Below are 139,667 nucleotides of genomic sequence, written 5' to 3' on the forward strand. Positions count from 1 at the left end.
CGTCCTCCTCGTAATCTTCGTCTTCTTCATATTGCAAATTTTCTGGCTCTTCAGTCAATTCATTCTCTCCAAATATTTTAAAAGCCTTCAGGAAGTTTGACCCACTGTCAGTTATCATAACATTTACCTTCCCTTGAATCTTGAATTCTTTGTGGATTTCGTTGATTGTACTCGCAATTACATCGAAAGTATGTCGGCCTTTCACTCGACGGACTGCTAGGCAAGCACTGCTTCTCTTCAAATCTTCTCCTTTCCAGTGGGCTGTCATTCCTAAGTAGCTTCTTTTATGCGCTGTCCACATGTCGGCCGTAGTACAGATATGAGTTGCCTTTTCAAGGGCCAAACACAGAGCAGTTTTTGAGTTAGAATACTCTTTCTTCAGTTTTTCAGTAAAGAAAGTCCTTTTCTTAACCTTTAACTTTCCGACAACGCCCTGCATGAGCCCCAAAAAACCTTCCTTTTCAACAACTCTTAAAGCGTTCATGTCCTTTACAATAAATTTCTAAGGAAATAAATACTAATTAGTTTACTTCTTACTCTTAGAGACTAATTTTGAACCATGATTATTACCATTATTCTGTCATCTAGCTCGTCTTGAGTTAAAATTTGCTTTGAGGTTGGAGGATCTTTTGTACTGACCAAATGTTTGTCAATCGGAGCCTGATCATTCTTAACTTCATTATGTGTCTTGTCCTGAAGTCTTTGGTCTCCAAATGAAGAATTGAACTCGACTAATCTTGGTTTGTGGAAAGTCTGTAAAATCAATATTATGAGTTAAAATTAGCAGCGTGTAAAAAACAGATTAAATTTTACAAAGCACCAATGAAGTACAACAGACCCACCTCAATATGTCTGCGAGCATTATAAAGACTTGTGTGGTTTACATTAATGGTCTTATTCACACAACCCATTATGCATTTGTACACATTGGATCTCTCTCCACTGCTAACCTTCGAAAAGAATTTTTCTGGGACGGTGACAACATATTTCCTTTTCGTTCCTGACTTCCCTGAAGAGTTTGAGTTTTTATCTTGACTTTCAGTTTCAGTTCTAGTAAATTAGTAATGGAGATAATTCAAAAAAGAAACGAAAGTGAAACTTGGTATCATAGATATGGCAATAAAATAACTTACAAATCAATAACAGGGTCATCTTTTGATGTGGAAGGCGTGGGATCCATCTCATAATAGTTCGTTTGCTAGAAAAACTGTCAATTAAAGAGAAAAGTGTAGCAATTTTCTAAATGTTCTCGTGGCGTCTTCAATGGCAGACCACTTCTTACAACGGAAAAAGGCAACCGTTCAACGTTTTTACAGATCTTTTAATTGCGACCGCTAGATGGCGCTGAAGTTTTTACAGAACTTATAATTGCGACCGCTAGATGGCGCTGAAGTAACGATCGATATTGCTCAACACCATTCGCTCTTGATCTCGCTCTCGATAAATTGGTGCGATCAATCGCTCGCTCTCGCTCGCAAAAAAACGAGCGATCGCTCAATCGCTCTCGATCAATCAATCGCTCGCGGCAACTCTGAGTTTCCTTTATTATAGTGAGAATATCAAAAGACATTTTAACTGAATTGTGAGTGCGAAAAAATACTTGGTATTTTCGTGTTCAGTTTCACTCGGTGCTTTGTCATCACATGAATGAACTGACAATGAAAAAGTAATTGATTTAAGAGGGGAACGAATTGGCACATATGGCGGCGTCAATCAAAGATCCTTTAAGAGCGGAATATGGAAGCGCCTTGTCCTTTGATGATGGGTTGCTTTGGGTTCAAACGCCGAGAAGAATAGAGCAAGAAGTTGAAATGTTTATCAAGAAACATCACCCTGAATTGATATGTTTATAAATTCTACTTTATTCCTGTTTATTTGCAATTTGAATCTAAGGTACTGATTCAATGGTGGACTCTCCGACTCTAGCTAAGTTAACAATACTAACTAAGTCCCATCTTTTATACTGGCTAATGGCTATTTGTGTTTATTAATGAAATTCAAATATATTTGATTGTTATAAATATATTGCAAATTTATTTCTTACCCTTAATTGAATTTTTAATGAATTCAAAACCAGTCAAAACACAGAATCAGTCGTTATTTGCCATTCGTCGCCATATTTCCTTTCCGGAGTGCAATAGCCACTTTTGACGCTAGAGGACTCCGGACTCCGGAGTGCAATAGCCACTTTTGACACTAGAGCGCTCCGGACTCCGGAGTGCAATAGGCGTGACCATTTACCATATATCATTCAAAACACAATAATAGCTGATTGAAGCTGGTGAAGCATTCAATATTCATAGCCTTCGTCTCGATAAACAACTTAACTCAACAAGAATTATCTTCCAATGCTCCATGACTAACGCAAAGGCTTTGACTGCTGACCGTATGCTGCTGAGTGCTGACTGACTGCCGACATTTTTTTTTGGGAGGAAGGAGGAAGAAGGAGGAGCCATAGGGGCCACAGGCTATGTTGGCAATGCTGTCATGTTGCCAAACCGAATTAAATACCAAAGCGAAATCAAGCGGCAAAGACGAAATTTTTAAAAATCTGGAAGAAATAAACAATAAAAATACAATTTTGAAATGATAATATTAATATCGCTACAACGTCAACTCATATGATATGACGGGGTTTGTTTGAGCTGAACAGCAGCGGCTTACGTCGTTACACACTTGCATGGGCTAGGCAACACGCAGACGATAAAATTAACGACTTCACGGGGTCCATGTGACGTAATTTATCATTTCGTTATCGGTTTCAGGGCAACAGCCTCGTCAACTTTTGAAACATTTGAAACGTTCCAACGACTGAATTCTTACCCGCACCAAAAGACGCCAACTATCAACAAACATTACGCTTAATATAAACATGTCAGTCTGCAATTTTCCTCTTTTTTCTCAAAAATCACATCAAGATCAAATTACTAAAAAGAAATGTTATTGCGCCAATCGACACTTGTTGCCTTTCTCTTTCAAAGTTGATCGACCCCCAAACATTAATTCACTTAAGCCTATAAGGATCAGTCTTTATTCTTTATTTGAAGAATGCAATTAAGGGTTATTCCCATCAAAAGAAAAGTCCTCGATCCCAAGTAACTGGTCTGTCAACTCCACTTGTAAGAAAAATGTATTAAGAATTTGATTTTGAAAAGATAACTGGAATAGTTTACTGCTGTCACATACACATGCTTGCTTGGTGTTGGCAGTTGATGGGCAGACTGCTGACGGACCGCGCCTCTCTCTGCAGAGTAGCTCAGCTTCGTCGAGGGAATCTCCTTCCGATTCCTTGACGAGTTTAGGAGCCTCGGCCAGTTTTTCCGTTGTCACTTGTACCGGTCTTTCCTCGTTGGGAACCTGGGCAACAATTTCAAACAATCTAAAAAGAAATTCCAGAGAAAGTCTCCTCTCGACTCACTCGTCAACTGCCTGCTGCGAGCGGCCGATCTGGCCGACCAAGGGTGTGTACGCTGGCCAGCAGAGAGTCACTGTTGATGGACCAGAGGTGGAGCAAAGTGCCGGAGCAGGGGCTGGCGATGTCGCCCGTCAGGTCGTTGATGACGATGGCCGCCAGCGGCGCGTTGTGCCCCGTCAACTGGCGGATGAAAGTCAAACGTGAAATCCAGACGATCCGGTCCCTCCCGTCGCCCGACACCAGGAATCCTGTCACTAGGCACTTCGCCAGGAAACCAAATGCTGGGCCCCTCTCAACCTGCTCTTGAGACAAATAAAATCGAATAAAAGAGCAATTAAAACTGAAAACAATCATAATAATAATTAAAACAAAAACGAACCCCAATAAACGAACTCCACACAAAAACATTGGAAAAACCACGAGCCAAAAAGGAAATTGAACTTGGATAATGTTATACCTGTAGGCGTATCACGTGTAGTTGGAGGTAGGAGGCACTTGTTTTCTTCGACGGCCACCCGAGGCCGCTTCAGCTCCTTGACGGCCTACAGCGACGGGTTGTGGTGATTGAAGTGGTGGGAAAAGGACTCGGCCACCGCGCCCGCTCCACCGCTCGCTCCGTCGGAATGGAAGCCAGCCCAGAAATAATAAAGGGGACGGCCTTGAATGGTCACCTATAGCTGACCAGGGTTTTTGATTCACTCGTGATATGCTACAGCAGCTGCTGCGAGACGTGGTTGCTCTCCAGGACAGGTCCGGTGTAGCCACGTTAGGAAATGGCGAGAAGTCGTTCTTATTTTAGCTGGACCAGGGCGGCGCAGCGCCACGCCGCTCTGATTCTTGCAGTCGAGGTCAAAACCGCGAATAAAAACGGTGCAGCCGGGAACTGGTGAAAAAATAAAACAAGTGAAACAAATAGATGGCGTTACTGTAATAATGATTGACACTTTTAGAATTGCGGTTGAAACTTGATCAGATCAGATCAGTTTTCTCATAACTTAATCGAAACGTTCGCAACGCCCAGTAAACAAACTTTGAACGCAACTGCGTACGCCTTTTGGCTGACCAGCAATTGAATCTTAAATCTTAAGCAATACTTTCGTGATAGCTTTGAAAAGGTCCAATGACCAAGATAATATATATTTCAACTACCTGAGAAATTGAAGTAGGCCTATTCCGTACCTATAGGCCAGATCGCCTGGACGCCCTATACTTTCCCCTCTGTGAAAGGACTTTGCGCTTGACACGTAGGACGAAACATGAATTAAATCAACAAATACAAACATCTTTTTTTCCCAACTCCTATTTGCCCACAACAAACAAAGAAACACGATGCAGGAGATAACCGCTGTCTGCTGATAAGACGGGCGCCTGACATTACTCTTCTGTGTAGTGTGTAGGCTGCGTTTAAATACTGACGACACCATGTTCAAAGATTAATCAAACCCATTTAAAAAATTCACCATATTAAAAACAGCAACTACAACAGCAACTACAGGGTACTTTGCTGTTGGACATTCGGAGGATAAATTCAAATAAACTAATACAATCGAGAAATTTAATTTTTAACGAGCAAATATGTGAACATTGAAGACGAATTCAACCAAATTAGTTATTTACGTTACATCAAAGCATAAAAACGTTGGAGTCGTTATCATTTAGCGTTGCGTAAACCATAGCCGAAAAGTCAAATTGCCCAGTTGCATTGGATATATGGCGCAAATGGACTTGAAAACTCTTTTGATTAGTCCGCTAGTCTGCTGCTGTGGGAGCCGATCCAACGTTGCAGATACAAATGGAATCACTCCGCTTCCCAAGCGATACTATTGAAATAGGAGGAAAACATCGAAAACGGTCTCAAAAAGGTCAAGCAAATTGCTGTTACATTGGAAATCCTCGCAGTTTTCCGATAAAGAGATGGGCGGATTGAAGCATGCGGAAACGCAATTGAAATCAGTCCATCTGCTGCAGACATTGAAATTCAAATTTCCCGAGCAATACAATAAATGGCGGGTTAAGGCTTTCGAAAAATGGTGAAATGGTAGGCCTATACGAGAATTGCATTACTTGTTCATTGAAAATGGGCAATGAATGCCAGGAACACTTCATTACTGTAACAAAGAGAGAAACGGGAGGAAAGGGTTTGAAAGAGTCCATCTTGAAATTTTCCCCTCTCTTCGTCCACCACAACCCGAGATTATATCTCTAATCAAAACTGAAAGATGAGGGAATAAACATGTGTGCAAATGTGGCAATGTTATACAAAAGCAACTACGGTATTTCGGTAAATATACACAGAGACGAGAAAAACAGGAAAATGCTGGAACGACTTGTGGTGTTCAACGGGACAATACAAAACAAAAACAAAAAACGAGTGAACGTTGTTCGATATTGAAATTCGCTCGCTTCGTCCCTACCCCACGATGCAGCAGCAAAAGACGGCCATATAGACGGCCATATATAATATATCGAATCATCCAAATGGCGGTAACTAGTTACATTCAAAAGGTTATTCACGTTCCATCTGTCTATGAGGTTTCTCATAATTTAGTAAACTGTAAAGCTCAGAAATAGTCTAATCGCCCACGTAGAAATAAATCGTCATCCTGCTGACACAAACACAGTGATTAGTAAGCCCTAGTAAAAGAACCTTTTCAAATAAGTCGCTTTTTAAATTTCGATGATCACATTTCCGATTTAGATCATCAGGTTACTTGGCAGTCGCGAGTATATACTTGATTATTCTCTAATCGGCATGCTCTTCAAAAAAAAGATGTCAGAACTAAGATTCTGATGCCTGCTGCAGCCTAAGGCTAAATATTATTGACACACATACGTAATATGCTGGCACTGGCTATTTCGGTGAAATGCTGTTTCCGTATCATCAAATGGATCTTTAAACTGCACACGAAACCCATGAATTTAAAAGAGATTATATTGGGGGATAATAGGTGGCTGACGCCGAGCATGACGGAATCAACTGACGAACAAAAACAAGAAATCAAAAATGAGCTATCAGATGGAATAATATGGGAGGATCTCCCTTATCCTGCCCTTGGAGGGGGCCCTTCGTGATAAAATTGACAAAATTCATTGGCATCTAATCAGTTCATTTCGTTGATTTAACACTAACGGATACATCGCACAAGTGCTGGAACAACCTTCTACAAGGGGTAAGCAAAGTAATTTTTAATGAGGGTGATTCCATAAGAAAACGACCAAAACCAGTAGCGACCATCTCACGGATTAGATCGCCACTAGGCTTTTTCGATTCATATCAATAAAAAAAAAATTTCCCTTACGGAAAAATCTCATCAAACTATATGAGAAATCATATGTTTATTAATGACCTCAATGATTTTTTAATAATTTTTGATGATCTCATATATTTCTCATTAAATTGATGAGAATTTTCACCCTCATATTTATCATTAAAAGTGTTTAAAATATTTTTGTCTCATTTTATATGAGATATAACCCAATCCGTAGTAAGAAATCAGAAAGAAATCATATAAATTTCATGATTTTACCACAGACTTTTCGCATGAGAAATATGCAAGAAACTGGTGATAATTAACCATAAATATCATGATATTTTCTTAAAATAAATCAGTAATATATCATGTATTCTTAGTTTTTAATCATTAATTTCTATTGGTATTTTGTAATGAGATACTTGTATAAAATCATGTGGAAATCAATAAAATGTCATGATTTTCCCGCAGTTTTTTCGCATAAAAGATCTGCAAAAAATCAGTGATTTTTAAGCAGGAATATCATGATATTTTCTTATAATCAATAAGTAATTTGTCATAAATTCTGAGTTATTAATCATTAATTTCTATTGATGTTTTGTTAAGAGATTCTTGTATAAATTCATGTGAAAATCAATAAAATCTCATGATTTTTCCGAAGTTTTTTCGCATGAAAAATCTGCAAAAAAACAGTGATTATTAAGCGGGAATATCATGATATATTCTTATAATAAATCAATATTTTATCATATATTCTGAGTTATCAATCATTAATTTCTATTGATGTTTTGTATTGAGATACTTGTATGAAATCATGTGAAAATCAATTTTACCTATGACATTATAAGATTTTTTTTTGGTTTTCTTTTATACAGTTTTTTGGCTTAAAAATCATGAAATTTATTATTAAATGTCTATCAGAAATCAGGTAGATTTAGGTGTGAGATCATGATATTTAATTATAATTATTTTATATATTATCATTTATTAAAAACTATTTATCAATCATTTCTCTAATGCTTCATAGTGAGATTTTTCATTAAAATCATGTGAAAATCAGTTCCTACTAAGGAATCAAAAGATTTTTTGGTATTATTTTTACCCAATTTTGGGCTTTAAAATCTTCAAATTCATAACAAAAAGTCAGTAACAATCAGCTACAATTCAACAGATCACATGTGAAATTATAACTATTTAATCGTCAATATTTTCTTATGTTTTGTAATGATGTTTGGTGAAAAATCAAGGGAAAGTTATTTCTACATATATGACATCAAAATATTGTCTTGTATTCTTTTAATACAATCCTAAAAATATCAGTTAAAATCAGCAAATAAGTATATAGGCCTACCTGGAAAAAAATATTCTGACTTTAAATTCTTTTTGAACTTTAACATTTTTTATTTATACCTTTCGTAAATATATGGTAGCTATCTAATTCTCACAAAAATTACACGATGTTTTTATAATCACAAGATAGGCTGGGATAACTATTTTTTTTTAACGCGCTAAGTAAATTTGAGTGAAAGTTCTATTTTACTCTGGTTGTATTTTTTTTGTGTGAATTATTCTAAGTCCCGAAATCTGGCTTTTATCTAACTAAACAAACCAATTGATTATATGGTATGTCAAAACGCATCATAGAAATTTTTACTAAGTTTTTTCACGCGCTAAGTAAATTTGAGTGCAATTTCTATTTGACTCTGGTATGTGTTTTTTGTGTAAATTATTCTAAGTCCCATAACCCCGTTGTTATCTAACTAAAGTAACCAATTTATTAATTTCTACGTTAAAAAGCTTCAAACATAACATCAATTGGTGGTGTAGTGGTTAGCAGATTGGCAAGCCACCCAGGAAGTCGAGGTTCGATTCCTGGTCAGGGCAATTCTTTTTTTCAATTTATATGATTAAAATCTCATTTAAAAGCGCTCAAATTCTCATTCAAATTTTAGTGAGAAAATCATGAACATTTTAGTGGTGAAAAGAGAAATTAAGCGAGATTACAGTTAAACCTCAGTCAGAAATCATTATATTTACGCGACTAATCATTTATATTTAGATGAGAAATAACATAATTCTCACTTTGTTCACATGAAATTAATGATTAACGGCTGATTTTAAACTTGAAAATGTCCCAAATTCTAATCAAAAGTCATTAAATAAATGTTAAATAAATGATATTTTGCTGTTAATCTCACCAAAATATCACGACAAAATGAATTTCCCGTAGGGATTCTGTACAGGTTTTTTGGCATACGGGAGGATTAGTTCAAATTTCGCCAATAGATGGATTTTTGGAATTTTGAACTGCGCGCGTAGAAAATGGAAAACGGTTTGAACTGCGCGCCTAGAAAATGAAAAACAGTTTGAACTGCGCGCGTAGAAACTGGCATCTAGGCTCTAGCGACCAAAATTAAAAGTTAACTGGCATCTATCTAGGCTCTAGGCGGCCTAGAGGCTCCGCCACCCACACCTATGTCGCACCCCAATGTTTGACATAACTTTTGAATGTTTCGATATGTTTTAATTGATTTCGATATGTATTATTTTTAATAAGTATAGCCTACGATTTCAAGTAAAAATATCAAAATAACTTAAACGAAGCGTAAGAGGGGGTGGGGGTTGGTGGGTGTTGTGGTTTTGTTTTGTTCTAACTGTTTATAGATTTATCTGTAACTATAACTAATTATTTCTTATTCATATTGCTTATGATAATAATAAATTTTGCTGTAACTTAAGCTAAAAAGAGAGTGCGACGTGGGGTGGCGGGGCGAAGCCTCCGCCACACCTAAGTCGCACCCCTTATGATTCACAGATATTTTTTTATGTTCCGATAGGCCTATGTTTGATTGATACTATTTAATGTAAAAGTATAACGGTAATTTAAGCGATTAACGAAGCGCGAAGGGGGGGGGGGGGGCGGGGGTTGGCGGGCGAAGCCCGCCAACCCCCGCCCCCCCCCCCTCCTGATTCACCATACCGATAGATTCATGTAATTAATTTTGAGTTTCATGTTTACTTTTTACTTTTGCTTTTTTAAATTTTAAATTGATATTATTGCCTACGGGAACCTCGCAAACCGGAACGGGATGCCAGCATGAGAATTAAGGTTATTCTCATGTATTTCTTTATGAGTTTTAATGAGATTTTTCCGTAAGGGTTTCCTCGAAAGATTTTGACAAAAATGGCGCGTTCGCCTGGCGCGAACGTTTGAATTTTTAAAAGTCCGCTTGACCATATAATCATAAAAATTTTTGTTTGCATATTGAAATGCGTTTATTGGCTCATTTATCAGAACATGTTGTCATAAGGATAACATAATAGACATAAGGTTCAAATTTCAAACTCGTAGCTTAAGTTAAAGGTTTTTTTTTCATTTTAAAAGTACAAAAAATGTGTTTTTTCTCAAAATTGACGTTTTTCAACTTTAAAAACGGGAATGACAGACCATAGGAATTTCTTTGATTTTTTCAGGGTAGAAAGCTTGTTGTATTTAGTACATTTAAAAAAAATAATTAGGTGTATTTAATTTTTTGTTTAGGAAATATTTCACATTTTATACTAGCGATTTTTTTACTCAATAACTATTAAATTTGGACCACACATTGACAGGGTTCTCTTTCACATTTTCACTAATTTTTATGAACCCACGTCAGTTTTAACTTAACCTTTTATCACATTAAATTTGTTCATTTTTAAAATTTTTGAATTTCACGCCACCTGGTGGTGCAACCTTTGACTTTGTCGGCCTTGGTCTTAAAAAATTGTTTATCCTTATGACAACATGTTCTGATAGATAAATGATCCAATAAACGCATTACAATATGCTAAAAAACATTTTTATGATTATATGGACTTTTTAAAAATTCAAACGTTCGCGCCAGGCGAACGCGCAATTTTTTCAAAATCCTTCGAGGAAAATTTTTTTTAATTGATATGAATCGAAAAAGCCTAGTGGCGATCAAATCCGTGAGATGGTCGCCACAGGTTTTGGTCGTTTTCATATGGAATCACCCATGAGAAAAAAAAACTCATTTTAGTTTTGAAAACATTAGTGCATCAATTAGCATGGCGACACTGGAGAGCTTAGCTAAGTGGATCCCATTTTCACAATACTTTGGTGGCGAGTCCCAGCAAAAGTTGCTCTTTGTGCCCGATGCTGATAAACCTGACGTGGATCACGAAATATCGGAACCTGCTCTCTTTCGATTTTTATTGAATGAAGAAACTTTGAAAAATTTCGATGAAGCTGAAGTTGAAATACCTGAAATGCTGGCCGTTTTAAAAACCATCGACAAAGAATCAAAAATAATTGAATTCGAAACCCACCAAAGCAGCATAGATATCATGAAGGATTTTAAAGGAGCTTTCCACGTCTTCATCGTCTTCAAATCGACAAGTGAAAAAGTTGGAGACTATTGGTGGTCACTAGAAAAAGGCATGGACTTCATCACTTTACAACGATCCAGCAACAAAAACGGCGTCAAGGACAAGTTATACGGCGAATCGCGAACTAAAGTTGAGCCGATTGAAGAAGGATTAATTGGGAAAGGTACGATTCAAGATCTTTTTGCATTACTTTGGGCCCAACAGATTATTCCAGAAAAGTATCACATCTTGAACTCCAACTGCCAGTCCTTTGTCACTTTCATCAGTCAACAAATTACCGAAAAAGGATACAAATACCAGGGTTTTTTCAAGTACTCTCCCGCCCCTGAAAGTGGGCGGGACAAAAAAATGTTGGATTTAATTGTAATCCTAAGGGGGAGTTCTGATTGGCACCCTTTATTCACTCTAATTCAAATGGGAAATATCGATCTTTTCGATAAAATAGTAGCGAGTGGCAAGTACGACATCAACGCCTTCTACAACGGACTTACTCCGCTCGACTCGGCGATTTTGTTTTCGAAAACCGAAATGGTCAAACATCTTCTAAAACATCCACTGAATGCCAATCCCACAATAACACGCGGCAATTTCGGGATGAACGCCCTCCATTGGGCGGCCACGTCCACAATGAAGACGGAGATCTTCGATTTGCTACTAGCACACGACAAAATCAACGTTGACGATGTAGACGGAGACGGAAGAACGGCTCTCCATTGGGCCGCTTATCTATTCAACGTCATCGCCGTTAAACACTTGATAGATAAAGGAGCCAATCCCAACATTATTGACGAAGAAGGTATATCTCCACTTCACGTGGCTGTTTGCAATGCAACGGACATGAAAATCATCGACTTGTTATTGGAGAACATTAAACAAGGAGACATCATGAGCTTGTATAATAACAATGAAAAACTTTTCTCTTTGGCCGGTCATAACAAGCACGAAATAGAAGAGGAAATAGTTGATCGGTTATTGAAAAAAGGCATAATAAAACCTCGGAATACCAACACACGTTTGCTGAAAAGAGGAGCCGATCCCACCGTACGGAACAAAAAAAGCTACACTCCATTTTATTTATTCAATAAAGAACCCGATATTGTCAATTCACTTCTGGAAAGCGGAAAGGTTGACATCAATGAAACTATAGGTGCACATAGATTGACTGTTCTCCATCTGGCAATTATAACATCAAACCTGACTGACGCTCACTTCCTATTGTCAAAAGGAGCTAACCCCAACGTCGGTGATGTAGAAGGACGCACTCCACTTCAATGGGCGGCATGGTTTGCAAAAGACATGACCATCATCGAGTTACTCCTCAATCATCCAGACGTGGATGTCAACTGCTTGAGCAATAACGGACGGAGTGCGCTAGATTTCGCAAAGTACAACGAGCAAGGGCTAAGCGAAGAAATTGCCAATCTGTTGAGAGAGAAAGGTGCCTTGGAAATAGAAAAAAAAACTGTAGGGGCCTACCAAGAAAGCCAGGAATATCACTTAACACTTTTGCGTGATTACAGCAGCAATCGAAAGCCGGACGAAAAGGAAAACTTTTTAAGCGACGCTACAGTACCAATTGAGGACAAAATCGTTAAAATTTCGTATGAATATCTGCTTTCAGCTATCCATAATTCGAACGTAGAAAGCGTTCGTCTCCTATTGAAGAATGGAGCAGATACCAAGACATGGGGAGAAAAAGGAGCGAATGATGCCCTTCATTTTGCATCGTGTTTTGCAAAGACGACGGATGTCATCGACGTCATTCTTGAAACGGGCAAATTCGACATCAACGGAGTTGATAGCCGTGAATGGACACCTCTCCATTATGCAATGGGGGGAACCAACTTTGAAATAAAGATTCGTCACCTGATTGGAAAAGGAGCTGATCCCAATATTGCCGACAAAGAAGGCAACACTCCACTTCACTTCGTGACCTCTCAGCATGCAAAAGAAATTGAGAACATCAATCTAATGCTGGAAAAAGTCGATATCAATCACCGTGACAAAGAAGGCATGACTGCTCCTCACAGCGGAATAATTTTCAAACCCGTGGAGATTGTTCGATGCTTGATGGAAAACGGAGCCGATCCCACCATACGCAACAAAGAAAGCTACACTCCATTTCATTTGGCAGCAATGTTTCTGACAGACACCGATGTTCTCAACCTCATGTTAGAAAACGAAAAACAGATTGATATTGACGAAAGCGACAAAAGTGGATTGACAGCCCTCCATCTGGCAATTATGAAATCCAACGTGATTTCCGTTCGCTTCCTGTTAGCAAGAGGAGCCAACCCCAACGTTGTTGATAAATGTGGGCACACTCCACTTCATGTGGCGGTAGCTCTAGCCAAAAACATGGACATTGTAAAACTACTCCTCAATCAAAACGACGCGAATGTCAATTATTTAGATAATAATGGATTCGATGCGCTACGGTTCACAAAGTACAACAAGTATGGACTTACGGAAATTAGGGAAATTGGTGATTTCGACATCAACTGCCGTGAAGAAAATGGATGGACACCTCTTCATTTCGCAATGATCCCCATAAACGTGGAGACTGCTCGCTACTTGCTAGAAAAGGGAGCCGATCCCACCATAGGAGACAACGAAGGCACCACTCCATTTCATCTGGCAGCGGCATTAAGTCGAGAAACCGACATTCTCGGCTTATTTCTGGCGAATAACAAACAGTTTGATATTGACCACCGAGACAAAACTGAAACGACTGCCCTGCACATGGCAGTCAAGCAATCCAACACAGCTTCAGCAGAATATCTTTTATCAAAAGGAGCCAACCCAAACGCTGCTGTTCAACATGGATACACAACACTTCACATAGCGGCCAAATATGCCAAAGACATGGACATGGTCAAACTACTACTCAATCACAAAGGCACCAATGTCAACTATTTAGACAACAAAGGAAGAAATGCGCTTCATTACGCAATGGACAACATGCACGGACACGGCAAAGTAATTGCCAATCTGTTGAGGGAAAAAATGGCCACGACGTCAGAAGGAGACAATTACGAACCGAAGAACATTGCGGCATTGGTACCAAGTCTCACCGAAGAAGATTCCGACATAGAAACAATTCGTTTGCTGATAGAAGATGGACAAGATGTTAGCGCGATGACATGGGGAGAAAACGGAGCGAACGCACTTCACCTGGCGGCAGCTAATGAAGAGACGACCGATCTCATCGACGCCTTTCTGGAAACGGGAAAATTCGACATCGATGGAGTCGACAACAACGGAAGGACACCTCTCCATTACGCAATCAAAAGACCCAACCCGGTTACAATCAACGCTCTAGCAATTCATACCGAAGCGGTGGACGTGAATTGTGTCGACAAACAAGGAAGGACTCCTCTCGCTTGTGCTAGGGACAACAAACACGGACTAAGTGAAAGAATTGCCAATCGATTGAAAGAAAATGGCGCCGTGAGGGTCGAAGAAGAAATATGCCAAGATAATTTGCTTGACGAATGCACATCAGGGGGAGAGGCCACTGGAAATTCCTTAGTCAACGACGAAGACGAAAATGAGAGCGAAACTGAGAATCCTAAGAAAGCACCTACGTTTAAAATCGTCGTGGATTCGAGCGGGGAAAAGATTCGTATTCAGATCAAGGAGGGAACAAAACTGGGCAAAGGGAATTGGGGAGAACACGTCATGAATGCACTTCGTTCGGCATTACGTAAAGCGAAAGCAACGGAAATCATCGATATCTCTTTGGATACAGAAAGTCGTGACCCGCATGTGACAACACCTCCCGAATGCACATCAGATGATGACAACGAGAATATGGTGAAGAAAGTTCTAACAGAGGCAATCGCACATTCAGACGCTGAAAAGGTTCGCAACCTGATAGAAATGGGAGCCGATATCAGTAAAGTGACGTGGAGAGGATTGAATGCCCTGCATGCTGCATCGGTTTGTGCAAAGACAACCGAAATACTTGATGTCATTTTGGCAAGTGGCGAGATCGACATCAATGCTGGTCGTAACGAAGATGGCGAAACTGCACTTCATTTCGCATTGCGCGCCAACAAAATGACTACTGCTCGCTACTTGCTGGAAAAGGGAGCCGATACCACCAAACGAAACAATGCCGGAAACACTCCATTTCACGAGGCAGCGACATTTAGTCGAGAAACCGACATTCTCGATTTCATTATGGCCAACAACAAAAAATTTGATATTGACCACCGAAACCAATCTGGACTGACTGCCCTCCACATGGCAATCAAGGTATCCAACACAGCTACAGCAGAATATCTTTTATCAAAAGGAGCCAACCCAAACGCTGCTGATCGAAATGGACGCACTCCACTTCACGTGGCGGCCTATTATGCCAAAGACATGGAAATTGTCAAACTACTCCTCAACCGCAAAAACGTGAATGTTAATCATTTAGACAATAGCGGACATAGTGCGCTGTTTTACGCAACGAGCAACGAGCACGGACTTGGCGAGGCAATTGCCAATCTGCTGAGGGAAAAAATGGCCACAAAGGCAGAAGAAATCAATCACGAACCGGAGAACATGGCGGCACCGGTTCCAGCATGTCGCATCAAACAAGATTCGGACATGGAAACGATTCGCTTCTTGATAGAAAATGGACAAGATATTAGCGCAATGACATGGGGAGAAAATGGAGCGAAGGCACTTCACGTGGCGGTAGCTAACGAAAAGACGATGGCGGATCTCATCAACGCCATTCTGGAAACTGGAAAATTTGACGTCAACGGAGTCGACAGCGACGGAAGGACACCTCTCCATTACGCAATCATGGGAACCAACTATGAAAGAAATGTTCCTCACCTGATTGGAAAAGGAGCCGATCCCAATATTGCTGACAACAACGGAATCACCCCTCTTCACATGGCAGTGATACATGCAGAATCGTTGGATCTCATCGATATTCTCCTCAAAACTAAAAAACTAGACGTCAATGACTACGACGACAACGGACTCGCTGCTCGCGATTGCGCTCGATACAACAAACACGGACTAGGCGACACGATTATCGCTCGTCTGACGGAATATATCGAAATGGAATCCCCTACGGAACTTTCAGCTTCACGTACGATCATTTTAGCTTGTATTTGTTTCTGTTTGCTAGCTTTTGTGGTATCAGCCTTACAAAACATATAATGTTTTAATGCTGCAACAACCCCAATAATTTTCTTTTTGAAATAATTCCAATTGTTTCACAATTATACTAATAAGAAATGTTGGAAATTGGTGGCTGTACAATTTAAACAAATAAAAATATTTAATAGCTAATTGTTTTTATCTTCATTCATATTGCCAGTCCTTACGCTTACGATTATACGATTTGAGTATCTAGAGAAGCAAGTCAAACGGGACGCCTGTTCTAAACGTTACAAGAACCGCATCGTTGGCTGCTCTGCTGTATCAACGTAATTCTTTCATTCAATTGTCCTTTCATTCAGAATTAGATTCAGAAATGGTCAATTGTCAATAAACTTAAGACGCGTTAGTTGCGTCGTGAAGTGAAAGACAGGAGAAACAACGACGTACTAAGAGTTTGATATCATGCTGAAGCCGGCTGGAACTAAACCGCTTGGCGGCGCTGAGTGGTGGTAGGGCAGTTTTACTTTTTGTGTTTACAACATTAGTAGAAGTTAGCTACTGTAGCAAAGTTTTATTGAATTTTCAACATAGCTTAAGTTAATTTGTTTTATGAAGAAGTGAATTTATGTTCTCGAAATGACTATTTGAATCTTTTTTTCCCTTCCCAGTTCCCACTGCTTTGCAAAACTGCCCTACCACCGCACAGCGCCGCCAAGCGGTTTAGTTCCAGCCAGGCTTCAGCATGATATCAGATTTTGGTCTGTTAGCCTATTCCGTTGTTTCTCCTGTCATTCTTCTTCATGGTTGCGTTAAACAATTTTTCCTATTGTAGCATAGGTTAAGAAACTGCTCGAGGAACTGACCTGAACAAAAGTTAAGGTGTAGGCCTACTGTGTCAGGATCCATCTCAGATTTTCCTTTCCTTCCGCATATCGACATCGTCCGACAGCAGGAGCACTGGCCATCATCCGGAAGTGGGCGAAATAATATTTCCTAGATTGAATAGCGGTTGACTTTGTTAGTAGCGGAATGGGACAGGTGATGTGATTTTCTCGAATAGTCTAGGTTGAGTATGAAAAAATTTATACATGCTGGCAAAAAAAAAATGAAAAATTCAAACGAGGTCAGACCACGCCCCACGGATAATAACGCCAATCGATGAAGGGAAGGTGGCCTTTAATTCGATTTGGTCACTCTTCCCTCACTCACATCACACAAGACGGACGGAAGGATATCTATAAAACAAACATAATGCGGAAACATCTGGCCAAATGTTTAAAATTGCACAGTGTCGACGTGGATGAGATTCGAACTCATGCGTGCAGAACACAACAGATTAGCAGTCTGTCGCCTTAACCACTCGGCCACCACGTCTGCAGCTTCATCCACTACCATGATATGATTATCACATTTGATAGCACACATCTTGATGGTCGAATTTTGTTCTGGATTGAAATTTCGTATGATTTCCAATAGCCGAATCACCAGGTTAAACGAACAGCAAAAGTCGGTCGTTTATTGGTGAATACTTGGCGAAATAAGTAGTGCAAACTTCCCTCTGCTTCCCTAATAAAAGTCGGTCAATAACTACGAACTTTCTGCTGACAAAGAACAGCATAAAGACAGAAACCATGTGTATCCTGGAGAGACACTCTCTCCTGCAGAAACTCTTTTTAATCTGTGCAGACATCAAAATGTGCAGACTCCAAACATGGCCAATGGCCACAATGAAAAGCTAAACAAAAGTACAATACCCCAAATGCAAAATTAATTAAACTGAGAATATACTAGGCCTAGGCCTAGCCTACTAGACAGAAAATTTATAACCGCCAAAAAATAAAAAGAAAGAAAAAACCTTGCCTCCTCTCCACCCTAACAACACATCGATTTGGCCTAAGGGCATCAAACATGGCTGCCGTCTCAACATGCCGTCTGCTGACCTTGACACTGTGCAATCGTCTGTGTTAACGTCTGAGGTATGACGCGTTAATGTCTCTTCAATTTTTGGTAAGTTCAACAATAGATAACAAACTTCGGTAAAAAACGGTCATCACTCTGGCACAGATTCGTATAGGATAGGTATACCAGGAACATGGCCACCTTATTTCGCAAGTGCTCATGTGAAATTCCATAAATTTGTTTCGTGCATTTTTAGTTACTTGTAAACTTTATTTTGCTAACCTGATAAAATCATTTACTATGTTACAAGTAGATATTCACTGTTAAGTGGCATGAGCATGACCATTCGAATGTTGGGGAATTTAAGGTGAAGTGTCAAGTGAGGTTTCCATGATAACATGGCGGGTCTTCGGGCTCATCTTGTCGTCGAACGTCGACCAGTGACTTAAAAATGTAGTCTCTAGTTTGGCCAGGTTTGGCATTGTAATTATGAAAATGATTTTTGCCTTATCGATCTGCTTCAATCTTTCAAAACCGTCGCCATCCAAAGTCTAAGTGTGTGCTCAACAATATCTTTTGACATTTCAGATTTTAAATTAAAATGGGAAACGAAAGAAAACCAACAAGGATTTACGACGACGTAGCATCGACTTCATCTACAAACGCGCGAATGAATGAAGGTCAGTGACATTGATTCTTATTAATTGTTTTACAATTAGACTTGTTTCTGTTGTTAATATGTGTTATGTAATTTTCCTAGGATCAAGAAAGCGCAAAGCACCTTCCAGTCCAATACCAGATGATTATGCACATTCACCTCTAGGTACTATTTGCATATTTTTTTTGTGTGTGTAACATTTTACTATTGATATTAGTAATAATCAGTTAAATTTTTTAACTATGTAATAAATTTTAAATTATTTTTATTCCAGGATTACTTTTGGAAATTTTATGTGTACTGCAAACATGATGTTGTAAAATTATTATTTTTTATTTGTTTTACAGTTGAGGCCAAAGACGAAGATGATGAAGGGAGAGAAGATGAGGAGGAAGAGAAAGAAGATAGTAACGATGAAATAGATGACGATTTAGAAGGTAACGATGTCGAGGAAGAGGACGAAGAAGAAAATGGGATCGCTTCAGGTATAAGAAAACTCAACGTGTTGTTATGTTGATCAATGTATGTCTATTCTCTAATTACAGCATGGCCCAAGAGTGACGATTGCGAGCTCTTTAAGCGTATCCGAAAAGCATGTCCAAAAGATGATGCCATGAAGTACGAATTGCGTGTCAACCATTTGAACTGGGAATCTGTAAGTTAAATTTTAAGTTTGTAAAAACTAATCCGATTGAACTTCAACAAATGCCTTTTAATTCCAGATTAAATTTCAAGATTATTCTGCAGAAGAGTGTAAAAATCGGTGGTTACATGTTCAAGTACGTAAACATTATAACATTTTTGGCTCGAAAGAAGTCACTTCTATGAACTGATCCAATTATACGATATTAGACTCATTTGAGGAATTATCGGATCCTTGCCGAAGTGTTAGAAGATGCTGAATCGTGGGTAGATGGACCATGTTATAATAACTTAAACAAAAGAAGAATGGTATTAGTTTTTATTTGCTACATTTATCTTTGCATTGCTTCAAATTTTTTTTTTATGGTTTTCATTTTCCAGAATACCCAGAAGCATCCTGATGTTCAGCCCAAAAAGCCAAGAACTTCCTACATGTTGCCCTCCATGGAACAAAACGATGCTGTTTTGGAGAAGCAATCTGGTCTGGAAGTGGTATGAAAAGTAGATAGTAAATCTTCTGCCTGTTTTTTGACATATTTTTATCACCAGAAAAATGAATTGGCTTCAACAACAGAGAAATCCCCTGCTTTGGCGGCTAGTAATCAAATGTTATTCAAAGCAGAGAAGATAACTGAACCTCTTAAACCACCAGCGTAATTAAAGTTTCTATTGTATTGTAGAGTGATGGTATACCATTTAATTGTTTTTCATTATTAGGAGTGCTGCTGCTTATTACGTTATGACGCATCATTCCAAATTTGGTAATCTTACTCCTGCTGAAATTGATGTTGTTTGGGGAATGGTGTCTGAGAAACAAAAGAAAAAGCGCGTTAAAGAACACAAAAAGGTGCAGAAAGACTACGTTCGGGAATTTGAAAAATTCATCAGGGTAAATTGAATTTTTCCATTTTTGTGCTTATTTTTATCTTAGCGAATTTTGTGTTTAGTCATTGAATCCAGCCGAACTTAAATCTTACCGCATAGTTATGAAGAATCGAGCTCGAGATCAGGAAGATGGAGATAAAGAAAATAAATCCACTTCCGCATCTTTAAAATCCCCAGAGGGTTCCAGTGATTCGCCGTCCAAAGAATCCGTGGCAAGTGCTGATTCGAAATCTGTCAAGTCATCTTCGAATGTCAATGTGAAGTCATCAACAGAAAAAATGGATTCAAAAACACTGACATCCCGTCCTTTGGCGCCTAGTCATCAATCGTTGTTTGTGGCAGATAAGATGGTCGAACCAACTAAACCACCAGCGTAATTAAAATTTCTATTGTATTGTAGAGTGATGGTAAACCATTGAAATTTTATTTCATTATTAGGAGTGCTGCTGCTTATTACGTTATGACACATCAGTCCAAATTGGGTGAACTTTCTCCTGCTGAAATCGATGTTGTTTGGATAAAGTTGTCTGGGGAACAGAGGAAGAAGTGCATTGAAGAACACTCAAATAAGTATGAAGATTATGTTTTGGATTTGGATAAATTCGCCAAGGTAAATTCAAGCGTTTCATTTTTGTGCCAATTTTTATCTAATCGAATTTTGTGTCAAGTCATTGAATCCAGCCGAACTTAGATCTCACCGCACAGTTATGGAGAATCGAGATCAGGAAGATGGAGATAAAGAAAGTAAATCCATTTCCGCATCTTCAAAATCTCCAGAGGGTTCCACTGGTTCGCCGTCGAAAAAATCCGCGGCAAGTGCTGATTCGAAATCTGACAAACCACCTTCCCAAATCAATTCCAATATGAAGTCATCAACAGAAAAAATGGCTTCAACAACACTGAAATCATCTTCTTTGGCGGCCAGTCATCAATCGTTATTCAAAGCAGAGAAGATGACTGAACCACTTAAACCACCAGCGTAATTGAAATTTCTGTTATACTGTGGAGTGATGGTACCATTGAAATATTTTTTCATTATTAGGAGTGCTGCTGCTTATTACGCTATGACGCATCATTCCAAATTGGGTCAACTTACTCATGCTGAAATCGAGGTTCTTTGGGGAAGGGTGTCTGAGAAAGAGAAGAAGAAGTTCATTGAAGAACTCAAAAAGGTGCATAAAGACTACGTTCGCGAATTTGAAAAATTCATCAGGGTAATTTCAAGCGTTCCATTTTTGTACTAATTTTATGTAATCGAATTTTGTAATTTAGACATTGAATCCAGCCGAACTTAGATCTTATCGCACAATTATGAGAAACCGTGCTCGGGATGAGGAGGAAGAAGTTAAAGAAAGTTCTGACGAAGAAAGTTCTGATGAAGAAAGAAATGACGAAGAAAGAATGTTGTGAACCGACTAGTTCCAATGAAACAAGTGGCGCTTTCTCCGGCGATGACCTTCTAATTGCCTCGGAAGAAGACTAAACGGGCTGATAATGTACCGTTTAAAAGTGTTAAATTGAAATGTTAAATGTTTTTTACCAACCTAGAAACTTCGTTAAGTACCTACCAATTAGTTATTGGTCGTCAAATTGGTGTTGAACATCCGTTAATTCAGAATCTCTAGACCCTTAAAATAAAATGCGTAAACAAAGCCAACGGACATTCTTTCCGATAACCCAGATGGATCTCTAGAGAGTCGGGATCTTTTTTATTTTTCTAGTATACTAGTGGGCTTTCTTTTTCTCGGAATATGCAATACCACACATGTCCAATCGACAGCGGCGCCGTCATTTCTTACTCTTACAAAGTCAAATAATTAAATAAAGATATTCAATTCGGAAAGACCGAAAGAGAGACAGGAATAGGCAAAAAGTAACTGCATTCTTTATATTCATTTGGCTGCTGGGCCTATTCATACGAACGTGGGCCGTTACAGACGACCGAAAACAAACTAAAAAGACATCAACTATAGATATATGTAGATCAATATATAGATTTTTAAAAAATGCAATTTGTATATTTCACAATCTGCCAATACCAATATACCATCATTCGTTAATAACTTAAAACTTTTTTTAAAATGACCAATCCAGGATAAAAATACGCAGTCAAACAGGAATAAACCTACTGCCGCCGTGCCGCGGGACGTTTAGTCGTTTACAAACGTTTTTTGACGCTTAAATAAAATTGGCAACTTCGGACGTTAGGCCAACTCTATTCCAAATTTCCAATGCCTTGAAATTCTGCAACAATGGATTCCGCATTTTAGCCTTTCGCGAGGAGGCAATCGATGTTGTGTTGTTTATTTCGACTGCAAATCGTCGTCTGCTTAATAACACACAACTTGTTTACGTTTTACTTAATTCAAAATTCTCTCATATTAAACCGACCTCAAAATTGTGAGTTTAAAACTGAAGTTGTTGTGAGTGTAATAAAATGCTTAGACAATTTATTCCTGGGGCATACAAGATTCTGAATGGACATAATATATTAACGGGTGGGAGTGGTAGGACGTCAGTAAAAAATATTCATACTTTATCGAGATCATTTCAAATCGTCGTTCAATCATCGCAAGAACTTGACAGTCGGGAGGAAAATGTTGTAGATACACTCTATAATGGTTTATTATCGTCGAATAGAGCTTGTTTGGCTAGATCAATAACTTTAACAGAGTCAACCCATCCAAGAAAACGATTGCAGGCCAGATCCCTGTTGAAGAAAGCTCTGCAGCACTGCAAACAATGTCAACAAAATGACAATTCATTCAGTTTTCGGATCGGTAATAAAATGTGGCTTAGATTTTACAATTTACGAGAAACAAAATTGTTTATTAACTTTGTGATCAATTTCAGGATTATCAGGGCCACCAGGTGCCGGAAAATCAACATTCCTGGAAAACATGGGCAAGTTTCTTACCAGTCAGGGGGAAAAAATTGCTGTTTTAGCAGTTGATCCATCTTCTACCACAAATGGAGGTACATCCAAAATGCCGTGAGCAAAATTAATTTATAGATCAAATTCACTTTTCAGATTTCACTAGGATCACTGATGGGTGACAAAACAAGAATGCAAGAACTTTCACGAGACCTGAATGCTTTTATACGTCCGTCGCCGACCAGTGGACATTTGGGTGGTGTCACTCGTTCCACAAATGAGGCCATAATTATGTGCGAAACTGCTGGTTACAAGACGGTTTTCATTGAAACGGTTGGTAAGCTTCCCATCTCCTTGCCAAATATCAACTAGTCAACAGCAGCTTCTGTGTTCTCAATTTTTAGGTGTAGGACAGTCTGAATACGCCGTAGCGGATATGGTCGACATGTTTGTTGTTCTGATTCCGCCGGCTGGAGGAGACGAACTTCAGGTTAAAACCCCATTCAATTAGCTTTTCTTCCACTTTATGATAAATCTCTTTTTGTTATTCGTTTAGGGGTTGAAACGCGGTATAATGGAGCACAGTCACCTGGTAGTTGTGAACAAAGCCGATGGAGATTTGATGGAAGCCGCGATGAGAATGCAGTACGAATACACTTCATCACTCAAGTTCATGCGACCAATATCACCGAATTGGCGGCCGAAAGTATTGACCCATGTAATTAAATCTTTGAATCAATTCAGTGACATTTCGTTCTGTTTTTAGGTCCTGAAAGTCTCTTCGCTAACCAAAGAAGGACTACCCGAGTTATGGGCCGTCATGCAGGAGTTCCACCAGACCATGTTGAGAACGGGCGAGCTTCTGGAAACGCGTCGCAAGCAGCAGCGCGTTTGGATGTGGAACTACATCACTCAGCATATCATGCAGGTATAGTTCGTAGTCGACCGAGTTGTGTCCCAGTTTGATGTTTGAAGGTTTTTCTGGCGTCTTTAGGTGTTTCGCGAGGATCCCCGAGTCAAGCGCGACATCCACGAAATGGAAAAGAATGTCGAACAAGGCTGCATGACAGCTGGCGAAGCTGCCGAAATATTACTGCATCATTTCGTACCTGATAAAATGTTTTGATTATTCAAATAGATTTACTTGGAAGGTGAATGTATACAGTTGCTTAGTAGTAGCTAAGTACACTCATATTTTACGTTGAAGTTGTTTTCTTAACACTTTAACCAGAATTTACCTACGCTGTTATGATTTACACTAGGAATTGTTAGAGAAATTATTCAGATTTAATCATTAGTATCATTGTATTTAAATTCCATATCTTGTCTGGATAAGCAGTTAAAAAAAGATTCCATGTTATACTCGAAAATCTCGACTAAAATTACGCCATCAGGAAGATTGAATTGCAATAGAAGAACGATTGATTATTGTTTTTTTCTTGTAAACTATCACAGGTGGAATCCATAAATGAGTATATAAAGGGCACACGGTAATTCGTTTTCTTTTTTCTTGCAAATAAAAAAACCTACAAATGACGACGATGCAATCGTTTTTCATAAAAAGTTTTCACTCGGCGTTACACACATTCCCATCAATTTCTCCGATGTCGACAATCTCGTAGTTTTAAGTCTTATTTTTTCCAATGGCACTGAGTAAACACAGGAAGTTTTATATAATTTTTGACTCTTTGAATTCCGCCGCCAGGCGAAAGTGATTAATATCAGACATCTGTCAGATAGTGCACAGAACTGGGTTTTCCTGTTGGGTAATTCAAAATAAAAAGATGAGACAATATTTCAATAATCAATAATCAACATGAATGTTATACCTCTTGAAGTAGAGAAAGAAGCTAGTTTATTTTCGTCTAAAGCGTGAAGCAGTCCCGAAATGGAAGTATCGTCTATAATAAGGGTGGGTGGCTGTAACATGGCCATAGGCACTTGAACGGTACGAGTGTGCCACACTAAAATCTGTTCAAAATAAAATAAAATTTGTTTTCAATTTAGTTTCTGACAAATTAAATGATACAAGGTTGAACTACCTGGGTACAGTTAGCTGCTTTGGCTTCAATGAAACCAACATCCGTGACTATTTCTTGTAAAAAGCTGTCCTCCTCGAAACCGACTTTATAAACGAAGGTGGCGTTGGGAAACTGGTGGAGCAATTTGATGTTGACCGCAAAGCCGGCCATGTCAACTGCGAAGCGACGGCCGGCTGGCCACGAATCGTAAAAACCGACCACTTTCCCCTGTCACAAACAATATCAATTCATCAGGCCCGAAATAGAAAAATAGAATAAGGAAAGTTTTTGTTGTTTTTTAATGGCAGAGAAAAGATGAAAGTTACGTCGTAAACTACAGGCGCGCTGACAGCGTAGTCTCCCACCAATCCAACCGGAAACATTGAAATATTTCGCGTGTCTCTGATCTCGTCAAATAATCGAAGGTCGTACGAGTTGTCATCGTCACCGAAATACAACACACCTATTTGTTTTTTTTTTAAATTGAAATTTTCAATTCATTCTGGATTTGTTGAATAATTAAAATTTGATTTGATACCCTGCTTGACGTTGCTACGAATCCACTGTAAGGCAGCTCTGCGGTTGGAGACGCCTCTTGGCGGATTTTTGAGCTTCTTGTAGGCAGATGGCATTGCACTTGCCAAATGTGTGAACGGAATCCCTGCAAGAAAGTTGGAACTTGAAGGGGAATTCACAAAAGGGTGTTCGATGAACTTGTATGTTTACCTAATCTCCTTAAAAGTTTGCCAACAGCTGGATTGCAATTGGGAGCATCTTCGACCAGAATCCAATGCAAAGCAGGGACGCTGCTCAAGGTCTGACCAAGCCTGGTCAACTCTGCCATTTGGACAGAGCGAGCATATGTTGGCGTGACAAAGTAGATTACAGGGACAGACTCGTTCTTGAAGGTTGTGACATTCACCTGAACACGAAAAAGATATTAGATTTTGTCGAGTGTTGGTGGTTTCAGCTTTTAACACTTACATGGGGATCACAAGATGTGACTTGTTCAGGCTGTTCTATAATATTATCCTGCAGGCTGATTGCAGCTCTCGTTTCATCGCCAGTCAAGCTTGAAGCACTGGCCATGAGGGGATTGTTGATGTCGTGGTACTTCCAAAGGGCAAGATACACAAGTAGGAACATGGCAGAGGCTCCGGTAAAAACAGTTGGTTTTGAAATGCCAACCAAGCAGCCATGGTTGCCCGAAAGCATAGCTATCAAAAAAGATCAACACGCTCAGAATCAGGAATGCTGTTGCAAAGAATCAACTGAAATTACCTGCACTGGTCATTATTTCACTTCCCAAGTCGACACAAAAAGTTGAAAACGTGTGTCAAGATGTTGTGCAGTGATGTTAATAGACTAGACGACACATACTGGCAGTGAGTGTAGAAAAGAATGACCCAGTGAGGAGAAACATTCGTTGTGTTATCTCCAGAATAAAATCAAGAGAGCGAAGACTGGGTGAAATAACTCGGACGGAATGGCCCGGATTATTTGGTGAAAGCTGTCGATGTAGTAAGAATTCGGTTATGCCAAGATGCAGCCCAGTTTGTCGTCTGCCTTTCAAAAATTTCGTCTGCTACGTTGAAAACCCCCCAGGCGAGCTAGAAACCGTAACATGGAAACTCGTCTCCGGTGCCATTCGCTTTCTCTTTTGAATAAATTAAAAAGAAAAATCGTTTCGTCAAGTGAAAGCATCCCAACGGTACAAGAGAAACGAGTTTGATCGATATACCGTATTTAATATAGTTGGATGCAGATATAAAACACGCAGGAAAATCGCGTTTGTTGGATCAATAATTCGCGCATCGGATTACAACATCACGAGAAAAGAACTGATGATGGGGATTGACTGACATCATCGCCGCATAATACATCGAGGATTATAATCATCGTGAATTTCTTTCCTTTTTTTATTCCGGTTTTATTCGTGAATTGTTCTATTAACAAAAGATGATGCCGGGTAGGCCTACACGCATATAAGAGCCTTGAGCTTCTTTTTTGAATGAAATAAAAACGAAGGGCGTGTCTATCTCTTTCTATATAGGCTGTCAGCTTTTTTTCTTTGTGGAAATGGCAGCAGCAGCGGCGGCGGCCATCACATATATAAGAAGATCCGGCTGCTGCTGCTGCCAGTGCTGCGTTCGACAGCAGCAGGACGCGAGAGGATCTTATCCGGGTTGGGTTTTTATTGGAAGGCGTCGCTTGGGGATCAATTAGCGGCGAAATAGTGCGGGTCGTCGGCGCGTGATGCGACACACAAGACATTTAATTACACGCTTCCTCCATCAACCATCAAATCACACACAGCAAAAAGGGAGAAATAGGAGTAGAACGCGTGAGCTCCCCGTCGTGTCGGTTGATGATCGAAACAGCAAAACGGAACAGAGAGGGATCCTTGAAAATGTCCAGGAATAACACCCCGCCTATTTGCAAATGCAAACAAACATCTGTAAGATAATATCAAGTGATCATTTGATATCAAAATTGATCTCCTATAGGGTAAACATATACAATGTACTATATAGAGACGACTGATGTAAATAAACGTGAATTCTATAATTTGATTCATCGAATTTGTATTTAGAAGAGAGATATAAGAGTTATACTATTTCTTTTTTCTTGACAGGCGAATCTGTATATAAAGAAATAAATGTAATATACAGACGACTAGACGAGCGGACTTGATCTAGTTTAGATGTAGTTGCGTTCCTTGGGGCGTTGTTCGTGACTTGACTTTCTTGTTCTCCCCCTCCTTCCATCTATACAACGCAGCATGTACCTTTTATACATCCTCGTTGCAAAGTGAATTTTCCGTGCCGGCCAGCATAATAATATTACATAAAATATCACAAGTTTTTATATTATCCTATATATTATATAAGTGTTTATACATGTTGTATTACACCCCTGTCTAATGATGAAACCGCACCTCAATAAATAACTAAAAATCTAAATGGACGTTTTATATATCTCTGCTAGAAAACAATCTGTAATGGTTTTTTTGTGATGGCGAGTTCAACGAGGCGGACTCAATCGATGTTGAACATGTCCGGGAGAGACACGCGGGAGCAATCCAGCAAAGAGTCTGTGCTGCGTGCTGTGGCGGCCTCTCCTGCTGTGTGTGTGTGTAATATTGCTTTTCTGACGAGGCGGGAAAATACAATTTGTGATGTTTGACTGGTTCAATAAGTTGCTGCCCTGCACAGCCAGTGATGATGATGGGGAGCCGCGCCGTATCCTACGGAAGTTGTGTGATGTGTGTGTGCATGTCGTCGTGTTCTACACGAGATAGCGGAAGACGGGAAATTGCCCAGTGCGGTCGTCGTCCGACTCTCTGCTCCCATCAACAGTCCAGTATATATAGCCTATAATATATCCATCAATGCGACATCATCACCCCAGCACAGCACTCTCCTATAAATATCAAATGTCTTTTCTAAATTATCAGGCTAAATTTTGTAAAATTGAAAATGTCAATTTCACAGACGATTGACAACCTGTTGAATTTTTAGACTATATAAATTTATCAACGTAAAGGCCTCAACAAATGCAGAGAGAGTTGTACAATTAGATTTGATGTATATTATACTCTAAGGGCGCGCGCGGGAAAGAGAAAGTAAAAAGAATCAAGTGGCTTTTGTGATATAATCAAAAGGAATGAAATGCGAAAACATCAAAAGGATTTACTTCCGCTCGAAAGGGAAAAAACCCTGTGCTGCTGGGGTGTGTGTAGGATCTAAATTTTTTTTTTTTTCTCTCTCCTATTTACACAAAAGTTGACGAGGGCCATGCACATGATGACGATATCTATGTGCGCCTGCGCCGTCCGTGCGCAAAGTGTTTTGACAACTGAGCGCGCAACAGAGATATATATATCTAGACGACGACAAAACACTTTTCCCCAATGCCACATTGGACGTCCGTACGACTACAAGTGCCACCCAACTCTCGCTAAAAGCTATAGCTCTATCTCTGCTGCTAGTTTTCTCTCGATTTGACTCGATACAACTTAAACAACACCTGCAAGATTCTCGCCGCGTCTAGGCTACAACTTTGGTGGTTTTATATCGACACAGCGCAGCCAAGGTAGGCTCGTCATCTAATTGATTTTATATAGTACTATAGGCCTATATAAGCGGTTTTTCGTGGAAAATCTGATCGTTTGGATATTGTTGCGTGACTTTGACGACGAGGTAGGGAAAGAGTCAGCCTTTTCAATCACTTGGCCATCGGCGAAATTGCTACATAAAAGATTTGAAATCCTTTTTTATGGATTTAAATATTTTTATGGTTCGCGAGGAATCTATAGATACAAATCATTTTTTTCTTTTCAACGATTTATATAGACATAAAATAATATTTACGATGGTGCGCATAAGCTTTTCTTATTTGTCAAAAACTAAATTTGTTGTGACAACCGCAGCAAAAACTCTAAAATATTGGAAAAATGCATGACAAGCAATTTGTATTAAAGGATTTGAACATTAGCGTTTTGACTAATGTCCATCATTATTCAATGTGATTGACGTGTGTTATCATCCAATTTTTGAAATGACCGCTGGCTTTGAAAATAATCATATTCCATCCGATAAATCAATAACCATTTCTGCGTTTTATTATGCAAATGTATTAATCCGCAGACGTTGTACGTATACATATTTACTGACGGGTGGATGAGGTCCAATTGCGCTTGTATAATCATCCGGTTGATGGACTTCCCCACCCAGCACGTCACACGCATTTTACCCACAATTTAGACGATCGATTGATTTAAAAAGTAGCTCTTTTTTCGTCTATCTATACTTTCTATCAATGGGAAATGTCTCTGCAGCTCTATAACAAAAACAACAAAGGAACTGTTCATAGAGAAAGATTTTTCTCACTTCTAGTTGGCTTATCTTGTATATAGGCTATCGGCGGCCAACAGCACTAATGATCGGTTCGAATATAGATGTATCCGTCGTCTCAAAAGAGATAAATAGAAACGGCCCTGTTCTATTACGTTTTCTTGATTCTATTTGGTCTCCTATATTTTCTTTAATTTGCTGTTGAACGCTCTCTTATATATATAGACGATATATGCACTATATTCTTTCGGCCAATCCCATCTCTTCTGTGCTGCCGACTCTCATCCCTATTGCTCCATCCATCCGAATCCTTTAATGCGAAAGTATAAAATAAAAATAAAAAAGGACGACTGTGGCTGCTGCTGCTGTGAGCGAGAAAAAAAAGCTTTTTTTTATATGCACGTCGACAGTCTAAATATCAAGAGCTTCTCTCTAAGCTAACGATATCAAACGAACCACAGACTTGATATAATATATATGTATATAAATCTATATATAGGGTATATATAGCTCTCTTGGTGCTGGGCTATATAGTTTATATTGTTGCAGCAGAGAGCTATTATTATATCATTTATAGATGTATAAACCCCCATATGTAGACCACATGGTTAAGTATATAGATGTCTATACAGTAGTGGCCAGCAGCATCTTCATGTGATGAAGATGAGCCGCTTTTGAGCGGTTTAAAATGGTCTATATAGAGAGGACGACGAGAGAGTCTTAGAGTATAATATTGTCCTTGGCTGTTAAGCATTAGATATAGCTACATTCGTCTCGTCGAAAATGTCTAATGTTACATCATCATATGCAAGCGCTGTATAGTAGCAGCAGCAATTTTGATGGGCATTATATTTATAGACGTCTTAAGGGTGGTGAGGGGGCTCAAGTTCTCGATCCTTCACGAGAAAGTGGTGCTCGTCCTATATAGCAGCAGTGATTTGATTCCTCCTTTATTATCACGCCAAAAAGATCGCATAAGGGGGTTTTCCTGGAAAATGTAGGGATGTGGCTAGGATTTATAATCTTTCTAATGATCATAAAATATATATTTCACAGCCCGCAGCAGGCTTTCAATGAATCAAAAGGAGACAATTTGAGAAGATATATAAAATATATTTGGGCATATATTTTTAAAAATATTTTTCAACACTTTGCGCTTCTCATTATCCCCTTTGTATATATCTGTCCTACACTTATTGTTGTGTATTTGTATGCGAGTCTATAGACTATACGTGCCAGCACAGCTGTGTAAATTTATATTTATACATTGTTCAATGTTCATTCTAATATAACAGCAGAGCATTTGAGATTGCTAACGGGTAATATATAAGGCATTTTTTCTTCTTTTGCATGGCCTATCCAAGGGCTTTTGCTCGCTGCTCTAATATGTGCTATAGAATGTATTTATATAGCCTTTCGAGATGAAAGAGATGTGCTCTGCTGCTGCAGGGAGCTGCTGTGTGCTTTCTATGTATCATCGCATAGTTGGCCGCGAAAATATCTAAATTGTGTACTATAAGAGCAGCTGCTGCAGCAGCAGCAACACACTAGGAAAAAAAAGGCCTATATCCACACAGCACACACGGAATAGGCCTAATATACATGAATAATTTGGCGCTTTAGCTGCTCCTGCTGCTGATGGAAAGGGGAAATCTGTGCGAGAGAGAGAGACGGCGACCGACGGCGACACGTCAGAAGAGAGAGAATAATATAAAACATAGAACAAGAGCCAGCAGGCTGTATTTTATTTGAGATTTCTTTATATATAACCTTTCATCATTTTTATTAGCCTATACACACATACGAAAAAGAGGACGATTCAATTTGGTTGTTTTTATATTTGTCTCTCTGCATAAAACGATATGGACATCATTTCCCGCAGAGCTAGTGATGTGTATATAGATGCATCCTTTTGATATTATATTTTCTTTGAAGAAAATTATTTTTTGAAAAAATATAAAAAGAACAAATCATAAAAAACAAACAATCGAGATAGCCATGATGAAGAGCGTATCCACATCACAAGACTTTGATGTTATATTGGTGCGATGTGGCACAGCAGTTGCTGCTGCTGCTGCCGGAATCGTGTGATCAAATGAGAGACAGAGATATATAATAAATATTTTATTATAAAATATCTATAAAAAGGAAAAATATATAATATAGAAAGAGATGTATACAGATGCCAGTCACGACCCGACGCGCGGATGTGTGTCTGGTCCTTTCCAGCACATGTCACACGCTCGAATCATCCAATTGGCGCTATATAGCATCCGTCGTCTCCAGCATGGCATCATCTCACCAGCATCAGACGCAGCGGACACATATTATTATATACAATACACATAGAAGGAGATTACACCAAAAGATTCAAAGGGTCCAGCACCCATCATCTTTTGTGTGTGTGTATAATATTAAATATTATATTATACGCCGGATGTACGTGTTATTCCATTTGTAATATGATGGGATGGTGTGTCGCCTTATGGTATAATATCGTATAATATAAAATATTCTCTATATTATAGATTAAATACGACGTTATATAATTTGTAAAGGTCCTATTCACCTTTTGTCAAAAAGGCTTAGGCCTACATGTCTTTTGACACAACGGGAAGTTATCGAGGGATATATGAAACTTTGATGAGGATAAATGTCTCAAAGACATTTTGGCACAGAAAAAGTGATAAAGAATAGAAGGAAATCTTTATGTAAGCCAATAATATAAATATATCACACAAGAGACTGTGCTGCTGCTGGTGTGGGGTTGCATTTCACGCTGCCGTGCACAGCAGCACCAGCCAGCTTCTAATCCAACCGATAAATAAAAAAAAAAAAAAAGGAAGAAAAACGTGACAAAATATACTGCCGAGTTCACCTCACTTGGACAGCAGCACACGCGGCGGAGAGAATTTATCTCTTTGGATTTTCGGTAATGGACCAAGACATTTCCGTCCTTGTTTTTCATCCGAGAGTACATTTTTATCCTACGCGTATTTAGCCTTTATATAAGAGATCGAAACCGCCCCCTTAGGTTTTATAGATCGGGACAACACGCACAATTCCCAGCATATAAAAAGAAAAGAAGAAATACTGCTGCTGCTGTGCAACTGCTGATGCCACGAAGAATTACTGAAATTGTTGATCACGATCTCGCCTATGTATTGGACAAACACCGTTGGGGGTTTATAATATACCCTGTAATATTTTTTTATTTAAACATTTTTTTAGATTATTTAGACCTACAGGATTATTTCTCCGGTTGAACGTTTATTTAATTGCTGCTGATACTCCTTTATAGCTGCTGATTAGTTCAATTCCCTGGAGGATAATGTACAATATACTCTGCGTGAATTCTATAATCAAAATGTTCTTCTTTTGATATAATTCGCCTTTATCTCTTTACCCTTAAATGTAATGCGACTGATGCCAAGGAGAATAAGCTGATGCAGCATAGCACACAGCGGGAATTGACTTTATATAGATTACATCCATTGCTGCTGGTCAGCCTCTTGAATCAACTGTGCAGCTGCTGGGCTGCCGAGAATAAAAACTTTTAAGACGTGAAAATGGTGGTCGCCATACTACTAACTAAGCCGTTGGGCACAGAGGACGAGCGGAGGGTCGAACGAGCGGAAAAGATCTTGTTATATCGCTCATTTATATTTAACCGCATTATAGATAGAGCGCCGGCCCAGCATTTAATCACAGAGGGACTATTCATTTTTATATTATATTAGATATAGGAGACTGCGTCTATTTAGTGATCAAGCTGGTGTGTGGATCTATCGCCGCAGGGGCTAATGCTAGCTGAATAATGGCCAGTCTTTTTTTTAAATGTAAGATATACAGCATCATTTCCACCTGTTTTCTTTTCTGATTATACATCTGTATATAAGAGTATTAGTCGTCTGCTGCTGTGGCAAAAGACAGCTTATAAATTGTTCGTGACTAGGATTACATCAACAACGACGACTGCTGCTGCATTGGAGCGTGCTGGAAGGATTTAATTTGTTAATTGCTCATTTTCATTCCTGCTGGCTGGCTATACTGTGCTGCTACTGCTGCTGCGTGCTGGTCTTTGATGTAATTGAATCTAAGCCTTTTTAGACTTGTTATGTAAGACTACACAATGGGGTGGATTGCCTGATGTCTAATTTTATATATTCACCATCACGGTTGCCTCATATCTCTTTTGCATATTATAGTCCATCAGCACTTTCTGGTCTATAGCGGTCTATAGCCGATGAATTATTTATGCACATATGGAGTTTTGCTTTAAATAAATCTACTGATCGGATCGGTCGATCGTCTATAGCTGACAATATATAGGCTAGGCTACTGTATGGAAAATTCTATGTGTCTTGAATCATATCCGCCACATTTGAATATATTTGGCAGCACTTTTATCTCAGCACATCAATCGGTGCGATGCGCAGCAGGAAATTTGTCTTTTCGCAGAAATTCTACACGTGAGCTGAATAATAATCAACCTTTGAATTCAACACAGCACATCTATATCCCCCTTTTCGTGTGTGTGTGTGGGTTTAGCCAATGGATATATTCGATGTATATTCGATGTATAATAGCTTCTGTGATGTTGACTGGCAGTTGACATTTCGAAACAGAAAATATATTAAGGGGCGTAGGCCTATACAAACATATATTTTAAAGCATCAGACGATGCGCATAGCAGAATTTCCAATGAAAACCGAATTATTACATAAAAAGTTTTGCATTGATCAGTTTATTGGAAAGTTCAGGGAATTTCTTTTTCATGTCTCCTTCAATATTCTAATAAGATGCATAGGTATATTATAGGCAGCTAATATATAAAACAAACATCAGAGATCATTCATTCATTTCGTAGACTAGGCTATATGCTGCGAATAGCTGCCAGGGTTCATTTGAAAAGAGTTGGCGTTTTATTCCGCCCCCGCTCCTGTATTAAATAGATATTTTACCCTGAATTTTATTCGAATGATGAGCAATATTTCATATGTGCACAGATTTTAATATATATATATATATATTTAGTCAATTATTAACAACTGGAAATGTATTATCGCCTTCGGGCATCACTCTCCATACTCTCAGCACTCTAAATGATAAATTATTCAATAAAAGTTGAAAACTAATTCTGAAAAGGTCTTTCACAACGTATGTAAGCGCGATTGCATCATTATAAACGTATTAAATAATTCCGGGAAATTCAAGCGATATGCCAAACTTTTTCGAAAGATTCGATTATTAAAGCGCCTTGATGATATTTCCTGGCATTTTATCTCCTATATCTCTTTTGATTTTTGGATTATAATTTATATTTCATTGAAAATTGCGCTGATTTGAGGCTGCTCTCTAGCAGCAAACCAATACCCTTTGAAAATATATCAAATCACATCAAAAGAAAAGTGTTAAGTCTTTACGTATATTATTATACATGTATTTGAAAGGTCTGGCAGCATAAAACAAATATTTAGAAATGTGTCCAGCAAATAATAGTCCAGTCCAGCAGGAGAACGAGAGAGAGAAACTGTTTGATGATCGATATGCTGTTTGCCCAAGTGAATGGTCGATACTTTGCCCGCAGCAAACGGTCACGAAGACCAGCACCAATATATGCCCACACACTACCCTCCAGCTACATATAGCTATACTGTACTGTGACTGGAACGTGCTGGGACCAATACAAATCATGCTACTGTCGCATCCATCATATACACTGGAGATATATATTATATGTAAAAGCATATATCCAACACCATCCTGCAGATATATTACGGATATATCATTATCAATATAGAAATAAACTGTCTGTGCAATATTGAAAATCAATTTTTTTTCCTTTTTATATTACCCGCCCACCATATTTCATGTAAAGCCAGATGGGGTCTGTTATTTCAATAGAAGACTTGCTGTAATGTTTCCATCGGAAATAATATAGCTTTGCAAGATCTAGAAAATATATGGAACGTTATATAATATAGATATCTAGAGGATATGTATATGGCATAAGACAGCCCAGCTGTTATGTATGTTTCTTTTATATAATAAAAAAAATTCTTATCTATATACTATGCACATTTCTTTTTTTTCTGCTGCTCTCAAAGTCTGGCTACGAATATTTTATTATGGAAGAATGTGCAATGCAAGAATAGGAATAATAATATATGCCACATCATTTTATATCTCATTTTTTAGCAAAGTATTTTCCACAACTTTTATTATACATAGCCTACGAGAGAGTTATAATATTATTTATTCTGGAATCGCAGAAATAAATTTTTAAAGGTTACATCACATGTAGCCTATATACTATACAATTTGATTTCATTCAATCTGCAGAATCTATCAGGAGATGATGACGTCTGTGCTGTGTGTATAGACTATAAATCTAGGCTATATATACTTGACACTCGATTGATAAATATATATATTGTATTATGGACTGCTGGGGTGTATTGAGTCTTTTGACCTCAAAACCTTTCAGTCCATCAGGACTGTGAGCGCAGCCCCAAAGACCTTTATATTCTCTGTTCTGCTACTGCTATATGCTGCGTCCTATATATTGTGTTTGCTGTTGGGTCGATCCCGGCAACAACAAAAACACATTCGACAAATATAAATAAAAAGAACCGCACAGCGTATAGTATATATAGGTGAGTGCTGCTGGGCCGGCTGTCTGTGCTGGATTTATATATAATAGACACAAGTGCGCTGATGTGGTCTATTGTATACACGTAACATGTCCCAGGTCTATATAACGTTTTATAACAATGCCAGTAGTGAATTCATCACGTTGATGCGGCTCTCAGACTGAATCCTTTCATCGTTATAAATCAGACAAATGTATTTAGTTCTATACATTGTAATCGAATTAGATTTGGTTCTATGTTGCTGCTATTATATACGACTTTCGAATATTGTATTTCTATTTTTCATCTCTGTGTGTATATATATAGGCCTATTATATACAGAGTCTAGACGTCACGTGCTTGCGTCTACACGTATATAATACATATAAGAAATAAATATTTGATCGAGTTTCACACGTGCCTAGCTGTTATAATAGAAGAAAAAGAAGAAAAAAAGAAACGACTCCGGCGTATATAGATATAATATTATACATTTATCTAAAGAAATCTCAGCTGTTGTTTCCCAAACGCTCAGCACATCACCCCATAGCATCACACAGCAGCGTCGGCAGCAGCATTGAGTGCTACTGCTGTATTATATACACGACAGAAGCAGCGAAGCAACTGTTTGGTATGCATTGGCTGGTCCCTGAGATCCATCATTCCCCAACACACACACACACAAAACCCTCCTTTTTTTTCTTTTCTCCTTTTATTTCGCCCACAGTGCTCAGAGTTTCTCGCCTGAGAGAGAGAGACTATCGAGCGCACGTGCCTGGCATTCCCTATTATATATAATATTAGACACCCACAGCACAGCGAAATTCCTTCAAAATCTATATCAAACTTTTGTGTAATAAATATAGATATGCTATATTTACTATTTATACTGTTTCCGACTGTTTCGTATATTATAGACCAAAGAGATTTTCAGTCTAAATAATCTCCGTTCAGGATATAATATAGTTGTGCCTATATAATGCCAGCGTATTATAATATAGCTTTTGTGTGCATATTATCTTCTCTGCTGGCTGGCTGGATGCTTATTATTATTACAGCACAAGAGCTGGCGCGATATTATCTGTGACACACTGCAAGGAGGATATTATATATATATGTTGGATATATCATATGTAGCAGCATGCAGAGGCTTATATGCCTTTCAATTCAAAAGGGGTTATTATCGTCTGTTGAATATCCTGATTATATATATGCATCCCGAGTAGTATAGCTAGGATATAATACCCTCCATTGGCTCAATATTATATCTACGCAAATTATTGATAAATGTGGAATTTGGGTGTATCGTCAGGGCGTGTCCTTTACATAGACGTATTAAAACAGAGCAAGATTTAATATATAGATTTGTTCTAATCAGAGAGAGAAGCGGGATATTAGTGAACGCGGCGACCAAACGGCATTTTGGCAACGACCATGTGCATGCACCCCCATTATCTTTTATACTCGTCGCATTGACAACATCAATCAGCCTACTACTACTGCGCACATTCCCTTTTGTGTCTATATAATTAAATAACGTATAGTTCTATATACACTAGAGTAAAAAGAAACGAGCGTGCTGTAAATTTACACGTTTAAACATAACTCAATGATTAAGTCTATAAAGGCGTTATAAATACTTGAAACCGTTACGTTAGGTTTGTGACTTGAAAACGCCCTTTACAAATTCTGAATAAATTAATAGCAGCTGGAATATAAGGAAATATATTGTCACGGGAGAAGGGCTAACACGTTCGGTCGTAAAGTGCGACTTGAAGCTGTTTCACAAAAAAAGAAGAAAACAGACTGGAGGTCGCGACTCCACCACCGACACACAGACAAGACCAGTGAACAACAACTAACTAGAGAAACATGCTCCCCTTTTGTATCCTCCGTCAACGTCGTCTCGTTTCCAAGAACTGTTATTCGTCGAGCGTCAAGGAATCGTCAACTTCCCAGGATCAGAATCGAATGGGAAACGTCGATTCTGGGAACTAATCAGTCGAAACGTGACATTTTCCCCGCCCACGTAAATGATCGTCCCGATCATGACATTACGTACTGACATCAATGATGGAGAGCTCTCAGATGGCTAGCTTGGTATCTATCAGAGTAAGGAAAAAGCGGGTAGAATAAATAGTTAGTAACTGACATGTATTAAGTTTCGACGTTATCCAGGTTAAGGCGAATCCATCCACGGATCTCTTGATCTAAACTTGGCTAAGAACACACGCGATTATCATACACTAAAAAATACAATCACATAATGATTACGTTGCAACTCCAAGTTGCTCAACAGTTTTTAACTCTCGTCTGGACCGTAAGTTATCATAAATAACAAGGGGTTTTGGGAGCCATAGAAGGTTGGGATTGGTTTGGGATTTTTCGCCTCTGTCAGTGTAATTGTCCAGGAGGTCCGACCGTATTGTCTCCTCCCGGATTTCCGGCAAAGTCCTCGACTTTCCTTACACTACCGACCGCTCTCAAGATTCCGGCAAAGTCCTCGACTTTCCTATCTCTGTAGGTAAAATAGGGTCACAGGATGGAAAGGTAATTTTTACGAGAATTTGTACATTTGATCACATAAGTTCGACAGATTTTTAACAATAGGGAAAGGACCGTGGTAGGAGTGCAACAATTTTTCTGAACGTCCTCTTCTTCTGACGATGCTGAATCCACGCGTTCTTCCAGTCGCTTCCAGTTGTTCCTTGCTTACTCGTCGTTCCGAGAGCGTTTGTTCGTAAAAGGTTTTGGATTCCGGCTCTCTCGTAAAATGTCCCGAACGTCATTACTGATTTCCTTTCTCATGCTACTCAACGTTGAACTAAGTTCGCATCGAAATTCAGTCGCCAATTCTTTTTTGAATGCCTTTAATCTATCTTCAGTAACGAACGGGGAGGCTTGTGGTAGAATGGGTGATTGTGGTGGTATCATTAACACTGCTGGAGGTGTAGATGACGACACTAACGGTGATTGATTGGCTAACAAGTCAGCTTGGCATTGAATTTGAACGAACCGCATAAAATCTTGGGAGGTATGAACTTCGGGGTCGAGGAAGGGATAAACCTTTTGGACAAGAGAGCGTTTCAAACCGCGTAAAAGATGCTGTACTTTAAGGGCCTCGCCCATATTTCTATCGACGCGGGAGCACAAGTAGATCACATCGTGACAATAACTCATGACAGGTTCGTGTTCTTCTTGATAGCGGGAGCGAAGTTTGGTTTCCAAGTCCAAATCATAGTTAGGGGGCTTAAAAGCCACCAAGAATCGAGCCCGAAGATCTTGAAACGTTTGTGGGGCTGGTATAAGACTCAAATACCATCGCCGTGCTACTCCTTCCAAATGGATCCCAAAATTGTGCAGCTGCTCGTCGACATTCCACTCGTTATAATGAGCAATCTCCTCGTATCTCGACAGCCAATCCACCGCATCTTCATGCGCTTCTCCCCGAAAAAGAGGTGGTTCACGTTCCTTTCTTCTTACCCGATTTTCCTCACGGGCAATACCACCAATTCGTTGTGCAGGTCCTTGGTGATGATGGTGTTCAACGTCTTCGGGGCGATCTGGGTTTACTGCGGCAACGGCAGCACGTCGGGCAGCGCGAGCTCCTCGTTCGGCCATTCTTTCACCAAGGGGAACAGACCCCCGACAAACACAGGAAAACGAAACGCAAAGACACAAGTTATAGTGTTGAACCGAACGTGTTAGAGAATACCCTGCATCTCCACCACATGTCACGGGAGAAGGGCTAACACGTTCGGTCGTAAAGTGCGACTTGAAGCTGTTTCACAAAAAAAGAAGAAAACAGACTGGAGGTCGCGACTCCACCACCGACACACAGACAAGACCAGTGAACAACAACTAACTAGAGAAACATGCTCCCCTTTTGTATCCTCCGTCAACGTCGTCTCGTTTCCAAGAACTGTTATTCGTCGAGCGTCAAGGAATCGTCAACTTCCCAGGATCAGAATCGAATGGGAAACGTCGATTCTGGGAACTAATCAGTCGAAACGTGACAATATACATAAGAGAAAATTGTAAAGTCGAGCATTTTCAAACATTTAAACGACATCATCCCTCGTCTAATTTAGACACAAAATTAGATTTGCTGATTATTTATATATTCATTATTTGAACTACTATGTGCAAACTGGGACGAAGCACAAACTGCGCATATATCTCATTTGAGCGCACTAAACTTGTATTACTTATAGGCCCTAAATAAAGCATCAAATGAATTGCAAAAATAACTAAATTGATGCTCTCAATGTGGACAGCAGCAGCGCAGCCGAGAGCGGACTCTAAAGTGGTTCTATATGCACGTGGTGGAGAAGACGAGGAGAGACTTCGCGTTATATTCTCTGTGATAGCGCAGCATCAGCATTCCGCGAAGCTGAAAAGGTCCTCGCTTAATAGGATTTAGACCGCACCAGCAGCAGCAGGCATATATATACATTATAGTTCTGTGTTCGGTTTGTCTCTGAAGTAGCAGCAAACAGCAGCAGCCAGCATCAGCATGCACCAGCAGCATCATTCGATATTCATTACGGCCTTCTGCTTGATGATTCATCTCGATTAATGCAATTTCTATATGTGCATATAAACTAGGCTATAATATGACGATTCAATTATATACCGGCGCAATATTTCCAGCCAGAAACTGCATGCTGCTCATATTCATGTAGGAAATTTGAGCGAATAATAAAATAAAATATACAATGAGCTCGACCTTAGCTCATTGTATCGGAAAAAAGGGGCGCGAGATTATAATAGAAACTTTCAGCCACGACTGTGATATCTAAGGTATTCAAATCAAAATGAAACTTATTTATGATGCTACATCCACTAGCCTATGGACTATGTCAACAACGACGTTTTAGTACAGCCAGTCTAAATAATAACCTACCAGATTAAATGCCTATACATGTACGTATATTTGTCGATCAATGTATTTAACTATATGTACCTACATGTAGGTAAATATCATCAGATTACATCGATCAAACATCGCAGCAGCTACATTAATATAACGGAACTGGCATGCACAGCAATCAGCCCTGCAGCAGCACTCCATCCTATACGTACACACGCAAATGTATAAGCGCAGCATATAATAGTAGAGAGAGAGCCTGCCTTTCAAGTCCTATATATAGCCCTCTTTCAATAATACCAAACATATTTAGCATTTACAACTTTTGGATGTTGATCGTTATACTTTGATACTTACTGTATATATAGGCTATAGTTCATACACGCCCACCATATATATAACTCTGCCCCCAGGTTAATACAGCCAATGCTGCAATGCGTAGCCACCATCATATGTATTGGGCTTTTGTATAGACTTATTTTAAATATTTATAAACTCTGTTGATGGGATCGGTTGGGATTTTAAAAAAAAAAGATCAACAAAAATAGCTGTATACCTGATGCATATTTGAATTTGTGGGGGGAAACTTTGACGATCTTTATTCCTTCCATCAGATATATAAAAGCTTATAGCTTATTGTGATTTATAGTTTTTACATTGAGGTTCGTATCAATATTTTATTTATTAAAAAAGAAAAATGACAGGTAGAGATTATGGCCATTTTTTTATGGTGGGACAATTTAGGCCAATATACTTCATACCCTTCATACACACGCTTGGCATTCGCTCATTCGCTACTGTGCTGATATATGGGGCAAGTTGGTGACAAGCATGATGTAATGTTCTAAAAGAAATGGAATTCAATCCATTCAATATTACAACGAGGGAATGCGATACACATGCAGGGCACTCGGCAGCATTCACGTAGAGCGGAGGGAGTCACGCAATAAAACGGTGCCGGTTGACTGTGTTATACACATCAGCTGATGGACTTGTGGTGTTAAAGGGCCCACGCATCGCAGCGTGGCAAGCATCACGTCAACCAGTAAAAGTACTCCACCGTCGCCTGTGCTCTAAATCCTTAATATATATAACATTCGTATTTCGTATATTATAAAAGACTCTCTTTTAATACAACCCCTACATAAGACACAGCAGAGTTGAAAATATATAGACAAATGCAATTCAATCTCCGAGAAATCCATCAGATAAATATAGTAATATGTAGATAGGCCTAGATACAAAGTTTTAACAAGAAAACCCAATAATACTATTATACTGATGCTGTCTGGGATGGTGGTCGATACAAATACATTTAATACTCTCTCGATCCCGACTTTATTTATAGATATATTTCAAATCGCTAGATGTGTATTCCTGTACATAGCCTACAGCCGTGATTTTTATTTATGCAAAAATAATGCTGGCGAAAAAATATGAACAAGTTTTTTCTTATCCCAATAAAACTATGAAATATAATTTGGCCGATGTATAAGAAAAAAGGTCCACATATAATATATAATTTGATCCATCGTATAGGGAAACCGGGGTCATTTGGTATACGGGGTAAGATGCTCTTTCCTGATTTATTTAATTAAAATCAAAATTGAGCTGATTTTGAGATAGCCAAATCAAGTAGTTTTATAATTAACAGGTTTTCACCTAGTTACTGATGGGTTAATGCTAAAATTGTGGATTTGCAGGTGGATAAACTAATTTTTTACTTACAAAGTATCTTTTTCCAGCGATAGTAATTTTCTCCCACGTATTTCGTTCTTAACTAATATTTATAATCTTTTGCAAAAAGAAAGTTTATTATCTTGGCTAAAATTTGTTTATTTTGGTTTCTAAAATAAAGTTTATTTACTATTTCATTTTAAATTTAGAATCTGGATGCCTATCCATGGGGTAGGTTGGCCATTTATTTTCGGGGCAAGTTGTCCCATTCACTTAGCATTGTCTGCTAGCTGGGTTAAGTTGGCCCAATATTTTCGTCAGCTTCTACTTTTCTCTTGACGGCCAACTTTCCCCTAGTAGCGGTGGCGATTGTCCCTAAAAGTGAAGTGATAAATCACTCATTATCACTTTTTACGAGTAATTTTATCGTATATTTTTCGACGCCACATTTTAGCTAAGATAATAAGCTTTCATAATTTTTAAATATTTTACAATTCCGGTAAAAGTTACGGAGTGCAGGACCGGGTGTGTTAAAAGTGTGCCAACTAGCCCCGGTCTCCCTAAAGAAAGTTGGGTTAATATTTAAGTCATCAGCTCATCGCGAAATCACTCACGGATAAAGAATAAAATATATTAATAGAATAAAGTGTATGGATAACTTTTTCTTTGTCGCTCTTCGCATATAGGAGAGAGGGGGGGCTAGTTGGCAGGTGGGGTAAGTTGGCATTTTGCTAGTTACACTCCGTACAGACCAAAACAAATCAAGCCTTTTACACCAAATATGAAAGACAACACCCAGATTGCTCATACAAAATTTCAAACGTATACGACTTCCCCAACAGGAGTTAAAGCAAAAAGAAAAAAAAAACGAAAAAATTTTTTTGGGGCCTCTCACGGCCTCTCAGCATTTTTCATTTTTCTCATAGCATAAAACTCTAACAGTGTCAGAAAACCCAAGCAAAAAAGAATTAATGTTTGTCTTATTTTTAAAAGAAACCCGACAGTTCTACATTGAAAAGTTATTTAGTTATCAATTTCTTTGTTTGAAAAGCACCCTGTGGGGTTAGTTGTCAGAAATTTTGAGGGGCATGTTGTCATACGGATTTCTCACCAGATGCTGAGTTGAAAGTTTTCAAAATTCGACCTAGAAATTTTGGAGCAATGGATAATCGTCAGCAGCCAACTTACCCGTAGGTGGGGCAAGTTGGCAGACTTTTTTTTCAGTTTTTCTCAATTTCACAATTTCGTGAAAATAAACATTGCAAACAAATACGATCAATTCATAGAGAATTGAAATTTGAATCTGATTCAATCATTCATTTTACTAGCAGTGTACTAAAAAAATTTAAAAAAAATTCAGGAGAAATGCACCTGACAACTAACCCCCCTCTCCCTTAGGCTACAAGCAGGCACCGGCCGTTTAATAATCCACTTGTTTGATCTAATGCATATAGACAGAAAAAAATCAATTGTTGGATAATATTTATATTTTAAGATAGGAATCTATGTTGCTGCTGCTGGCCGGCCGGATGCGCTTTTTATCTTTTGCTTTGTTGTTGCTGAAACAAATATTTGACTTTTTGCGAGTGTGTGTGCTGTGCTGTGTTTGACAGCAGCGCAGCAGTCAGGAAAAGTCAAATGAGCACGTCTGAAAAACAGTTGGTGCGTGCTGCTCCGTGCTGCTGTTTGCTCAACAATTTGACCCTTGGAAGCTTTTTAATTTTCTAGTCTATATATTTTACGATGTATTATTAATAAACGTATGTAGACAGCGCGCGCGTGCTGTGCGGTTGTTGTACTCAGAGAGGCCGGGCTGTTGTTGTTAAAACAATATTTACGGTTGCCTGAACCACGCCCTGCTGCTGATGTAGTTATACATATAACAAAAGGATGCTGGCGAAATTGATAATAGAAATAATAATGGGAATTAATAAGCGAATTATATATATACAGGGAGCAATGAGGCCGCCGCATCGGTGTTGTGCTGTGTAGCCCAGCGTAGGCCTATATAATATATATAGGCTACAAGAACAAGAGCTGGAAATATATATAAGACAAAGGCGCACAACTAATAATAATAGGGGGCCGAAAACTATATAGGCCTACATGTACGGCACGTTGATGCACTTATCTATTTATGTATTAAACAGAAGAATATTTTAACGTACCTACTCTATGATGTTCTTTTATATAAAAGTCTCGAATTTTTGAGGCAATTTATGTATATGCGTAGTATCTACTGACACGTTACAAAGTGACAACAAGACAGCCGAGACTTTATATTTAAGTAGACCCAAGTGTGAAATAGATGAGTGGAAAAAGAGTTTGCCTGACAAGTCCTGTATTTCTCATGATGTATAAAAGATTTGCGCCTCATTTCAAAGTGTTTTATTTTTTATACGCTGTGCTGCTGCTGCTGCGATCAAGTTTCTTCTCAGCATGTTATAGACAGCACATGCTGCTGCTGCTATGAAGTCAGCAAAAAGGAAGAAGAACATATCTACCCAAAGTTGGACGTGTATGAAGAAGTTGGGCCCTGTCTTATATTAGAGAGCTGGAAAGTCTCAGAAGGAAAGTACAGATCGCGATGTGCTCTGCTGTGCACCAGCATCAGCCCTATACAAGTTTTCCAAAGAAGATTTTCTTCATATTTATATGTATTATATAACAGAGTCGCAGAGCTGATCCATATGTAATAGACGTCTGGCTTTGTGCGCATCAAATATATATGCTGTAGAAGAATATGTAGAAACAATTCTGAACGAATAAATATTTAAAGTTATGCTAGATGTGCTGGCTATTAGGCTATATGGCCGTTGTTTATGGTATAGCCTATAGATTCACTTCTTGGCATTATACATGCGGATATAGTCTATATACATATAACAGATGGCAATGTTCAGCACGGCCAGCGCGTCTATATATAAATATCCAAGACAACGTTGATCCTATTTTAATGCTTCCGTACGGACTTTTATGTCTTTAGCCTGGAGGACACAGTCACATCTAAAGCATAAGAAATGGATGTTAAATATAGGGGTCATAAAACGAAAAGTCTGCATAAATTACGACACAAAATAACAGTATAAGTTACATTAAAAAGCTTTTCATACTGCTGTATATAATATGAGACGTGAATGACATCAACATAAACAGCCTAGATATATATATACACTTAATGAAAAGCGCAGGGGTTTAATCAACACTTGCGGAAACATAAAAGTGCTCAGACTGTAGTAAACATAATTTATGAGCCAATCTTATCAGATATGTTGTGTACATCAAATTGATGGAATAAGGAAATATCGTCTATATTGTGATGCTGGTGTAATAATAAATAAATATATAAATAAGCGTGTTATGGCACACATGATCGATTATCGATAGAAATAAAACAAAAATGTTTCTATACAACACATCCATCGTTTTGATATGTTATAGAAAGACAATATAATAGCCCACACAACATCACACTATATATTATAATAATATATTTAAGTCAATGTGCTGCAGCTTTGTAATGTATATATCGTGCTGTGCGCGGACAAAGTTTGTGTGCTGCGGTTATCGCTCATAGCGCGGTCGGGCGTCACACCCAACTTTGTCGCCCTTTTATATTCTTTTTGCACACGGTGAGAGATATATAGATGTGATTTATCGATCAGTGTCTATAAAACACTGTTTTGTTAGACCACATAGAGAGATAGCCTGCTGTGATGTAGCCTATAGACTTTTCTATACAGCACCACAGCAACAAATAACATCTCTATTATATTATTAAGTTATATACTCCTACTACTATTTATATATAATAAAAGAGCTGTTTTATATTATGTATTATTGGACTTGCTTATAATGTAATAAGCTGCACGGTCAACCGATTAATCCCCCGAATAATCTGATTTATAGTTCTTCTTCTTCTTCGATCAATGTAATAAAGAAAATCAATCGGCCATCACAGCGCAAGCATCGTCGTCAATATAAATGTACATTGTAGTTATCTTACCATTATTATATCTCTTTGATCTTTTATAATGTTAATATTCCCGTGGTATATTATATAATATTATATATAGAACTCGTTTCGATATCAAAATGATGATTTGGTATATTGGCGAAAGTCGTCCAGGCGGAATATTCCTTTTATACCCCGCGCAACGTATAAACATAAAGGCTATCTTCCACCACAATAAATTCGGCATTCATTAATTGCAATTTGCAGCAGATTTTATTCTCTTTAAATTATTCGGCATCTATATTACGTTTTATATTTTTATCTAATAAATGTATTTCTAATACTTCAACATTATATATTATTCGCCCTTGAAATCTCCTGGAAATCTCGGCTTATTCGTTCTCGACATTTGTCTGCTGCTGTGCACAGAGTATAATATTTGTTTTATTGATCCGCACTCGAGTATGGAAAGCGAAAGGCATCGTGAAACAACAACAACAACAACTAGAGACCTGGGGGCTTGTAAACCGATTCTCTATAGCTCTCTCAAGGCTATACACATTCGTGCGTGTATGCCAATGCGGAATATATATATGTGTACATATCCTTGCACTATATAACGAGGCGTCAGCACAGCACATCTACATAGAAGTCTAAATGACGTAAAAAATAAATACAAGACTATATTCTTGGGGCTATATTTCTCAATATTGTCTATAGGCTATATATTCTTTTATGAATGACAAGAATGTATATACCCCTGGTGGAATATTAGAAATCATCGTCCACATCGTGAAGCATCGCCTGCGGGCTATATATAAAGGCTCTCTGCTATATTTAATGAAGCCAATAATCAATCGATTTCGATCATTATCTGTATAATATACTCGCAGGCTATCTTGCATGCTTCTCGCGAATGGTAATAGGCCATTAGGTGCTTCTCTGGTAAAGCTTCTGTTTAATGGGCTATTATAATGGCCGCAAATCGTCTTGGCACACATATATCTCACGCAAAAGCAATAGCGCAAATAAAGAGTATTATATTTATCATCATTACTATTTAATCATCTCTCTGTTTCGCTTGTCTGGTTGCATTACGAACACGTGGAGTACAGTAGGATAAACTCGTTTGTATCCACTTCGACCGCAACAGCATTTATTAATTATCATGCATGTATAATACATAAATATATACATGATCTGTCATTATTAGGACATCTATTTTCAATTGTTTTTTTTTCCTCATTATAAATCGAGTGTCCATCAGAAGTGGCCATCCAGTGTTTAAAAAAGCATTGCCACTCGTCCACTCTAGACGAGAAACAGGTGCATGTGAATTGTAACACACGCCCAGCAGACAAACAGAACAGAAGCTGTTGATGTAATCTCAACAGTCCATTAGTATAATGAGTCTGATTTTTCAACGAAAAAAATTTAGGATATAAAAATAAAATAAAACATTTTATAAAAAAAAAATAATAATAAATGCTTAACCTACATACAAAAAACCAGCACACGCAATCTAATCTATAGAAAAAGAGAATGGGTCTTTATATATATATACAGTCGGGCCGGTGCTTGGTTGTGCTGTGTTGGGGAGCCGCGGGATCAATATATATATGGCTTGTGTGCGTGATATGCTCTGCTGTGCTGTGTGTAATCAAGCTATGTACTACTCTCTCTTTCGTTCGGTCGCCAAGAGATATTTAAGTCGCCTCGCCACCAAAACCCGCGAACGAAGCAGCAACGTGAGGAGAGCCTATAATATATAGCTCTCAGCAGCACACAGCAGCTATAGCAGCAGCAGCACACACAACAAATATATATATATATCGGATGAATGCCGGCAACCAAACAACTGCTGTGTGCTATGCCATTGCCGGCGTGATTCAACCCGGCATATTATATATATTACGGCCTGGTAACAGCAGCAGCGTCTCTTTTTTTCTCTTTCACAACATTTGCTGCTGGGCCACGCGGTTCAAACATCAGCTGCTGCTGTTGGAACAGCAATCTAAAAAATTCGCGCTATATATTATATTACTTGCTGCTCTAATTGTCATATAGAACATTCTTTGGTATTGTAATGGGAATTTACTGCTGGGGTTATATTAGAATAAAATGATTATTCGGTTGATGGAGAGATGGATTTATATTTCGACACGCCCCAAACATTTATATAGTTTATTGGGAATTCCTTTTATACATATGATAATGGAAAATGGACCGAGAGCAAATTGTTGAATGCACACATATTGACTTGATGGCTCTCTGCGGTTTGATCGACTGGAGATGGTGGTGTCTCCCTTTTGTATTGGATGGGCGGGGTTATAGCCTCTTATGATCAAGAAAATATTCTTTTGGAATAGATATATAAAATCGATGGCTGCCAGCACATTTCCACACGCAAACAGACCGAATACACACAACAGCAGAGAATGAGAGACGAGCGGCTATAATAAAGATCTCCTTTGACAACTGATGTGCTGGCTATTATATATAATATATTATAGGAACGCGGCTGCTGTTTGAAAAAGAACAAAAGAATCAAACTGCTTTTTTATACAAAAGAACAGATATAGAAGAGTTGTGTATATTTTTATTTTTGTACAGATCAAAAGCCAGCAGCATCGAAATATATATCTAACGTGAAAATCTATCGATAAATAATACGAGAAGATTTGACGTGGAAATGATCATAAAATATTATTGAACGTCAGCCGATGCTGCGACCGTTTGAATTTGCATTTATTGCCATTTTTATTTGCCATTCTCTCTCTGATGATGTGAAATCTTTTGATTTATTTACTGGGGGCTAAATGAAGCTGATGGGGGGGGGAGGGGGAGGGTTTGACGTGCTAATTTTCCCGTCATTTGCATACGATGATGAGGTGGATGTTGCTGATGTATTATAGACACACGGCATCGACTATATGTGTGCTTGCTGCTGTCCCTTTTCGGCGTCTGATTATTGATGATGATGACGACGATGTTGACTGTTTTGTGAATAATATTCCAGCTGGATGATGCTGTGATGATGGCACAGCTCTAATATAGCAATCATTTGGCATCAAGGACCCCGCGCCCGCTCTCTTCTCTCTAACTCCCTGCAGCAGCATGAAACCTCTGCATGATGAGACCTCATTATATTCGCCATTATACATTTCTCGTGACGAGCGTATAGAGCGCACCAGCAAACGCAACAATTTCAGTCCAATTTTGCGTTTACCATAGGAAAGTTTGTTAGACTTGTCGTATCATATATAGCCCAGCAATATCATAGGCGTATAATAGTCTTCAATGATTCCTAGTATAGACCCGTTTTATGATAATGAAACGAGAAATATGTTGTTCATCGTTTCTTTTTTGTTTCACAACGTAATTGCCATTAGTACATACGCAATTAATCGTATCAATAAATCATTTTAGCTATTTATAATCACAGAATGCGTACATGCCAGAAAAGTTTGTTTCACGAACAATTTGTGTGCTGGGGGACTATTATACAAGTTTCCACTTCTCGTCTACAAATTATCTGCCAACCTATAATGATCACATTTCTGTAGTTGGTCGCGTCCAGCTTTATATAGTATAAAGTTATAATATAAATGTAATAAACCCGGTAATAATACCATGCATCAACAAAACAACGCCAGATGTTTGTGACATTCTCTATAAAGGCTTATATAGCTAATACTGCTATAAGTTCTATTTAGTAGGCCTAATTTTATACAGGCTACATTTCTAGAAACTTTAGAAATGTGTAAGCCTATACAGGGCTATAGCCCTGCACATAGGTTATATACATACAAATATAGGCCTACGAAATAAGTTTATATAATACAGAATATGACGGTGTGTATAAATATTACATACATATATAGGCCCTAGGTCGGGAAATCTATGGCAAATAATATCAAAGTCCCCCATCTGTTTCTTATATTTTTGCCCAAAAGATGAAAGGAAACGAAAGTGTTCGCTGAAGCGTGATGCACACAATCAAGTGCCGACGAGTTATCGTGACGTCAAACTTTTCTTTATAACTAATCATATTTCGGCTATTTCTTTGGATGTGATGTGTATGTAGCCTATATACTTCTTTTTCTATTTGTCTGCTGCCTTTTACATCACCTCCCCTCCCCCCTATATAAGGAGAAAACGAAAGAAACTTTGGTTATTCTATTATTCGACGTGAAAGGGCCATGCACATCAGTTTCCTGGAAGGAGATGGAATCTTTTGATGGAAAGAGAGAAAAAGAAAAAGAAATACATCAAGTTGTCGCAAGTTGTACACAGCAACATTCTACCTTATACAGTATAGTATTTAGCTATATAGTATTTTGTTTTTTTATTTATCGTCGACTGCTGTATTATGTAAGGCGACAATGCAACGAGCGCCAAACGGAGGAGAATGGAGTGTCGGATACTACTAAAGAGTCTGTTCAGATTAATAATCGCCGACCATCTCCAGCACCAGCAGCAACACTTTATATAATACAGACCGCCAGCACTATACAAAAGGCTCTTCTATATTATTGTTGAGATGCATCCGACTAGCCTATATTATATATTCTATCCCCAAATATCCTAGACGTCTAATTGAGAGAAGCTATATGCTATTAGGTAAGCAATTTATATCATAAAAAATAAAGAGCAAACAAATTTTGTATTTAACGAAAAGAAGATCAAACGTTTTGTTAATGTTTGTATTTAAACGATTAAGTGGCATCCAACTACATAAATGATAACATTTTTTATGCCATTATCTTTGTTTTAATCAAAAATCAAAAATAAAATTGTATGACAAAGGAAATAAAATGAAATCTATTAAAGGGTAAACAGCCCAACTAATACAGGGAATGTGTAACATACAAAAATAGAACGAGAAATAAAAATCTAACAGAGAAGAATAGACGGAAATTGCTATACTATGGCGGAGGGGGTGCGCGCGTACGCCCGGCTGGCGATGACGTGATATTATATCTAAACTATCGGGGGCAGCAGCAGGCGAAACAAATTGGCTTCCGCATTTTCAAACGTCGTGATATGTGTGCGGCAGATGTTGTGCGCTTTTCATTCATCATCATCATATAGCTCCCTGCTGTGTGTCAGCAGGCTCTATATTATACATATAATATGCGACATTCACGCTCCAACAATTTCCCTGCTGCGTTATATTTATTATATTTTGAATAAATATCAAATAATCAAACATTTTCAGCAGCAGCAGCCCATCAGGAGCCAAAATGACAAATGTCAAAAAAAAGAAGAAGATGATGATGACGGCCTGCCTTTATAGCCTATAGCTAATAGCCTCAAGAGGAGACTCTATAATATGCTTCGGGATTAAATTTATATATTGGAAAGCATCAGAAAACAAACATAAAAAAAGAGAAAGAAATAAAGTGCTGATATGCTCATCGCCAGCATATATATATTAATGGAGAAATCCATCTCAAAAGGCTTTTATATTTGATGAATAAAAGCCTTTCAGCCTCAGCTGTGTATCAAAACATCATCTTGTCAGACAAATGGATGGGGTTTAATTGTTTTTTTGGTGGGTCATATACAGCAAGCATATGGGGCGTCAAAAAATGCACAGCATCTTTTGACAAAAAGTTAGCAGCACCATCCTCTCCCTTGAATGATCCCATTTTGCTGTTGATGATGGCTCAGTATTATATATCGCATTGAAAATGTCGATCGATTTTCTGTCATCATCACCGCTGCGCTGCTGCAGCTGTATAGATATATTTAGACGTGTGCAGATGTACCTAAGGACCCTTATACAGAAAAGGGGCTGCTGTATGTCATCTATATAATGCTGCTGTGCTGCTGCTTTATTTTATATCAGCGAACACCATACACGCCTTTTTTAAAAAATCTCCAGTTGTATAACATAATCAAGTCTATTAGGTAGTTTTACATTTTATTTGTATATCGATCAATAAGTCATTCATAAAATTCTTTTCTGAACTATTTTAATTTTTGAAATTTTTTATTCGAAAAAGTTTGAAATATAACGAAGAACCCGCCACAATCACTGATATTTGTTGCTGATGGCTAATCAATGCCAGCAAAATTGCTTTATAACATAAAAAATGGAATAAAAAGTTTGGGAAGTAAATCTACTTTGTCGTTTTACATAATACAATATCGGGGCTTTGAAAATCTTTTGATTTTGTCTGGCCCCAGCAGCCCCAAAATTCACCCAATCATCATTTATATTAGAATGTTTTACATGTTGATTTATATTATGCTGCTGGTCCATAATAACCAATGCATCCAAAGCGCGCATTTTAATTTAAATATTATTATTAGGCCAGCAAATATAGAGTCGATATTCTATGTTATATATAAGTGTGCGGGGGCTGAAAAGGCTTTTTGGATACAAAGAGGGCTATAATTGAATTTCAGTTGGACGCGCGCGCGTTTCTCTTATATTATATATAGACGTGTCATCGTGTGCTCTGATTGTAATATGCTATAGCTGCAGCTGCTGGCTTCTCGAAACCCCTGTTAATTAATCAATTTTCTTTTGAATTACACAGGGAATACATATCGATATTTTCGGAACCATCCAGCAGCTGCTGCTGCTGCGACGGCTGCAGCCTTGATATATCTACATCACGGTCACCCACGCCCAACAGCTAAAAAAGGATCAATATAGACATGTTTTGTTGTCATTTATCAGCCAATAAATTACACCACGTATAGTATACATCTCGCCAGCAGCGGAAGGAATACAGTCATTACGTAATGCTACTTTGAAAGGAAGAAAGAAAAGAAACGCCAGCAGCAATTTCAAGAATCTAACATCGTCAACTGTTGAATACATCAAACACACCAGAGAGAATAATAAAAGGGAAGCCTACAGAAAAAATGCCAACAATGCGACACAGCACAGACCCCTGTGCTCAATTCAGGTGAGTTAAATATTTGATTTCGTCAATTTTCCTTGTTTCTTTTGATCTACACATTTATTCAAAGTTGAAACGTATATATATAACAGACTATGCGTGATTAATTCATGTGAAAAAGAATATAGAATGCCGGAGAGCTAATTGACAGCCCGGAGGCTATATATATGCATGGAGAGTATATATAGGAATATATAAATAAGACAAAAGATATATGCTGGGGGCGGCTGGGGGGAGAGAATAAGCTGCTCGTTAGTCTCATCTCGTTCGTGTGACGTCGATATAATAAGGCTCATTATCATATATACGTGATGCGTACCTTTTGTGCAGCTGCTATAAGTCTCGTCTCTTTTTCGCTCCCCGGCGCTCCCCAGTTTCTATGTGGTTCGTTGGGTGCACTGTTAAGACTATAACAAATGAACCCCTACTGTCTTTTGCCATCAATGGTTTTCCTAGCCACGATGTGGCATAAGGCAAAAGGTTCCCAACTCATATAATAATAGTTAATAATATTTGATCGTTTCTAAATTTGGAAAAATGTGGCGTGATTGCGCCAAAGACAACGCCCTGAGGGTTGTATAGAATCTGGGGATTTCCCCAAATTTTAATAAAGTTACTTTTTTAATATATTTGTGCAATGTAGTCAAGTATTGCATTCATCAACTATATTTACATAAATTTGTCGTTTGACAACTCCGAAAATGTTAGCAGTGCTGTGCTATAGTATACACTGACAACTTACCCCCCCCCCCTCGGGGATGTAAGAATAAATTAGAAAGCTTATTTTCTGTTTGTTTTATATATTAAGTCCGATGTTAAAGTTTGAAAATAGTTTAGAAATGGGTAGATGAGAAATAAAATAAAAAGCAGACAACTAATAGATTTTATGTATATATAAGAGCCCCAACCCCGGCCCCAACTTATTTCTCCATGCAATTTCACTTCAAAACAATCTTGTAGTTTGTCGGCTTTTTCGGCAAATTGTTTTCTAAACATATTTCAAACGTTTTCAAAATTTTAGAAAAATTTGATCAAATCGGGAATGAAATGTTGGCAATTTTTTTACCGGCGATTTAAAGAATTTAGGGGAATTTTTAGTTTTTTTTTCCCAAGGTTAGTTTTCAAAGAGATCAAGTTGACAGTTTTATTTTATTTAATTTTTTTACGTATTCATTTTATTGAAGCTGGTGTTGTGCGAATTTTTGGGGCGAAATGTTTTATATCCGAGCTTCAGATAGTTAAAGTTTAATTTCAAAAAATAAAATTCTTTCGCTTAAATTATCCTGTCGATTTTTCTGATAAAGAAAATATATCAATCCCGAAAATTTCAGTTATTAAATATAGCCTACTTGTTGGGTTTTTTAATAAAATATTCTTTTTTTGTTGTTGTTATTGTTTGGATTTATTCATACGTGAATTCATTTGAATAATTTGCTTTGTTATACATGCTGTATAATAGAATGCTCGGTCATCCGTGCTCAGCGAGTCAACACCCCCAGCCGCAACTGCTGCCGTCCGTGTACCAGGCGGCGCTCAATCACGCCGGGCCCTACGGTCACGGACGGGCCATTTCGCACACACCGTGGGAGGCCGTCACCTTCGTCGCTGTAAGTGCGGTAATAGGCGTCATTCATTTATCAATAAATCAATCTCTTTCTTTTGTTATTGATGTGTAATGTACCAGCATGAAAAATGTATTTGTGTCAGACCAGCAGAGTTTACATTACATTTTTAAATACGGTTTATATATAGAACGACATTTTATCATAAATATTATATGTGCACAATAGAAATATCTCGTGTTACATCAGACTTGGAAACAGCAATTTTCACTCGAACAACTTGTGCGAAAACCAAAATGAAATTTGGAAAAAGCTTTTTATATAGGAAATCACAAATTCATGCACATTTGTTAATGAGAGAATGTAATAGCCTATCAATCATTTATTATTTTTTCGATGAAATCATTTCTGTATAGGTATACATAGTTACACCAATTGTGGTGTTAATGTACATATATATTTATAACTCATCCATCACTTTCCCTTTCTTTTTTCCCGCGGGGGTGATGTTACGAAGAATGAACGAGATCTATGCCTGCAATATTAATACTGCGAACATTTCTCAGAACTTATGTAGAGTAAAGTAGGCCTGTAGCCTAGTGCGTATAATACGTGGCACAAGATAATAACGTCTAATAACAGAGAAACTTGGCCAAAACCCTTGCGCTCAAGATCACAAGAATATAAAAGTTCCCTCCTCCATGATGCACATGTAGAGTCATCAAAGGAACATGTGCATGTGCCGACACTCGCCGACACTATATAATATATCTATACAGTATATGCTGTTGTGCTTTTAATGAGCTGTTTATGTAGCTTAATATCATTTCTTATTTATTTGCTGCAATATCATCAAGACGCAGCACCCTCTCCGGCTGAGATATCTATATTAGAAACGAGCCATAATTGATTGCGTTAAGTACTATATATTCTATATATGTGATATACATACGACGAGGATCGTTGTTATAATAATGTGTAGTCTGTATTGAATGCTGCAGCAGCGTATTAGTATATGTATAGTATACGCTCGATAATGGAATGGCGAACGATTTCAAACGAACCATGGCTTGACATGCAGCAGAGTGGACTTGAGAGATGTACCCCCCAACCCTTTTCCCTATCCTACAGTAGATATATGATTATTAAATTTTAACGATCCGCTTCGGCATATTCAGTCAGTTTCATCATCATATTATATATATTTTCTAATATGATAAAAGCCCAATTCCGCCCAATTCAGAAATGAAATCGAAAAGTAAATTCGTAATAATAATAGTGCTGGGGGATCCCCTTTCGCATAATGTAACACATGACAATAATCTATATGCAAAATGTCATTAGAAATCTATATCAGAAATTGATTAGGTCGTCAAATTTTATATTACAACTCTCCTCTGCATCGTCTCAGCAGTCGATGGAAATTAATGATATCATTCGACTGTATAGAGCAGTGATTTTCCACTTCCACGAACAGATTATACAATGACGATCGACGACGACGACCCCAACCCCGAGACTAGGTATAATATATATCTATATGCTGTTGTATAGCAGCAGCACAGTAGATTGCACTATATCGATCGTCAATCGATCTGTAGGCTATATACTGCCGGAAGAAGGAAATATCTACTCGTCTATATAGCTATAGATACTAATTCCTTGATTGTTGCATTTTCGACAGCATTGCTGCATGTTGGTCGTCTTGACTTGAGTCCTATATAACATATCGATCGACTGATGTGCGTGTTTAATAGTTTTCAGATGATTGGGTAAATTTTCCTTATAGCCTATACTCTCCATGTGTGTGTGATCTTGTGTGTGATGAAAATAATTTTTAAATTTTTTCCTCATCATCGATCCACATCGCAGTTCCCTTTATATTCCTGTGGTTACCTTTGAAAACCGTATAGGACAGATATTACGTCAAATGTGGGATGTATTATAATATATATTTATAATAGACTTGTGTATAATATGCGAGCTAGTCGGATAGTCCAGCACGGCTAATTGGGAATCCCAAGACGATCAACTTTAGACATTATATAGGCCTATTACAGCAAAGCAAGAGAAAAAGATGGCGCGAGAAGACACATTATTATTAGGCCTATTGTATAACTGTGAGATGCGTCAAGAATTTTGTTGCATCATGGCTGAATAATAATTTAAAAAAAAAGAGCATTATAAATAACGTGTGGGATGCTGCTGTGATTTTTTGTTTTTCTCTCTCTACTGATCCGTCCAAAGTGCATACATGTTCTATTCATGGGTGAATGAAACATCACGTAGGTGTCATAGTGTGTAGGAGGCCCCAAGTAAATAGAAATAAACTAGGCCTATATGTAGGCTGTTATTTCTATACATAGAAAAAGGTATAGGAACAATCGAAACAATTCCAAGTTTTATGAATCGCATGAAAATGTACTCACAGTTAATGTGAAATAGATTTATCTGAATAAAAGGATTTAGTTTAGTATTATAGCTTACAATTCAAATAATATGTGGGCCCTTTTTTTATAGGCTAATATTAGGTCTATACTTATATCATGGTCTTCTCTTATTCTTTAAGATCTCCGGGCCCTTAATTGTATTACATGATATAAGATCCCACGCACACAGCAGCAGGAGCAGGACCAGAGCAGGACTGTTGGACTAAAAGTCAATCTAATCCTTTTCCAGTCTATATTTACTATTTTCCCGTAGGGCGTTATTCACGTTACAGCGCACTTTCAGTTGTAGGGGGGGGGGGGATATTATATACCTACATAGCCTCCGGATTATTATCTACATAGAGACTAGAAGTTAATAATGGCCAGAGAAGTTGATAGCCTATATATAACTAGGCTATAAGGCGCAGCAACGAACGCTCATCAGCAGCGTATCTAATTACATAGGATAGAGGGTCTCTATATGTATACGAAACATCCATATCCAAACTTCTATCGGACCTTCTGAACATTAGATATATTTCAATAGTTAATTATATTTAACTTTGAATACATTATATGGTATGCTATCAAATAATTGTCTAAGCTCCTTTTTGTATACTAGACATGGAAAAGTCTTGTCTACTATACTGTCACATTGATAGTCTCGGATAGTCTATGAAAAAAAGTAGACCAGATGATCTGCTGTTATTGACTTTTGTAATAGCTGCTGTACACATACAGGGATACGTACAGTATGTAATACTACAAGTAATGCTGGTGTATTACAATAGTTTCTCTATTAGAGTGCTGCGGGGGGGGGGATACTCTCAACAACTTCGAAATTGTATACTAGGATACTCCGTCTATACACACACACTGTCATCCAGCCCGTCATCATTCGTGTCTCCTGTATATAAGAAGAAAAAGAAAAAAAAAAGGAAAATCAAAATGGATATTGTGCTGTGTATAGTACAGCGCGATCGATTGGGCATCAAAGCTGTGCGTGATGCTGCATTATTCCCAATTTTTCCTTTTCTTACATTTCAAATGAAAAGAAAAAGAGAGAAGAAGAAGAAGAACACGAAAAAATGTCACACATTCGTGACTCGTCGGTCTGTTGCGGAAGAAATCGATTTTTTACGTCTCCAACAACCAATGGCGTGTGTATAGACTATATATTTATATAGAGCCTACTGGCTATAGATATACCGTTACAATTTATTCCCTTTACATATGCACGAGCTGCTGTGTGCACACATACTCCATGCAAGAGCCCAGTTGAGCCAGCGGCGCTGCAGCAGTATTGCGCTTGTATATTTTTCTTTCAAATTTCCCACCGCGCAATTATTCCAACAAAAAGTGCAAAGTTAATTTCCCAACTCATCTGCTGCTGCAGTGGGATCTATACATGTACGACTAGTACATTCTTTACCCATCCCCCTAGCTATATATAACATACAAAACTTTTTGGGAGGCATCCGTGGCGCGGGTACATGAAATGAACAAGTTTCTCTTTGTCTTTTGTAAAACATTTCGAAATGATGTGAGTGCGCAGTAGTAGAACTTGTGATAATTGATACAATTTATTCGCTCAGTGGTTTTATTTTTATTGCGTAGGCTACTTGAAATAATGAAATAAACCGGAAATAAAATAAAATAAATATTAAAATTAATTAATCAAATAAAATTCTATTTTATTCGATTCTATATTGAATTAGATCGTTTTGGTGGCGTACATCGCCGTGTTGGGTTACCTGGCGACGCGGGCCCTGCGCCAGGTGCCGCGCGGGTCGGCGGTCGGCTCTTTGCCCGGCGGCCTCCTCGACACCCGGATCGTCTACAACGCCAAGACCGACTCTTGCCAGCCGCCGGTGCCGGCCGAGATGATCGATACGCCCGACGGCTCCTTTGACGTCTGATCAATCACGGCGACGGCGGCGGCGTCACGTTCGTACTCGCCTGCAACCTCTGCTGCTGCTGGATGTGCTGGCCCATTGTCTTTTGGGACTTTGGCTGGGCGTGTGCTGTGTGTCGTTCAACGCTTTTCCTGATTACATTTCTTCCCAACACCTTTTGATTTTCTACATAAAAGAAGAAACAAAAAATGAGCCGTGAATAATAAATAACAAAAAAAAAAAAAAACTATTATTATATAAATGATGATGATTCAAGAAAGATTGTATGACGCAATTGTATAAATATTTACGTGTCGTTTGATGAATTTTTTTTTCAAACATTCCTTTACAATAATTTGTTCAAATATTTCCCGGTCATGCCCCATTCGTTTTTGTTTTTTTTTTCTTCTTTTTCCAACAGATTCCAAGCGTGGTTCTTACGTAATCCCCACATTCCAGGTAAATATCCAGTCGAAATTACTAATTGAAAAAAAATATCAGGGGCGGGCGAAAAGACAATTTCTGTTGATAGGTATCCATAAACCTTTACGTACAAAAATAATTATACACCCATCAAAACTGGACAAATTCATTTTTTTTATATTATATCGCTTGATTTATCTATTTTGCGCCCATCAGTTTGAAAATAATTAAAAAATTAAATTAAATAAAAAGTTGGTGCTTCTCCCGGACGAGTGTCTATAACATTTATAAAAAGTCTCTCCTCCAACTGCCATCCAAACCAATCACAATTCACAACCAGTCGATGAAATTCAAATGAAACTGAAAGAGAGAGAGATTCCTGTATATTATAAATACAACAAAGTGAGTGTCGGGTATAGGGGAAATTGCACTCAAAAGTCAAAAGGCAGTTAACAACAATTATTTTTTTCTTTTTTCCATTTGCATTTCGTAATCTCAGAAAAGCGGAACCTCAACTATAATGGCGTTTCACTAGCGACCGGGGCCCACTTTTTTGACATTCCAAACATTCTTCAATTCTCTCTATCGATCGATCGAAACAAATCAAACCAAACATTTCAAAATAACAGAAAAACGATTTGACTTTTCCCGCTTCCAAACAAAATGATCCCGCAACTCGAATTGAACAACTTTTTTGGTTTTCATTTTCTTTTCTTTCCGTCTGTATGAATTGCCAGTTCGTTTCTGAATGGGGGAAAAAATGGAATTATAATAATAAACGGAAGAGAGATTCACTTAATTAGCAAGGCCTTCAAGAGTGTTATGCGTTAATAAACGATGGGAAATTAAATCAATTTTCAACCGAGGGTCGGCAAATCGGACAAACGGACGATAGCCGGGCCGAATTGGCGATCGAGCTCTTGACGCTTTTGCTCGCGATCATCTTCGCTGTTTAGCAACGAGGAGCGCTCCTCCTCGACGTGTTGGGCGTCGTCAACTGTTGGTGGACGGACCACCATCGCCGCTAGCGACTGATTTCGCTGGACCAGATGCTGGTGGATCATACGGAAGGAATCCATCAACTTTGATTCGTTGTCTCGGCTCCTAGGACGGAGGCAGTCGACGAAATGAGCGGAGCTCCGGTGATTGGCTGCCGGCCCGCCGACGTGCTGGCCGTCCATTTCCTGCTGGCCCATGTAGCTGATTAGATTGGCGAATTCCTGGGGGACGCGGAATCGTGAAAAGGACGAGCAGACGTCCGGGACGGAGCCGCCTTCCGGCTGGACGACGACAAATTGCTGGAGAACGTCGCGCTCCTTGAGTTTGAGCCGGCGGCTGATGCGCATGGCCAGCAGCTCCAGGGCCAGGTCGAACGTGTGGCGGTAAATGGGCGAGCGCTGATCGGTGGCGGGTGGTGGTGGGGCCACGACGGCCACCCAGTCGGCCGTCTCCATGGATTCCGTGTACCAGAGCAGCGGATCCTTGTGTCGGCTGCGGGGGATCTCGACGAAATCGACAAGGACCTCAAATCCGCCCCACTTTTCCAGGAAGAGCTTGAGGGCTTCGATCCAGCTGTAATCGCTGGCCGTCGAGTCGTGGGCCAGCAAAACTGTTTTGCGTCGGATCGGCTCTTTCTTCATCCCTTTACAAACGGAAATGTAAAACGCGTGAGATTGCTGCTGGGCAGAACAGTAAATCCATTATTTTTAAACTGTCGTATTTACCCGATAGTATCAGCTGGATTTTCTTGCGGTAGCCCATGCTCACGCACAAGGCCACAATTACCAAAACGCCAAGGACTGGCAGGAAGAAAATGTAGTTCCCATGGAAATCTGCCAACGTAAAACCAACAAAAGAATAAGATGGGGGGAATAATAAAAACTTTGGGCAAACCAAAAAGTTCAATGGCAGCATTATAACTGACCTTGAATGATGAAAAAGGACGATGTGGCTTGGTAACATGACGTGGACAGGATGTTGCAATTTGGATCTTCGATTTTGATGGTGAAATTGCCAGAGATTGACAGTTTGCCCAGAGAAACTGTCAACGAGTCCTTGAACCTGGAATTTCAACAATTGGAACGGTTAGTAGGCTACAGGTGATGGTCTGTTTGATTGGATACCTGCTGGTAAACGTTGAAGAGTTGCTCAGATCCACCAGATGTTGTAACGCAATGTGGCAATTGTTTTGGTGCCACTTGCAGACAACAATTAGATAGGTATTGTTCGTTTGGAGCCCAGATGTCTCCTGGAAGGTGATGACAATATTCGGGCTGTGATGCAGGTGAACATACAAAAAGCCATGCCCATTCCTGACATCTTTCTCTGTATGGGAAACACAAGAATATGTTAAAAAATAAGCTCAAGACTAGGAAAAGATTAAAGTTTTACCAGTAGGGAGTTGGAATAAATACAGCCCATATTTGGGACCGTTGAGGAATTCCAGCTGAAATGGTTGGCCTTCAAGTTGTCGACTGTGAAACACACAGTCATACCACAAAGAATCAAAGGGTTGAGCTGGGCTGGAACTCGTTGTGAAATTGATGCAGAAAGCAAAGTTGTTGATGGAAGTCTCGTGGAACCTTATCTTGACTTTGCTGGACGAAACATTGGACAAGGTGAGGTTGAGAGCTGTGCGGTACAATGGCAAGGAGGGATAAGGCATGTGCCTGTAGATTTCCAGGTGAACACCACACCCGTCATGCTGGCAGATATCTTCACGATTCCACTTATGCCCACCACAGAGAAGAGGATGAGTGTTGTTGGCCGCTTCCACTGTGCACACTTGAGAGTTCTGGTCAGCTGGGCTGCTGCTCAGTTGATGGAGGCAAGATTGTGACGGAATACGAGAGCAGAGATTCGATGAATTTGTTCTAGCAAATAGCTCGCTGTCGACGCTCGTCAGCACTAGCAAAATGAACAACGAGAGAATCCACTTCATTTTCACTACAGGATTTAGTTTGGAAGTGGAGAGCTGCGTAACATGACTACTGAATTGGATCACGGCCAAAGTAGCTGCTACCTGTAATCACTTCATCGTTTTTGTAGCTGGTTAAGGCCTAACCCTTTCTATTTACACATTGTCAGATGGAGCTCTGTCGGCCAACCGTGAATCATACACAAAGTTATAAGCAGAATGTACACACGGTCTACTGGACGTGATAATAACAAGTGATGAGAGAATGAATAACATGTGTTTTTCTACCGGGACAAGGTTGCCACAGCCATCTATGAACCATTAAAAGAAATCATATGTAGGACCTGTCTCCCAGTGGAAAACGGATGGCATCGAACCGGTTACCGAGCTTAAACGACACGTTTAAAACAATAAAAAAGACTTTTTAGAACCAGTTTCATTCGCTGGCTTTGACATTTATTTGTGTCAGCTCTGTAATACTTCAAACTTTTTGGGCGAGATCAAAAACATGTGCAGCATTTGCGGTGACCGATAACAAGTTATAAAAATATTCAAATGATATTCCCTTTCCCTTTCACCTTGCGAGTCGTTAACCGGACAGTATAACCAACGAATAAATTAGAGTCTTTTTCAATTCGTCAAAAATAGAAATTTCGAAAATGAAACGACCACTACTATTTAGGGCGGAAAACGTTATTGGCGTGGTGAAAATAGGCTACTTTTCTGTCAAACTTGTCCGCAAATTGATTAAGTTGATTATTTGGGGTTTTTGGCGTCCGAAATTTCGCTCACATGTATTACATTATTCCCGTCTCGGCAAATGTTGAAATTATAGTTATTGTTTGTTTTTTTTTCTTCATCAAATCAGGACAGGAGAAAACGTGTCAATAACATTTGGCGTCATGAAATTCATATTTGACAGTTATTGGCGAGACAGAAATTGATGTTTCATTGTATTATAAAGGCAGCGCATTCATATAGCTCGGCGGGTCGTTTTGACCTTCAATCGTCGTTTTGACAATTCAATTTTCTAGACTAATAGAAACGGCATAGACAACCTTGATGTTGTTTACTACATGTATGCGCATGCTGTATGCACACAATGCCGGACGTGTTGGCTAGAGATATTAGGGTGTGACGCAAACGATAACGTGAGCGGCTGTCGTTTGCCTATACATCACATCAGTCATGAAAATTCGTATTACATTTTTTTCCTGAAAAGACCGTATATTATACATATTCATTAAAAATCTACTAATTGTAAGAAAGGCTCTAATTACAGTTTGAAAATATCATGAGCTTGAGCTCTATATAAATAATTTGACAGCGCCGAAGGCAAACATACTACAAGCACTGCTGAAAAGGCCAATATATATTTTACGAATGGTTTTATAGCTATTAGGGCCACTTTGGTCCCAAAGTGCCCGTCGTATATAGCCTATACTGTGTGCGCACTCCGCTGCTCCTAATATTTGCTAACTAGTCAATTATACCAAGGAAACTATAAAAGCACGCTCTAAACAGCAGAGTCTATAAAGTTCTTGCGCGTACCCTGTTACGTCGTCGATGAATCATGTAATACCAAGACTTCTTCCTCTTGTTTGCTAGATATTTTCTCATCAGTTTGATTGCTGCAATCAAGACGGGCATTGTGTAAGTACGCAAAATCACTTTCAATCCATCAATGATGAGAAATTCTATTGATTTTTTTGGGGGCGTCAATTATACGTGCGGGGGGACTGTGTTTAAGAGAGTCTTACGGGCGCCAGAATAATAGCTAATACATCATCGCGTCAAACCGTATAAAGCTCCATCCGTTTCACAGCCGAGTAAAGTGCTGCCGTTGATGATGAATGAGGAATATACTCCCAGTTGGGCTTAGCTTATTTGTAGTTTATATAAATGGCCTTCTGTATTAAGAGTTTTATACGCGTGCAATCAACGGCTATTCATCGATGAGAAAAGCTCTTTGGGCTGCTATGTGTGTTAACCGCCATCAAAGCAATTTACTATACAGGCTAATAATCTATATAGCTATATAAGAGTGCACAAATCGGAACTGAATTATTTGATTCAGTATATTAGAAGTAAGGAAGTTCAACTTCCGATGAACACTTGCATAGCTAATGATTTGCTATCTTCTGATGTCTATACATGTATCATTCAGAACACTCGTCTTGCATATATTATACTGGTATATATGCTCTTGAGCTCGTTGGCCGTATTATTACGTAACAATGGACAAGGATTAATTATGGGGGATAGCATAGTCTTGACTTTTCGTTGCTAAGCGACAACAAGTTGTTGCCTTCTGATTATCCTATAGGCTACTATATCATTTCCTAAGTTTGTAAAATTCAGAGACTATTATTAGCTACACATTATAGCCTATGCCAAATTAATGCATCCTAATAATTCAAACTGAATGTCGTGTCAAAGTTTAGCGGGAAATTTGAAATAAAAATTTAACTGAAATATTTCAATTTGAAGAATGAATTATTATTTGTAATGATTAACCAATTTTCTCGTCCTTTACACATTGAAATATGTTAATTATTACCGTGTTAGCTACTGGTGCATGGTGCAATCAAACGTCGCTATACAGTCTAGTGAAACAAAGCCTACGTGACTATCGGCAGGGCGTCATTAGCAACAGACCAACGGATAAGGAGCGCGCCGTATGCGTGCTTGTAATCGACGATTTAAACTATGATAAACGATGTATGGGCTATTATAACTAATATATAAGTCTCTTTCCACATCATCACTCTATAAACCATTCAACGACGCCGTACTTTCATATGCCTGACACACCAACAAAGGTATAATACACCCGTAAACTTAGTGAGTGACCCTGAAAGGGATATAGACGTTCTATACAGACGTCCTACCGCGTCCGCCATCGGGGTGTAAAGTACAGCCCTGTTATTTATTATTTATCGGTTCACTGATTGCACCCTCGTCCGACTGGAAAATCATTAGTGCTTCATTGACATGTGTCAGCTTTCTCAATGTGTCCTTACTGATTACAGACGTATTTTTTTCTTTTTCTTTTTTTTTTTCAACATGACTGAATCGGTATTATTTAAAAAGATAAAAAGGTACGAAATGATGAAACAACGATGGGAAAGTAGGCCACAATGGCGAACGACCTGTGCACCCATTTGCTGGTGCATGACAAAAACACGTGCTCTTTCTTATTTCAGATTTGGGTTCTTATAATAGGCTACAAGCAAATAATTAATCACAGGACGACCAAGACAAGCAAAATCACAAAAATAAACACTGAAAACATTTTAAAAAAATTTTTAAAGAACAATTTTTATACAATTATTCCCGACAATGTTCGAATCGTCCTGCAAGGAATTTCCGGTTTCTGAATAAAGAAAAAAAAATTATAATAATAATTATGATAGTTAAATTCAAATCTTTTGTAAAATAATTAAACAATAGCGACGAAGTTATTTTTCGTGCATTTAAAAAATACTAATGAAGTAAAACTTAATACAGAAAGGTGAAAATATCAAAAGATTCGAAAAAAATTCTAATAAAAATATTTAAAATGAGTACACATCTATGGACATTTACAATTTAATTTAAAATAATTCATTAAAATGGAAAATATGAGAAATATATATGAAACAAATGATAATTGGCAAACCTCTGTTGAGCGTGAAAAGACTTTCGCCGTAAAAGTTCACCTATTTATAATATGCGCTACTCTGGGTTGGAATCCGCACCATATGCACTTTCGTACGTAAGATTCCTCCCATCATTCCTGATAAATAACGCACCGCCTACCCAACTTTCGTCCCCGTTCGCCCCCGTTCGCCCCAAGCCGCGCGGATCACGCTGTACACATTTGCCGCTATATATTTTTCTTCTCGGCCGTTAAAAAAGAAGCAATTGAAGCAATCAATACGACTTAAGGGATTTAGAGGATTTAGAGGATTCACTAAATATACAAATACACAAGATAGGATACATCGAGAAGATATATTCCGAGGTCTAAAATAAAACGGACGGGATTTTATAGTATAGTAGGCCTAATATCCGAAAATACCTATATGCGCTATCATTCTAAAAATTACTTATACCACGTCAATATCTAAGGTATTTTTATATAAAAAGGCATTTTATTTCATTTTTTTTTTCGAAATTTTCCCCAAATTATAACCTGGTAGGCTAATAATAATGAGTTTTGTTATCAAATAGATTTTTTATAAAATATTAATGTACAATTATAATAATTTTAATATTATAATAATAACAAGAAAAATTCTGCCAGTCCCTATATGCTGACAACCATTAATTACTAATTGATAATAATGATTCCGTTTGTTAATCGATTTTAAAAACAAAAATCTGTCATCGTCATTCATTGCACTTGTCTAATACACTGTGACACTTCGAGTGCTGATAGTGTCAGGTATTACTTCATAGCATAGCGTTTTTTGATGAGCAGGCAGCACAAAAAATCTGTGATGGATTTGTACTCGACGACTCTGTGATGGATATTTCAACAAGATTTTTTTTTCTTAATTTTTTTATTTTATCATCTTTTAGGCGACGGCGACCTTTATTCATTCGAGGGTTTTGACCGAAAGTGAATAAATGACCCGCAACGCCTTGATCTTTGATCGCTATTTTTGACTGAGCTATCTTGTCAAGAGCGATTGCGACATGCATGGTCATTTTTTGGGTGGACGTATTAGCTGTTTCTACAGCCTACGAAAAACCCCAAAGAAGGCGTGGTTATAATATCGAACCGGTCAGGGATAAGCTATTTAAACCACGTGAAACAGTCGGGACTTCGGGGAACCTAAAAAAAACCCATTCTTCTTTTTTACTTTTAAATTCACTGCTGGCGGTCTGATCCGTCGAAACGTTTCAATTTATTGCATAACTCAAGGGTGAGAACTGCCAAATTATTTTATCTTAATTATGTATAAAATAAATGAAGTGATATTTTAATTGATTTTTGAAAATTATATATTTTTTTAAATTTCCAGACTTGTGCAGACCTCACGGTTTAATAATTCAGTATAAAATGCGGATTCTGGAAAAAGTTTACGATGTTCCGGTGGGTGTCAGTGCTCTGGAAAAGACATCATGTTTAAAGAACATCACCCCTGTTGATAAACTGCGATGGTACTGTATATATAATACGAATAAATAAATAATGTATATATTTGATTTCCAAATTTAAAAAAAAAACTATTTTGAAACAAAAGGCACAAATTCAATGTTTTGTTGCTGACCTTTCTGAGCTACGCCAGCTACCATATGGCTCGTAAACCCACCAGTGTCGTCAAGAATGTTCTCCATCAGAACTGCACCAATTTGACTCCGGACGAAGGTGTCAACATCACCGGCATTGAAGATACTTGGTGCAGCTGGAGCCCATTCGGTGAGTGTACCTGTATTATTAATTCATTCGAATAAATAAATCGATTGCTAAATAATTTGATTTTGAATTGAACTAATTTGTACTTATACATATTGCGAAACAATTAATCTATAGATGGGGATGATGCTAGCACACTTCTGGGTGCTTTGGATTCCGCTTTCCTGTTTTCTTATGCCTTCGGGATGTACCTCATGTAAGGATGCAATTAATTATGTTTTACGGCAAAGAATAATTCGAATAAAAAAAATTATTAATCCTCTCATTTTAATAGGGGTTCACTTGGTGAACGTATTAACGTCCGCTACTTCCTTTCGATCGGTATGATGTTTTCTGGATTGTTTGGCTTTCTATTCGGTTTGGCGTACTGGACAAATATCCACTCGCTGGCCTATTTTATCATCGTCCAGGTCTAGTATTATTCTCACGCACTTTGCAATAATAGGCCTATATAGTAATGTACTATTTTGATATATTTCAATAAGTTTTTAATTTCAATCCACAGGTTTTAGCTGGTCTTTTTCAATCTACCGGCTGGCCTGGCTGCGTAGCTGCCGTGGGCAACTGGTTTGGAAAAAGCAAAAGAGGTATAAATCAACGACAATAATTTTTCTATTAAATATAATTATTCATTTTTAATTATTTGAAATTCACATATTAAATAAAAATCTCTAAATTCATTAAAAAAAATTGCGTTTCAAATATCAAATATTTGAAAACAAACAGGTCTTATTATGGGTATTTGGCGTGCTCATCACAGCATTGGTAACATCGCTGGTTCGCTAATTGCTGGCGCTTTTGTCGAATATTCTTGGGGTCTCTCGTTCGCTGTCCCAGCTGCCATCATCTTCTCACTGGGTCTGCTGACCTTCGTCTTCTTGGTGCCTGACCCACGGGCCGTAGGCTGTCCCGTTCCAGTCCACAATCTTGAATTGGTAATCCTGGAGTGATTTTATAAACTATTTATACATTTCTTTTACTATAATTAATTTGATTTATTTTAGACACCAAATGACGAAGAAATCGTAGCGACAGAAGATGGGAGCAATAAAATCGACGACAAGGATTCAATTTCAGTCAGTCGGTCGACCAGCACCAGCAGTTCCCACAAGGAGAAGGAACAGGCCATCAGTTTCTGGCGGGCGGTTCGAATTCCCGTAAGTTATAAACCTGTCAAATTATTTTGTGTTAAATTTTCACCGATTTTCATTTTAAAAATTCGTTTAAGGGCGTCATGGAATATTCCTTCAGTCTCTTCTTCACGAAGCTGATCAACTACACCTTCCTTTATTGGTTGCCCACCTACCTGAAGGACTCCAGTAAGTTAAAAAAAACTTAAAAAAAAACGCCTTCTCTATATGAGAACATGCAGTAATGAATTGATGAAATTTATCAAGGTGACACTTTGGGGAGCCAAGATGCGGCCAACCTGTCGATTCTGTTCGACATTGGCGGAATATTTGGCGGAATCTTGGCCGGACTTTTGAGTGACATGACGGGCATGAGTGCTTTTACCTGCGCTGGCTACTTTATCCTGACCATTCCTTCTGTAAAATTGGAACCATTCCGACGAATTTCTGTATTGGCCCAATATTCATTTCAATTTCGTATAGTTGTTCCTTTACCGAGAATTCGGAGGAGTGAGTCCGGCTTTGAATGTTTCTTTACTGTTCCTGGTGGGTTTCCTGGCAAACGGCCCGTACGCTCTCATCACCACGGCCGTCTCCGCTGATTTGGGGACACACCCCGAGCTGAAAGGCTCTACTCGTGCTTTAGCCACGGTATTTTATATACAAAATTTATTTTTAAATTTAATAATTATACAATTTTCTGAATTAAAGGTTACTGCTATTATTGACGGCACAGGCTCTATAGGTAAGCCACGAAATTATATTTACGTGGGTCAGGCTATGCTGTGTATATTTATCTTTAAGTTATTTTAGTGCATGTTAATCTCAACATGTCTCGTCTTATTATTTGAACGATAAGGTGCCGCCGTCGGACCTCTTATCGCCGGAGCTTTGTCCGATCTTGAATACGGCTGGGACTATCTATTCTATGCCCTGATGGTAGCCAGTGCTTTGGGACTACTGGTGAGCTTCTAAAATTTCACATCACTGAATATCTTGATTTATTCTTATATTTCAACATTGTTTAACTGATCAATATTGATTTATTGTATTCGTTTTTCTTCATTTGCAAATCATTTCATAGTTGTTGACGCGTTTGATGATCAACGAAGCCAAAGCCAAGTGCAAGAAGAACAACTGAGAAGATGATTCACTCCAATTAGGGACAACATGCAATCAAAAATGTGATGAAATTCTAACTCGGCCTTATTGACACAGGTTACACGGATAAGGAAATAACCAATTTTCTTATCGAATTTTCGTTTAAAAGTCACCATCAGTGGCGCAATATTTTCCCTTATTATAATTTATAAATTCAAACTTCCGACTTCAACATGGGGCTCGTTATTACATACGTAGAGTGATAATTTAGCTAACCCCATTAATGGAATGTTCATCCGTTTCGTTACAAACTTTAAATATGTCTGTGCAATATTTGCCAAAGCCGAAAATCCCTTTCTTCACTAAATGTAATATTATTTCCATAATTTTGTACCACTCTATTCCAAATACATGAATATTACGAGGGTCGTCTTAATCGCAAGTATACTGTATATCGACTATAACCAATGTACTAAAACAATTAAATAAAAAAAAATTCCGCGATTCGCTTGCTTCCTTTTTCTGAATTTCTTCCCTTATTTTTCAGATTTTAATAAATCAGTTGAATTATTGGCGATTATTGGTCAAATTCAATTATAGACTGCCATCATCGAGAATTTTAACAAGAAAAAAAAAAATTCCTGAGAGGTTTACCTTGGTAAAGATGGAAGGCTTTGCCGTGGTTGTGGGCCCCAAAACGTTTATTGTTTCCCCAGGGGTTCCAAGCGGGTTTTGATTGGTTGCGAATTGGGCAGAATTATCGTGTGTATAAACAGGAGAGTTGTTCGTTTTCATTTATTTTTTATCTGATTCGCCGTATTCAACTACGGGGGAACGGGTATGGGTTGTTTCTAAATATTGTAAGGATCCATCGACCGCGAACGCCGTGAGGTCGAACATCAATGTTACTACAGTTAAATTTAAGTTGCATTTCTAAATGAATAAAAATGTATCATTTGACCTTCTTTCACATCTGGCAAGGCCAGATGACTGCTTTTTGACTCCAACCCCATGGGATCGGAGAATTCACACCTTGCTTCGCTCAAACCCTAATTGTTCACACCTTCTTTTTTATGACTTGCCCTCCGTTGAACTTTCTTATCGCTAACCTTGCCCAATGTACACCAACATTTTGACCTTCTATGAACTTTGATAAAAATTTGTGTAGCACGTAGAACATTAATTCCCTCGGCGGTGATTAAAAACATCCGACCTTGCAACTTGAAATAAATAGCTGGTCGTTTTGGCCGATGCGCCAGTCCATTTCTGATACGCGCACTGTGCGGGTGGTTGTGTCGCCCTTATTTCTGTATTTGTGTCTGTCCCCGTAGTGAGATAATAAACTTTTAGTTCCATCAACACGGCTTGTTGTGTGTAGTGTATTTCGTGTCCATCAACATAGGTCTAGCTTGTAGTGTACGCTTTGTCGTAACATCCCGTCTTACACCACGCCGCCTTGATCATCGAGCCACGCCGCCGTCTCATCCCGTCTTACACCGCGTCGCCGGATCGTCGAGTCACTCCACCGCCATCTCGCCCAGTCACGGCCGCGTTCCGCCGGATCACGACCGACCACTTCGCCCTCGTCTAGTACCAGCCGCCACCGCCTACTAGATCGCCACCTCCCCCCTCCTCGACGCCATTACCCCCTCTTTGTAGCATGTACCAACCGTAAGTTCAAAAATTATTGTATCACCCGTAATAGCTAGCATCGTATGTAGATTTCGTACTCGGCCCTGATACCTGTCGGCTGAGAGTATTGATCACACGTCAATCCTTTCGGGCAACAGATCGGGAGACGGGAGGAGTCTTACATGTGGTGGCAGCGATGGGATAATGGATCCCAAATCTTGAAATCCCCCCGTGGGAAGAGGTCCTGCCCGTTGCGTAGACGAGAGTACAGGTGTAAAATTGGAAGAACTGACGAATTTGGACTTTGATTGGGCCGGAATAGCCGGTGTGGGGGTGAATAACTCTTGTACGGCAGTTTGAGCCAGTGCCAGGGCAGTTGACACGGCAAGTTTATGGCTAAGGCCAGAAGAGAGCAAATTTTCTAGTTCTAAAGAGTAGGTCTCGTCAAATATGTCTTGATACGACATTTTTGGGGGGTCTAAAAAGGTTACCTTCCTATTCGCCTTGGAGGTCTGTTCGGTTTTCGTAATTGGTAAGATGCCTGTTGGGGTGGTTTCTAGTTCCGGGACTGTTTGTCGAATTGGGTCGCCTAGGGTAGTGTCCACAGAGAGGGCTTCCCTTGTGGGAGGAGTAGGAATAGGGGGGGGGTGGCCACTGATGAGAGGAAATGTTCTCTTCGGACGTAGATTCGCTAGGAGGAACGTGAGTTTGCGGTATTTGTGGAGGGGAGAATGGGCAAAAAGGTGTGTCCCTTTCCGTCGTAGTCTCGCAGGGCATAACGTGGGTTGCTGGGGGGGGGGAGGGACAAAAAGACGTGTTCTTTTCTGTCGTGGTCTCGCAGCGCGAAACGTGAGTAATCGGGGGAGAAAAAGGACAAAAAGTCGTATTCTTTTCTATGGGGGATTCTTTGACCGTCAACGGTACTGCTGTTTTATTGCCTGTAGAACAGGACGGAATTGGGTGAAAGGTGGACGGGTTTGTATTTTCAAGTACGGGCTGTTGAATCGTTGGGGACAGTAGGGGGGAATAGTTAGTCTGTAGCTCAAGATAACGAAATAACTTAACAGGGGTGTCCAATTCCGGGCGCGTAATTAGTAGTGCCCGAACAGCATCGGCGAGTTCTGAATCATTCAATAGCTCCCTATGATTTAGGAGGAGATGGTGTTTAATCTCAAACAACAATTCGTCCTGAGGGACGTCTATTATTGGAAGATTTCCGTAATGCAGAAAAAAAATTTTGGGAGTTGAAGGAGTGGATAAGTGTACTTTCGGCTTCGCTGATAAGCGTTTCGTTCTTGGCTAAAAGAGCCCTTCTTTCAGCTTCCTGTGAGGGGTCGTACCCCTTGAGCTGTTGTGCGAGTTCCGCTAAGTATAAATAAGCGGCACAATCCTTTCCACTATGCGCGTGAGGGGTTGGTTGGGAAACAATTATCTCGGATGTCTTAGGTCTAGCGCCCAATAACTCCCAGTTAGAATTATTGGTTGTGTTTATGCCCAATTGCTGATTCTCAAATTCCTGCGTGATTTCAAGGGGGGGAAGGTTGGACGCACTGGTGGCGCCTTCGGGGTGTTTGCGCAAAAAGGAACTCTTGATCGATTTGGAAAGTTTTTTGAAAAAGGAGGGCGGGGGATTCATATTACTGAGAGCTGAGTGGAGGTTTTACAAAACCTTTCATATGGCTGCAGCGAGGATGATCCCAATTCACCTCCGAGGAGACTGCTACGACGCCGCTACCTACCAAACTGATTCCCAATCTTCATGTTTTGTAAGTTAACGAAGAAAGTATTCCGCTACGGACAAAAGAAGACGCAACCTCCCCTGTATTTAAGCAAGAACAAATTCTGACTTTTCTCTCCCTATCACTTGTTATTTTTTATTTTGACTGCCACATCGGCTACGAGGCGCCGAGACCGGTCGCATTTCACTTTTGTTCGCTAGAACACTCGAAGTTTACGCTACTCAGTTCATCGATGTTTCCTGTTAGTTTTCAAAGTTCTTTCTTTTTACCAGTTTCAGTATTTGTGTTTTGTTTTGTTAGATTGCGGGACGCAATCTTTTGTGGCCCCAAGGTATGTTGTCAGCGTTCTACTTATCGGCAAAATAGTCCATTCCCCTCGTTTGTTTATTGCGGTTTATTGCTCTCGCTGACCTCGTTGCAAGTCACTCCTTCTTCTGATTTACGACCCACGCTAACCTTGACTCAACTGTCAATGACCGCGTTTGACCCTGTTTTGACTTGTATAAAATTGGTGCAAAGTGCAAAGCTGAACGCTATTGGGGTTTTTGCCTTGGTAACGGCGGAGGCCCATAGGTCGATGGATCCGACCAGTACAATGCGGGGGGGGGGAGGGAACCTTGTTCGCTGCCACCACATGTAAGACTCCTCCCGTCTCCCGATCTGTTGCCCGAAAGGATTGACGTGTGATCAATACTCTCAGCCGACAGGTATCAGGGCCGAGTACGAAATCTACATACGATGCTAGCTATTACGGGTGATACTATAATTTTTGAACTTACGGTTGGTACATGCTACAAAGAGGGGGTAATGGCGTCGAGGAGGGGGAGGTGGCGATCTAGTAGGCGGTGGCGGCTGGTACTAGACGAGGGCGAAGTGGTCGGTCGTGATCCGGCGGAACGTGGCCGTGACTGGGCGAGATGGCGGTGGAGTGACTCGACGATCCGGCGACGCGGTGTAAGACGGGATGAGACGGCGGCGTGGCTCGATGATCAAGGCGGCGTGGTGTAAGACGGGATGTTACGACAAAGCGTACACTACAAGCTAGACCTATGTTGATGGACACGAAATACACTACACACAACAAGCCGTGTTGATGGAACTAAAAGTTTATTATCTCACTACGGGGACAGACACAAATACAGAAATAAGGGCGACACAACCACCCGCACAGTGCGCGTATCAGAAATGGACTGGCGCATCGGCCAAAACGACCAGCTATTTATTTCAAGTTGCAAGGTCGGATGTTTTTAATCACCGCCGAGGGAATTAATGTTCTACGTGCTACACAAATTTTTATCAAAGTTCATAGAAGGTCAAAATGTTGGTGTACAATGGGCAAGGTTAGCGATAAGAAAGTTCAACGGAGGGCAAGTCATAAAAAAGAGGGTGTGAACAATTAGGGTTTGAGCGAAGCAAGGTGTGAATTCTCCGATCCCATGGGGTCGGAGTCAAAAAGCAGTCATCTGGCCTTGCCAGATGTGAAAGAAGGTCAAATGATACATTTTTATTCATTTAGAAATACAACTTAAATTTAACTGTAGTAACATTGATGTTCGACCTCACGGCGTTCGCGGTCGATGGATCCTTACAATATGTAGGTTTGTTTGTTAATTATAAATTTTTTTTTGTTTGATCGAAATTCAAATTTTGGTCGTGAAAGTCGGGTTCTGATTGGTTGGTGGTAGGTTGGTCGATTTAGGGACCCTCCTGTGCCGCGGGTTTTCACTGTTTGGGTGAAATTTTATTACAGTTGGATTCTCCATGTAAAACTGTCGGAAACTGGTCGGAACGGGTCGGAATAGGGTATTTTTTGTGATGAAAGGTTGGTTCGTTAATTTTTAATTTGTGTTTGTTTAGAAACGACGAGGGCGGCGGCTGTCGTTTGTCATTTGTTTATTATGTTATGTATGAGGAATTGGAGGACACCCTCCTACGTTCAGAATAATCGTTTTTTCGTTGAGGTTTATAGTGCAATCAATTTGCCGGTTCATATTGCAGCCCATAGGCTAATTCTCCTTGTTATTGATTTCGTTATAAAAAGTTATAAGCATTTTAAGAAAGAGCTAAGAAGTTCTACAGCCGTGAAAACTACCCCTGTACATTCACCAGCCCTTCGCGTAGCGACATAAAGTTCCTACCCAAAGTTTGGGAACGCGCGAGAGAACCTTATGGAAAAAAGCGTTTTTCTCGGCGTCCCCAAAAATCCAATTGTCGTCGGAACGTGACGATTTTTTTGGCCATAGCCATAGTGTGTAGGAATATGCTGATTTTTTTTTCAGATTTTTGTAATCAAGGGTAGGTTAACTTTTGACTTGAGCCCTAAGTTTGGGAACGCTCCAAATAGCTATATGCAAAATTAGGGTACTTTAAGGGGGGGAAACTACAGAACGGGTTGAGCTAGGAAGACGCGGAAAACTCTGAAATGAAGATCTCCACAAGCTGAACAACAATCTTCATTTTCAGATTTTTTGCGTCCATAATTGATGTAGTCAATTAAAAACAGTTTTTTTTGCCCGTGTTTGTCCCTTTCTCTTCCCCCCCATTTCCACCCACGCCGGGTGTCGCCCCCTCATAAGCACGCGTTTTCTCTGTTTAACAGAGAAAACGGCAAGCGGGGTGGAAATGGGGGGGGGGGAAGGGACACACACGGGCAGAAACCTACACAGTATCTACAAAGTCTGGCATTTTCAACATACCTGCGGATTTCCACAAATGCTCCTGTTTTTTCTCTATCAACTACAAACTGCCGCGCTCTCATATCCTCTTTGCAGTTGATAAAGTGACTGGCACCTTGCCAATTTATAGACTCTGAGTCGACAGCAAATGACCGTCTTCCAGCAAATGTAGGCCCAGCTGTCCCTGTCACTGTTGCATCGGTTGGACCGAAAGTGCGAAGGCGGTGGTCGGTGACCTGCATTTAATACTTTCATCCCTATCTACAACTATTCAAGGATTTCCTATTCCTGTGATGAGAGGATGTGTAAATTTGTTGCGTTCACTCAATGACAGGCTGCGAGCAAATGAGTCTACCAACTTAATATAATACTCAACGGTATCTTAAGTAAAATTTTGGTTACGAATTATCTCTAATTTCAACTATCATACGAATATAGGTGATGGCCTCCCAACTACAGAGCGCTTCTTTTACTGCTCCAGTCGCTGCAACTTTAACTGCTGGGCCAGTTAGTTCTCCAGTCGCTTCTACTTAAACTGCTGGACCGGTGAATTCTCCAGTCGCATCTACTTCCACTGCTGAGCCAGTGAATTCTCCAGTCGCATCTACTTCCACTGCTGGAAATATTAGTTCTCCAGTCGCTGATGAAATTACCCCTAGGACTGCTCTGAAACGAAAGCTCGCGAACCTGTCATTGCCAAAGAAAAAGCTGCGAACTGGAAGAGCAAAAAAAACCTCTGCTCTAGGTCATTTTAATTTTTGCCCGAAGAGTTTTACCGAAAAATCAAAGGAGGAGCAGGCTTATCTTATAATATCCTGGCTGGCAGGACCCAATCATGCAGACTCAGCTATAAAAAATAAAATAAAAATAACAGAGGATATTGTGAACACAATTCCAGAGCAGGTCAGTACAGCTATACTGGAAGACGACGTTGAGAAAGTTATCCCAAGCTGTAAGTCATACTTTGACGAAGATGGATGGATAGCTGCAATGAATCTAAGTAATACTTTTTAAAAATACTTCTTTTGAATTCTGTTTAACGATCTTTCCCTTTTTATTTTTACAGTAAACACTATGAAAGAGATGAGGACTGAGGATATCTTGTTATACTTTTGTCCTCATTGCAACAAAGAAATCGACGACAACAACCAACAGTCAGTACTGTGCAATGCCTGTCAACATTGGCTACATTGGAGTTGCCAGAGTTTAAAATCTACTCCCAAAGAATCTATTTTGCTTTGTAAAAATTTCAGAAATTTAGCTAAGAACCCATAATTTGATTTTCTTTGTTTATTTTGTTTTTTTGTTCAAGAATTTTGACCTAGACTTTAATACTTTTTTTATTTTTGAAGCATTGACTAAGATTTTTCTACAATTTTTCTACTTTGTAAAAATTGAAAAGATTTAACGTTTCTTAAATTTGTTTGTTCATTTTTGATTTTTAGTGCAAATACACTTTGTTTTCATGACTAAACGGATCTTATGGGAGCTCCATTGGTCTATGTCTCACCCTCAGTGCATGTCTCAGTGCACCGACAGAACGACTGCAGCGTTTTCATTACTAAACTGATCTCCTTATGGTAGCTCCATTGTTCTACCTCAGTGCACAGCCAGAACTACTGCAGCGCCTCTAGCTATGGTTACCATGCATCTTTCGGTGCTCCCACAGTCTGTCGGGCAATAGCCAGATCCGTCATTCGAGCACCGACAGTCTGTCGGTGCAATAGGACTGACCAAGGTGGGTAGAGAAAGAATACTAATTGTTTTAAAAAATCGTGACTCATGGGTGCCATAGAAGAAACGCAGATCTTTTTTTAAAGACCGTTTGCGTTTCTATAGCATTTCCCAGTGAGTCACAATTTGAATCTAAAGTAAGCCCATTTACATATGGGCCTCTCTACTGTCTGCATACTTTTTATTCCGACAAAAACCTACCCTTCCCATTATTTTAAAATTCAAAAAAAAATTAGGATTGTGTCTGGCACCCGAGAAAACCTACAGAAAAATTTTCATTCAAATCGAATGACTCTCGGGTGTCCGGATACTTTTGGTGCCTGCTGTAACTTTAATAACGCTGGAATTGTAACTCATAAATTTTCAAAAAATACTCTCCCCTAACAACAGCTTCAGCCGGTATGTCAAACCTTCCTTTTATTTCTAAAATTGATTTGTCAATTGCCGGTCGCACTTCCCATTTTGTTGATGCATGGGCCCGTTTGACAAAGGATCCATGGGTTTTATCTACTGTTGGGTATGGACTTTAGCTAGAATTCATTGCTGAACGTAGCATACCACCAAACGCATCGATGGATGCCGTTCAGCTAGATCTTTTTTTTTAGCTGAGGTGGAGTCTCTTATCAAAAAGGGCGCGGTAGTAGAGACGGAGGAGGAAGGGGGCTGCTTAAGCAGATATTTTCTTGTCCCAAAGAAAGGCCCAAACGAATGGAGGCCCATTATTCACCTGAAACCTATGAATCAGTTCCTTTCTTACCGCCATTTTTAAAATGGAAGGGATTGTCACAGTTTGTCACACCGTAAGGCAGGTGGATTTTTTTTTGCTAAAGTCGACATTATTTACGCCTAATTTACCATCCCAATTTTCTGAGGCCATCGGAAATATTTACGCTTTCGTTGGGAACGTAAAAAATTGGAATATACATGTGGTCTTTTGGTCTTTGTGCATCACCTTGGGTTTTTACTAAACTATTGAAAGTAGCCGTCACTTTTCTGTGTCGTTCCGGGATCAGACTCGTTATTTATCTTGATGATTTGCTTATCGTGGGCACTACTACAGAGGAATGCCCAATACAGTGACGCAGTAGCAGAACTGCAGAAGTAATTCGCGTTTTGGAATCTTTGGTATTTTTAATCAACTTCAATAAATCTGAAACTGTTCCCACTCAATGCATCGAGTACATAGGCTTATCACTAATTTGGTCTCCATGTCATTCTGCCTCACCGATAAAAAGATTTGCGACATTCGCCGGTTATGCATCGAAGTGTTGAAGAAGGGGAAATGATCTCTTCGTCAAGGGAAGATAATAGGGAACCTTAACTGGGCTTCTTACGCAGTAAATTTTGCACAAGCTCACTTTTGCAGTTTGCAGGTAACCTTCATTTCATCTTCTTGACCTAATAACGACAATTTAGACGCCGCTATTTCTCTAAATGAGGACATTCGTGCTGATCTGAAGTGTTGGACCACTTGCACTGATTTTAACTTCGGCAAACCTATGCTTCTCTCACGACCGGGCATGCGCTTGTCCTCCGACGCTTGCGTCTCAGGCTGGTGGGAGTTTGCCTCGACGATAAGATGGGTGGGCCTTAGTCCGGATACGATTTTGGTCGCCATATTAACAACCTAGAGATCCTTGCTGCCCTTAAAGCCCTCTAATGTTTCGCTTCTTCCCTTTTTAAATGCACAGTAGAGGTCGAGAACGAAAATACCACCACCGTTAGCTACATTAACAAACTAGGTGGATGCCGGTCGAAGGATCTTTGTGACGTCTCCCTCCGCATTGCTAATTTTTGTGAAGAGAGGAAAACCTTTCTTACCGCCATTTTTTTCCCGGCACTGCTAACGTTCTCGTGGACGCAGAATCTAGAAGCTCTATTTCGGCGGGCGATTGGAGACTTACTCCAACAGCTTTCATGTCAATTTGCCTTCAGTGGCCAGTCCAAGTGGACCTTTTTGCGTCAGAATGGAACCATAAACTACCACGTTTCGTAAGTTGGTTCCCACAACAAACATTTAGGAAATTGGGTGCTTTCAGCTTTCCATGGAAAAGGCTAGGAGCGTTTTGTTTTCCCCCGTTCTGCCTGATTCCATTCTGCTGGTCGAAACCGACGAGAGAAGAGGACGAGACAGTTTCTGTCACCCCGTACTGGCCGAGCCAACCATGGTTCCCAATCATAATGGACCTCGCCATGGCCGTTCCGCGACTATTGCGACCGTCGCCGGACCTTCTCACATCTCCTCTGGGAAAGAGTCATCCGCTGGTAAAAGACGATGCCATCCGCCTGATCGTCTGGAAACTCTCAGGTAACACTTTACTTAGAGCGGAGTTTCAGAAGAAGCTTCAGCCCTCATCCTCTCCGCAACACGAAAAAATACAAACTCTGCATACCAGAGCACTTTAAATTTTTTGAGAAGTTGGTGTCCTACGAGGGAAAAGTATCCCTCGTCTCCTAGTTCCGCAGATATAGTTAATTTTTTTAGCTGAATATAGGGTGGGAAGGAGCTATAGAACAGTTAATGGCAACCGCTCTGCTCTCTCTTCTACGCTTGCCGTAAACCTGGGTATTGTTTCCGTCGGCGTGGACCCTCTGGTCAACAAACTACTCAAAGGCATCTACCACAAATCCCCTCCGACTGCCAGATATTCTCAAACGTGGAATCCTGACACCGTTCTATTAATATCATAATTTGATTACACAGCTGGTGTGGCTCTTTCTCTCCTTGAACTGTCTCGGAAATTAGTCACTTTATTGGCTCTCATCACGCTATTAAGAAACTGTGAACTTTCTCCAATTTCACCAAGAAAAAATCAACACTTCGGACCCCTTCGTCGAATGTCCGCCGCAGCCTGGCGACTCAATGTTTCAATTTGTCCTGGCAGATGCTTGGAAACTTTTTAAGACCGTACTGCAGCGTTGCGCGATACCACCAACTCCTCCTCTCTCTTGCTCAGCAGCAACAAACCCCATGGTCCGGCCTCTGTAGCTACAATCTTTTTTTTGGTCGCATTTTTATTTTTGGGCTTTGAATACACAGTTCTGTCGAACGAATTTTACTAAATAATTGTAAAATTGTTCAAGCGAGAAAGTGAAGAGAGAAAATGAAAAGAGAGATAGAACTGTCTCTTCCACCCACCCACCGCTGCTTTTCATGTTTATTAATGTTCGAACTTGTTTTTGTTATTTTTCAGTAGAAGCAATAACAATTACCGCGGCCGAAAGAAGGGACGAGACAGCAACAAAAATTCATAAAACTTCAGTAGCAACGACTCAAGTTTCAACAAAAGTGATAATGTTTCCCTTCTTCGTTGTCTCCTTATGGCTTTATATTCCCGTGTTTCTAAAATCTGATTAGTTTAAGCGAGTCAGGAACCTCATAGGCTTCACGCACACCTTCCCCCTTTTTTAGTATGGCACTGTTGCCATACTTCAAGTCAGGCTTGGTATAAATATGCTGAATATAAAGGGTCACACACAGTTCTGTCGAACAAATTTTACTAAATAATACATTGTGTTCTCTTATTTTATTTACTTTCAATTATTGATTTAAAATGATGTATTATGCATATAAAAAGATAAGAAAATTGAATTTTAAATCTCGTTAAAAAATTGCCAGCCAAGAAAATTCAAGCCTTAAACTTTGTTGCTGATAATTTGATATGCGATGTTAAACGAAGAGGGGTACGTCCAAGTTGGGAGCGTAATCGATGGCTTTGAACAATTCGGCTGCCGTGCAGCAAAATGTGTAGCCCTTATAGGTGTCCGTCAGGGCCCAAGTGACCCACGGCACCTGGTCGCACACGTCCGGGCAGATGACGTCCGCCGGCCCGACCGGGTTGTGAGGGTTGTTGATGCCCAGCACGGCCGTTGCCGTATTCGAAACGGGATCGTGAATCAATTTCCAGTAATATTTGGGTACGGGAATCAGTCCGTTGTTGTTCTCGTCGAACGCCAAATAAATCGGCTGCTGGACTCCGTTCACGTCCGCCAAAGTGCAGATCCCGAAAACCCCGGTGTAGACGGTCAATTTCACGTCCCGGCTGACCGCCAAATCTCTGAGTGCATTTTCCAAAACGCTAAATTGTGCAAAAAAAAAATATTATTATAAAATAGTAGAATTAAAATAATTGACTTAATGAATAAAATTTAAATTAATATAAAAAAAATTAAATTAAATAATTTCATGGTGAATTCATTCAAAAACAATGCATAAAATATGTATAGTTAAATTCAAATTAATTAAATCAGATTTATATCAATAAAATGAAATAAAATAAAATACAAATTAATAATAAAATAAAATAACATAAGATAAATAAAATCTAACATGTTCATGACGAATAAATTGAAATTATTATTATTTATTTTTACTTCCAGTTGGCGCCGTTGAAATTTTGCCATTGCGGGGCCGTGTTCAGGAAGTAATAAGTGGCGTCCTGACTTCCGGCGTCGATGAAATCGCCGTCAGGTGCCATGTGTCCCCTAGACAAGAAGATTTGGCTGCCGCTGACGACGTACTGGGCGGCCAGACTGGCCGAGCCGACGATTCCGGCGATGGTTTCCGTCTGTCCGGCTTGGCTGTAGGCCGTGTTGACATCCAGACCGGGGAAATATCCGCCCTGGCTGAACGACGGCCTTTCGTTGGACGTGTCGTCGGCGGCGGCCGATTTTCCGTGGATGATATGTGTCGAGAAATAATTGGCGGCCGCTGCTTTGTCGTGGCAGGTGTCGTAGAGCGGAATGAATTCCGGGCCGGCCTGCCAGCCAATCCTGATGACGGTGCCTGGTCCATTGGCGCAGGTGCCGTTCTCCAGCAGGATCTCCTTGTTCTGACTCAGGCAGCCCAGCTGGGAGTAGGAGAGCTCCTGGTCGTCGACTAGGAGCAGCTTTGAGGTGGCAGTGCAGGTGGCGGGGGCCAGCTGCATCCCAGTGGCTCTGATGTAGTTGCCTGGGCCTAGGCAGCCGACCGCCACTTTATCGTCCGTGTTCAAAGTAATCACCCGGGAAGACCCGACCATCACCGGCAAGATGATGTTGTTATTGGGGTCGATCAAATGGGGCGGGTTCGACGGAGAACTCGTGTCCAGATTGAACGTACATCCTTTGATTGAATAATCATTAAACAATTTTGTATTCAATTAAATTTATGGGGGTGGGGTAACTAATATTGTTTCTTACCTGCTTTGTATTGCGGCAAGGCTTCGCAAAAATTTTGTAATGCCAACGTAATTAGAATCAGAAATTTGAAAGACACCATTCTTAAAGGATTGACGAAATGTTTCTATACCGTATAAAAGACTTCAGGTACTATAACAACCGTGAAAGAGAACGAGATTTTATCATTAATGGATTGATGTTTTATCCATTTGTCTAAACGTTATCGGCGTTGCTGACGTCAAGACAACTAAAATGTTTATCGCACCTTAATACCTTTGGCGTGTTCTACCTTCGACATGTCATTTCGTTTATCAGCTTATGTACGTATGGTTGTGATCTGAAATAACGCCACTATGTGGCCAACTTCTGGATTGGTTTGAGAGTTGTGCGCGTGGTGGCAGCGTGGTAGTGCTGTCGTTTTCCGGCACGTCCGCACTTTCCCTCTTACCCTCTTCCACCCACCCGGGTGATCTGGTGATCTCACTTTGAAAAACCCATCAGATAGCTGTGACGAGGCCTTACGGCCAAATCCAACAGGGTGGTCGTATCACCTTCTCATAGACCGGGATGGTATAAGCGAACTCCGGGCTAACTCAACACTCAGCTCAACTAGTAACATTTCCCTCCCCTTTGCCTTTAGGGTCTGTTGGAGTGACCACCCCCTTCTCCTAGTGTAGGCTGATGTTATGAGGGAGACCACACAAACAGACCATAAAGAATAAAAATAAAGCAAAGACGGGGAAATGTTGTTATCGCCAGCGCTAGGTGGCTTATGGGATGAAGGCAGGCATGGCCAAAAAAAAAGAAACTTTGGGAAGTTTTTTCCAAAATTTCAATCGTTAATATCTCGGCTTCTAAGCCGTATTGAAAAATTTTTAAAATGGTTTGAAGAGATGAGCTATTCCATCATTTTAAAACAATTAGATTATTTTTAGGTGCAGTGCTTGACGAGAAAACTGTTGCACAAAAACCAAAAAATTCAAAATTTCGGCTACATCCTCTCAGTTTTTTTTAATATCTCCCAATTCCCAAACTAAAAAAACTAGACGATTGCGATTTTTACCAATCGACTTAGCGAAACAAATTGCACAAAATCCACCTATTTGTTAATTTTTAGAACCCCCAGCGACTATTTCCGCAATATAAAAAAAACCCAAAACGGTCTCTTTGTGTGGCGAAACGCTTGTTAAATAGAGAAAATGATAAGCTTTAACACATATACCAACAGTTTAACAAACATTTATTTTTTTACTGTTGAAAATATTCAAAGTTGGCTTTCCAGAAAATTTTCCAAGCAGCCCCGGTCTCCCCTATAGTATTTGCGAGCTTGAGCTTGAGTTAAGCTTGCGTTTCTGTGAGCTAGTTTCAATTTCAATTTCTTGAAACTATGAACTGGACAACTGGTCAGTGTCAGTCAGTGTCAATGACTAAGAAAAATAATTTCGGGGAAAATGTTTTTGGATTCTCATTACCCGACGAAATTTTGAAATTTGCCATTTTTCATGAAAAATAAATTCATCAAAGAAAACATTTAGTTGTAAATTTCGCAAAAAATGTGGAACGCTTCACGATTTTGCGTGTCATCCTTGCGCAGGGGCCATGCTAATCTTCTCTGTATCGTTCCAATTTTAGTATATGTATTCCGTATGGAATACAATGATAGGAGTCCCAATGACCAGATTTATACCCTTACTGCAAACACGAACCAGGGATGGCGTTTTATGGGAGAATCAAACGCCTAACATCTGCACAGGTAACCCTTTAAGTCGTTGCCTGAAAAAACCAACCCATGAATTTTAGCTATGCAATTAAAGCTCATTTGTTCATTGTGCAGCATTTGATATCGTTCGTTAGAGAAAAAAACATTTCAATGTTATACAGGAACATGTATACGGCCGCCATGAGACTCCTCCCCTCTTCTCGATCTCTTTTTTTTCCTCTACTGAGGAGGAGGAGCTTACTGATCCCTAAGCTCCTCCCCATGTAAAGTTCAGTGTACCGCCAGTAAAGGCAATCGACGCATCGATATATTTCCCGATAATGTTTTGATCAACGTTTCTTATTGGAAAATAACTCTGAGAACTAAGCTGACACATTTCTATGATATCATTACTGTCAGAAACAGTTTTCATTTTGTTAATAATAATAAAGTCAATGTGTGGCCAATTTTCCGGAATCGTAAAGAATTTGTAACAATATTTCTTTATTTATAATCGGTTATTGAACACAAAAAAATTCCTTTTGGATATGCAGAGAACGATAGCGAATACATCTCTTGGGGTAATTAGTTTATATACTCCCTTTTCATAAAAAACGATAACAAAAACTCGCCCCAATTGACGAAATAAAAAAACATCGGTTTTTAACAAAGAGTCCACGACTCAACCAGGCCAGATTTTGGGGTTCTGATTTTGCGGAAATCGCGAGTAGGCGTCGGAGGACATGGTAATTTAAATCATTTTATGGTAAATTTAGCGGAAAAGCGAATGGCGCTATTGGCGTCTTCCTAGCTGTTATAGTTTTTTATATAAGATAGAAAAGCAAGCTTATCAGCTCGCCGCGAAGGGATAGTCGTAAGCCAGTTGAAAACTGTCTTAAATAAAAAATTCAGGGCCTATTGTTAGGTCGGACTTATTCACAATTCACACTTTTCTTCACAGACTTTTTGGTCTTAAAACGGGATTTTTCTGACACAGTTCAATATCCTTGCAAGTTATTTACGTTTGGTTTGATCAACTCATATTTTCCAATGTTTACACATAAAGTTCAATAATTGAATTTAAAAATAACGATCTTTTAGTCAAATAACTACAAAACATAAATGCAAATCTGGTTGTTGCGTCAAGGTTGGGTCATCAATTATTGCGTCATCACGGCGATGCTATGGACATCTGGTGGTGATTTATTTTGACCTAAAATGAAAAAGTTGTAGTCGCAACCGCCAGATGTCACTAGTCGTTCAGCAATTATTTTAGCAGTTTTTCATTAATTACAGGAGAACTAATTAAGTAAATGAAATTATTTTTGTTTTGGTCGCACCGCATATTTGAGTTATTTTTAAGACCAAAAAGTCCGAAATTTGTCGTGAAACACTCGAGCTATGGAGCGTTACATACATACATACAGACAGACAGACAAAGTGACATGGTTTTTATTTTTCTGCGTATGCGATTATTAGCTTCGCCCTTCGGGCTCGCAATTACTAAAAAACGAACAGGGGTAGCCGAAATTCGCGAAATTTTGGGGTTTTATACGGTTGTTTTCTGCCAAACGAGACCATCTTTGAAATATCTAATTTGATAGAAGTGAGCCCTAGTCCTCTACAAATACCCAAAGCCGTTTTGTTATGCTTGGCTTATTTGCCGAGATATTATCTGCTAAAAAAAAAAAATTAAGCCCTCCATTTTCTGACATTCTCTGGCTTCATCCTCCTAGCCACCTAGCGGTAGATATTTAAAACGTATCGAGAAAATCTTTTTTGGGACATGTATACTTCTAAAGGTAAATAAACTGAAAATCTAACAGTTTGTATTTTAAGCTATACAGTAATTGTAAATAAACAATAAAAGATAAGAAAATTAATTGAAAACGATAAAATAATTGTTCCAAGGCCTAAAAGAGATTTAATCGGTGCGTTTTCAACATCTACCGCTAGGTGGACTCGTTAAAGCAAAATATCTCGTTTGAATGGCTGGGAATTTTTGCATTCCGTCAAAACTATGGCGCGCCGAATCCATCACAAAAAAAAAATAAAAAAATAAAAAAAATTAAAAAACACGCCACCGCCATCTAGCGGTCAAATTGGAAACTACCCATAAATTTTTTTTTCTCACAAGAACACTTCTCACAATTCACTGTGCTGGTTATTTCAAATTTCCTTGGCGTTTCTCGTACAAAATCCTTATATAAATGAAGTGAAATGGTTAAGCAGATTACCCGGGTTGAATTACAACATCTTGTAGGTTAGTAAATAATGTTGCAAAATGAAAAAGAAAAAGGAGAAGAGGAACACGACGGTCAAATATAAAAGAATAAAGGCTACACAACTACAAGGCTGTGTTGGTGGGTAACAAAAAGAAAAGAAATAAAATCTTTTTAAAAATTCAAACGTCCCGCCCTTTTTATTTTTTGAAAAAATATCGCCCGCAAAGGATTGGCTGATGGAAATGTCTTTGTGTATAATATTAAGATATCCATTATAACGGAAATAATGGAATTGCAGAAATGCAGAGAGATAACGAGATAAAAAGAAGAAGGAAAAGTGCGTTATTGGTCCATTCTTTCGATTGTACTTACATGAATCGGATGGAAGAGGACAGACGACCAGTTTGAGCGGGACTGCCCGATCGATCGACACAAGTCGTCATCTCGCTCAATCAAATATAAAGTCAAACGATTTTTGGGTTGTTATTTTCTTCTTTCTTTTCACGTGTGTCTGTTGGCTGTTTCACAATACGCACCGGTTTCAACTATCCGCTTTTAACTGAATGAAAAGATTTTGCAACATTATTTACTAACCTACAAGATGTTGTAATTCAACCCGGGTAATCTGCTTAACCATTTCACTTCATTTATATAAGGATTTTGTACGAGAAACGCCAAGGAAATTTGAAATAACCAGCACAGTGAATTGTGAGTAGTGTTCTTGTGAGAAAAAAAATTTTTAGGGGTAGTTTCCAAATTTGACCGCTAGATGGCGGTAGCGTTTTTTTTTTTTTGTAATTTTTTTTTTGTGATGGATTCGGCGCGCCATACAAAACAAACAAACCGTATAAAAAAAACTGAAGACGCTTGTATTTTTTTTTAAATTTCTGGTCCCATAGCGGAATGGAAAAATCGTGGGTTCATGAATTCGGTGCGAGTCGTGGATGTGTTTACCTTTTAAATATTTCCCCCATTTATCAAATAGAGCTAAAATCTTATAATAAAAAATAATAAATTAAATCAGAATAAATAATAATAATAAGAGGTTATTAATTAAATGGTCAACATAATTTTATATTGAAGCGTCATGGTTTCATTAAATGCAATCGAATTAACAGTTTCCCCCAGTCAGATTCGATTCAAATTTCAGAGAAACAACGGGGCAATGAGATTGGGAGCGAAAGAAATGGCCTTGTGGAGTTCCTCCGCCGTGCAGCAGAACATGTAACCTTTGGAAATGTCATTGATCTTCCAATTGAGCGAATGAATCCAAGGAATCTGACTGCAAACGTCCGGGCAGAGAATGTCTCCCGGCAAGATTCGCTCCATATGCGGATCATTGAAGCCCAGAACGGCCGTGGCAGTTTCGGCGACGGGATCGTGAATCAATTTCCAGTAATATTTCGGCACGGGGATGACGCCATTGTTGTTCTTGTCGAACGTCAAGTAAAGCGGCTGCTGATGACCGTTGACGTCCGTCAACGTCATCGTCCCGAACGTTCCAGTGTGGACGATCAGGTCGAGATCCCGCGTAGTGGCCATTTTCCGCACCGCCGATTCCAGCACGCTTAATAAATAATTCAAATTTTGATGGAAGTTAATTGATTTAATTAAATTATCTTTTGAATTTCACTCACTTCCAGTTTCCACCGTTGAACGATTGCCACTGTGGCGCCATATTCAAATAGTAACTAGAATAGTCAATCAAAAATTTTCAAAGTTAATTCAATTATTGGTGATAGTATATAAGGGTATACTAACTAAGTAGCGTCTTGGCTGCCGGCGTCGATGAAATCGCCGTCGGGTGCCAGATGGCCTCTGGCTAAGAAAAAGTTCTTCTTCTGGTTGAAATATTTGGCCAGCAGAATTGGCGAACCCCCGACAACTCGGCTGATGGTTTTGTTCTGCTGCGGCTGGCCGAAAGCCCCGTTGACGTCCAGGCCCGGATAGTATCCGGACTGGCGGAAACTCGGTCGGGTGTTGGATTTATCGTCGGCGTCAACCGACCGGCCGATGATGTTGTGCGTCGAATAATAATTAACCAAACCGATTTTATCGTGACAGGTTTCGTACAGGGGGATGAAATGGGAATCCACGTTCCAGCCGACCCGGACCAAAATTCCCCGCCCGTCGGCGCAAGGTCCGTCCTCTCTGAGGATCTCCTTGTTCTGATTGGTGCACCCCAGCTGGGAGTAGGACAGCTCGGCTTGGTTGACCCGGAGAGTCGAGTTGATCGTGCAGACGGCCTCGTTCAGCTGCCGGCCGGTGACTTTCAGCGTGTTGTTGCTGGCCGGTTTGTCGTGGCGGTTGCCCAGACAGCCGATCGTTATCTGCTCGTCGATGCCCAGCGTGATGATCCGGGATCGGCCTTGAAGAACCGGCTGGATAATGTTGTTGTTCTCGTCGATCAAATGAGGCGGATACTGTGGAGAACTCTCCAGCAGATCGAAAGTACAGCCTGAAGCAAAAATGTTGAATCAATTAAATTTAATTGTAATTAATTAATTTGGATTTCATTCGAATACATAAATATTTTTAATACTAGGAAGAACTTCGCTTTCAGTTGATTCAATTTTGGTTGAATAATTTTTGAGTTGATTCAATTTTAAGTTAGTGATTTATACCTGCGTTAGACAACCCAGCTGCTGGTTCTACCGGGCCTGTCTAAAATTGAGTAAATAATTTGTGGGGGTTAATTTGAATGAATTTGATGTTCAAAAAAGAATTCGAGTTAATTACTTGTGAATTTCTAGAACTGGAACGGTATCGCGATCGTTTCGATGACTTTGATTCGTTCTATATTATTGAGTAATAAAACAAATAAAAATTTGAAATATAGGCCTAGTGCAAGTATAAAAATCAGAAGGTTGAGTTGGAAATGATTTACCCTCGAAGGATGACCACCACGAGAGGCTGGAATTTCCGCACCTTTTTGTGAGTCTCTTGAATGCGAAATTTCTGCGAATAAAAAATCAGCCAAAATTAAAATCTCTACGGTACTCACTTTTATTTTCTAATAGTAATCAATCAGCAATCTATAAGCTGCTTTGTAGCAATTAGGTTAATACTCAGTTTCCTACATTAAATCCTTGGTACATGAGATTGTTGTAGTTAATAGTATTTTAGCAGGTATCTTAGCATTAATCAGCTTATAATTTTTATCCTAACTACCAATATTATTTTATTGCAATCAAATAAAGAGAAAATAAATTTTAATTTCTACCTGGAGTCGCTGCTGGACTACGCCCATAGCAAATGAGTTTCCCCAATTGAAATTGGCTCGAGCATAATCCTGACACTCCAAATTCAGGCCCGAAATTCAATTCAATTACGGGTAGATCTTGAAGATTGTTGATTAAATTGACATCATTCATCACAACGCCAGCGTCGTTTTTCACTTTGACTGGCCAATTGAAACGCTGGACACCGTTCCGATTCGTCCACCACGACGAACTAGTTCCGGCATACGCTCGCTTCCTGGTGAACGAATCTTCCGTGCACGGATCATACTATTTTTAACGGATAATTAAAGAGCTCTAATATAATTTAAAAAATAATTTTCAATTAGAAATTGATGGGTATACTTTAAGCTGCTGTTGGCATATAGCCGAGATCCGTGTCAGGGCAACCATTTGATTGACGGTGACATTGTGGTAACGTACGGGCCGTTTGAAACATCCGGGACTGGAACAGGACGAGACTTTTACCATATTTTCACTATCGTGAGAAATTATAGTCGCTCCTAATAGAATTATTTAAATAATAAAAAATAAATAAATAATTATTTAAAAAGGTTTAAAATGTATACAAATTTTTACCGGTTGACAGGTCACAGAAAACCTGGACGGGGCCGTCCCCGCCATGACCGTCAGGATCGATCCAGCGAGGACCACTTATGTGAGATAAGCCTGGCGACTGTTGATGGGATCGAATTTCATCGCAAGATTTTAAAATGCTGTTGGTTTGATCGGGCGTGCTCTGTCCAGTTGCGTCATCTGACGGCCTCGGCGAACTGCTGCTACTCACATGCCCGGGAGGAGATTGTTTAGTTAGATTGCTGCCCGTTATCAGGGCCAGCTTTTCAATCTCTTTCTGCTGTTGACTGGTAATTCCTTCCAGTTCTTTTATCATTCCGCCTTGGGTTTCCACGAGATCTTGTAATCTCTGGATGGACAGACTCTGTTGGCGCAATTCGCTCACGCATTCTTTGTATGCAAATTTCATTTGTTCCTTTAAACAAAATTATTTTTTAATGATAGGCAGCTGCTAGAAAAAACATTGGTAAAATTGAAGATAAGTCAACTAACCATTTCTTCTCGGAACTGGGCCGCCGGCCATCCGACGGGCGTTGAGCCGGAATTCAACACGTCAGCAGCATGTGAATAATGTCCTCCAAGGAAAATGGAACTCGAATAAAGAAATAAAGCGTAATAAAACCGAGCACACAATTTTGCCTTCGGCATGTCGGTTTCAAATGAATTCACTGGATTAATTCTCAAGTGTTGCACTGTTGAAACTTTTCCCCATAGATTTTGCAGAGTTAATACAAACTGACACAGCAGTGTTGAACTGAACACTGAAGTAATGATAACAGCTGTTGCCTTCTGGGCAGAGATGTTTAACTAGCGAAAAGAAGCCAGTCACTGACTGTTTCTTCAACTTCCCGCCGCCGATCAGCCAAAATGATTCAAAATTTACGTCACTCCACCTCTCCCTCCCAATTGCCGCGCTATATTCGCTTTGATCAAATATCTCGCCCTTTCCAAGTTTTCACACCCGAACGATGAACTCAATCGCCTTTCTATGAGTGACCCTTTTGATGGTTTTTCCAAAAAACTGGAAAAAAACAAAAAAAAAACTAAAAACATTTTTTTTTTATCTTTTGAAAGATCACTGCAGCCTCAGCCATCGGAGCACAAATAGAGTGGAAAACACGCCCCCAGATAGCAGCAGCATTCGGTGGCGAATAGGAAAGACTTGCTGATTTTTTTAAAAATTTGAAATTTGAATCAGACTAATTTCCCGCGTAACTTCGACCAAATAAATTTTTCTTTTTTGAAATAAGAATTTATCCATGTGATATGCTTTGACCAGTTCAAGATTTTCAAAATATTTGTGTAATGTACGTTGCAGGAAACCCGCGAGACACAATACAAATAACAATCAATCGTGAACAATGGATATCTTGCGTTTCTGTATTTCCTCTTGCCGTGTTTAATTAATGGCCGTAAATTCTGTATGGGGTGTGCTGTTGTTTGGCTTTGAAAGTCACAGACAAAACACACATGGACACATTAATTCATCTGGCGTTGGTAAAGGATAAAGAAGAAAATGTTCAATAGCAGGAGAAAATAGCTTTATCAATTATTCGGATTTAGAATTATTTCTTAGGGTTCGCGCGTATACCGTTTACTCGTGTATCTTTGATTGCCGTCCGTCTTATTGTTTTCTGTCGATGAATTTATTGGAGTGTGTAAGGATAGTCACGCCGCGCCAGTTTCAATGGGGAAATGTCGAATGTTATACCGGCCTGCTACGAAATCGGATGGGACCCGGTTACAGTTCCGTATTGACTGTCGATCACACAACAGCAGACTCGAAAAACTCACCCATAAGTTTATACATAGTTTCGTTTGAATTTCGTTTAAATACAGAATAACGGAATAACAGCAGAAGTAAGTAGACGATAAATTTATTGTTTATAAAATTTTCAATGATGTCCTATGCTATCCAAAACCTTTGTTGCGTTTAATTTCGTGTAATTTTGACCAATAGTCCCATATTATAATCATTTGATTATAATATCCAAGCCCCGTGCTTCTCGGTGCTTCTATGCGTATTATTTATTTAAATCATTTAAATATTATTGTAATAAATCAGCACTCCTGAAAATGACGACGGTTATCGAAGACCCCGAGACGCTGATTTCGAGGTTTGGATGGCCGGACTACTTGGTGTTCGCTGCTATGCTGTCTGTTTCGGCCATCATTGGTGTATATTATGCATGGTATAACTATTACCAAAAACCTATCCGATATTTTTCCAAAAATGTATGCCAACTTGTCGAATTAATTGATCAACAATTAATAATTTCCAGTGCCGGAGGAAAGCAGAGCACCACATCCGAATTTCTGATGGCTGGTAGGAGTATGTCGACATTCCCCGTCGCCATGTCGCTAATTGCCAGGTGAACCTGATTTGTTATTCCTCTGCTTCCATGTTTTTCTGGAAGAATAATTGTTTTGCGCTTTTTTTTTAGCTTTATGTCAGCTATCACACTTCTGGGGACACCAGCTGAAGTGTATCAGTTTGGAACGATGTACTGGTTGATTGGCGCATCTTATTTTATCGGTTGGTATAATTTATATTGTTTCTTTTTAGCTAGTAGCCTACATGAAATCTTATTCAATTTTGTCTCCTGATTTCATTTTTATTATATTAATAGTCATGCCAGCGACAAATTATTTATATCTCCCCATATTCTATAAGCTTCAAGTCACTTCAGCGTATGAGGTGAAACACTGGGATTGTCCTTAATTTCTTATCTTAATTATGTTAATAACGATTCAAATTTTTCAATTTGATATGACAGTACTTGGAACTGCGCTTCCATAAAGTGATCCGCTGTTTGGGTTCGGCGACATTTACAATTCAAATGGTAAGAGATCTCCATCATCTCGAAATAGAGAACAGATGATACATTTTGTATATTTTATTCATCACCAGTATTGCTCTTTTATTCAATTATTTTAGAGTCTTTACATGTCTGTTGTCGTCTATGCTCCCGCACTTGCGCTTAGTCAAGGTATAAATCTTTTTCATCCAAATTGAAATTCGTGTGATGATGTGAATGAAGTTGAAATAAAAATCAATGGCTTTTATGGCTTCTTTAAAAATCCACAGTGACAGGAATAAATGTTTACGTCTCAGTCACTGCCATTTTTGTCGTGTGCATCTTCTACACTGTGGTTGTAAGTATAATGCTAATTCATTTCTTGAATGCTTCTACATCTATATTATTTATTATTTTACAGGGAGGAATGAAAGCTGTTATGTGGACCGACACATTGCAAGTTATTATTATGTATGGTGCGATGATAGCGGTAGGTATTATATAGCGGGGGTTATACTTCTCCAACATCACCCAATTTTGTTTTAAATATTTTTGTTTGACGCACTCTTGATACTTGGAGTTATAGGTTGTTGCTAAGGGACACGTCGACGTTGGTGGCTTGTCTACGGTTTGGAATGCCAATCAGGCAACCGGGAGAGTCGAATTTTCCGAGTAGGATATTTCTGTAAAATTTAATTTGCAAGTGAAATAATTTTTGTAGTAATTTTTTGTGTGGAATGAAAAAAGTTTTGACGTTAATCCTGGTAAGCGGCACTCAGTGTGGTCTTTGGTTGTTGGTGGATATTTCACCTGGTGAGTTTATTTGGATGCTAATTAATAATAATCCAATTCATTAAAAATAACAGATTTATTTTTGAATGCAAGGATTACCATTTATGGAGTGAATCAGTCTCAAGTGCAACGGTACCTTACAGTTTCCACAATGAAACAAGCAAGAGAGTGAGTAAATAATTTTCAAAGTCATTTTGATTTATTTGATTGATTGATTGATTTATTTTTAATAGCGCCGTTTGGATCAACCTCGTCGGATTGTTCGTCCTTCTTGCGGTCTGCTGTTACGGAGGCATGGTCATTTTTGCTAAATACGCCGATTGCGATCCTCTGTCAGCAAAGGTATCGAATTCTTCATAGTTAATCTATTCGAATGAAATATTTTTTAAATGTTAAAAATATTTTGATATAATTATTTTAGTACGTTGACAACCCGGCACAGCTATTCCCATTATTTGTAATGGACACTTTGGGTCACATACCAGGTGTTCCCGGATTATTTGTTGCTGGAATTTTCAGTGGCGCTCTGAGGTAAACTTTTATTATTATTACTATTATTTTTTATACAACTGATATGTGTTTTGTTTATTACTTTGACACATTTTTCTGTAGTACTGTGTCTAGCGGTCTCAACTCTTTGGCAGCTATTTGTTTGGAAGATTTCGTGCGACCTTTCTGTTGCACGGGAATGACCGACGCGCGCGCTACCAATGTCTCTAAAGGTTTAGCCATGGGATTTGGACTTCTCTGCTTTGGGTTGGTCTTCGTGGCTTCCCAGCTTGGCAACGTCTTAGAAGTAAACTTTAAAAAATATTGTTATATAATCAGAAATTCTATAAGTACATTTTTTTTTTAAATTCATAAAGGCTGCGCTGAGTATTTTTGGAATTATTGGCGGACCTCTCCTTGGTGTCTTTACTCTGGGAATCTTTTTCCCCTGGGCCAACGCTATCGTGAGTTTGAATTATTTCTAAGTGAATTCTCAATTGAATCTCAAAACAGTTATTTCTGAATATAATTTGGATTCATAATTTTAATTGTGAAAATGTTTATAGGGAGCCGGAGTGGGCATATTGTCCGGTCTGGGTGTTATGTTGTGGATTGGAATCGGGACACAAGTTGCCAAAGCCCATGGTTTCCTTAAATTAGAAACCAAGCCTTACTCTATTGAAGGGTGTCGTGTAATTAACGAAACTTTCGACGCAACACTTGCCGAATTAGGTAGATGGATGTCGTCAACGATGGCATCGCCTCAAGCACAAACGTAACGTTCAATGTGTTAAATTATTCGCTATCAAAATAAATAAATGAATTCATTACTTTATAGGGAAGAAGAGCCGCTTTCAATTTATCATCTTTCGTACATGTGGTACTCAACCGTGGGGTGCTTTACGGTGATTATAGTTGGATTGATAGTCAGCGCCATCACCGGACTGCAGGATCCGAGGAAACTCAATCCGGGACTCATTTGCAATACAGGAGAAACGATTTATTGGTTTTTACCCAAGAATATGAAAGAAGTAATAATAATTAATTTGAGCAAAATGTGATGCAAAAAATACCGCAAAGTAAAATTAATTACAATTTTATTTTTTCGATTTTAATAACAGTTCTTAAGGTTTCAAGTCGGCGATGATTACGTAAGTAAAATCCAAAATTCCCACAATAAATTAGTGATTCTTAATTTGATTAATAAACTTTTTTACAATACAGCTGGCAGAAGAAGATCAACAGGACGTCTGTAAAGAAGAATCTAATGGAGAAGCAATCAACCCAGTTTTCGTGTCCAGTGCCACGCAATCGGATGGTCAAGTAAATGTCGAAAAATCTGAAGAAACGAAACTGTGAAATTCGTGGCTGTCGAGCGCATCAAAAGATACATAGAATATGAATTGTGCCTCGATTAATCGGGCTGTATAAATGTATGTTTTCCGTTGTCTGATGATCATTTTATTTTATCATGCTGCTAATAAATAGTCGACTTTATAATAACAAACTAAAAAAATTTCATTTGTTAAAAATTTTCTTCTGCGCGCAATTTAAAAAATTCGATAGTAAAATAGAATTTGTTGTTGATCATCTTGTAATTCTGTTTGCTAGTATATCCTTTCCTTTTGCAAGGCAGCAAGCGGTGCAGAAGGGTCATTGAACTTAGTAAAAATAATTTTACCTTCTTTCATCTGTATAGTAATAAGAAAGAAAAGTTTTCTGAAAATGTTTGTCAAAGAAAATTTAAATTCCAATTAATTCATTTCGTTGTTGCATCTCTCCAACGTCAAACGTGCGAAGTATGAAAGAATTATAGACAGTATAAAAATAGAGTCAAGAAGTTTATCTGCATCCCTATGTAATATTTTCTGACAGATGAATAAAAGCATTGGGTCATTTACCCCCTAAAGAAACTTCCATGCGTGACTGAGGTGGTGATTATAGGAAACTTACCAAGGTTCCCATGGAAATTCTATACACACAAGGCTATTAACCTGAAGGCATAAACTCAGTTTCAACTACGCGCGCTTGGGATTCAATGCGCTGGGTAGCTAGCATCGACTTATGAATATCGGTGTGCCTGGAAGAGAAGCTGATTGATCATTATCATCATCATCAAAATTGGTCTGTGTTTGTAAATTATACATTTCATCCAGTCCCGAGGATATTCACGGTGAACTGACGATGAGATATAAAAAATCCGATAATTTGGCTGGACCTAATTATTGCACAGCATATATCATTCCAACTACAAGGACGCAAAAAGGTACTGTAGATCAAAAATAGTTTTGACGAGTGTTCAAGAACTCCATGGTAGATAACATAAAATTCAAATTAGAAAAATTCAAAATCGACCATGTATTGGCAAATTTTATCATAGTGCCAACTATATAGGTTATGTTTGTCGTTGAACGTATTGAATTTATTAATTTTTTTAGACACATCACAATAAACAACTGAAAAATTTATACATCGTATTTAAGTAAAACAGTGCCGATCAAAAGGCATTAGCTATCATAAGCATCTTGTTCACGAACAATTGAAAATAGTTACAAGAAAACTTGTTGGGCTTATTGGAATATAAGTTGCTCTTTCGAATAAGCAAAATCATTCTATGCGTCACTATAGTGACGCTTCTTGAAAATGAAGTCATTTCCCACGGTGTCCCCTTCCTCAGGATATGGTGCGACAATTTCGTATCCCTTCTGCTCCATGTAAGCTCTGATTGTTTTTTTATCCTCTAGGTCATGTGCGATTTCCACTGACAAAGTCTAATAATGACAGCGACGCACGCAGAAAAGAAGTGAGCAAATAAATAATAATTATTGGCATTTGAAATAAATCTGGAATGGGACAGACAGCATTTTTTACCTTGATATCAACTCAATCCCACGGAATGGTTTTTAGTACGGCAAATTCGTCATCTTCTATGTCCAAACTGAAATAATCGATTTGCGTCCGATCGAGAGCCGAAAGAATGGAGAAAAAAGGGAAACATTGAACGCGGACGCTTTCTTCCCGTTTCTCGTCGATTGTTTCATTCTGCGAAATGCGGCCCAAGTTGAACGCTTGATTGTACACTACCGTCCTTCATATACAAATTGCGCATTGATATAAAACATTATTCAAATCATTTCGAAACAGTTATAAAGGTATTTCCAATTATATAAGGAGTAATTCATACTTTGGATAGGGCGAAGTACTGAGACAAGCCGGAACAGTCCAAACTCGACGGTTTTTTTCCAGTACTTTCTTGTAATTTTTGGGATCGCCTTCGATTAAAACTCCTTGCCATTCCAAATCGAGCTCCATGTACAAAGTATTGGATCGCAGTTCACCGTCCAACGCTCCGCATTCGACAAAGAAACCGTTTTTCTATTTGAACGATATTTAGTGATTCAATAAGCATTTGAAAATTTATCATTCAAGCGAAGGCTTTTAAAGTTATTCGTTGCTGTATCTGTATAGGCTTTATTACTTGGTCTTTCAGAACATCCAAGATAACATCAGCTTGGCCCTGAGAAGGATTATGATTCCTTGGATCGTACAGGTGAAGTCTGTTTTGAGACGGTGGAAACAAAAATTTTTCACGAAGTATCCTTAAAATGCACGGATCGTCCTGTTCCAACGCCGATTTCGCCGAATTTATGTAGTCTTCATGTGAGTGAATACATTTTATTTTAAATATAGCTAGTTATTCTATAACCAAATAATAATGAATATGAGAAATACCTATATCACAAATTGATGCTTGAAATAAGGACTGACTGATGTAATTACTGATGTTCAGTTCAGAAGACTCAAGGTAACAGTAGCGAAAAAAGAATAGCGTGCAGCCCACACTTAACACCGTCATCAATGCGACGGGTCGACCTTTCGCAAACGTAGACCGTCTCATATTTTTGAGAACAGCGGGGCTATATGATAGGAATACTGTCGATTGAGAGTGAACACCGCAAAAATCGCTTCCTCACTTATAACTATTCAATTGTTGAGTGATATTCCAAGTGAAAGTGTATACAAGCGGTGGGCATCAACCAGCACACCTTTATACGTGTTTGCTATGACCGCCTAAAGGAGCCTTTTTGTGCTCATGGACAATGTATATAATAAGTATACCGACAAGATGTTTTATGAAAGTTCTTTGTTAAAATACCCACATTGGATTACATAGGCCATCACATCCCCCCAGGTATCGTTTGATTTGATTTTAATAATGTTGATTTGAGACTTCAATTTCATTTTGGCATGTAGGCTAAGTCACATTTTCGACATTGGATTGACATAATGTTTTATTGATTTTACATTTTATCCAATGTGATATGATTTTTAATAGTATGGAATTATGGATATATCATTGATCATGTGATAAATATTGAAATATACATTCTTTCCATAAAATGCAAGAAATTTACACCACTTTAAGTGTATTCAATAATTCTAGAAAAAAAAGTTATTTTTAGCAGAAATATAGTAGTAGTAAGGGTACGGGCGAAAGTCTCATATATAGTCGTGGCTGCAAGTTTCTATACGTAAAGCTTAAGCCTAGGCTACACTTGAGCGTTTTTTAAGGCTTACGCAAATATTAAAAAAAAACCTATGGGTGATTCCATATGAAAACGACAAAAACCTGTGGCAACCATCTCACGGATTTGATCGCCACTAGGTTTTTTTATTCATCAAAATAAAAAAAAGTGGAGTGATTTTGAAAAAAAAAAAAAAAAAAAAAATGGCACGTTCGCCTGGCGCTAAAATTTGAATTTTTTAAAAGTCCGCTTGACCGTATAATCACAAAAAATTTTTGAGCATATTAAAATGCGTTGATTGGCTGATTTATCTATCAGAACATGTTGTGATAAGAAAAAACTATTTTTCAAGACCAAGCGCGACAAAATCGAAGGTTGCGCCTCTTGGTGGCGAGAAATTTAAAAAGTGAAAAAATTATCAAATTTGATTTGAAAAAAAGTTAAGTTAAAATTGATGCAGATACTTATCATCTGCTAGAGAGCCTCAGGCATTGCGTCCCGCTATGTCTGACCATCCGATCCGACCAATCACATACTCTCACCACCCACCCCCATCCAAAACCCACCCAGACAAAGTGAGGCAAATGCCTGAGGCTCTATAGCAGATGATAAGACGACGGCTCAGTTGCCAGATGGAAACAAATGTAAAAAAAGATGTCGAGTAGCCCTATATTGTATATTCATTTCTCTCCCAAATTTATGTGGCAATGTTGCACCCCCTAATTTATTTTCTGTCTTCTCTCTACCCCAATTTCAACACCCCTCTTCGGGTCTTCCTTTGTTCTAGAATCGGCAGAACACGACCCACTCTCCCATCGACAGGTCGCTGTCTCTCGCTTTCTCTCGCCTTAATTTCCCATTTAATAAGCTCATTTTTTCAAAAGGAACATTTTCATTTTTATGAGAGCGAACTCTTTGATTTGTAATTCGCCTAATTTTCGCTCAAAATTTGTGACTAAGATCCCTCAATGGTTCGTTGGAATTTTCATCAATGACCCTAGACTATAATGAAAATTATTGCGTGACTTAATTTTATAAAAAAATATTTTTAAACAATCTTGCTGGGAGGAGATTTTGAGGAAGGAAATTTTGCGGGGACTTTCCGGGACGAAATTCTTTTAGAACGCAAAAGTTCTGCAACGGGATTGATGATTGTCGGATCATTGATATTACGATGTTTATCCTTGATGTGGCGTTTCAAACTTCGTGGGTCTTTTTACGATAAATAACATTCTTTTAATGGTGCATCACACTGGTTCCTAATGAAAGAAAAGAAAATTAAGCGTGTACCAACCAGGACAATTCTTTTCAATTTTAAGAACAAATTGCTCAACACTTCCTGTAACTCACACCCTCAAATCGGCATCACCCTCTAACATCTTAGACGAAACTCATCCATTTTCCTTTAGAGTGCCCTCAGCTCGTGGTTTCTCTTTTGGAGCTCTTCGTTTTTCCTTCGCAGCTCACCCGTCTTCTTAGTCAAATCTTCCTTTTTCCTTTGCAGCTCAATATTTTCGCTTTCGCAGCTGCCAATTCTTTATTTTTATCTTTTTCAAATGTTTGCAGCATGTTCGTGCACATGAACACTGATACCTTTAACAAGTAAAAAAAAATACATCAGAGAGAAAGACACACTGTATTCGAGGGTAACAACTGAGAATAACCTTCTCTGGTATTTTACTCTAAAAGTAGATGTTTCGTGTTTGTTGGTTTCCATTCTGCGAAGGTGCAAATTTAGGTAGGGAAATAAAAGAATCTTTAGCTGTTGAATTATTATAAAAAATAAAAATAATTTATGACATATATACTAACAGTTCTGGATCCAATAAAACTTCGAATTGCTTTATCCCAAAAACGGTAGATTTCATCAAGCGCAATGCTTCTTTGATGTCAGGCGTAGCCAATTTTGTCGCTATGGAATTATGTTTCGAAAAAGAATTCTCAAATTCCATTGAATGTTGCCTTTTTGAGTGTTTGTTCAAGCTTGAACAATCGTTTTAGTTCATGTTGCAGAACTCCCAGAGGAATTTTTCGATAACTTTTTGAGAATTTTCATAGATCTGTAATGGACCACGTTACCCCAGAATGAAAATTATTTGGATTTATTGTAGGAATTTCATCTGTAAAATAAAATTTGTATTATTAATGAATGCAAATTGTATAGAAAAATACTAATTAGTTACTGTTTAATAAATGTTATTACTTAATATTTTTACCTCTCTCTCGTCATTTTTTTTCTTTATCCAAACCATCAACAGCTCTTTCACCAATGTTCTTTTTAGGTGTCACTTTTTCATTTACGATAATAGTTGAATCTTCAGATGACTGTTATGGAAATAAAATAATCATGCATGCTGACTTGTTATTAGATATTTATATTCAATTGAATTACCCCTTCAATGTTGCTTTCAGGCTCGCTTTCTTCATCCATGGATTGGTTATTGATTTTTTCACTTAACTGTTTTACGATACTAGTTGAATTTTCAGATGACTGTTATGGAAATAAAATAATTATGCATGCTTGCTTGTTATTAGATATTTATTTCAATTAAATAACCTCTTCAATGTTGCTTTCAGGCTCGCTTTCTTCATCCACGGATTGGTTATTGACTTTTTCACTTAACTGCAGCTTTACAAAACCAGTAGAATTATCACATGACTGCTATTGAAAAAAAATGATTATGCATGCTTATTTTTATTTAGATATTTATATTCAATTTATTACCTCTTCAATGTTGCTTTCATCATCGCTGACTTTATCCTTGGACTGGGAATCGACTGTTTCACTTGACTATAATTTTAAAAGAATGTTAACATCTGTGTTATTTAATTTTTAATACTCATTTATTACCCATGTTGTTTCACCTTCATCTGCCATTCCGTCATCTGAAAAACAACTTTCATCTGCCACCAATGCTTTTAAAATCAACATTTTCAACGGTACTTGAGCTCATTGAACTTTCCTATAAATATTTAGATAGATGTTATCAAAATATAGGTTTAGTATAATAATATTTATTGGTATTACTGGTCTCGTTGAGTCTTGATTTTTAAATTGATCATGATCGCCTTGCCTGACTTTGGGGTTTAGCATTTCCTCAATTAAAATTTTATGATTTGCCTACACAAAAAAACCAAAATATAGTATCCTCAAAATATATCAGTACAACAAAAGGCTTTTACCCTTTCTGCTAATAATTCTGCTTCAGATCTAGCCAGATTAGATTTCAATTTCTGTAAAGACACGTCAATACGATTAATGTTATTAAAAAGTTAAAGGTATAAGATTAAAATTAAAATTAACATTAACTTCAACGTTAAGAGTCCTTTTATACGCCAAAAACCCTCTCACTAGTTGTTTTTTGTTAAATTCATTAACGTTGTTTCTGTAAGAAGTTAAAAAAGCATATATCGCACTTGCAATTGACTTTTCAAAACACTTCTGTCCCTTTTCATCAATATTCTTAATTTGAATAAAAATTAATATTAGTTTATTTATTGTAAATTACTTTGTAGATAAATATAACTCGTATTTTGCGCGGACAATTTTTGACATTAAATTTGAATTGTAGAAATGAAATCCATACATTTCAGATAACATCTTGGCACATCCAATGGGGGTAAAAAATACAATGTTATTTATTTGTTTTAAAATTAATTTTTTTATCACTTCTCGTTTTATTGTATTTTTCCAATAACTTCGCTCTCTGTAAAGAAAAAAATATAAAGATTAAAAAAAAGAGATTATTATAAAAAATATTCTTGGTGAAATTGTCGCCAAATGAGCAAATAAAAAATGCACAGCACCGCAAACTCGTCGTCATGACATAACGGTTAATGAAACGTATTTGGTGCAGCCCATGATTTTTCTTATTTTCTCAGTGATTTTGCGTCCAAGAAGGAAAACAAATTCTCGAAGGGGATGTAAGACATTTTTATGAAGAGAATCCTGCTCTTGTGGAAGTTAAGGCTACCGCGGTAGCGTTAACTTCAACAAATTAAAATTAATCGTGGTACGGTTCTACCGCGGTAGCAGTAGTTGTTCAACGGTAGTTTTGAATTATATTGTTAATAAAATTAAATAAAAACGTTGAAATGTTTCAAATCTAATTCAATTTGAGTTAGAAATGTTTATTTGCTTACAGAAACAAAAGTTTTTTGAAATGTTGATCCGACAACCCATTTCTCGGTGGTACAAAGATCCGTCCGGCAAGGCTGAACAAACGTTCCACAGTTGCGGAGGACGGTAGTGCTGCGTTGTATTTTAGAAAGCGCTTTTTTTAAATCGGATATTTCTTCAGGCTTAAAAGTTTTGATGATGTATCCGAAAAATACAGATCAACCTAATTATCCAAATCAGCATCACCTGGATCCAAACAAGGTCTTAAAGAAATACCTTTTCTTTTTTTTTCTTCTTAGGCTGAAGACGCTGTTTTGAGATACACTGACATCTGCTATTGCTTCTTGTTTGTTATTGTTGCTGTGATAGAAAAACACAATGATTGTTATCAAATTTACTAATTATATTTATATTGATCTACATCTACCTCACTTGCGTACTGCGCACTGGATCTTGTTTTCTTGACTTAAAGGAATTTATAAGTAGCTGTGTCTTTGTCTCTCTATCTTCCTCCAAAATTTATTTGTTTTTGAAGTGAGGATGCAAAATCGCTGCTAAAATAATTTCCCCGTCCTCAAAACAGTCTTGGAAGCGATTCTTGAATTACGAAATCTTTACGCTGATGAGGGATCGTCAAGCAGCATCTCAATTGTTTTAAAAGAACGGTCAACGCTGGCAAGAAATATACGATCGAAACCTTCACATCCGCTTGAAGGACATCCAGAGCTTCTGACAATAGGTTTCATCATCTTCACGTATTCACGCACCAGTTCTTCTTCTGCCGTGAGAAAATACTGAATACCATAGACTTCAAAAAGAGCTTTAAGCGCGGAACGCTTCTTGTTGATAAAATGATTGACTCGTTTCAGGGCATTGTAGTACGAATTACATCTGGTCTCATTGTTTATGATGAACAGTTTGCCAAGGCGCTTTTGAATATCACCAAAAACTTTGGCACTTCGATTGTGTTGTCCAATATTGAAAATTAGCCCGACGCCACCGCCCCTTTTCCTGGTGGCAACAGAACGAGGAACATGTAGGCCTATTGATGTGTAGCCAGGGGGCATGCCGACCTTAGGATGTGGTCATCGTGGGTGACATTGAGCCAAGTCTCAGTTATTGCAAGAAAATTGCACCCAAGTGAGGCAATGAGATCAGCGATGTTGTGTTTTCTCTTGCAGACAAATGTAGCATTAATTAAGCCATGTCTCTTTTGAGGAGGCGTGAGGCAGTTCTGGGGTAGGAATCGTCTTCTATTTAGAAGTATGGAGTCGAGTGAACCGACGAGGGTTTGCACAAAAGACGAAAGCCAAGTGTGACTTGTCAGTTTTTTGTTCTTGTGGTCATTTACTTTTTCAGACCAGAGAAAATTGAATTCTTATAGAGATTCAGGGTGCTTAAAGTTATAATTATAATGTACAAAAACATCCAATGTAATGTTCAGTTACCATTCAAGACCCAGATGAAAGAAAGTGAAATACTTCCATATGTCTTCTATTAAACACAGAGTTCCTGGTGACAGATAAAACTTAAAAAACTAAACAAGAAACCCTTTACCATTTTTCTTAAGCTCGATTAACTGAAAGAATTTGGTTGGCAGCTCAATAACTCTTTTCACACATGAATGTCCCGCATAAGTACTGGCCATTGTCTCGTTAGCCTACAGTCATTCCCACTGAACTCGCTGCTGAAATTGTAAAGGAATCAGTTGATCACTCAATTCAGGATCAGTGATCAGCGCCACTCCTCGAAGAGTTACAAAAGAAACAAAAAAGTCAAAGTCAGTCGACAACATTCAACTGACACAGTCAATAGATCAATAGATCACTAGCCGAATGTGAATGAATTTTCTTTACTTTTCACTGCCAGAGTCATGATTACTCTTTAAAGTTACAGTTCTATAATCAAATCTATCAACACCGCCTTCAGCGACCACAAGATTTTTAGTTTGTAAACTTCTAGAAGCTGTTAGCTTTTTTGACGTCATTCAGATTAGTCTCTTAATACTTCCAATTTGAAGATTCTCTGGCTTCAAATTAAGAAAATGTGTGAATTCTTCACAGAAAACTGATATAATAGTAAGATTTACTCACAAGGTAACAACTTTTTTTAAATTGTTAAATACAAGTTAATCACTAATCTGTAAGCAAGTATTAGCCAGAGTACACACCAGACAGCTTTCCACCTTCAACCTATAGACTTGTCTTCACACACCCTAAACCATATATTAAAAATGACCAACATGAAAAGATCTACAACCCTGTATTAATTGTTTGTCGATAGCAGAAAACTTGTCTTGCTAGGGAAGAGCCGAATTGCCTAATTTCTGTAACAACTTAAACTTTTGGTTTGATGGCGTAGCAGGTGGTGAGCTTCCGTTCATGAAGCAGAAGCTCAAGCCAAGCGTGCACTTTTTTAAAGAGCTCAAAGCTCACAAAATGAGCGAGCGCGCCCATGAAAGCTCAAGTTCTTGTGAAGCTCGTTTCAACTCTTGTCGTTCCCTTATCATAATTGGACGCTATTATGATACTGCTATGTTGCTTACGTTCGTTAACGCGAATAGTGAATTGCAGTTTTAGGAAAGTGATATTGTTGGTGTAGATGGTATCCGTGTTGGTTCCACAGTAAAGTGAACGAATCTTAGAACGATGACGAAGGATTTTAAACTGAAGGGATAAAGTTCCGCCCAGATCAAATACTGTAATGATGTACTTGTAAGTTTTATGTAAATTAATTTCAATTTTACAATTAATTATTGAAATAATATTCAAATTAGATGATTTTTCGGTCCTCATCCACTCAGACTACTGAAGTTGTAACATTGAATATATACTGTCAACTATTTCATCGGTAAGCGTTAACAAGGAAGTACTTTCATCAACTACCATCAAAACAGTGCCTGTTTCTACAGAAAATAACAAAAATATCACAAAAAATCGGATAATAAAAAAGGTTAAAACTACAATCAAAGCAACAAGTAATTGTAATTTTTTTCTCGCAGACTATGACTTCTGTCCTTCTATTCTTCATCTCTGTGTAAAAGTGTCTTTTAAAAATCTAGCTGACTTTTATGGTCAGCGTGGACCAGTTATTCACATCCAAAAGAATGGCTCAACAACCTATGTTGAGCTAGATGTAGATTCTGCAATTTCTTCGTCTTCTGTGGAGACACATCTTATCTGTTAGTGAGTGTTATATTTGTGCTGCCATAGAAATTATTTCACCACTAGTTGAACAGAAAACTCCACAGATATCTTGCCACTTGCTTCGTGGTAAGACATAGCCACAACATAGAATGATATGCCAAATATAACATTGATTACATTGATCAAATTGATTTGTTTATTAAGTAACTGTTTTTTAAAATTGATTTACCATCACCAATCACATCAGTAAATAAATTTTCTGACAAATCCCAAGATTTTCCAAAATCGTTCAAAACAGCCGCAACTAGTATGAACAAAATATGTTCAATTAATAAAATTTTTCATAAAACACTAACAAGGAATACGTTTCAGTTTTGCTCTTGTATTGAAGGAAATAAAAATTATTTGCAAAACCTAAACAAATTGTTGATGCATAGAATAATATATTTAAACTTGCAGATTGTAATAATTAAAAAACTTAATTGGCTTGGATTTTAGTGATTTGATATTTATCGACAAAATCACTTCCAATGAATATTAATTCGATACTGGGATTTATTTACGTTTCTTGAACGCACACAAAAATATTATTCACGGATATACGTTCACTGAGTGTAAAACAGGTCAAATGACATATTTACTTCGTAAAAAATTCCTCTTTGTGACTTTGCGTGCACACCGATTGTTATAATAAGTCTTGTTCAGCTGTAAATCTCATTTTGCTTAGCTGTGGTCTTACAAAATAGCTGTTATCATCAGTAATTACAGCAGCGAATCGAATCGACATTCCTTGGTAATCATTTCCAAAATTACCAAGGAAGGTCGATATAGTTTAAATACCACAGAATTTGTGTGTTCTGCTTGCTAACTAAGACATATCACGTGGCTAGCAACAAAGAACATTAGTGTTCCAGATATTGACAGGTTCATTATCTAATTACTCTTTTTTTTATTTAATGTGGCAACAGTATCCATCAGAAGCCCACCGCTCAAACTCAGCTGTTTTCACGTGTCCGCGCGATAGGCCGATTTCCTGGAGCCATTCGAAGTTTCCCGACTGTTTTCGCTTGCCTGTGGCTGGTTATAAATACACTGATCTAGACCAATGTGTATGTGGCCACATAAGAACGAAAACCACACGGACCAGTTCATTGAAACTTAATTCGATGCTATGTCTAATTTTTCTGCGTTGACATACCCCTTTCTTGTAAACGTCTTGGACAACAACTTAAATCTGTCGAACTTTTGTTTTTCTTGATAGATTTTTCTAATAATAGTTATAAAAAGGGTGTTTTTTTAATCAGGGCTGCCACTTTTTGAGAAGGGGCTCACCTAGAAGGTTGTCAGTCTAGGGACCCAACCCACACCTCCCCCTCCCCCCAAAAATACCCAGAAAAATCCCTAAATGTATTTTTTTTCTAAATCCCTAAATTTTACTGTAGATTTTTCAATAACTGTTCTAAATTTATAAACCTTAGTCGTTACTTTTCAATAAAAAAACAAGAAAATCTTTGTACTTTTGTTTACTGAAATGAATGCGCCGCATGAAACAATCACAAAAACATCACATTAGAAATCAACAAATATTCTTAGTTTAAGGATATTAGTCACTCAAAAGAATTAAAAAATGAAATGATCAGTATTGTTGAGAAAAATATCTCAAGTATCAGTGGAATTAATCAGAATTTTCACATGGCGGTATGACAAGTTTATTCGTTAATAGTCTAGTTTAATCTCGACTGGCTTACTCCTGAGACTGATGAAAGATTGTCGCATTAGCCTTTAGTTTTCTACATATTGGACTAAGACATCATTGATCAATCAAAGCTGTGTCAGCTGACACATCTTCAGATTTCATTCAGTTTTTTTATTCTCATGAGACTGGCTATGGTTACGTTGCATAACCCGTTTCGGTTCTTTTAGTCTCGATACTACACATCACACTGAAAGCTCTTTCGCTGGAAGCATTGCTGCAAGGTTGTAGTAAAAGGAGCTTAATGCAAGAAGCTAAATTTGAAAACTTTTTTCTTCGGTTTTTCCTTTCTCCAAATTCAAAACAATTTTCCAGTAGTCTTCGACAAACATTCTCGCAACATCGGTATTGAAATTGGACTTGTTAAACAGTGCATTTTGTCTCCACTTCCTTTCTGCAAGAGATTGTATGCCTTTTAACAAGTGAAATCTTGTTGGAAATGGAGGAAAAGAGCTTTGGGTCAGCTTTACGGACATTTTCCGGGAGTTCAAGATGACAATATTGAAAGTAGGGATCATCAAAGTCAAATCTCGCCTGAAAATGATCAGTCACGGCGATATAAAAATTCCTGCAATTTACACGAAATTTTCGCTTTTCTTCAGCTGGCAAGTCGAGGTCCTTCAAAGAATCATCTGCCAGAAGTCCTACAAATATTAAGTTGGTTACATAGACCAATTTAAGATTTAAACAAAACGTACTAGCATAGAAAGTAATTTATATTACCAAGATATATATTATCTTCAGAAATATAAATTTTCTTTCAAGGAATTGCTACTGTTTCTAAATGTAAGAATTGATTAAACCCAGATCTTGCCCCACCCTGTAATTCGAATGTCACATTTGCCCTCGTTTCTGTCAAGAATTCTGAATTAATCTTTCATTTTCTGCAAATTATTATTTAAAACTTATTTATAACACCCCATCAACTCCGGGTGTTATCCAACCCCTCGTCCACCATTACCCTTTACCCCGTGAGTTTAACCCATATTCAAGAGGCGAGCGTTCGGAAGCATATATTTTGTTTACCTTATCTTCATTAGTTAATTTTCAAATTTAATTTTCCCAATGTTTCCTTTTATTTCTTGGCTCTCCATGTTTAAAACCTTGTTCATAGTGTGTCGTTCAGTTGCCTTGCAATTTTAGACACCCCCGGGTGTGGCCACGGTTATAATGGGACTTGAAGCTAGTAATCGTTCACCTAGTGAGACTTAAACAAGCCCAATTGCCCTAGCCTGGTAAGATACACCCGTACCATAACGTCGTATGATATGGTATAGCAGGACTGCTCCATTTGAAAGGCACGTATAGGTATTGACGCATCCCTGGTCCGCCTGATTCTCTGATGAATGGCTTCATAGAATAGTAATTGAACATGGTTACAAGCGTAGGCCATGAATGATTCCCAATAAGTTCTATATTTAATTTAATTATTAAACATAGTGGGTAATCCGTGTTAAATCATATTTTTCTGTTTTCTTAGTGGAACAACATTATAATCTTTCATTATTCAAAATACTTTAGGTATCGATGTTGTACTTATACTACCACTAGAAGATGCAGAGCAAGTTTAACGAAAAATGAGCAAGAAATATTGTCGGCTAACGGCTACCACAATCATGAAAATCGTCAGTTCCTAATCAGAAAATATCAGTCACGAAGTGGTGCCGCGCACAAGCTGCGAGCACCAACACATCTCTTCATGCCATTTATATGTTGAATCTTTGGTTATTTCAAGGCCGTCCACTGGCTCAATTTGTTTTCTTCCGCAGTATAATGTAACGTGTCCGCTAACAAAATATTGCGGAAATCCATTGTAATGCACAACATTTCGAGGAGCTGATAAACACAAATGAAAGATATAAGTAAATTGAATGAAATATTTTGTTTAAAACGTCAATACTGATTTCTATGTTCTATTAAATTTTGTTCTATTAAATTGACGCAGAAACTAAATGTTTCGCAAACGTAGAAACATTGCCCGCATTACTGAATCCCGTCAAGGTACACTTGGATGCCACATTTCACGCAAAAGCAAGAGGATTCTATCAAATTGGGTCTTTACACGCAATTGTTTTAGGGACGGTAAATGAAGACTCCCGATGTTTGTCTTAAATTGAAGGGGAATATGCCAATGAAAAGGATTGATACCCGCGAAAAACTCAACCTCTTTATGAAGCCTCTCTTCGCCAGGTGATGGAAGTTTGCTTGTTACAGACTGGGAGAATACCCACACCACCCACAAAAAAATGGCTGCCATGCAGCGAGGGAAAAGGGAAAAATGAGCCTCTCAGGAAATTAGTTATATCCCAACCAATAAAATCCCGAAAGGAAATTCCTTTTGGATTCCGGTGGTCGAGATAGCAATGAACCTTTTTAAAAAATTAGCTTCCCCGCTTTTATGAAAGCGATGCAAAAGTACCCCCACTTTCCGACAAAATAATAAAAAATAACTTTACAGCCAAATAACTCCTAAACGGGTGGGAATTTCGTCATTCTGTAAACGCAGGTGAATCCGGCATGCAGAGACAAACATGATTATGTTTTTTATATATTTTTAAGGCCTTTTCCGGATTTAGATCTGGGAAGCCGCTCCGGGATTTCGGTCTACTTTGAATCGTGGATCGCTTGTTGAATCTTTAAATGTATAGGAGGGTGGATCCTAAATGGTTTTGGAGTTGTCCTTATCAGTCTCTGGAAATTAAGACTACTGCTTATATTTCACAAGTAATGTGGACTAGTATGTGATGAAAGTAAGCAGTCAGCAGTGTAATAGCAGTGTAATAGAAGCAGTCCAGGCCCACCCTTTCAAACATCTCAACCTTGCCCACCTCCAACTAATAAAATCTCGAAACCCGATACTCAGTGGCGGAACTATAATTCAGTTATTTAGACCCTACGTTTACTCCCAAAATTGTTATTTCCATAAATCAAAATTTTCTTTCTTTTCAAAGAATACTTATATCAAAGTCGAAAGACAAAAGTTGTGTTTTGCACCACATGGAGCGCATGTTGCATGTTCTAATTGCTTTTATCAAGTCAGCAAAGTCTCAGAAAAAGAAAATGTTTGGCCGAGGGTTAACCCTAGGCCATTTTTCGGGCTATCCCCCATAGTGTAGCTTTTTCTACCCAACCCCTCTCGTTCAACCTAACTGGGAGAGGGCGCATCTAGCGGTTGCGGTTCGCTTAAAATGAGAATGACATATCGAGCTCGGCGTTGCAAACTCTAAGCGCTAGATGTCCCACCTCCCGGTTAGGTTGAACGTTGAACGTTGAGCTTTGAAATGAGGGGTTTGAGCTGGATGGAAGAATCACTCGATGCCTCGTCGATGGCGAGATCCTTCAACTCAATCATCAACACACCATCCCCTCTTAACCTATCCAGTTCATCAAGTAAAAGACGCTTCGTGCCGTAGCCTGAAAACATGTGGGATGTTTTCTGATAAACAGAGACGACGACTTATCACCATGAGAAAATCACTTGCTGAAAGGAAGATGGCCACATCAGAGTAGACACCCGGAGTAATGAGACATGTTTAAAGGGCCCTTTCTCGTGCAATGCCCTGGCCATGTGTGACATCAATCTGCAATTGGATAAAAATAGTCGTGAAAGTAAACGGTGGAAGACCAGCTTCAAGTTGAACCTCTTGGCATCCATCATCATCTGAAGAAAAGAAAAAAAACATTGATTGTGGATGCGTATCCTCGCCTCCCAAAAAATTCCAACCACAATTTCAACATCGTTTGTTTCTGCCACGAATTCGGGAGATTCCAGGATTACAGATTCCGTCTACTTCTGCACCTGATTCTGGTTTGCCCAGTGTAGTGTGGCGTGGTTTCCACACGTTGTCTGGTTTTTCGACTATCTTTTCGAGTTAGAGAGAACAGTTTTTATTGTAAAAGACACAGTTGGTAATCGTTACATGCAGTAACAGTGTATAACGTCGTGACTTTTTCTTTCTGATCTGTGTGTGTCTTTATAACATGATTTTCTTTGGTGAGTTCTACTCGTTTCAGTGCCAGCCGGGTTCAAGGCGCAACCAAAAACCTTGATTTTTTTTTGTCGAGGACCCGAACAGCTTGTACTGCCACTTAATTGAGGCTGTTGCACTTCTCGAAAAGTAAATGGACAATTTGGCCACATCATACTTTGGTAAATTTGAAAGAAATTATTTTTAAAAGGATCACTACTGAACACGATTAATTTTTTAACATTTCAGCCGCTCTTAAAGAGCCTCTTGGTTGCATCGAAGTTGGTGTTGCCAGTTTCGCCCTGTTTACCCATGATAATGGCTGGTACCGCGGCCAAATTTTTAACGTTGGAGCAACAGAAGATGAACATAGTCCCAGACCGTATATAATATATTGTAACGAGGGCTGCACCCAGGCGAACAAGGCGAACTGTACCGCAGGCGCCGTGTGTAACTACACAGTAACTCGAGCAAGGTTCATTAGAATAACTGTATGTGGCTAGAACTATCACTTGACTACAAAGTAACTTGGTATTGGGTTCAACAAGCAAATAAGAATAAACAGGAATGGCTAACATAGTTTCGACAACACGACAACTCCGAAGACTGAGACCGAGCCTTCGACTCCCGGGCCCTTTTGAAGACCTTTTCGGGAACTCGACGCCATCTCCTTCATATCCAATTGCAGTTCGACGGTCTTTACTTCGTCCGCTCCCGATCCTCCAGTTTCAGCGTACGGTCATGCGTTCGATGCGTGACAATATTTATTATAGTCCCATACTGTTTCAGCGAGAGAGTGATACGGTCGAAGAGGGAGGCGTAGGCCTATCAATCGCTTCTCAGAGAATCACGGGTTTATTCGTCAACATAAAATGCACAGAGCACAAATTGCCTAAATTAAGACAGAATTAAAACACACAGACTTCGATTTAAATGATAACTTTCTCTCACCTAGCATCCACAATTAGGAGCCGGTCAATAAGGCAATCGTAGACACAAACGACACAAAATCAAATCTAGGGCCTAATCCAGCCTAATCTATGTACACGAGAATAATGTTAGCTAATAGAACACATAAAAATATATACACAAATTTACCTCAGAGAATCAGATAAGAAAATAGGGAGTCACAAGATGAGAATTCCCATCAATAAAGCACAGTAAGAAACGAGTTATCAATGGCTATACACGCCATGAAATGAACAATGGCTACTTTCTGCTTCTGCCAAGACACTTAATTAGACATCAGCTGTTTTCTACTGCACGACAAGTGGCCCACCTGGCGGCTTACTTAAATTAATCGATACTTCAGAATAAAATAAGATGAGGACATGAATTAAAATATACATTTAAATTAAGCCTTCTTTTCCTCTGGAACATTCTCCCCCGAGGCCGACGGAAGGACGGCCGAGTAAGGTTCCAGTAGTACTAGACGATGGATTGGTCTCAAATATTCTCCGCAGTCCGTTTTCACTTTTACGACTCGAACAAAGCCGTCGGAACCGGGATAAACTTCGATGATTCGGCCCGTCTTCCACTGATTTGGCAGCAAATTGTTGTCCGATAGCATGATCGAATCTCCAACTTCAAAATTTCTTTCTTCCGCGACCCACTTCCTTCTTGGAACCAGCGTAGGGAGGAACATCTTGGTCCACAGGTCCCAAAATAAATTGGCCATCTTCTTCACGTAACGAATATGGTCGCGGGGCAGAGCGCGACGGATGTCTCCGGCCGGAAGATCCGACGTTGGTGGCAGATTCAAGAAATCCTTTGGTGTAATTGGTCTGAAGTCTTCTGGGTCGTTGCTGGCCTGCGTCAGAGGTCTCCCGTTCAGCATGCCCACCACTTCCTTCAGTAGCGTTCTGAGCATTTCGTCCGTCGGGTAGCGCAATCCGGCTTTTTCCGTATCCAGCGCCCGGTAGAGCGCCCTCTTTGTTGATTTGACCATTGATTCGTGTGATCCGCCGAAATGTGGAGCACTAGGTGGCTGGAATTTCCAGATGATTGAGCGCTCTCGCGCAAACTCCTTCAACTTTTCGTCCTTTTGCAACTCACGAAATGCTGTGGCCAGCTCCTTCTCAGCTCCCACAAAGTTTGTCCCGTTATCACAGAAGATTTCAGTTGGCTTCGAGAATTCTCCGATGAAACGCCGTAGACCGTAGAGAAAATCTGGTGTTGACATTGACTGCACCATTTCTACATAAACATTGCGGGTGACGAGACAGGTGATTAACAGGCCATACCGTTTGATTACTCGGTTCCTGTAGGCTGACGTTTCGATCGGTCCGAAATAGTCCAGAGCTATGTGCGTGAATGGTGCGGTGTAAGAATCGAGACGAGCAGATGGAAAATCACCCATCTTTTGCGTGGCGAGTTTGGCACGCGATTTCACACAGACGGCACAGTTGAAGCGGATCTTCTTTGCCAGCTCTCGTCCTTGCAGGATCCAAAGATGTTGCCGAATTTTGGCATGGAGAAAGTCAGTGCCTGCGTGATGCGACTCTTGATGCACTGCTGTCACTATCTTTTCTGCAAGTGGGTGCTTTCCGGGCAGAATTGGAGGGTGTAGAACCTCATATGGTAGCTTTTCGCGGTGGATTCGTCCACCCAGTCGGAGAATTCCATCTTTGTCTAAGAAAGGAGTTAATTGAATGAGGCATGACTTCTTCGATATTTGCTTGCCCTTTGATAATAAACTGATTTCTTCACGGAATCCTTCCTTTTGGCACTTTAAAATAATCTCCTTGGCATCTCCTTCCACCTTCAGGAATGTTGAGATGTTCTTCGAATCGATGATCACCTTTGTCCAATCTTGAAGAGGGGGCTCAGAAATTGCGTGGTGGATGTGGGCAGTTCTTTTCTCTGCTGCTACTGCCACCCAAGGCAAATCCTTCGGCCATTGCTCCATTGGTAAGGCGATGAAAGATGGTCCTTCCAGCCATCTCGGTGGGATCGGCTCTCCGTCTGTCAATAGGGACCGCGTCGCAGCATCTGCTATGTTCATTTTCCCGGGAATGAAGCGCCACTCGTTAGCGTTGGTGAGAGATTGAATCTCTCCGATTCTGTGGCTGACGAACGGCATGTAATGTGAAGCGACGGCTCGTATCCAGTTCCTGGTAGTACTGGAATCAGTGAAGAAAATCCTGTTGAGTCCAGAGATTTGTAGCGCGTCTGCAACGTATGTGGCCAGTCGAGCGCCTAGCACTGCTGCGTTCAGCTCCAATTTTGGAATCGACTGTGTCTGCCGAGGGGCCAATTTGGTTTTGGCCATCACCAATCTGCATATTGATGTGCCATCCTGGTAGACATTGCGTAGATATACGACTGCTGCATAGGCCTCTTCAGATGCATCTCCAAAGGTTAGAAGATCGCTCTGGATGATTTTTCCTTTGTCCGGCTGCAAATTTCGTGGCATCGAAAGGTCGTTGAGTCTCTCCAGCGTCTTGTACCAGGTTTGCCACCACTCCTTGTCGTCACCGCTGATGGCTTCGTTCCAGTTTAGTCCTCTGGTACCTAGCTCACGCAATTTAATTTTTGCTTTTATCAGCGCTGGTGCTGCTCGTCCTAGGGGGTCGTAGATACTCGCCACCTTGCTCAGCAATCCAGCGCGCGTCCATTTAAGATCTTCGACTCCAGTCACTCGGTACGTCATCTCGTCTGTCGTTGGCTCGTAGAAGGCTCCCAGTAGCTTTTCGACGTCATCCGACGCTAAATCATGATGTGCTGCTGCTACTGCCTGCTCTGGTTGCAACGCTTTGATGAATTCCGGAGAGTTCGAGATCCAATTTGTTAGATGAAAATCTCCTTCTGCTAGTCCATCGCGGATGAGTTTCGCTTTCATAATTGCTTGTTCTTCATTGTCGACTGCTTTCAATAGGTCATCCATGTACATATTCTTCTCTACTGCTTCCATACATTCTTCTCTCCCTCTAGTGGCATCTGAAGCGGCTCTGTGGATGGTTTTTAGGGCGAGAAATGGGGCACAGTTAGATCCAAATGGCAAGCGATCCATTTGGTACGTAATGATGACGTCAGAATCTTTCTCTTGCCAGAGAAAACGATGAAAGCGGGCATCTTGGGGTCGAAGTCGAATCCTGCTGTACATGGCGGTCACGTCTGCTGCAAAGGCAATCTCCCCCAGCTGGAATCGAATGAGGACCTTGGCTAAGTCGTTCTGCAATTTTTGACCCTGTCGCATTCCGTCGTTGAGGCATTTCTTCTTCCATTTGGCAGCGGCATCGAAGACGACTCGAAGCTTCTTCTTCTTCTTACCATACACTTTCTTGTAGACACCGTGATGCGGCAAGTAGTACTGGTTGTTCGAGTATAAATCTTCCTCTTTTACTCGCGATGCATAGCCTTCGTCGACGTATTTCTTGATCGCGGCTCTGTAATCAGCCTCGAAATCTGGATCTCTCTTGAATCGTTCCTTCAGGTCTTGCCAACGATGCTCCGCCAGCGTCCTGTTATTTTCAAATGTCGGCTCTCCTTCGAGCCACGTGAGTGGGGTTTCATACCCAATGTCGAGTTTCTTCAGGCCTTCATCAACGATCTTCTCGGCGTTTCTTGTTTCCTGTTCGAGTTGTAAGCATTATTCGGCACATCTTTCATCATTCTTCATCATTTCTTCTCGCCTTGAATCACTCGAACAAATTCTTCCGAATCGGAGATCCAGTCTTGAAAATGCAAATCAGCGTCGGCGAGTGTCTTTCGCATGAGAGACGCTTCCTTCATTCCTTCATCAACGATTCTTGTGGACCCCAAATAGTAGTCAACATACATTTTCTTTTTCACCGTGTTGACAGCTTCTTCTCCAACCTTTGCATCCGCAACAGCTCAATGTGTGGTGTAAATGGCAATGAAGGGGGGACATGTCGCACCAAAAGGTAGCCAATCCATTCGACACACTACAACTTTGGCAGAAAGATCCTTTCACAGAAAGCAAAAATAATTGCCGTCAGATGGATTAAGCCTTAACCGGCTAAACATAGCTTCTACTACCAAGTCGCTGTTGAGCCATCTTCCAATTGCACACTAGACTCGGATCCCCAGTTTTCCAGGTAATAGCCGGACTTCATTGCCAAGATCTAGTTTCTTCGTACCGGTCTCCAAGATGTTGATAGCTTTTCGGTCTTCGTCAAACATGGCCACCAACGTAGATTCCGATCCAAAGTTTTTGGTATCGCAAAAGCGGCGTAATTTGGAAGCGATGTCTTCTAGATGAGTAGAGCTGGTGACGGTATGGATACGGAAAGCTGAAACAGTGGTGCTATTCTGATATTAAATCACGAATGAGCCAACCCAGTCGGCTCCTGATAGCAGTTGGTTCGTAATCGTTTCCAACTCTAGATTCAAGTGCTACGGTAAGATGATTTAGGTCCTGGTCGATCAGAATATCAACTCTCCCACCAGTCTTCCCAACCGGAAGGTCGGCAAGATGAGGCCAGCGGTTCTTGAGAGCTCCCCAGTCTGTCACAGGAGTGGTGCTCGCTACGGTAGAAGGCAGAGTAGAACCACATACATCCAAAGTTTCTCCAGAGTTAGCGTTAATTTTGAAATTCACACGTTGAGATCGATACTTCGTCACGACTCCGCTTGCTCCTTCTACTGTCAGGATCTGATCTGAACGCTGAAAATCTTATTTGCGTTGGCGAATCCTTGTCGCATCAATGTCGAATCGCTTACTTCGTCAATGAAGGCATTGGCCCATACCGCATTTCCGTCAGCATCCAGGATCTTAAGGGGCATCATCCCCATGGCAACTAGTTATGGGCTTGGGTTTCCTATTCGTGCCGTTGATGTCCTGGATGACTCTGTTGGCACCCGATCGGCTGCTCTTCATGGGTCATGGGGCAATTCGTGATGATGTAGATGGCAACCATCAGGGACCTTGCATGGCCTTTTCAAATTGCAGAAACGGGCGGAGTGCTTGGCTCCGAGACCCTGCTTGGCAGGTTACTTCCACTGACCTGCGAAATGCCGAATAGCCACCCCGTCATGTCGCTTTCGTTTATTTTGGTTCTTCGGCTTTGCAGATTGCTATTTCGGCATTCCATAAAGGCAAATTGAAGGTATACATTCTTATTGTTATCACTTCATCTTAAAACATTGTGCATTAATGGTTTTATGATCTATAGATGTTGGCCTGCACCTTTGATCCTGCCTTGGGGGGTCGTTCCATCGATATTACCATCGCTCATCATTTTGCACAAGGATTTAAGAAGCCAGGAAGCGATTCAACAATTCAGCGTATTGTTGGACGCCATCATATGGTCCAGGTATATATTTGGACTATTTGTCGTAACCTCTGTGTCCCTGTGTGTAACTGAGCTCTAATGATTTTTTATTTTGAAAGATCCAAATAGGAGATTACTTTTAAACGCCATCAAGTAAATCTTAGCTTTTAAAAAGTTGTTGAAAAATCTATGTCGTGGCTTTAACGTCAGATTCTTTCAAAATTTGGTTGCTGTGAATTGACTCGAGACAACTATCTTCGACACGGTCCTGACCTTAAGAAGACTTTATCTCTCTCTCTCTCTCTTCTCCAAAATGGACCTTTCAATGGTTGATTGTTGATAGTTGTTGGCCCAACCATTTTGACTGAAGTCACGGTAAATATTACATAACCTATTTTTTCCAAAGAATTCTAACTTACAATATTAAAATGTTTTTAGCCTTCTATGGCGTGTTATCGTGAAGAAATTTTTGGCCCCGTTTTGGTTATACATAAGGTGGACACTTAGGATGATGCCAGATGATTTTATGATGAATGATACGTAAGACTCACCACAATTCAACCTTGGTTGGCGTAACGGCCTAGATAAGGATAAAATCACCTTGACTGCACTACAAAAGAATGTGTCTGTACATCCATGTTTGTTGTTTTTGTTTTAAATACACACGCGAATTTCAACCTCAAGATAACGACTGTGTATTTATCGTTAAAACTTGCTGTCTCGTAACCCTAGATGTATCAAACAATTTCGTAGTGATTTTCATTTCCAATTTTCAGAAGAAAACATGGAAAAACTCGACGAGAACCAAAGAAACGAGAAAGAACTAATAAGGGTTACATCCAACAGGCAATTTGAGAAAGTTTGAAGAATTATTACTAAACCAACAGGAACAATCAAAGAAAGAAAACAATTAATTGTAGAAAAAAATTACTTGGTACAAGACAATTTTTTTCCTTCTTTTTTAAGTATGATTTTACAGGAGCAGGAGAAGTTAGTGTCACTTGTTCTTCGGGCAGCAACGAATCAGCCCAACGAACGGTGAAATAGCGGACTCCGCCATTCTTCTCTTCACCAAGAACAGCCTTTAACTCCCATTGTTCGTCGTCAACTCACTAGAGGAAACTAATGGAAAAAATTAATTTATGATTACAAATTATATAACAAATTGAATTTAAAAAATGAATATCGTCTACCGTGGTCTTTCTTCATCAAGTTGTTTTTCTGATTTCTTATATACTCGTCCTGCTTTATGTAATCTTCGTCCTTTTTGCGGTATTGAGGAACTAACTTTCTAGTTTCTTCGAAGTAGGAATCTTGTATTTTTTCCTAAGGTTTTCCATACAAATATTTCAAAAATGATGTGTTTAGCAATGGCTCGGTGCGGTAATAAACGAATTGTTTATTATTACTATTATAAACATACCAATTTGGCCCAGGCTTTCTCCAATAGTTTTCTGATGACGAGGTGGTCGGCTTCCTCCGTTTGTGCTACTTCCATTACCCCACCATCAGCAACATCGGGAACATAGGAACCCTAGATTATTTTGTAATAGATCAACACTGGTAACGAGATCATCCCAGCTAAGACCTTTTACTTCTAGATCACGGAGCTTAATCTTGGCTTTCACCGACTTTGGAACTGCTGTACCTAATAGATCAAAGAGTTTATACTACCTTAGATAATAATCCACCACTTGTGTAAGTGGCATAGGCAATCTTAGTGCAAAATCCCACCATATCACTGGAAGGTTTTCAAATGATACCCAGCACCATCTCAAGCTCGTGCTGTGCTGCGCCGCGTTCTTGCCGTTCTCCTCCAAACCATACCCGTACCCATAACCCTACATCAACCTAAAGCTCTCCTTGTTAGCTTAATTGGTGTAATAAGGGTCAGCCATTTGCTAAATTTTCCCTCTGTGGTGACTGAGGAAGTTGACGAATTCGGAGATGATGGACACATGATAAAGGGACTTTACCTTGCTGAGCCGACCGCAGAGGATGGCCTCTTTAGTGTGGTTGTTGACGTTGACGATTAACCTTGAGAAAAAACATGGGGATTTGGTACTGGAGAACCGTCAATATTCAAATATTGTGCTATAGAGTCGGATTGATTTAATAGGTTTCGTAGGAATATCACTGGTTTTGTCGTACAAGTAGGACGTACCAGGTGATTCAAGTATAGTGTTGAGAACATTAGACGCTGCTCTTCAAACTTTAATCCTTGGTTAAATTCTTGCTAGAATTTGTTCGAAGGGGCAGTTCACGTTTGATGTTACTGACTTTTTGGGCAATTTTTTACTTCTTTAATTTAAATTGAAATTGTAAGTACAAAACTTAAAGGTTGTGCATTCGCAAGTGCATGTGGATCATCGTCTTCAGAATCCAAACTTGAATCGGAAAATACTCTCTCAAGATGGTCAATTTCTTGTTCTATTTCTTGTTTCTTTTTCTTTCAATCGTCTTTAAACCATTTTTTAGTATCGCTATGGGTTCTTTCTTCTTCTTAGTCACAACTCGTGAGACTCTGCGAGACAAATAGCATCGGGAAAAAGTACTTTTCAGTTTTTTATCCTTCCGAAACGTTGAAATCTTCACTAGTTTGAGAAATAGGCAGTGTTGGTTGGTGAAATATTCTTCCTTAGTGGATTCCAAAAGCTTTATGGGGTAAGATCGTTTAATTCATCTCTCAACTGAGCCATTTTTCGTTCGACGCGGTTGAAAGCACTTCTTCTATTGGCATTTTTAGCCACAAAAAGACCAGTAAGGTCATAATTAACTAAATTATGGATTTTAATTTCTAACTTTTTAATATCGGGGGTTTTCGTCGGGTCCTCCGTGTACAGTAAAAATCACAATTGGTTTCACTAGCTGATCGAGAACGAGAACACACCTGATATTCGGCAAATTCTTCGAGATTCAAACGTGTTTCGAAGTCAATTGCGTGACTTAATGCTGTGGTTGATGAGTCCTTAATTATTTGATTAAGTCCTTGATTGAGATTGATTAAGTCCTTACCGAATTGCAATGTATGTTGGGCCGGAATTACTGACGCATTCTTTATTTACGAATCCTAATAGTAATTTAAAATATATTTAAAATACTGAAAAGTTTTAATTCATAAATATTTAGTTAACCGTTCTGAGGAATTTGGATTCCAGCGCAAACTGAGGGAATTATTGTATATCTCGGTAACAACCCAATAATAAGGCAGACTAACACGGTGTTTCACATGCATGAGTAGAGGGCTCTATTTATTTGTCGCAGTAAAACACATTGAGACGAGACATTTGTCATCTTGACTTACGAAGCAGACTTCTTGGGGCCAATAAAGGAGGTCAATTTTTCTAGATATCTAATGGTGGTTGTACAAAATGGCCCATCATAATGTTTAGCATGACGGTAGTTTTTGGGCTCATATGACTTCCACGGGGATGGTTACAACATGGCGCCAGTTTTTAAAAGATGCAACTCTTTTTGGCAAAAGTGTACGATAAACCCCGCTCCTAATTATCTTGAATCCACCTTTATTAAATTTCTCAGTAGGTTCGTCCATTGAGTTTTGATGGTTTGATACACGTCGCTCTGTCTTTTTAAATGAAAAGCGGAACCGTGCACGCTCAATGCAATAATAGTTTTCAAAAGGCATATTTTAACTCGCAATTCATCTCGAAGATTTTTTTCTATTGCTACTTCTTGAAGTTTTTTTCTTTTCGTTTCTCTCTTGATGAGATCTTTGTGTGTCAGCCCTCTTCTTATCTTAAGTGTCTTCTCTTATTATTATTTTTTTAAAATTTTTGACTTAAGTTCTTTCTCTTGAACATCAGACAACAGTCTTTTTTTGTTTTCAAATTGCAGCATGCAAACTTCTGAGTTCATACAATAACAATATTTTTGCAATTGTAGCTGAACATGAGGGACATATCCATTAGAATTTTGAACTTTTGAATCAATAGGCTTGGTCCTGATGCCTTCGCAAACAGTTTCAACATCATCGTTGGGTTCAATGTCCAATGCTTTAGCTCAAATTTGCACAAATCCACCTTCAGCTTTCATTGAAATCGCTCGATATTCTTTCAAGAAAATGGCAATTTTCCCAGGAAAAATCTACATCGTTTTTATTTCGTTCCATTACTTTATGACTTGTTCTTGGCAAGACTTTCTACTATTTGTTCTCTCGAAAGCTCTTACATAGCCTTTGAAAACAGACTGATATAGTTCGTTTCTGTTCATTATGCTTAGTTGTTAAATTAGTCGAGCCAAAATGATGCCGACGATCACATTATTGTGACGATCCAGAAAAAAACTAAGTCTTTGGGGTAGTTGCCAACATATCCATAGTGTACCGAGTGTTTTTGACGTCTTTGTGACGTCCCATTGTGAATACCCCAACTACCCCCTTCGTCACAATTCGTCACAGTGGTCAGAAAACCACCTACCTCAGACCGTGACGTCATATGTGAACGGCTCCAAACAGATCATCAACAGATTGGATATTTAGTTTCTTCAGCGTATTGTTTTAAAGGAATTTGCAAGATGGGGCAGAAGTGTGTAGTCGCGACATCCTAACCGACCTCTTTGTTTTTTTTTATGTATATAGGACTTAGCGAAATGGCCATCACATCGATCGATAGTAAGTGGTTTCCAGTTAAAGTCCCAAAGTGCTCCACTTCTTGGAGCTATTGTTGTTAATGGCTAAATTTTCTAAAACCCAAGAACCCACCTTATAAATGTTCGAGTCAATGTTTTTTGTCAGAGTAGATCGTGCAAACCTGAGAAAAAAATTAGTTAAACTGACCAAAATCTTTACACCACTTTCTTAATTTGGTTCAAGTAATTTTATTACAGTTTTTTGTATGCTTTGATTTGTAGTAATAACCATTCCAAATTTTGCAACAGAAACTGTATGAATTCTTACTTGTGTGTTACAAATGAATCCTTGTCTGGCTAGAAAACTGAAACTTCATCTTAATCCAAGCATGACTCCAACAACAAAACAACTGAATGTTTTGAAGCCACATTTGTGATACCTTTCTCTAAATAAGTCAAAGTTTAGTTTTTTGATAAAATGTTCATGGAATAGGTATCATCTCTGGTGAAAGAAAAAAATCGTGAATGCATAGTTTATCCGTAAATCATGAACATAAGCGGAACTACTGGTATGTCTTTAAAATCAGTTTGCGTATGTTTTAAAACGCAATCCTGAGTATCTGATTCAAGTAAATACCGTGGTCTTCTTTAAACGGAAATATTGTTCATCGGATTCTTCACCAAAATATCCGATGAGCATTCGACATGTGAATTTTTGAGCAATTTCTCGCAATTTTTCGTTCAAATTCGTCGATTTAAACATTTCCCTTCTCTTTCTGCGACTTAAAGTAATATTTCTTTCGTGTTAATCCCGACTTACTCGTTACACTAAGTTGAAGTGGCACCTTGGATCCAGTAATATTCAACATTTCGCCAGTGTTTTTTATTAACCTTTGTGACTATTAAAAAATATGTTAAAAAACACATTTTGGTAAAAAGGGGTTTTTGGTGAGAACCTAGACACCTCTCATATTGGTTCAAAAAACTTCAAAATACCACCTAAGTTTAAATTTAACGAAATTTTGTAAGGAACTTTAATTTTTATACGTTAAAGATTCACACGAACACAACGCGAAACACTTGAGATCAAACAGACAAAACTGATGCTATAAACTCGATAGAACTTCTTTTACCCTATGAACTCATCGTCTCATCCCTCCTAAACCAATTTCAGCACCAATTTCAGCGACCTCTAAATAATTTAAGATTATGGAATATTTTGTTTATTCTACACTAAGCATATATTTCACAAAAAAATTTACATCTGGAAAAAAATATAGTTTGAATTAATGTTAGAATGTGCATTTTTTTAATGGCAGTGAAATTCAAAGAAATTTAAAAAAGTGTAAATTCAAAGAATTCAACGGGATATCTGAAGCATACTGTGACAGCTAAAATAACCATTTCATCGACATGTTTTAAACTCGTTTTCAATCTTACCTCGAAATCCAGATATGTTAAAAAAGTTTGATTTACATATTTTAGGTAGCGAACATTCGGCTGATGCATGGAAAGTATGGGGATTTGATGACTTCCACAGTTTTCGACCGAAATCCACATTTTAGAACTCCATTTTGCACCCTGCTTATCAAAGACATTGAAACACTTGGCTTCCCCAGCATCCTTTTTTCTTTAAACTCAAACTACTAAAATCAGCTCAAAACTCCACCAACATGGATAATATCCCCATACACACCTCTTTGGTTCCGAATGAAAAAATCCGATGCAACTGCCATCGGATACACAAACGGAGCAGTCAACACAGAAGCTGCGTCCTTCGCTTATACTTTACCTGTTTAACAAAAAAGAGGCATGGCACCTCATCAGAGATCCAACATCCAACCTGCCAAACTAAAAGGGATCAAAAGGCCCTCAAAGTTATCAGCAAAACAAAACGAGCTGTTCATCTTCAGTTATTCCAAAGCGGACATTCAAACAATAGACGAAACTATCAATATATTAAAAAACTCGGCCCTGCTAGACATCTGGAACATCCCACTCTCCTCAAAACATCCGGTAACCAAACGTAAATTATGTGGATTCAAAGCCATGTCGGGTCCACTGGAAACGAGTCAGTAGACCAATTGGCAAAAAATGCGGATGGAATGCTATTTCAAAATCGAATTCAAAATCCTCTCACGGGCAATGTAGAAAAGAATGGTCAAAGACAATAACTCTTAATAATCAGAAAGAATGTGGCAATCGGTGTGTGACTTTCAAAGCCAGACGAGCCATCGTCGTTTTATGCCTTTTGGTTCCCTATTTATAGACCGGCAAAGTAGCCCGATTTTGATAAGCTCCTCCCGCGTGTTCCTTAACTTTTACATCAATTTATTGATGCCCTGCCCTTAACAAAAAGAGTCTGAAAAAAATCAGGAAGTAGCCAACCTTCATGGCTACTTAAAAAAATATTCGTTGTCCCCCGTCAAAAATTCAATTTTTGGAAAAGCCGCAAAAATCACCTTTTTTGATAAGGTGCTCTCACGCGTTCCCAAACTTTCGGTAGCTACTGTAGGTTATTTCAAAAACGTTTAATGTATGGAGAAGTCTGTCAAAAGAAATATCTCATAGTTCTATAACAGCAGTTCAGTCTAAATAGATTCATTATTTGAAATTCTGATCTCATTCATTGTACACGAATTGCAACCTTCAAGAGGATCTCGAATTAGGGGTATTGTTAGATCTACCAGTTTTTAAAAATGTGCGTTAAAGAATCTGTACTATACAAAATTAATTTTTTTTAATAAATTTATTTTAAATCTTAACATACACGAATTTTATATTACATTTTCTGATTTTTATGGCAATTTCTTAAACCTATTAGCAACCTATTTTAAAAGAATATTTGAAAAAAATGATAATGATGTGCAAAACAATAATTAATTACTGATTGAATGGTTTCGCTCAACTCGTCCGCACGTGTCTTGTGCTTCAACATTTCTTCTGTGAGTTTCTCATTGTTTTTTTTTTCAAGTTGATCACGCTTTTCATTTAACTCTTTTTCCAGTGCAATGTTATCTGCTTCTTGCACCTGTTTCATGGTTACCAATTTTTCTTTCAATTCCAGCAACTCAGTTTCTTTACTGGCAAGTTCGGAAACGGATCCAGCAGTACTATTTGAAGCACATTTCCAATCTTCCTTCAAGCGTTTAAGCTCTTCTTTTAACGCTGCTTCTCTACTGCAACTCTCTTCAAACTGGATTTGTAACTTTTCGTATTGTTCCGTAAAAGAAAAATGATAATTAAAAAGAGCGTTCCCTCCCGGAATGCTTTACAAAATAGTTACATCTGAAAACTGACACTCATTCCGGAACTGGTCTACTTCTTTTTCCATTTGAGACTTCCCCAGTTGAACCCGAGCAAGAGTAGCTGCCGGTAAAGTTTTAAGCTCTTCCTCCAGTAAACCTCGTTCAAGTTTGTTTGTTTTCAGCTGACCAATCTGAATTGTTAGTTCTTTAATTGTATCCTCGTGGTCGACAATGGTTTTCCGGAATTCGGCATTCTCTTTAGCAAGTTAATCCCGCAAAATTAATATAATCTAACATTTTGAATTTGATTTGAACAACAATATAAACTTCAAATGAAAATGTACCTTGGCGTCTTGCATATCGCTCAAATTTTTGTGCATCCTTTCGTTTTCTTTCAATAGGTGAGAATCTCATACCAGCAAGCTTTGTTTATACTTGCAAAAGAGACTCTTCTTTTGCAGGGAAGCGACCGGTGACGCTAGTTAATGCTTGGCAAGTAAAAGAAAGAAGAAGGAAAGAAAGAAAAGAAAAGAAAAAGAAAATAATAAGAGAAGAAAGAAAAAAAAAGACGCGGGTTACCCAACACGATTGTCGATTCAAATCAAGAGCAGCTGGAAAAGCAGGAGTATTCCAGTACTGAACACCAAGAGGAGCATACTCAATAGCGGTTAGGCTTTTTCTATCCCCCATCTGTTTTTCATAATGATAAATAAAAATTGTAATGACAAAAGTGACAAAAGGTTGAAGATGAAAATATTGCAAAAATTAAACATTCGTGTAGTAAGTGAAATTGTTGTACAATTACTTACTTTAAGAATTTGTATAAAACGGTGTAATGGGCACTTCTATAATAACTGTGTAGTTCATATATTCATCTATAACTCTATATGTTCATTCTATAACCTGTCCTCGAGCAGGGGATGGGAACTCGTTACATTTTTCAACAACATCCCAGCGACTGTTTTTTCCTAGAACCGATCAAAATACATACCGCACATTTTAAGAAACAATGGAGACATTCGTTGAATCAGACTTAGATGTTCTCTAGAATCTATATAAATACCTTGTTAGGCGTAATATCATGGCTAGCTCCAGAGCTGCATGCTATAGAAGCACCAGGACTAAAATCCATGGATATGTAAGATATCTATCTATTGTTCGTTGAACACCATTGACATCAATCGTCCTACAAAGCTCCTTTATCATCACTGCTTCATTTGAGTAAGTAAATTACCAACAACTTTATTTTATTGAATCGAATAAATCAGTTTAAATTCTGCTGATTCTTACTTTATCGCTCTCTTACTTGTTTACTCGATATTTAATTTTTCGGATCACGGATCATGGATTTCACTTTCGGAATTAAATTTCCAGCAGTATGTTTTCAATTGCTGGGGAACCTTTAATTGACAATGGTTGGTTACCAAGGAAGTAGTTTCAAATATCCAACCCTTGAATTGGATTTATTAATGCGCTTTCACAGTAAAAAAAAGGGAGTATAATATTATGTTGCGCCTAAAGACAGCCGAGCTTGTTAATGCTAATGGAGCAGGTCAGTTATTTTAGACCCCTTTGTAATAGAGTGGATTGTGAAACTCTAGGACAAAATTATCCATCCATCCATGCTCAATGCACGATGTAGAATAGACAGGTGGAGCCGTGGAGCGACTTGGGTAACGTGATTAACTAAAAAGTAAAAAATCATTGATGTTTTATCGGCGTTGCCAATCACCTTAATATTGGTAGAAGTAAAATTTACTGCCTAGCCTTTTGAAAATGAGAATGCCACTGTTATCCACTATGTGTCCCTATCCATAGCCTATTTGGGATGGACTAGTTTTAGCCTTGAGCTTCCTTATCTCGTCCATGCTTTTGTTTTGGCGCAGTCCATATTGGTCGATTGGACATCAACGCATTCTAGTGATGGTAAGGAACAACTTAAAAAAATAAAATATTTTCAATTGTCCTCCGTGGTCTCGTTGTCAAGTGGTCTACATTCTCATTCAGTCGAAAACCTCCAACTAGGTTAGAGAGAGACGGACGGACCCACACATACTGGGTGAATTTCTTCTTCCCACCCCCCCCCATCATGGGATTTTTTCAATTTGTTTTCTTATTCTTTTTTTCTTTGATTGGAATGATGATTGGAAATGGACCAAAATTGGACAAATAGGAAATGAATGATTGAATTTTTGGCATGAATAATTTTCTGCTTGTTGTGTGTTTTGGCAGGTGCAAGATGTTACTATGGGTTGCATCTAGCACTTTGTGCGCAAACTTTTGGCCGTCCGAGTGTTGCCCGCCCTCCTTGATAGGCCGCGTCTCACATCAATCCCCAGTTCGTAAGAATGTCCTTTCCTTTTCTTCTTTTTCCCCTTCCTTCTTTAGAAAATAAAAATAAGAAGACCCCAAAAAATCGGAATGCTATCAACCCCGCCGTCCGCCCAGGGGGAAATGGTTGTAAATGTCGTTTGAAATGTCGTGAGAAATGCGCAAAGCTATGCACTTTGCCAGTCTCGTCAGAGGGGTTGGTCGATAGATTGAAAAATGAAAAGAGGGGCGATTAAGAGCAGCAACCAGTGGGTGAGAGAGAGAGTGAGACCTGACATCTACGAATAGAGAAATCAGTACCGCAGTCATTTTTTTGTAGCGACCGGGCAGCAGCGGCCGAAAAAAGAACGATCAACAAGAATGACAAAAAAGACGAGCAACATGAACGCCACAACAACAATGCAAAGTGGAGTTGAATGCCCAAAAATTCCGCACGTACACAAAAACAGAAAATTTTTCTCTAAGATTGTTGTGTCGTTGGCCATAGATCTATTAAATTGCAACGAATTTGTACAAATAGCGAGAAATAGTGACAAGTGGCGCCAATCGACCACACCCAAAAAAACGAAAGAAGAAAACAGAAAATTAATTTACCTTTGATTTTCTTTGACGCATATCCTCATGTCGTCATATATTTTCTGCTTAATTTCTCGACCATTGGAGGAACGTGAGACGAGAACCACTACGAAAATCGGTCTGGTTGAAATTATTGGGATCAGTTGCAAATTCCATTGATTTCTACGTTGAGTCATAGGTGGTCCAGTGCGTTCACAGGGATCACACTCGAGTGTATCCATTTTGAGGGAGTGTACTGATCCTTGATGTCCAGGATTCTGACAATTCAATCCAGGTTCTTCGGCATTTACGTTTATTTTCGGTATCATGCCATTTGTTACTTCCGTGTAACCACTATTTTTTTTCGGCAAACGGTGCAGAACTCCATCGTCATCTTGCACTGAAAAATTTAAAAAAAAAAATAAGAAATATATGCTGTAATGATGTAGCGTCGGAAACAATAAATTTAAAATAAATGATTGTCAAAGAGAATGATGTATTAGCTTTAATGATGTAAATTAGCTTGAAAAATAAAAACTGTCGACAGTTCCATTTTTTGTGCGTTGCCGACAGAAAGGGGGAACATTGTGCAGCACGGAATGCAAGACAAATAGTACACAACCAATAACAAAGACTCTGCATCAAAGACTTTATTTTTATAATATCCCTTTTCTAACACGATTGAATCATAATGGCTAACGGGTCAATACTAATCCGAGAGTTCAGAGGAGTTTTTAATCATTATTATTCAAGATAATTTTATAACAAAAAAGGACCTCGCCAGTCATGAACGTATTGGATTTGCTCGTCTTTGTCCATCGCACAGCAGATATCCAGTGATTTGGTTTTACGCCATTGCTGATGTCAATTTCTTTTTACATTAAAAAAAGGAAAACTTTATAGTAGTTTGCAGAGGTTCATAGACTAATAATAATATGAGATTCCCCCTCGCCCTGCCGAAAATTCTATTTCCATATATATTACTTCTATCAAAGGCATTGGGTTGGATAGAAGGGCGAAAGATTTGTGAGGCTAGATTAGAAAGGCGCTTTGTGAAAAAGATGTGTTATATAGAACGGCGCCGGCAAATGAGTGCACACGACTTTTTTCCGCTCTCGCCTCCGTTATTTCGCGCCCAGCCTATAGATCTGCTGGGATATTTATTATACTTTATCGTTGCAACGAAAGAAGAAGAAAAAGGTTTTTTTTTTAGGTTTTGTGGGAGTGTCTTAAAGGCATCGTGTAAAATTTTCTCCTCGATTTTTTATTATTTAAATAAACAGTAATATTTTGTTGGGACAGAACGAAGCAACAAAAGAGATATATATTAAGAACATTTTTGACGGCGAAAATGACGACTAAAACAATGCGGACTGACATTTTCGTTTCACCAATCGTGTCGTCGTGACGAATAAAAAACATCTCAGAAAAAGCAGGAATGAAAATGACTTACATATCTTGTCAAATTTAACAGCCATGGAACTTTGGTTATCACTTTCTGTATTTACTAATGCTCGATTCAACAAGTCGAGCCCTGTGGTACTAGCTACTGACGTTTTTCTCTCAACTTGTTTTGCTGCAGGATTGCAAATTTTTTTCCAGTGCTTTTCCATTATTCACAAACGAAAATACAAACGCAATGTTGTAAACACGGAGAAAATAGGAATTTCACGTGGCAGTAATTATTTCTCGCACGCACTACTAACACTGAGGCAAAACTGACTGACTGACAATCTCCGTGGGACCTCCGCACCTAGTATAAATAACTATCAAAATAACTTTTTCTTCGCATAACTTTAACTTCTTTTCATTTGTACATGCATATAAAATAAATAAATTAGTTTTACTATGATTTACAAGTAGCAACGTTTTTGTTTGAATTCCGTTAATCAGAAATTCTAAACTCTGGGTTTTATTAACACAAATCAATAAAAAATATGAAAAACGAGATTTTGGACATTTGAAATATAATAAGCAAGGTGTTGAGTTTTGCATCTGTCGTGGCAAAGCTACAAAGGTGGGTTGGTTAATGCCACAAAATGCTCTGAGTAGGGGAGACCGGGGTTATGTGGGACATGGGGCTAAACGGGACATCGCAGTTTTGAGCGAACAGTACGATTCGGCCAAAAACAATTTTGAACTTTAGGCCGAATGATCTTTTGACGATATACGATTCGGCCTGTTGAAAAAATTGAATGATTTGGCCTGTTGAAAAATTGAATGATTCTGCCAATTAAAAAAAAATCGGCCATGGGCCTTAAATTTATAAGACAATTCGGCCAAAAAATTATTCGCCAAGTTTTTTGGCCGAATCGTATTAAAGTTATCAGACGATTCAGGGCTGTTCAGGGCTATTCAGATATAGGGCTGTCAGCCATTTTACCTTTTAGGTTTATTTGAGCAACTAATTTTTTACACTTAATTTTCTTAATGGAGCAGTCTAACATCCTGCGTTGCCATCAAATTTGTGTCCAAAATGGCCAATCAGCGTACAGCATCTTTAAAACGCTGCACGCTGATTGGGCCATTTTGGACACAAATTTGATTGAAACGTGGATGTTTGACTGCTCCATTGTACAACGTCGACCCACAGCACCAAAAAATTCTAACTTGCAAATGAAGTACTGAGACATTATAAAGTATGGATAGACATTAAGAGTGTTCCGAGTGTTCATGCAAGGCAATTAGTAGAATTTAAACTAGATTGTTGACTATTATTGGCCAAATTATTGGCGGCAATCCTCCGGCCTTCTCCCTCCTTCAATATAGTGGCTGCAAAATTAAAAATATTTTTTGGCCGAATCGCACAAAGTTAAAAATGTCTTATTCGGCCACCAGTCAATTCAAGAATAGAAAGAAGTCTGATCAATTGGCCGAACTGTATATTTTTAAATTAATTATTCGCCATTTTTGGCCGAACAAAAAACATAAAAACAAGGCATTGGCCGAATTGTATATTTCAATGTATTTTTCCACTAATACGATTCGGCCTTGGTCGAATAAAAAACTCAGAAAAGCGGCCACAATTCTTTATTTTTTATTCGGCCAGGCCGAATCGCATTTTTTGGCCGAATCGTACGGTTACCTTTTGAGCATGTTCCCGTAATTTTTTTTTTATATTTTTTTACCATATTTGAGCATTTACGCTGCCCCATGTTAGGTAAAAAAAATTATTGCGAGCCCGAAGGGCGAAGCCAATAATCACATACGCAGAAAAAAAAGCCATGTCACTTTGTCTGTCTGTCGGTATGTCCCGCACCATAGCTCGGGCGTTTTACGACAGATTTCGGACTTTTTGGTCTTAAAAATTAGACAAAAAATATGGGGTGCGACAAGAACAAAAATATTTTTATTTACTTAATTAGTTCTCCTGTAATTAATGAAAAACTGCTAAAATAATTGTTTAACGACTAGTGACATCTGGTGGTTGCGACTTGGGGAGACTGGAGTATGCCGGGACACTGGGTCAAGAGGGACAGTGAGGGGAAAAAAAGAAAATATCAATTAATTTGAAAAATTGTATAGTGTAACATGTAAAAACATGCTATCTAATCGGGGTTGAAGTTTGGTGTGTTTTTGTCAATAACTGTGGGAGTTATTGACAAAATAAAAAAAAACGGCTTTTTAATGTAAACATTTTTCGCCACCATAAAAGGTATTACGGAAAAAATACAAAAAAAATACATAATATATTTATATGGGAAGACACTTTGTTCATTTCTTTATCGTTTAAGAAAACATTTAATTTTAGGCCCATTATTTTAGGAAATATGGACATTTTAAAAAAAGAGAGATTAACGGGAATTTGGGACAGCAAATTTTACTGCAGTTGAGATAGGCAGGGAGCTCCACCCTCAAATCGGGCGTAGCTAAGCTATTTTTTTTTCATAAAATGTAAATCTCAATTTACACGATAATTCATCATTTTTTTTACAGACATATAGAATTGATATAGGGAAACACGATTATTTTTTTTTTATTTTTAACAAATTTTAAGGCTTATAAATCAAATGTCCCACCCCACCCACCCTAGTGTCCTCATTTACCCCCCAAAATAGGCACCTCCCACAAATTTTTGAAAACTTAAGCCGTTTCCTACGGGTAAACGGTTTACTCTAAAATTAAATAAAAAATATGGGGGGTACCTCTACATGTTAAATACATAAAAATGTAAAAAAAAAAATAGGGTGATTATATTGGGAGATATGGGGGGGAAACGAAATCCGTCCCGGCTTACTCCAGTCTCCCCTACCACTTTTTCACTTTAGGTCAAAATAAATCACCACCAGATGTCCATAGCATCGCCGTGATTACGCAATCTTTGATTTGATAAAAGTGCACCTCTTTCGTGCAAATTTACCGCCGGAAGCTATGCGTAAAAACCCTCTATCCTGCAAATATATCGCCGGAAACCATCTTGCTCTTGCAAAAAGGTTGGTTAACCGAATTAGATGTCGTAGTAGTTTTGACTTTAGATTCGTGTGGCGAAGATGGCTGGTTCAAATCGGCCTCCCACCAATATCGTTTACCGTGAACATCGGCGTGAATGGGTTAGGGTATGTGTAGTCTAGGTTCAGAACTGACGAAATATTGCGATGAAAATTTTCCAATAAAAACACGACACTGACGCACAACAATCAATTTCATTTGAAAATGGATCAGATAAATAGACGAAAATTAGATTATTGATTATAGCGCTGGCATGATAATGAAGAGGGCCATGGTTAAAGTCTCATTATAGGTTTACTTTTTTTAATAAAAATATTGTTTTGACCCATGACCTTTGTTTACCATGACTCAGACAAATCAAAATTTCGCGATAGATTTTTTTCACAAAATTTCATAGAAAAAACATTGAATTTATAGAAAAATCTGAAAAATTAGGAAGGCATTTAGCAAAAAGTCCGACTTAACAATAGGCCTTGAATTTTTCATTTAAGACAGTTTTCAACTGGCTTACGAATATCCCTTCGCGGCGAGCTGATAAGCTTGCTTTTCTATCTTTTAAATAAAAATTACGAGAACATGCTCAAAACTGCGATGTCCCGTTTAGCCCCATGTCCCACATAGCCCCAGTCTCCCCTATTTCTTAAGGTGATGGTGGTCATAACAATCGGTAGCTAAATTGGTAGACATTTTGGTGAATGAACTTTTTTATTCACACACAGCCCCATGTCGTGCCACCAATATTCGTGACAATAACGTAATTGACGTGTATTCTGTATTGACAAACGCTCAATGAAGTTCTTACAGTTTTTGGTGGTGGCGCTAGTGTCCACTCGGGAGCCCATCACCGGAGGCTGCGTCACTTTTGGAGTCCGATACTCTAGGCTTGAACTACCTTCTAGTCCATCGAGTAGGCTATGCCCTATCTGAGTCCAGTCTCTGTTTTCTCTGAGTCGATAGGTCTCCGATACAAGAGAACCTGGCGGGGAATCTAAGAACCCGTCGTTTCCCTCCACACCAAGGCATATGTAGGGCTGTGGCCTGGGACGGGGGAAACCATGACGGATCCCGGGTTATGGGGGAAAACGATAAAAAGCAAACCTTTAAGGAAAATTTCTCTTCGAGCGGGTTTAGGGATCATCTAGTAGTAAAATAAGGTGACTCTTAATTAAAACGTAGCTAAACAGCTCAAAAGACGACTAAAAATGGAAAAATTCATCGATAAAAATAATAAAAATGGTTTACTCATGCGTCAAGCGGGACAATTCATTTTTTTTAGACATCGACATCAAAAGGAAAAAAATCATCGACACATTTAAAAAAAAATATCCTCAACCCGATTTTTTACCGGGACATAACGCAACCTAGCTTTTTTTTACAACGGGAAGGTTAATTTTTTTTTAAACGCCGGACCCGTTCAAAAGTCTTTAAGGAAAATAACCCCTTAGTTTTAAACCTCTAAAAAAACCGTCACACTGGGTCAGTGCCACAGCAATAGGGATAGGGCGATCCTGTAACTTATTGCCATGGTATATGAGGGGATGGTATGTTCTCGCACTAGAATTTTTCAATTTTCCCATAAGGCTTGATCCTCGGGTTTTCAGGGTTTTTTTCAAAGTCCTTGGTCCTGGTAAATTGTGCTGCCACCTAGCGTAACGTTACTGAATCGTGTTTTTCATGAATTGTGCTTCCAAAAACTTATTTTATTATTGGCAATTTTTGTATAGCTGAGAAATTGATAGCCAAGTTGGAAGAGCGTCGAGCATCAACGTGAGATGACTCAGGTTCAATTCAGCAATCATGTTTTTTTTTCTTTTTTTCTGTATTTTTAAAGCGAAATTGATAGAATACCTAGATTCTGTAAAAAATGCGAGTTTCTTCACATTTTTTTTACAAGATCCTAATTGGTTTTCTTTCGCTAGGACCATCCCCTCATATACCATGTTATTACTATTATGTCATGATTTCCAGGTTCGAAATACTTTTCTTGACGCTATCGCAATCTATTGCACCAATTATTTTTCTTCACACTCCAGTCAAATAATTGTAGTTTACGGAATGTACAAAGTCAACCATTGTTTGGGTATCCTGTTCAAGAAAAATATATTGAGATTGAACAAATCAATGTTCATACACCTGTGAGAAATATACTACTTTATAATGTCTTGATTCTACATAGAGCAATATTGAGCTAAACTGGTTAAAACGTCGTCAGATGACATGCATTCGGGCACGCATGAGAACCGACTATTTGGAACGGCCTGTCGAGATGTAAACCGAACCCCTTTCCTTACCAATGAAGTCCAACAGCAGGTGCCAAAATCCAATCATTAGAGAGCTGCTGCTATATTCTCTTTAAAAATAAATAAATAATAGCATCGATGAGCATGAAAAGAAGAGCCGACTATAAGTCATTTACTGTAAAACAGGATCGGCAAAATACAAAGAACTATAGGGAAATTGGCGTGTATATTAAACAAAACAGTTGGCAAAGTGAAAAAAAAAAAAAAAAAAAAAGCAATGGAAAACGTTCAAAGTTGTTTATCAATCTACCACGCGAACAGAAAAATGTATCACTCCATGAACTTGAAACCCATTGCAACAATAAACAAAAATAAAACGGTGCACAGAGTTGGTCTCTAGGCCAAAAGATGTGAATCAAATCCCATCATTCTAAGCATAGACTCGGAATGCTTTCCAATGAGTTGACTGCGCACCGGAAGGAGTTGATACGACGCCAGGCAATCTAGGACCCATTCGCGGGAAACGCTGAGGACTTGGAGGCGCTCGAACCAGCTGGCCGCCTTACGCTGAACTGCGGGGCTGACGTCGTCGTCGGTCTGAACGATGATCATCGAGTGACGCCGGTTTTTGGTCAGCTCCGCGGGACTGTTTGCTGTTACGGCCCCGCATAACATCAACAACTCATTCAACTGCTCAACAGACACGTCGGTAAAGGGCTCTTGGCAGCAGAATTCGAAAGCTTCAAACAGCTTGCTCCTCTGACTTGTCTGTCTGGCTCGGCGAGGGCCGTCCTCGCCATCCATGTCCAGCGCTTCGAAAGGTTCTTCGTCGATCAATCTGGTTTCGCGTATGCACTGATGAATCCAATCGATTCCAACGATCCACTTGCCACTGGCGACTCCGTACAAGAACTTCAGGGTGCGCTGAGCACAGTTTTCTTCGTCCACCTGAACGATGATGTGGGTCACGGCCGAACTGTACGTCAAGGAAATTTCAGCCCCTACACGCCGAGCCCAATCTTCTACCATCTTCACCTGCGGACGCTGCATTGCGGAAAATTAATTAGAATACATATGTAATTTTGCGGACTAAAATTTAACATTACCGGAAGCCCGGAACACGTAAGAACTTTTTTTTTGCATGGTACAGGCTTTGGAGTAGGTGGGTGTGGTGGGGTCGCTACCAGAACGTCATCCTCATCCGGATCGCTCTCCATCACAACAGTTTTGCTAGCTAAATCTGCACTCGCTTGTTGTGGGGATAGTCGCTGGGGTAGGTTGGCAGTAGTCGCTCCATCCGCAGAATGAGACATCGACGAAATCGGACCGTCAGTATCGACGGATTTCACGGAAGGGCAGGGCTTCTTCCTCTTGGTTTCCATCTTGTCGTCATCACTGTCACTCGAAGACAAAACTCTGGCTCGTTTGAATGGCTCAGCAGACATGAACAAATCTTCGCTGTATTCCTCCGGTTCTCCCACCAAAATGTTTTCATCCCGTAATTGCGCGTCGAGTGATTTCAGTACACTGTCGATAGACGGGGCTTTGTCCGGAACTATTAATGTCTGGTTATTCATTAACGGATGGTCTGTGTTCGATTCCTTGTTTGGGGTCATTGATGCTTCAAATGGTTCCGTCTGGGTGGAAACTAAAGAAAAGGACAGAGGCGATGGTGGAAAGGTTTGAGTTTCTTTATCTTCAAAACATTTTTGAGCGTGAACGGGCGGATGCACCGAAACCGGAGGACATGCCGGGGGAAGGTCAAGAAAAGGACCCAATTTCCCCAATCGAGTGAAAACGATTTGCTGTTTCTTGAATGAACTGATGGGTTTCCCCGGAACGATCCGGCCTTTATGGAAAAAATTCACGTTGCGCCTTCCAGTGCCAGATCGCAGCTCTTCTGAAATGGAGTGACGTCGAAAGTCCCTATCAGATGTTTGAAGATCATGTATAGAAGATCCCAAGGAGTTTCGAGCTCTGGGCCGAGAAACCGGTGTCGTGTGATAAGCTGTCGAAGGAACACTGACGGGCTTGTCAAGTTGAAGACTTGGGGCTGATACTGGTTGCAATACATGAATGTTTGATCTGTCCGCCAGAACTGATTCAAATGGTCGTGGTGTAATACATCGAACATCTGAAACACAGTTCAGATAGGGTTCGCAGACGTCAACTAGTCGAGCAGAAGTCTCTGAAGATTTTTCCAGAGCTTCATTGGTTGGTAGAGCGCAAGAATTTCCAATACTAATAGAAATATTCCTTTCTTCCTCCCCAATATGATTACTGGTTTCGTTCCGGGAATCTATGAATAATAAATAACACGTAAGAAAATCGATTGTCATTTTAATATAAAATGGGTGTACCTTTTGATCGTTCGATACTGCTAGGAATTTCAATGGGGGGCTTTGACGAACGCGTCAAAGGAGTGATGGTGGTTGCAATTGACGGCGCTTTAGATGCAGTTGTGTTGCCTATTTCTGGTGAGGAATCCGGCTCTCCTTTGGGTGTTGTAGATGTCGTTGGTTTAGTTTCTGGTGTGTTACCGGCCGACCGGCCGCGTTTCTTGGCTGGAGGTTCACCAGAACTAATCGGTAGGGCATTCTTTCTTGTGCGACCTCTTCCCCGACCACGGCCACCTCGTCCTCGTTTCATCTGATGAATAATTTTAAAAATATAATATTAAAAAACTAAAAAAACTAATGTATTGCTATTATTACCTGCTGTGGTATTTCCCTGGAAGGTGGTGGACTGGGAGCTGAAACGATATCATACGACGATTCTTTGCCAGTACTAGACGAAATATCCACGGGCGTAAAAACTAGTTGAGCCGTA

General features: G+C 39.0%; 13 protein-coding genes, 2 long non-coding RNA genes and 2 other non-coding genes across 22 annotated transcripts in view; 7 read left to right on the plus strand and 10 right to left on the minus strand.

Annotated features, from left to right (window-relative positions):
• Positions 1-3,112: 3,112 nt before the first annotated feature.
• LOC124199398 lies at positions 3,113-4,464 on the minus strand. The gene is made up of 3 exons (XR_006876830.1): positions 3,873-4,464; positions 3,419-3,712; positions 3,113-3,357 (listed from the first exon to the last, which is right to left on the minus strand). It is a non-coding gene; the product is annotated as an uncharacterized LOC124199398 (long non-coding RNA).
• Positions 4,465-6,228: 1,764 nt separating this feature from the next.
• On the plus strand, positions 6,229-16,221 carry LOC124200570 (serine/threonine-protein phosphatase 6 regulatory ankyrin repeat subunit A-like). The gene is made up of 2 exons (XM_046596837.1): positions 6,229-6,585; positions 10,707-16,221. The coding sequence occupies exon 2, from the start codon at positions 10,735-10,737 to the stop codon at positions 16,219-16,221; it is 5,487 nt and encodes a 1,828-aa protein (XP_046452793.1). The 5' UTR covers positions 6,229-6,585; positions 10,707-10,734.
• A 1,235-nt stretch (positions 16,222-17,456) lies between these two features.
• Positions 17,457-17,538, minus strand: Trnas-gcu. The gene has a single exon. It is a non-coding gene; the product is annotated as a tRNA-Ser (tRNA).
• A 548-nt stretch (positions 17,539-18,086) lies between these two features.
• LOC124199399 (nucleolar transcription factor 1-like) lies at positions 18,087-21,900 on the plus strand. 3 transcript variants are annotated; one of them, XM_046595199.1, is made up of 15 exons: positions 18,087-18,171; positions 18,652-18,743; positions 18,824-18,886; positions 19,069-19,206; positions 19,267-19,376; positions 19,444-19,500; positions 19,574-19,672; positions 19,745-19,855; positions 19,913-20,016; positions 20,081-20,252; positions 20,311-20,621; positions 20,687-20,858; positions 20,917-21,227; positions 21,291-21,462; positions 21,521-21,900. In XM_046595199.1, exons 2-15 carry the CDS (start codon positions 18,665-18,667, stop codon positions 21,656-21,658), a joined length of 2,037 nt encoding a protein of 678 aa, XP_046451155.1. In that variant the 5' UTR covers positions 18,087-18,171; positions 18,652-18,664; the 3' UTR covers positions 21,659-21,900. The 3 variants fall into 3 exon arrangements, with proteins under 3 accessions (XP_046451155.1, XP_046451156.1, XP_046451157.1); XM_046595200.1 differs by having other exon boundaries at positions 18,106-18,140; XM_046595201.1 differs by lacking the exon at positions 18,087-18,171 and adding an exon at positions 18,225-18,243.
• A 625-nt stretch (positions 21,901-22,525) lies between these two features.
• Positions 22,526-24,609, plus strand: LOC124199400 (methylmalonic aciduria type A homolog, mitochondrial-like). Its single transcript, XM_046595203.1, has 7 exons — positions 22,526-23,028; positions 23,102-23,224; positions 23,290-23,460; positions 23,528-23,613; positions 23,680-23,829; positions 23,890-24,051; positions 24,118-24,609. Exons 1-7 carry the CDS (start codon positions 22,686-22,688, stop codon positions 24,247-24,249), a joined length of 1,167 nt encoding a protein of 388 aa, XP_046451159.1. The 5' UTR covers positions 22,526-22,685; the 3' UTR covers positions 24,250-24,609.
• Positions 24,413-26,719, minus strand: LOC124199401 (galactosylgalactosylxylosylprotein 3-beta-glucuronosyltransferase S-like). The gene is made up of 8 exons (XM_046595204.1): positions 26,426-26,719; positions 26,129-26,361; positions 25,871-26,066; positions 25,683-25,805; positions 25,471-25,607; positions 25,166-25,372; positions 24,953-25,094; positions 24,413-24,882 (listed from the first exon to the last, which is right to left on the minus strand). The coding sequence occupies exons 1-8, from the start codon at positions 26,436-26,438 to the stop codon at positions 24,845-24,847; spliced, it is 1,089 nt and encodes a 362-aa protein (XP_046451160.1). The 5' UTR covers positions 26,439-26,719; the 3' UTR covers positions 24,413-24,844.
• A 2,337-nt stretch (positions 26,720-29,056) lies between these two features.
• On the plus strand, positions 29,057-60,635 carry LOC124199403. 2 transcript variants are annotated; one of them, XM_046595206.1, is made up of 4 exons: positions 29,057-29,239; positions 53,689-54,063; positions 55,517-55,673; positions 59,767-60,635. In XM_046595206.1, the coding sequence occupies exons 2-4, from the start codon at positions 54,020-54,022 to the stop codon at positions 59,965-59,967; spliced, it is 402 nt and encodes a 133-aa protein (XP_046451162.1). In that variant the 5' UTR covers positions 29,057-29,239; positions 53,689-54,019; the 3' UTR covers positions 59,968-60,635. The 2 variants fall into 2 exon arrangements, with proteins under 2 accessions (XP_046451162.1, XP_046451163.1); XM_046595207.1 differs by having other exon boundaries at positions 55,517-55,664.
• Positions 60,636-60,732: 97 nt separating this feature from the next.
• LOC124199402 lies at positions 60,733-63,598 on the minus strand. Its single transcript, XM_046595205.1, has 5 exons — positions 62,758-63,598; positions 62,490-62,691; positions 62,291-62,427; positions 62,091-62,198; positions 60,733-62,008 (listed from the first exon to the last, which is right to left on the minus strand). Exons 1-5 carry the CDS (start codon positions 63,305-63,307, stop codon positions 61,224-61,226), a joined length of 1,782 nt encoding a protein of 593 aa, XP_046451161.1. The 5' UTR covers positions 63,308-63,598; the 3' UTR covers positions 60,733-61,223.
• Positions 63,599-68,066: 4,468 nt separating this feature from the next.
• LOC124199404 (glucose-6-phosphate exchanger SLC37A2-like) lies at positions 68,067-71,346 on the plus strand. The gene is made up of 14 exons (XM_046595208.1): positions 68,067-68,196; positions 68,296-68,434; positions 68,518-68,693; positions 68,808-68,886; positions 68,965-69,100; positions 69,196-69,277; positions 69,417-69,625; positions 69,695-69,847; positions 69,919-70,009; positions 70,088-70,239; positions 70,304-70,471; positions 70,532-70,565; positions 70,680-70,783; positions 70,905-71,346. The coding sequence occupies exons 2-14, from the start codon at positions 68,334-68,336 to the stop codon at positions 70,959-70,961; spliced, it is 1,542 nt and encodes a 513-aa protein (XP_046451164.1). The 5' UTR covers positions 68,067-68,196; positions 68,296-68,333; the 3' UTR covers positions 70,962-71,346.
• Positions 71,347-76,099: 4,753 nt separating this feature from the next.
• Positions 76,100-78,309, plus strand: LOC124199405. Its single transcript, XR_006876831.1, has 3 exons — positions 76,100-77,344; positions 77,406-77,967; positions 78,034-78,309. It is a non-coding gene; the product is annotated as an uncharacterized LOC124199405 (long non-coding RNA).
• A 3,933-nt stretch (positions 78,310-82,242) lies between these two features.
• Positions 82,243-84,042, minus strand: LOC124199408. Its single transcript, XM_046595211.1, has 3 exons — positions 83,883-84,042; positions 83,076-83,805; positions 82,243-82,780 (listed from the first exon to the last, which is right to left on the minus strand). Exons 1-3 carry the CDS (start codon positions 83,959-83,961, stop codon positions 82,372-82,374), a joined length of 1,218 nt encoding a protein of 405 aa, XP_046451167.1. The 5' UTR covers positions 83,962-84,042; the 3' UTR covers positions 82,243-82,371.
• A 1,368-nt stretch (positions 84,043-85,410) lies between these two features.
• On the minus strand, positions 85,411-85,516 carry LOC124201280. Its single transcript, XR_006877597.1, has one exon. It is a non-coding gene; the product is annotated as a U6 spliceosomal RNA (small nuclear RNA).
• A 3,322-nt stretch (positions 85,517-88,838) lies between these two features.
• LOC124199406 lies at positions 88,839-92,595 on the minus strand. Of its 2 annotated transcripts, none has more exons than XM_046595209.1 (10): positions 92,093-92,595; positions 91,604-92,015; positions 91,370-91,527; positions 91,009-91,294; positions 90,673-90,743; positions 90,525-90,581; positions 90,410-90,449; positions 89,547-90,243; positions 89,423-89,476; positions 88,839-89,352 (listed from the first exon to the last, which is right to left on the minus strand). In XM_046595209.1, the coding sequence occupies exons 1-10, from the start codon at positions 92,246-92,248 to the stop codon at positions 88,932-88,934; spliced, it is 2,352 nt and encodes a 783-aa protein (XP_046451165.1). In that variant the 5' UTR covers positions 92,249-92,595; the 3' UTR covers positions 88,839-88,931. The 2 variants fall into 2 exon arrangements, with proteins under 2 accessions (XP_046451165.1, XP_046451166.1); XM_046595210.1 differs by having other exon boundaries at positions 90,673-90,693; positions 91,031-91,294; positions 92,093-92,558.
• A 730-nt stretch (positions 92,596-93,325) lies between these two features.
• LOC124199409 (sodium-coupled monocarboxylate transporter 1-like) lies at positions 93,326-97,173 on the plus strand. 2 transcript variants are annotated; one of them, XM_046595213.1, is made up of 20 exons: positions 93,326-93,460; positions 93,663-93,792; positions 93,883-93,972; positions 94,045-94,136; positions 94,231-94,298; positions 94,378-94,443; positions 94,539-94,590; positions 94,689-94,756; positions 94,820-94,888; positions 94,985-95,070; positions 95,146-95,211; positions 95,284-95,358; positions 95,424-95,532; positions 95,612-95,721; positions 95,803-95,986; positions 96,057-96,143; positions 96,246-96,454; positions 96,518-96,710; positions 96,801-96,830; positions 96,904-97,173. In XM_046595213.1, exons 2-20 carry the CDS (start codon positions 93,677-93,679, stop codon positions 97,036-97,038), a joined length of 1,905 nt encoding a protein of 634 aa, XP_046451169.1. In that variant the 5' UTR covers positions 93,326-93,460; positions 93,663-93,676; the 3' UTR covers positions 97,039-97,173. The 2 variants fall into 2 exon arrangements, with proteins under 2 accessions (XP_046451169.1, XP_046451168.1); XM_046595212.1 differs by having other exon boundaries at positions 93,328-93,460; positions 93,666-93,792.
• Positions 97,174-98,079: 906 nt separating this feature from the next.
• LOC124199410 (protein Star-like) lies at positions 98,080-99,697 on the minus strand. The gene is made up of 5 exons (XM_046595215.1): positions 99,412-99,697; positions 99,158-99,333; positions 98,864-99,054; positions 98,551-98,767; positions 98,080-98,450 (listed from the first exon to the last, which is right to left on the minus strand). Exons 1-4 carry the CDS (start codon positions 99,575-99,577, stop codon positions 98,563-98,565), a joined length of 738 nt encoding a protein of 245 aa, XP_046451171.1. The 5' UTR covers positions 99,578-99,697; the 3' UTR covers positions 98,080-98,450; positions 98,551-98,562.
• Positions 99,698-113,973: 14,276 nt separating this feature from the next.
• LOC124200571 lies at positions 113,974-118,949 on the minus strand. Its single transcript, XM_046596838.1, has 7 exons — positions 118,878-118,949; positions 118,494-118,809; positions 118,266-118,447; positions 117,837-118,010; positions 114,291-117,765; positions 114,144-114,230; positions 113,974-114,084 (listed from the first exon to the last, which is right to left on the minus strand). The coding sequence occupies exons 1-5, from the start codon at positions 118,947-118,949 to the stop codon at positions 114,547-114,549; spliced, it is 3,963 nt and encodes a 1,320-aa protein (XP_046452794.1). The 3' UTR covers positions 113,974-114,084; positions 114,144-114,230; positions 114,291-114,546.
• Positions 118,950-136,982: 18,033 nt separating this feature from the next.
• LOC124199411 overlaps positions 136,983-139,667 on the minus strand; it is a 3,724-nt gene continuing 1,039 nt past the window's right edge. The window contains exons 4-7 of the mRNA XM_046595216.1: positions 139,553-139,667; positions 139,199-139,487; positions 137,945-139,137; positions 136,983-137,882 (exon numbers count right to left, since the gene is read on the minus strand). The exon at positions 139,553-139,667 is cut by the window's right edge and continues 325 nt beyond it. Coding sequence (XP_046451172.1) covers positions 137,235-137,882; positions 137,945-139,137; positions 139,199-139,487; positions 139,553-139,667 — 2,245 coding nt within the window. The 3' untranslated portion in view covers positions 136,983-137,234. The remainder of the gene's footprint in view (positions 137,883-137,944; positions 139,138-139,198; positions 139,488-139,552) is intronic.

The sequence above is a fragment of the Daphnia pulex genome, chromosome 8 (assembly GCF_021134715.1).
Source record: "Daphnia pulex isolate KAP4 chromosome 8, ASM2113471v1".
NCBI classification, from domain to species: Eukaryota; Metazoa; Arthropoda; class Branchiopoda; order Diplostraca; family Daphniidae; genus Daphnia; species Daphnia pulex.

Excerpts from the sequence above, each read along its gene's own strand:
- LOC124200571 (XM_046596838.1), bottom strand. The coding sequence starts at position 118,949 with ATGGGGATGATGCCCCTTAAGATCCTGGATGCTGACGGAAATGCGGTA. Across the intron at positions 118,448-118,493 it reads TGCTATCAGGAGCCGACTGG|CTTTCCGTATCCATACCGTC; the intron begins GTTGGCTCATTC and ends CCACTGTTTCAG. Across the intron at positions 117,766-117,836 it reads ATTCGGAAGAATTTGTTCGA|GAAACAAGAAACGCCGAGAA; the intron begins GTGATTCAAGGC and ends CAACTCGAACAG.
- LOC124199402 (XM_046595205.1), bottom strand. The coding sequence starts at position 63,307 with ATGAAGTGGATTCTCTCGTTGTTCATTTTGCTAGTGCTGACGAGCGTC. Across the intron at positions 62,199-62,290 it reads GTCCTTTTTCATCATTCAAG|ATTTCCATGGGAACTACATT; the intron begins GTCAGTTATAAT and ends TTACGTTGGCAG. Across the intron at positions 62,009-62,090 it reads AATCCAGCTGATACTATCGG|GGATGAAGAAAGAGCCGATC; the intron begins GTAAATACGACA and ends CCGTTTGTAAAG.
- LOC124200570 (XM_046596837.1), top strand. The coding sequence starts at position 10,735 with ATGGCGACACTGGAGAGCTTAGCTAAGTGGATCCCATTTTCACAATAC.
- LOC124199410 (XM_046595215.1), bottom strand. The coding sequence starts at position 99,577 with ATGAGACGGTCTACGTTTGCGAAAGGTCGACCCGTCGCATTGATGACG. Across the intron at positions 99,334-99,411 it reads AGCATCAATTTGTGATATAG|ACTACATAAATTCGGCGAAA; the intron begins GTATTTCTCATA and ends ACTCACATGAAG. Across the intron at positions 98,768-98,863 it reads AGTACTTCGCCCTATCCAAA|GACGGTAGTGTACAATCAAG; the intron begins GTATGAATTACT and ends TTGTATATGAAG.
- LOC124199408 (XM_046595211.1), bottom strand. The coding sequence starts at position 83,961 with ATGGTGTCTTTCAAATTTCTGATTCTAATTACGTTGGCATTACAAAAT. Across the intron at positions 83,806-83,882 it reads CTTGCCGCAATACAAAGCAG|GATGTACGTTCAATCTGGAC; the intron begins GTAAGAAACAAT and ends ATTCAATCAAAG. Across the intron at positions 82,781-83,075 it reads TTCAACGGCGCCAACTGGAA|CGTTTTGGAAAATGCACTCA; the intron begins GTAAAAATAAAT and ends TGCACAATTTAG.
- LOC124199403 (XM_046595206.1), top strand. The coding sequence starts at position 54,020 with ATGCCAACAATGCGACACAGCACAGACCCCTGTGCTCAATTCAG. Across the intron at positions 54,064-55,516 it reads GACCCCTGTGCTCAATTCAG|AATGCTCGGTCATCCGTGCT; the intron begins GTGAGTTAAATA and ends GCTGTATAATAG. Across the intron at positions 55,674-59,766 it reads CCTTCGTCGCTGTAAGTGCG|ATCGTTTTGGTGGCGTACAT; the intron begins GTAATAGGCGTC and ends ATATTGAATTAG.
- LOC124199406 (XM_046595209.1), bottom strand. The coding sequence starts at position 92,248 with ATGCCGAAGGCAAAATTGTGTGCTCGGTTTTATTACGCTTTATTTCTT. Across the intron at positions 91,295-91,369 it reads TATGCCAACAGCAGCTTAAA|TATGATCCGTGCACGGAAGA; the intron begins GTATACCCATCA and ends CGTTAAAAATAG. Across the intron at positions 90,450-90,524 it reads CCAGTTCTAGAAATTCACAA|ACAGGCCCGGTAGAACCAGC; the intron begins GTAATTAACTCG and ends ACTCAATTTTAG.
- LOC124199404 (XM_046595208.1), top strand. The coding sequence starts at position 68,334 with ATGCGGATTCTGGAAAAAGTTTACGATGTTCCGGTGGGTGTCAGTGCT. Across the intron at positions 68,435-68,517 it reads CCTGTTGATAAACTGCGATG|GCACAAATTCAATGTTTTGT; the intron begins GTACTGTATATA and ends TTGAAACAAAAG. Across the intron at positions 68,694-68,807 it reads GTGCAGCTGGAGCCCATTCG|ATGGGGATGATGCTAGCACA; the intron begins GTGAGTGTACCT and ends ATTAATCTATAG.
- LOC124199401 (XM_046595204.1), bottom strand. Across the intron at positions 25,806-25,870 it reads CAAACTTTTAAGGAGATTAG|GGATTCCGTTCACACATTTG; the intron begins GTAAACATACAA and ends ACTTTCTTGCAG. Across the intron at positions 25,373-25,470 it reads GCGCGCCTGTAGTTTACGAC|GGGAAAGTGGTCGGTTTTTA; the intron begins GTAACTTTCATC and ends TGTTTGTGACAG.
- LOC124199409 (XM_046595213.1), top strand. The coding sequence starts at position 93,677 with ATGACGACGGTTATCGAAGACCCCGAGACGCTGATTTCGAGGTTTGGA. Across the intron at positions 94,591-94,688 it reads CGCACTTGCGCTTAGTCAAG|TGACAGGAATAAATGTTTAC; the intron begins GTATAAATCTTT and ends AAAAATCCACAG. Across the intron at positions 95,722-95,802 it reads ATTTTCAGTGGCGCTCTGAG|TACTGTGTCTAGCGGTCTCA; the intron begins GTAAACTTTTAT and ends ATTTTTCTGTAG.
- LOC124199399 (XM_046595199.1), top strand. The coding sequence starts at position 18,665 with ATGGGAAACGAAAGAAAACCAACAAGGATTTACGACGACGTAGCATCG. Across the intron at positions 19,673-19,744 it reads ACTTAAACAAAAGAAGAATG|AATACCCAGAAGCATCCTGA; the intron begins GTATTAGTTTTT and ends TTCATTTTCCAG. Across the intron at positions 20,017-20,080 it reads GAACCTCTTAAACCACCAGC|GAGTGCTGCTGCTTATTACG; the intron begins GTAATTAAAGTT and ends TTTCATTATTAG.
- LOC124199400 (XM_046595203.1), top strand. The coding sequence starts at position 22,686 with ATGCTTAGACAATTTATTCCTGGGGCATACAAGATTCTGAATGGACAT. Across the intron at positions 23,225-23,289 it reads ATCTTCTACCACAAATGGAG|GATCACTGATGGGTGACAAA; the intron begins GTACATCCAAAA and ends AGATTTCACTAG. Across the intron at positions 23,830-23,889 it reads CACCGAATTGGCGGCCGAAA|GTCCTGAAAGTCTCTTCGCT; the intron begins GTATTGACCCAT and ends TTCTGTTTTTAG.